The sequence below is a fragment of the Crocodylus siamensis genome, chromosome 5 (assembly GCF_052110815.1).
Source record: "Crocodylus siamensis isolate JL-2025a chromosome 5, ASM5211081v1, whole genome shotgun sequence".
NCBI lineage: Eukaryota > Metazoa > Chordata > Crocodylia > Crocodylidae > Crocodylus > Crocodylus siamensis.
In genome coordinates this window covers 27,583,772-27,693,324 of record NC_143399.1, presented here as the reverse complement: position 1 = coordinate 27,693,324, position 109,553 = coordinate 27,583,772, and the positions used below count along the sequence as shown (strand labels likewise).

The 109,553-nt window shown below is 43.8% G+C and overlaps 3 protein-coding genes and 1 pseudogene across 8 annotated transcripts; 1 reads left to right on the top strand and 3 right to left on the bottom strand.

Moving 5' to 3' along the window:
- The first annotated feature begins 18,498 nt into the window (after positions 1-18,498).
- LOC149863630 (uricase-like) lies at positions 18,499-72,414 on the top strand. Its single transcript, XM_090046942.1, has 8 exons — positions 18,499-18,575; positions 50,964-51,182; positions 56,605-56,721; positions 56,844-56,922; positions 69,201-69,387; positions 69,901-70,024; positions 70,632-70,715; positions 71,472-72,414. The coding sequence occupies exons 1-8, from the start codon at positions 18,558-18,560 to the stop codon at positions 71,607-71,609; spliced, it is 966 nt and encodes a 321-aa protein (XP_089903068.1). The 5' UTR covers positions 18,499-18,557; the 3' UTR covers positions 71,610-72,414.
- DNASE2B (deoxyribonuclease 2 beta) lies at positions 26,904-108,746 on the bottom strand. Of its 2 annotated transcripts, none has more exons than XM_090046940.1 (6): positions 108,635-108,746; positions 39,667-39,844; positions 37,293-37,374; positions 33,613-33,774; positions 32,280-32,477; positions 26,904-31,488 (listed from the first exon to the last, which is right to left on the bottom strand). In XM_090046940.1, the coding sequence occupies exons 2-6, from the start codon at positions 39,814-39,816 to the stop codon at positions 31,133-31,135; spliced, it is 948 nt and encodes a 315-aa protein (XP_089903066.1). In that variant the 5' UTR covers positions 39,817-39,844; positions 108,635-108,746; the 3' UTR covers positions 26,904-31,132. The 2 variants fall into 2 exon arrangements, with proteins under 2 accessions (XP_089903066.1, XP_089903065.1); XM_090046939.1 differs by lacking the exon at positions 108,635-108,746 and adding an exon at positions 44,275-44,462.
- SAMD13 (sterile alpha motif domain containing 13) lies at positions 84,503-108,700 on the bottom strand. 5 transcript variants are annotated; one of them, XM_090046943.1, is made up of 5 exons: positions 105,197-105,323; positions 104,374-104,617; positions 103,721-103,805; positions 92,780-92,891; positions 84,503-86,463 (listed from the first exon to the last, which is right to left on the bottom strand). In XM_090046943.1, the coding sequence occupies exons 2-5, from the start codon at positions 104,423-104,425 to the stop codon at positions 86,320-86,322; spliced, it is 393 nt and encodes a 130-aa protein (XP_089903069.1). In that variant the 5' UTR covers positions 104,426-104,617; positions 105,197-105,323; the 3' UTR covers positions 84,503-86,319. The 5 variants fall into 5 exon arrangements, with proteins under 5 accessions (XP_089903069.1, XP_089903070.1, XP_089903071.1 ...); XM_090046944.1 differs by having other exon boundaries at positions 105,201-105,288; XM_090046946.1 differs by lacking the exon at positions 84,503-86,463 and adding an exon at positions 89,157-89,285.
- Positions 86,487-88,685, bottom strand: LOC149863629 (dnaJ homolog subfamily B member 6 pseudogene; annotated as a pseudogene).
- Positions 108,747-109,553: the final 807 nt, after the last annotated feature.

Sequence of the window (109,553 nt, the reverse complement as noted above, 5' to 3'; positions counted from 1 at the left end):
CATGCTGCTGATCCCCTCCACAGCCCTCTCTCACTCCCATGGGAGGCGTTGCTTACCCTCACCACTGAATTTGCCCTTTGCCACTGCAGTTATGGGTGAGAATCAGCAGCGCTGGTGCTGGTACAGCAGGGGCAGCAGGGTGTGGTGGTGGCCTGTGGTCAGGGGTGGGGAGTTTGGCAGCCTGTGGTAGCAGTCAAGTTGCAAGCAGCGGCCTGCTGCTTGTAAAAGGTTGCTGCCTCCTGGTTTATCTTTCATCTACCGCAGAGTAAAAACACAGACAGCTACCATGGAGCAGCTGACATGAATTCCTGTCCTTTTTTTACCTAAGAGTCACTAGTTCATGTGCCCATTAGCAGGGGGACAATGCAAAGTCAACTTACATGCACGAGTGACTTACAAATTGAACAATATGGTACGTGTCTGTATTGGGAAATGGCCACAGACCAAATGAAAAGCAGAAGGCAAATGGGTGGGAGTCAAAAAAGCTGATGAAAACAAAGGAGCAAATGAGATAAAGGAAAAAACAGTTCAAAAAATGGAAAAGCTTGGGGAAATAATCCAAGCATGCATCCCATTCCTCTCTTTGTAGACTGTGCATCATGTTTATATTATAAACTCGTTGTGTCAAGAACCACTTTTTTATGTGTCTCTAAAGTGTCAGACATGCTTTCAGGCACTATATAGTGCTAATATTGGAATTAAAAAGATAATGACAACTGATGCCCAGGAAAAAGCCAACCTATTAAATAGGTACTTTGTGTCAGTCTTTCATCAGTCCCATGGGGCGCCCATGCCTGCTGTGGGACAGGGAGATCCGGGTGATGGGGATCCCCTACCCTCCATAAATGCTGACCTTGTGAAGGAACATCTTGAGAAGCTGGATACCTTCAAGTCAGCCGGCCCTGACAATCTGCACCCCAGGGTACTCAAGGAGCTGGCGAGCGTCATAGCCCAGCCCCTGGCACAGATCTTTGAAAACTCCTGGCGCTCTGGTGTAGTGCCCGAAGACTGGAAGAAGGCCAATGTGGTGCCGATCTTCAAGGAAGGGAGGAGAGTGGATCCGGCTAACTACAGGCCCATTAGCCTGACTTCTATCCTGGGGAAGATCCTAGAAAAGTTTAATAAGGAGGCCATCCTTGAGGGACTGGCCCAGGCTAACATTCTGAGGGATAGCCAGCACGGGTTTGTTGCAGGTAGGTCTTGTTTGACCAATCTCATTTCCTTCTATGACCAGGTGACCTATCACCTGGACAGGGGAGAAGAGATTGATGTCATATATCTTGACTTCAAAAAAGCTTTTGATCTGGTATCCCACGATCACCTCTTGGCCAAACTGCCCAGTTGTGGCCTTGGCTCCACCACGATCCGCTGGCTGGGAAATTGGCTCCGTGGTCAGACCCAGAGGGTTGTAATCGATGGCAGTCACTCATCGTGGTGCCCTGTGACCAGTGGGGTCGATCAAGGCTCTGTCCTGGGACCCATCCTGTTCAACATCTTCATTAATGATGTGGACATTGGAGTCAGGAGTGGACTGGCCAAGTTCGCCGACGACACCAAACTTTGGGGCAAAGCATCCACGCCAGAAGATAGCCGGGTGATCCAGGCTGACCTGGACAAGCTCAGCAAATGGGCGGACGAGAACCTGATGGTGTTTAACACCGAAAAATGTAAGGTTCTCCACTTTGGGAGGAAAAACCTGCAGCATCCTTATAGGCTCGGCAGTGCTATGTTGGATAGCACTACAGAAGAAAGAGACTTGGGGGTCATCATTGACCACAAGACGAACATGAGCCTGCAATGCGATGCTGCGGCTAGTAAAGCGACCAAAACGCTGGCTTGCATCCATAGATGCTTCTCGAGCAAATCCCGGGACGTCATTCTCCCCTTGTACTAGGCCTTGGTGAGGCCGCAGCTGGAGTACTGCGTCCAGTTTTGGGCTCTACAATTCAGAAAGGATGTGGAGAAGCTTGAGAGAGTCCAGTGGAGAGCCACATGCATGATCAGAGGTCAGGAAAACAGATCTTACGATGACAGGCTGAGAGCCATGGGACTCTTTAACCTGGAAAAGCGTAGGCTCAGGGGTGATCTGATGGCCACCTATAAGTTTATCAGGGGTGACCACCAGGATCTGGGGGAACGTCTGTTCACCAGAGCGCCCCAAGGGATGACTAGGTTGAACGGTCACAAACTCCTGCAAGACCGTTTCAGGCTGGACATAAGGAAGAATTTCTTTACTGTCCAAACCCCCAAGGTCTGGAATAGTCTCCCATCGGAGGTGGTTCAAGCACCTACATTGAACACCTTCAAGAGTAAATTGGATGCTTATCTTGCTGGTATCCTATGACCCCAGCTGACTTCCTGCCCTTTGGGCAGGGGGCTGGACTCGATGATCTCCCGAGGTCCCTTCCAGCCCTAATGTCTATGAAATCTATGAAATAAACGCCACAAAACATGTAATTGGTTATATGTAATAATCCCTACATCAGGTAAACTCTTTTCTTCAATATGAATTTGCTTCTTTTATTATTAAAGAAGCTCAAGCTATATCTAATTACTACTAAGAGAATCCTTGGCTTTTGCTTTTCCATATAAAGCCACACCTACTCTTCAGGAAATCAGGATACTGCCCTGAGAAGTTAAGCTCTATGAGACCTTGCTTTGACTTCATCCTTTTTCACAGCAATGTACAAAAGGAGCTTGTCTGATTTGGTCCACCCTGATTCGCCTCCTCAATACATATCAAATCATGTGCAAGTTAGCATGAAATTGGGATTTGAGGTAGGACTTCTAATTTGGCTGCTCTGCTCCCTCAGCTCTGGTCTGTGCTCCCATGGTTCAGCAAGTTTGTATTTCCCCTTCCACTCATGACAACTTCCAAAAAATTGTTCTCTTTTCTCCATAACAGATGTGGGAAATTTTGAAACACCCTTTCAGTGTAGCCTCTATACTTGACAATGAGGAGGAATTTTGCTCCTGTTTGTGCTTCTGATTTAATTACATTTTTCCTTGTTTCTGCAGGGGAAATTAGACTGTTGTTTGCATTCTTTTTTATGCTAAGATTATGTGTGACCATTTTATTAAAGGGATTATAAAATGTGGTTGCCTGAGATAGTAGGTGACTGGACTTGCTGATGCAGAAGACCCTTCTCAACAATCCTGCATTCCTAGCTCAAGAGCTGAACAAGGGACACAAGCTTAGCATATATATTGAGGAAGCAGTGGTCATATTCAATCTGCAACTAGTCTTAAATCTGCAGGATTAGATTTGCAGTAGAATGTCAAACATAAATGGCTACTCTAAGGGACACAATAGGCACTCCTGCATCCCCACATGCCACCCCAATGACCTAGGTGACCTTGGGCAAATCCCTCTATGCCTTAATTGCTATGGGAGTAGCAGCATTTTCCTACTTTATAGGGATGAGCATAAAATACATATTGGATGCATCTACACATCACCCTACAACAGGGGTTGTCAACTGGGGGTACACGTACCCCTGGGGGTAATTTGGGAAGCCCCAGGGGGTACGTGGTAGTGGCGTGGAGAACCGTTTTCACTTGTCAACCGGCTGCTGGGGGTGCCCCTCCGATCCCCTGCTTGTCGACCAGCTGCCAAGGGACTCCCTCCCCTGCTCATCAACTGACTACCGGGGAACCCCCCCACCACTCGTTGACTGGCCGCCAGGGGACTCCCTGCTTCTTGACTGGCCGCCAGGGGTACACCGACCCAAAAAGGTTGAAAGTCCCTGCCCTGCAACAACATAGTGACGTACTACATTGCTGTACAGCACGCTGTGGCGACGTAGCAATCGTGTGTCTACATTTGATCATCAGCTACATTGCTGTAGCAGCATGCTTCTCAGGTATAATGCACCGTTACAGTGACATAGTGGCGAAATTTACCCTTGCGCTGCACGCACAGCACAGTAACTGCGCATACCACGCCATGCTTTAGCACTTCCAAAAGGAAGTGCTAAAGCATGGCACTATAGCAACATCACCATATGGCAACATGGAGACACACCCACTGGGAAACAAAAGGTAGATCAGACAGGACCAGGGACACTCTGCAAAGGATATAGATGCCATACTCAGTTGAACATGAGCTACCTGTTGTGACACAAAAGGGCTAATGTAATCTCAGGGTGCATAAACGGGAATAATGAGTAGGAGTGCATCTTTTATTAAAGAATAAAGGAGAGGGAAAGTCTGGGTGCCTTACTGAATAGGGGAGACAGCCTTGTGACAGAGGATGCAGAAAAGGCAGAAGTGCTCAACACTTACTTCAGCTCCGTCTTCCCAAGCAAGGTCAGCTTCCAGACTACTGCACCAGGCAGCATATTTTGGGGAGAAGGTGAGCAGCCAACAATGGTGAAAGAACAGGCTAGGGACTATTTAGAAAAAATGGACATATACAAGTCCATGGGGCCAGATGGGATGAACCTAAAGGTGCTGAGGGAGTTGGGTGTTGTGATTGCAGAGCCATTGGCCATCATCTTTGAAAACTCATGGCGATCAGGAGAGATCCCATATGATTGGAAAAGGGCAAACATAGTGCCCATATTTAAGAAAGGGAAAAAAAGGAATCCAGGGAACTACAGACCAGTCAGCCTCACCTCTCAGTCCCTGGAAAAAATCATTGAGTAGATCCTCAAGGAATCCATTTCTAATCACTTGGAGGAGAAGAAGGTGATTAGGAACAGCCAGCATAGATTCACCAGGGACAAGTCATGCCTGACCAACTTGATTGTCTTCTACGACGAGGTGACTGTCTCTGTGGACATGAGGAGATCAGCGGATATAGTATACCTTGATTTTAGCAAGGCTTTTGGTAGAGTCCCCCACAGCATTCTCACAGGCAAGCTAAGGCAGTATGCGCTGGATGAATGGACTATAAGTGGATAGAAACCTGGCTGCAGCATCAGGCTCAGAGGGTAGTAATCAATGGCTCAATGTCTATTTGGCAGCTTGTATCAAGTGGAGTACCCCAGAGGTCGGTCCTGGGGCCAGTTTTGTTCAGTGTCTTTATCAAGGGTCTGGAAAATGACATAAGTGCATCTTCAGCAAGTTTGCAGATGATACCAAGCTGGGGGGAGCAGTAGATATGCTGGAGGGTGGGGATAGGATTCAGAGTGACTTGGACAAATTGGAGGATTGAAGCAAAAGAAATTTCATGAGGTTCAACAAGGACAAGTGCAAAGTCCTGCACTTAGGGTGGAACAATGCCATGCACCGGCACATGCTGGGGGCTGACTGGCTAGGCGGCAACTCTGCAGAAAAGGGCCTGGGGGTTACCATGGATAATAAGCTGAATATAAGCCAACAGTTTTACAAAGAAGGCTAACAGCATACTGGGTTGCATTGGTAGGAGTGTTGCCATTAGGTCATCTGGAGTACTGTGTCCAGTTTTGCTCCCGCTCCATCCCCCACTACAGAACAGAAGTGGGCAAATTGGAGAGAGTCCAGTGGAGAGCAACAAAAATGGTTTTGGGGCTGGGTCACATGACTTATGAGAAGAGGCTGAGGGAACTGGACTCATTTAGTCTAGAGAAGAGTTAAAAACTGAGAGGGGATATAATAGCAGCCTTCAACTAGCTGAAGGGGGTGGGGTTCAAAAGAGGATGGAGCTGGACTACTCTCAGTGGTGGCGCATGACAGAACAAGGAGCAATGGTCTCAAACTGCAGCAGGGGAAGTTTAGGTTAGATATTATGAAAAAATTTCTAACTAGGAGGGTAGTAAAACACTGAAACAGGTTACCTGGAGAAGTTGTGGAATCTCCATCCTTGGAGGTTTTTAAGACCTGGATAGACAAAGCTTTGGCTGGGATGATCTAGTTGCGGATGGCCCTGCTTTGAGCACAGGGTTGGACTAGATTACCTCCTGATGTCATAGAAACCCTAATATTTTATGATTCTATGAGCGGCAAAGTTATATTACTTCTGTGTTTGGCATTGGTGCGAGTGATACTGAGTTGTTATATACAGTTTTGGCATTCCTAATTCAAGAGGGATGTTGAAAAATCAGAGAGGGCTCAGAGAAGAGCAATAGTGAAATAATCAAGCAACTAAATATATTTTGTTTGTCAAACAGAAAGGGTGTTTGATCACAGTCCATAAGAACCTAAGTGGTGAATAGAAGTATGGTAATAGAGGGCTCCTCAGTCTAGCAGACAAAATTATTCAGTGACTAAAAGGTGAAGCTAGGTAAATTCATACTTGAAATGAGCAACCTGTATTTATAAATGGGGGTAATTAATTATATGGTGGATTCTCCACAACTAGAGGTCCCTAAAATAAACTGCATTTTTCTAATAACATAGACTCTACTTCAAATCAGAATTAGTTAAGGATAGTCCTTGCTGAAACTGAGTTAGAGGACCTCAATGGTTCCCGCTGATCTTATTATTTATGAATTAAATAGGTTATATACTTTTAGTTTAATCAGTCCCCTGGATCATTTAACAATGTTTTAAGTGCGTCTTGCTTGACTATATGTCATACCTGTAAGTCGGTGATGATGAGACTGGCATATGGACCTTCATCATCCACATCTCCGCCTAGCATGCTCAGGGGTGCATCATTATTTTATTACATAAACCACAGAGTTGATGTTATTGATCTGATCCTGAACCCAAAGTTATTGAAAGATGGTTTGAGTATGTTGCCAGCAGTCTCACCAAAGTAAATCTGGAGTTTTAAGTTGTTAATCAAAAACAAAATCTGTTCTTTTTTGGTTTGTTTTGCTCCTTTGCTGATTTCTGCTAAAGATTTTGCCTTATTCTTTCTAATACTCACTTCTCCCTAGAATTTGATTCTCTGTTCTGCCTTTTTATTCTTCTACTCTTAGTACCAATATTTGCAATTATACTGTCCTTCCACACCTTTTCTTTTTCCTTCTAATCCTGCCAGGGTGAAGGTCACCTGTCCCCCTGTTCTGCTGGGTCATGCATTCTTCTTTACTGTTCAGCGCTAGTTGGGAGCCCGATCATTCTGACAATGACCAGCGTGCCACCAGAGAGTAGATGAGGTTCCTGAGCAGTCTCTTGTATTCCTGACGATGCACCTACTTGTCTTCCCCTGAGAATAGCCTCCCCACTCTCCAGCCTCACCAGTGAACAAACTATCTGCTCGTAGGAGAAGACAGTAGCCTAGCATTCTTCCTGTCTCAGGGCCTTTCCTTCCTTGATGCCTCTTAGGGTCAGAGGGGTCTCCTGATATGCTTCCTCATGGCCAGTTGCCTTTCATTCTAAAAAGCTGGAGGTTCAGATTTATTATAGCTTTCAGGTAGAGTCTAGCTGCCCCAAAATATGATCAAGCCAAAAATCTACTTTGAGTGGGACTTTACGTATATGTGACGCACTCTATCAAAAACTAAAAGGATTGATGTATTGAGGGTAAAGAGCTCTTCTGAGAGGTTGCTATGATAAACTAGATGTACAATTACGAATAAAAAGAACTGAAAAGCTGTCTGTTAATACAAAATGCTCTCTACTATTTTGCCAATAAGCACATTTTGTATTACTGCCACAATAACTGTAAATCACAGACCAATGCGCCACAAGAAAAATGCTGCAATGAAAGATATCACCGCGGAAAAGCCAAAGAGGAAATTCAGTTTTGTTTGGAGTATTCAGTAATATATGGGGGCCATACATGGATTGCTGAGGATAAAAGGAACTAACTAATTAATTAATGAATAATGTGTCAGTCAGGGTACATTCTTCTCCAGAACTGATCACAGAAAGTGGTCTATAGCAAACACAAGTGCATGGCTGCAGACAGCTTCAAAAATGGCCAGTTGGGTGAAAATCTAAACTCTCATTGCACAAGGCATCAGATTAAGACATTTCAAACACAACATCTTCTGTAGCTTGTGTTTGCACTGTCTGCCAGCCTGTCACTGCTTTCAGAACGGGATCCTAGGGCGTTCTGTCTGGGGGGTTCAGCCTTCTCTGGAGGGTGCAGTGGGTGTATTAGAGCCCCTCCAAGGTGGGGAGCAAATTCACACACCCCACCCTACCGCTCAGGCTGGGGAAGCCCTAGACTGAGCTCCCCTCTCCTTCCTCCCCCCCTGCTATTCCGAAAACTTAACGGCTTCACAGGGAGGAGGGGCCATTGCTAGGGGCAACGGCTGCAGGCTGCAGCTAGCTTCCCCTCCCCCTTGGACCGAACAGTGAATTTCTGTTTGTTCCACGGGATTGTTGTAACTCAGAACATTTCCTGCAAAGCGTTTTCAGGTACAGCGGGGCACTGCGCTTCTTCCCTGCACCCTGTGACCACTGTCCGTCCTGTGCAGTGAATGAGGCAGGGATCCTATGGAAAAATAGGAGTTGATCATGGAGTTAAAGACTGCATCATAATACATATTATGTACACATAGAGTACATGCCCAAAGAGTCTAAATTAGTTTTATTTCCAAACTTTTGAATGTTTATACTTGCAACCTCGATGCTCTTTAGAGAAAGGTTTGTGTGTGTGTGTGTATGTATGTACACACACACACACAAACCTTTCTCTAAAGAGCATCGAGGTTGCAAGTTATACACATACATGCACATATAAAATCAGCATACTAATATGCTATCCTTTTGCATCTGAGCATAGTCTAATACAATAGTAGTCAACCTTTTTGTCTGGCAGGCTGGATGGGCTGTGCTTGATCCCCCCAGTTGGCTGGATTCGACTGGTGGGGCCAATCTGGCACAGTACGGCCCCATCCAGCCATGCAGATGGAAGAAGGGGGCAACCCATCCAGGTTCATGCAGAAAGGGCCCTTGGCTCGTAGGGCCCAAGCTGGCTCCCCCGCAATATCTCAGCTGGGGTAGCTGGCGGGGGCCGCGAGGTCAGGGGCTCTGTTCCATGCTGCCCCCCCTCCAGCTCTGGCCAGACAAAGCAGCTGCTGTCTTTCCTTTCTCCTCCCTCGTCCACTGAGGGCAGGGCTGGGCTGGTGCTGGGGAAAGCACCAGCCCAGCCCCTCAAAGTGGGAAAAATTTACCCCGGAGGGAACACAAGTACCCTAAGACACTCTACTTCAGAGCACCTTCATTTATTACCTCATTAGATCAGGGTTAATTTTTCACGCAATCAGCCATTTAAAAAGTGCTCTGCGGTCATGCATGTTCGTTGTGTCATTGCTGTAGAGTGTTTTCAGGGGCCCCATCACATAAAAAATGTAACTTGTGTAAGCACCCCTCGTTACCACTCTCTCATGGGATCACTGGAGTGCTGTGGTACATCACCTCCTGGTGATGTGCCTAGCTGTAAACCAGGCAAGCACTGTAGGTGCCGCAGCTGCCACGTTTAGGGGCCTGAATAGCTGGGGGGTGGGATCCCACTATGAACTACCCCAAAACCAGACATCTCCCAGAGTTCCAGATACCTTGCCTGTGTTTTCCTTCATCACCAACTACTACATAGCATTTTCTTTCCTCTTCATTTAATCACTCTGCAGAGAGTAGAACAGCTGCTGATTTGATCTTGGCATATTTAGTATACTGTCATCTGCTAACCTGTTACTACTCAGCACATTGATAATATCAGAAAATTTGTAACAAGTTGTTGAACTGGGAAACCTGCAGGCAGGTTAATTTTGTAGGAGGAAGAAAAATAATATGTGATTTTATTTCACCGTTCAGGTCATTTATATTATTATTTCATAAGTATTTCTGAGTGGTAAGTGTTTGTATGTGATGTAGATATAAAACTTATGACTAAATTAAAAAAAAGTGACATCTCATTTTGGGGACCTCCATTTTTTGACTGTCCAGATTAAAATTGCTTGATTTTTAGAGAAACTCAGCTTTCACAGCTGTCCTGGTTCTCAGCTGAAATCAGAAGCCCAGGAGTTTGGCAAAAAAAGAAAATAGTGAGCCCAATTCAGAGACTACTTCTGAAAATGTTGGCCTGAATTTGTAAAACTCAGCTGTGACAAGTTGCCATGGAGCCATAGCTTCCTCTCTTGAGTTCAGATTAGTCAATAATAATTTCTTCTGATGATGTCCTGCTTGTAACATAACAGCCTTGTTAGACAGTTTTGTGAAAGCTGGTATTTCAAGTTTAGATAATGTGTTAAGACAGCTGTAGTTATCCCAATTTGATGCCAGACGCCAAATTATTACTTCAAACACAACAACAGAATGACATCACCCAGTTTTCTTTTAATCTCTGCAGTAGGTGTTTCTAGCCACACCCACTTCCCCATATAAAAAATATTTTTCTTCTCAACAGCACAAATACATGATTAGTTTCATGTAATATGTTTTGTATATTTTTGAAGAGTTTAGTCCTTCGCCTTAGTTTTATCCGATTGGCCATCTCGGATGTAATATAATAACATATTCACATTATATTAATCTGACATAACTTAGGTTAGATTTACTTCAACTGTTGCTGGACTTGAACCTGTTAGCATTTCTCTTGCTTAAAGCAGATCCTGAGGTCTTGTTACAGGGGAGCAGAGGCCATCTCGGTGTATCAGTGCTTTCTTTATGCTGATTTGACTAATCCAAGGTGGTCAGCCCCCAGCCCACAACCAGATCTGGGCTATGGAGCATATCATCCAGCCTACTAGGGACAGGTCTGAAAAAATTGGCAGCAGGGGAGTGGTGGCAGCATTTATTGCTGCTCCCCTGCTGTCAAGTTTCTGGACCTGCAGGGAACCTGGTAGTCTGGACAGTGTGGCCTTACCTGCTAGATTGGGCACATGGGTCCCAATTTAGGCCAAGGCAGAAAGGGGCCCTATCTGGTGCACTCAGGCAGGCTGAGGCAGAGGTGGGCCTAATATGGGCATGCAGGTCCAGAGAGGAGCAGGGCCTGATCTGGATACACAGGACCCAACCACACATGCTAACCATGCAAGGAATCCAGCCCACAGACCAGTCCTGTGCCACTCATCTGGCCCAGGGGTCTGAAAGGTTGAGCACCAATGGACTAATCTAATCTAATCAGACATTCCCATTGCTGTTGTATCTGAGGATGTCATTTGATCCTGGAAAGTGCTGACCACTCTAATTCTTAATCATGTGAGTAGTCTTTCTAAAACCAAGTCTAAGGCATATCTCAAGTCATGAGTGCCAATTTTCAAGCTGTTGCAGGAGACAAGTTGTATATATAACTTTAACCCTGGGCTTCTTCAAATTTTTCCTCTTCAGTTGCCTGTGACTAGCATCAGATGTCAGGCTGCATGGCCTCCCAAAGAAGCGCTGAAAGCTTAGACTATGTTAGCTTGTTTTCCCACGTAAGAAGAAAAGTTCTTCCATCAACACAAATAAAGGTCTAAGATGCAATTTCATGCACAAATAACTTAATGTTGAACTGATATTTCCTGCAAATGTCTACATGTTTCACAAAAATTATACTGCATACATTGGTAGTTTAGGGCAGTGTTTAACATGAATAATTTAGAATTCATTGGTGAGATAAAATGCACGGGAACAACCAGAACTGTTACATCCAATGAGAAACACCAAATGCTTCACTGTGCAGCAATTTGAGAAAGTAATTTTTGATGGATGGCCAATGGAAAAAACTCTTCTATCATCAAGCATAAAAATGACTTGAGCCACAGAGATAAAATTCCCAGAAACAATGGGATTCTGTACAAGTTGTTTCTTGATACAATCCCAACTTGAAGTCTCGGTGATCTAGAACCCAAAATGTCCTCTTCTAGACATTAAATGCTTCCTTTGAAGATAAGATATTCAAGTATGAAACCTGCAGCTATCATTGGAAGAATGATGATCACACGGAAGAACATTCTGATTGCACAGAAGAAACATTCAAAGTACGAGGAAGTTTCAGCTGCCTTTGATCTGTACATGTTCCCGAATCAAACAGGAAAGATCGCCTCCTATTAACAAATTACAAGCCAGACTTTTTTGAGATCTTGCATAATAATTAAGTAGCAATATACCTAGAAATTATAGTTTGCTCAACGTGGGCTTCCCGAAAAGTTAATGATGATCTCATCAATAATAATGATACTCACAATTCAGAACTGGCACATTTCCGTAGTTTTCTTTAAGGATATTGGCGATGAACTATTTACTGTAAGGTAAAATAGGACAGGGGTTTACCAGGCATCTTGCCAAAGTGGCTGAGTGCTCCCCCTCTTCTCCCCTCTTGTGGGTCAGCCTGCGAGTGCAAGAAGTGGGGGTTATTTTCCTGTAAGGGAGAACTTGGAGCATTCCCACCATGGAGAATGCCCACCTCTTGCCAGTCAAATAATTGGCAGGATGTGGGAGAGGGAAGGCTGGGGGATAGCATTCTCCAAGGCAGGAGCTGCCAATTTCCACTTGACAGCCTACCCCCTTTCCAGGCAGGGGAGAAGGCAGGCTGTCAATTAATGGGCTCCCCTAAACATAGGAATGGCTCAGGAAACAGGCCTCGAATGCCCCCAGCTGGAGAGCTTGCCTGTGAAGCTCTCTAGCCATGGGACTGGGAAAAAGTCTGTACAATCTGGCTCTCAGGTTCTTTTTTTACAAGAAGAAATTTCTTCCATTAGAAATGAAAGTCTGTATGCAGCCATTGTTAGATATTGGAACACACCTTATCGTGCTTTACTAAAATCATCACTTCAAAGACTTGTATCCAAAAGGAACAAAACATCACTGACAACATTAGAAGAGAACACATCTTATGTGGCATCCAGACGAGCATGGCCACGTGGAACGTGGCACCACAGACATCCCTGTGGGGCTACATACCATATGTTCAGTTGTTCTCTGCACTGCAAGGGAGCAGTGTGGGGGATTTTTGACCCATGGACATCCAGGGGTCAAAAAACCCGCTGAAAAAAAAAGCAGTGCAGTGCACACTATGGCAGCATGTGCCGCCCAAATCCAGAGTGTGGCTGGCAGAAGCCACGCTCCCCTGCCAGCCAGGATCCACATGGCAGGAGTGATGTGGCTGCAGCCCTGGGAGGGTCCCAGGACCCAGGTAAGGCTGCTGGGGCCAGTCCAGTGCTGGCCCCAGCCTCCCTTACCTCACCCGGGGTAACCTGCTGCACACCAGAGTGCGCATGCCACAGGTGTTCCCTGGAGATAACTAGTGGTGACACAAGGTATGCCATCGCTAGTTGTCCCCAGGGAACCAAATGTCCCATGCGTGTCTGGACACGGCCCTGAAATTTAGTATAAAAGAGCTGTATGTCTTTTAGCTACAACAAAGGAAATACTCTTTCAAGAAAGAGAAATAGTTGCTTCCATTCCCAGTTAGACAAAACGCAAGATTTCTGGCAGAAAGTCACTGACAACCTGTAACATCTTTACTACAAACATCAAAGGCAGACAGATAATAACTGCCTCAGAGGGTCAAATCAATAGAAGGAACCAAAGTCCTTTCAAATTAAGCCAAGGTGAATACTGCATTTCTTAGGGACATCCAGAAGGCTGCTGAGAATACTCAGAAGTAATTCTTGCTCAGTGACAATGATCCCACTAAGATTAACAGACACAGATGTAGGCTATTGGATCCATATGCACAAGCGAGCAGACCCCTACAGGAAGATCTGTTTGAAGAACAAGGCATGAAGTGTGCTCCAAAAGTCACTGAAATTCAGAGATGGTGGTAGTTACCAGAGGTCCAATACCAGACCTCCAGGTCATAGATGCTAGGGTCGGAAGGACCTCAACAGATCATCGAGCCTGACCCCCTGCCTGGCCAGGAAAGAGCACTAGGGTCAGATGACCCCAGCCCGATGCCTGTCCAGCCTTCTCTTAAAGACCACCAAGGGGAGAGCACCACCTACCTTGAAAGCCCATTCCAAATTTTGGCCACCCTTACCATGAAGGAGTTTTACCTGATGTCTAGCCTAAATCTGCTCTCTGTCAGTTTGTGACCATTGTCTTTTGTTACCCCAAAAGATGCCCTGGTGAACAGAGCATCTCTGATCCCTTGCTGCATCCCCCTAATGAATTTGTAGGCAGCCACAAGATCACCTCTCAGCCTTCTCTTGCGGAGGCTGAAGAGGTCCATGTCCCTTAGTGTCTCCTCATAGGGCTTGGCCTGTGAGCCCTCAACCATACGAGTGGCCCTCCTCTGGACCCTCTCGAGGGGTCATATCTCTTTAATTGTGTATTTTCTGAAATAACTATTAGTTTTGTAGTTGTTATTTTTGGTAAACTTTTTGTTTTAAGTTTTTTAATTCAAACTAAAGGAGCATTAAAGAGGAACTAATGAAGTCAGCAGACATTGAGCCTTGCCATGTGACAGAAGTATCAGCCATGGGTAGCCATAACCCATTTTGGGACTAGGACCAAGAAATACAAATTAGCTTCTTACTGGCACTCCAGGGTGTTACATTTTTATTGTATTAGCATTATTATCTATTTCACTGAAGACCATTTAATCCAAAACATCCAATAAATTCGACAGACCCAAATTACACCTAACACAGCTTTCAAAGTGTCAAAATCTTAACTCTTCCCTACCAAGCAGCTAAAAGCTCCTACTTCCCTCCTGAGTTATGTTCAATAAAAAATCCTGCCTTTTAGTTATTTAACTTGATATCAAATGATTGATGATACCAATCATTTGATATCAAATTAAATAACCAAAAGGGATATTGCACTAATATTGTTTTTAATTTTCATAGTTATTTAATTAATAACATCCATTTAAAAAAATCTCTAAAGGTTTTCTTGATTCACCAGAACCTTTTTCAGATGCCTGGATACCTTGTCACAGAATTTAGGTCATCTTTGCCATGGAGTACATGAGGCTCTGAATGTAAACAAGATAGCAGGCATAGCAGTTGGCAAGTGCATTTCTATTAAGGGCATTTTTTTGGAAGAGTTTATACTTTGATCCTGAAAATATTATAGAGTGGCCTAAGATACCACCCAATGTGAAATGTGTATAATTCAAAAGGAGTGTGGACAAAGGCTTTAGAAAGAACATATTCTCCCCTCGAACATTAGTTAGTGCAGTTTAGCTGATTCTAAAAAAATAACAGGATCTTAGGGGCCGCCTGGGTGCACCCAAGAGTCCCCTCCAGTAGAACTGTAGGAGTGCTCATGCATGGATTCCGGCACCTGTGGTTAAAGTCAATCCAAATGGGTGGAAGGGGGAGGTGGAAAAGAGGGAGGCTCACCAATTCCAGTGGCTTTAAGTTGTTGTGGGGACTGACACCATGTGATGAACTGGTGTGATGCATGGCATAAGAGAAGTAAAAGGGGGATGGAGAAGCCCCAAATACACAGAGGTAGGGTGGAGAGACTTTTAATTCCACTCAGGCAAAAGAGGGGTTGCTGTGCTCTTTCACACTGTGTCTTGTTGTCCAAGCCTGCTTCTCGAAAGTACCTACAGCGATGCTCAGGGATGTGGAGGGCTCTTTCAAATGACTTCCTTGCCAGTCCCTCACAATCCCTCTCAAATCTCATTCTCCCTGTCCTATCTGCAGCCCTGTGAAACCATAGCTTGCAGAACAACTTTGGAGAAAAATAAGATACTGGGGAGGATGATGTGTCCCTATTTTCACTCTCCACGGTTGGTAGGAGAAGAGAAAACTTGTCTCAATCCATGTTGCCCCTTAGCCAGAGAGGAAGCATTTAGGATACTAGCCTTAGATTTAGAAAGGTTAAGTTCAAGTCCCTCCACTGCCACAAGCTTCCTCTATGACCTTGTACAAGTTACTTAACCTTTCCATAACTCATTTCCCTGTGAGTGAATTGGAGAGCTTAGCAGTCTCAAACGGTTTAGTAGAAGCTACTCCAGGAAAGATAGTACCAAAATGAGACACTCAATAGATAGCTGGTCTTTGGGGTGTGCACACCTCTGAGCTCCAACACAGCCCAGCCTCAGAGTAATCTCATAGTTTCATAGTTTCTAGGGTTGGAAGGGACCTGAGCAGACCATCTAGTCCAACCCCCTGCCATGGCAGGAAAGAGTACTGGGGTCAAACGACCCCAGCAAGATGTGCATCTAACCTCCTCTTAAACACCCCCAGGGTAGGAGCCTGCACCACTTCTCTTGGAAGCTGGTTCCAGACCCTAGCCGCCCTGACCGTGAAGTAGCGCCTCCTGATATCTAACCTAAACCTACCCTCTGCCAGCTTGTGACCATTATTCCTGGTAACTCCTGGTAGTGCTTGGGGGGAACAGGGACTTCCCCAATGCCTGCTGGTCCCCTCTGACTGGTTTGTAACAGGACACCAGGTCCCCCCTCACCTTCTCTTGTGGAGGCTGAACAGGTTCAGGTCCTGTAGCCTCTCCTCGTAGGGCCTGCCCTGCTGCCCCCTGATCATGCAGGTGGCCCTCCTCTGGACCCTCTCCATGTTGTCCACATCCCTCTTGAAGTGCGGCGCCCAGAACTGGACACAATACTCCAGCTGCGGCCTGACCAGTGCCGCATAGAGGGGGAGGATCACCTCCCTGGACCTGCTCGAGATGCACCTGTGGATGCATGACAAGGTGCGGTTGGCCTTCCTGACTGCCTCCCCACACCGCCGGCCCATGTTCATCTTGGAGTCAGTGATGACCCCCAGTTCCCTTTCCGCCTCCGTGCTGACAGGAGGGGAGTTCCCCCACCGGTAGGTATGGTGCCAGTTGTTCCTCCCCAGGTGCATCACCTTGCACTTGTCTGTGTTGGAACCTATCCTGTTCTCGTCCGCCCACCCCTGTAACCTGTCTAGGTCTGATTGTAGCCTGTTGCATCCTTCCAGTGTGCCCACGTCCCCCCACATCTTAGTGTCATCAGCAAATTTGAACAGGTGTTTTTTACCTCCTCGTCCAAATCACTGATGAAGATGATGTTGAACAGTGTGGGCCCGAGGACCGAGCCCTGCGGAACCCCACTGCCCACGTCCCTCCAGGTTGAGAAGGACCCATCCACTACCACCCTCTGGGTGCGGCCCTCCAGCCAGTCGGCGACCCATTTGGCTGTGTGGGTGTCTACACCACAGCCCCCCAGTTTCTTAATGAGAACGGGGTGAGAGACAGTGTCGAAAGCCTTCCGGAAGTCCAGGAAGACTATATCCACTGCTACCCCTGCGTCTAATGATCTGGTGATCTGATCGTAAAAGGCCACCAGGTTGGTCTGACAGGACCTGCCACTGATGAACCCATGTTGGTTGCCCCTAATCATGCAGGCCCCTGCTGGCCCCTCCTGGATGTGTGCCAGCATAATTTTCTCAAACAGCTTGCCTAGGATCAGGGTAAGACTAACTGGCCTATAGTTTCCCGGGTCCTCCTTCCTGCCTTTTTTGAAGATGGGAACCATGATGGCCCTCTTCCAGTCCTCTGGTACCTCACCAGAGCACCACGAGTGCTCGTAAAGTCGTGCCAGGGGACTTGCAATGACCTCGGCCAGTTCCTTTAGAACTCTAGGATGGAGATCATCCGGGCCGGCTGACTTGAATACGTCCAACCCCTCCAGAAGCTCCCTAACTAAATCCTCGTTAACCCGTGGCCCAGATGTGCCTCCCCCGGGGCCCGAGGGGGCCCAGCAGGGAGGTGGCTATCCTACCAATCTCCCCATCACCAGAACCAAGGAAACTAAGGGTGAAAAGACCTAAAGGCAGAGATATGAAAGGGAGTAGAAGAAGCAATTGTCCTTGGTCACCATTTACTCAGGATCCACTGAACAACCAAAGGCTTCATTCTTCAGGGCCAGTCTTCTGTGGCAAAATGTGCCCCCCGCTGCAGACTCAGCACAGGGGGGCTGCTCCACGAGTCTGCCTGCACATCTGACAGGGCCAGTCATAGGAAAATAGGGCTGGAAAGAACTCAACAAAGTCATCTAGTCTGACCTCCTGCTTAACCAGCTGATGTCTAACTTGCACTATCTCTCTAGTAATCCAATTCAGTGCTTAACCACCTTCATAGGGAAAAGGTCTTCTTACTATCTAAACTATCCTGCCTTCTTACCTGTGAGCCCATGTCTTCTTTTCCTATCCTCTGTGCACACTGAAGAAAATTGAATCACCGTTCTCTTTGTAACAAGCCTATTTGTATTTGAAAACGTATCAGATCTTTCCTCAGTCCTCTCTACTCTTGACTATATCATTCCAGTTCTTCCAGCCTATCCTTAGCTGTTCTTCTTAGTAACCAGTATGGCAGTGCCATGGACTGGCCTCACATATGAGCTGAGGTTTAGCAGACACAACACGATGAGGTGGCTTCCTCTCCTTCCGGATTGCCCCCTGCATTCTGTGAGCGCAGTAATCATGCCATGGACCACAATGGGGCTAGGATTTCATGTTTGCATTTTTATTAATGACTGCTTCATTTATGAAGTGTTGTTCCCATTAAAACAGAAGAAAAATTCCCACTGACTCCAATGGGGAGTCAGTCACCCCCTTTTCTGTGTTTGCTGTAGTATTCTTTGTTTCTGTGGATATATTCCTTTATTAAAGTTTTGCCCAGGGCAGAAAAAAAACTGCTATCCTACCAATTAATTGTGAAATATTTACATTTTCAAGGCCACCCCCTCAATCTTTGCTCCTCCTCTGACATGAAGATAGAGCAGCAGCTCTGTCATTTATAGAGCAGCAGCTTCTGTAGCTGGTGCTACTCTTCTGAGGGATCCAGAGAGGGAGGTAACAAGCCAGCAAGCTACCATGAGTCAACAACAGTCGGTAAATTTTAACATAGGCTACTTACTAATTTTAAGCCACGCGGTGAGAAACAATGATTTGAAGCTAAGTCTGCCTTGTTTAGCATCCAAAACCTAGTGGAAAAGAATATGTGTCAGTTTGAAAGATGAGATAAAATGAAGTAAAACCTAAAAAAAGAGGGTTTATAAATTAGCTTTGATGTTTATCTGTTGAAAGGCATCTGTTACAAACACACATTAATAATCATACTAAAAAGAATGGATTTAAAGGACCCAGTGGGGTGTGCTTTTATTTTCGTTCTGCATTTCTATCAGGCCATCAAGAATGAATGAAGTTAGTCTCTACTGTGTCATCAAGTGCAAACACAATTGGAAATGTTTATTTAAAATTAACTGTTTTTACTGCACTTTTAAGGTTGTTGAGATTTTGTAGCTGCTTATTTTTTAACTTTTGGGCCAAAAATAAGTTATTTATATTTAATTGTTTTCTGTTACTGTTTAAGTTGTGTTACTGTCCTCTCCTTTTCTATATAGTTACAGATACCTGATTTCAATTTTGCTTGGTGCTTTTAGATTGAGGAGGGAAGATTTGGAGAGTTTCTTAGACATTTTTATTTCAACCTCAGTTCATTTTCTTTTGTTGTTTCACTAACTTGGGTAGGTTACTTCGGTCTGTGTTTTTCATTTAAACGTCATTGTGAATCAGTTTTTCTCTCTGTAAGATGGGATGAATGGTACTTACTCTCTTTGCAACGTGCTGTGAGTTGCATGGAAGGAAGAGTCCAGAAACTGCACGCCAGGTGTTTCTCCTTCTATTGATCCATTCTGTGCCACGGCACCTAAATCTCCTTCTTCACCTCCACGCTGCAGTGCATTCAGCCTTTCCCCATAGGTCTCCTGCCTTTGCTTCCTCTCACTCTTCACTCCCAATTTTCTAGTCCCCCAGGGTCTTATTACCTTCCTGTTTTCTTTACTCTTTCTCTGGATTCATTTCCCACTGCAGGCTTCCCGTTCTCTTATTGGTCTCTTTACTCGTGCTCATCTCTGCGTCCCCACGGCCGTTTCATACTCTGTGACCTTGCTCACTCCCACCTCCTCCTCCTTAGACTGTTCTTGTTCATCCACCTTGCTTCCTTCCCTCTTTCACTTGTCTTCTTTCCTGCCTCCTTTGTATTCTTGACTCCACTCCATTCCTGGCACAAAATCTCTTTAGTCCTGTTTCCTCAGTGTCTCACCTCTTTTGACAGTTAGCTTCACTGATGAGGAAAGCAGGCGTGTTTGGACATCTGTGAACTATGTACATGTGACAGGGACTTAGTTCTTAGGGCTGCATCCTATGCCCCTGAATTGAAACGGTGAGTGTTTAACTGAAATGGTGGGGTTCATTTTTCCATCACTGTATATACACGATTGTCCTTGCAACCTCAGGTGCCTGCTGAAGGCAGAAGGCAACGAGGGGCCCGATCCTTTTTTTTTTTGGTGGAGCCTGCCTACCTCTCCCATTAATCTTGCTGTTAATCTTTCAGCTCACCCCCCGGCCATAGGAGAGGCAGGCAGACTCCACAGAAAAAAAGGATTGGGCCGCTCGCTGCCTTTAGCTGGCAGGACACTTGGGACTGACCAGGAATGGGCTGGCTTGCCCCTGGGGCAGCATGGGGAGGCAGCAGGAGTGCGGCTGGGTGTTTTGGTGGTCAGAGAAGGTGGCAGGGATGGTGCACAGGGTGCTGGAAACCCGGGTGGGCTTGGGAAAGCTAGCAGCCCAACTGGGCAGCCCTATGCCCCATGCACTGTCCCCACCACTTTCTCTAGTCACCAGAACAGCCAACCACCCTCCTGCCACCTCTGTGCACTGCCCCAGGGGCAAGCCAGCCTTGGGTGGCACCAAGTGTCCTGCTGGCTGCAGGAGCCTGCTGAAGGCAGAAGTGGTGAGAGGCCTGATGCTTTTTTTCTGCAGAGCCTGCCCACCTCTCCCATGGCCAGGGAGTGAACTGACTAATGGCTGCAATGTTCCAAGTTGCAAACTAAACTGCATCTGGATGCAACAATGCAAACTCATTTAAAACCCCCAAAACTCATGTAGCTGTAATTTGTGATGCCATTAAATCACACAAAGGGAAATACTTGTCATGTGTACATCATGACATCATCCCATATATGAGCGTCTAATTGCACTAATTGCTTCTATCATCTCTTCAATTGTGTTTTTTATGTTCCCTACAACTAATAGCAACAGGACTGAAACAAAACAGCCAGATCCATCTCTGTCACCTTGTAAATCCCACTTACTTTGAGGTGCAAGAGATCATAGGGGTTAGAAGAAGGGAACGATGCAGATCTCAGCTGTACAATCACAGTCTACAAGACAGGTACTTCTAAGGCACAAACATCACAATTGTGACAACAGCTAACATATTTGCATGTGCTGTTATGGTAGCTTTTTGTGCAAATTAGAAGTGCATTTGTCAGCACTACTTGAATGCCTAACATTTCTGAAAATCTGGCTCCAAAATCATTGAAAGAAGAACTAATTTTTAAACAGAATTTTCTGAACAAAAATTTCTGTCTATGCACTTGATCACCTCTGCTGAGAACAACTTAGCCTGCTAGATCTTGTTAGAAGCTAGGAAGCAGATAATATTAAATCACGCATTCATTTTCAAGATGCAATGCAGGTTTGCTTGTCTTATATAATTCCACAAAAATGCCCATTTTCCTTCTCTGTCAGTGATGCAGCTTTATCCACATGTCACTTTGCTCCCCTTTTCCCTGACTGGATAGTTTAGTGGGTTTTTTTCATCCTCAGTCTGTACAACTGCCCCAAAAGGGACAGACGGGACAGTAGTGAGAAAGAAATCTGAAACTCCGATGGATATGATGTCATTTTCTTCTAGACTCTATATAGATTTTTACAACTTTGAATTTGTATTGGACCCAATTGCTTTCATTCCTTTTATATTATTTGTATTGGACAATAGAGGAACCATTTGCCTGTTTGACTGCGATACAGCACACTTGAACTGCGTCTCAGCCTTCCAAGTCTTAGTCTGTGGCACATTGTAAGACAAAGTTGAAACACGAGGGATGAGAAAATCCAAGTAACTCTAGAACCTTTAAACGATCTATTAGCCCAGGACCTTGCACCAACTTTTGTGACCTGACCAACTTACAGGAAACATGCTGATGCGGGAGGCAAATTGGGGTTTCAAGGGAGGCACATCCCTCCCAGTGAGGTATGTTGTACGAGTATGTTCTTGGTCAAAGTCTGCTTGAACACACATGTGCCAACAAGGCAACATAATCAGTAGCATAGAAGCACATTTCTTACCTTCATTCATCTTCCAAGACACAGTCTTGGGTGTAAATTTTGGGTCAGCATATTAATAAATCTATCTAAAGTCAAGCCAACATCAATAGGATTTACTGAAGTCACTTAGACAAAATACAAGCTTCTGTGAAGAAGAGGGATATTTTTCCTTATTCATATTTTAAATATTAACAAAAAGAATTTAACTTTTGAAAATAATAAGCACGTCAAATATACCTTATATATTATATTCACATATAACTACAGAACATTTTTTACACTTAATTAAAATCAATTAAAATATCATAATTAAAAAAAAGAAATATCAAACTTAGCTCATGCATGCAGTTGAATGCATCTTAAATGCTTCTGGTTGCTCTATGTAGTATATTTTAAAGGTATATATTCTTGCCAGATTCTGGGAGGTTCTGAGAGCTTCCAAATTGCTATTTGGAATAGCACATTTATTCCTGGAATAGACTTTGCTTTCTGCTGTTAGGTTTTGTTACATCTTGCTTTTCATTTTTGCTTTCTGTTTCTTGTCTTTCTTTTTCTTTCTGTATCTAAGATGAAATCTGGCCTTTAGGTCTGGCGTCATAGGTAGGCTGTTGTGAAAAAATGAGTCCTTCATCAGGCTTTGGACACAGTGCACATGTCTACACAAGGTGCTGACTGCACAGTAACCAAATATTACTGCATAGCAGTGCATCACAGCACTAACAGTACTTACATGCTACTGCGCAGTAGTATTAGCCTACTGCACAGTAATGTCACTTAAAACATGTTCACCAGCACTACTGCACAGTAACTCTGGTTACTGTGGGTTTATTTAGTACTTGTATAAGCAAGTACTAAATAAATCCACAGTAACCACTGCGCAGTAGCATCTCATGTAGACGTGTCCAGTTACAAACTAGCTTCTGCTGATCACTTGTGGGAAATTTCTCTCAAATGAGGTCAGAGTGTCAGCCATGCTCTGCCTCTAGCTGCTGAACCTGTCCCATACCCCTCCCCAATACTGACAGCTTCATGCTTTTGAATGCAATTGCTGTGCTGAGTACCCAGTGAGGTATTTTTTCTTGTATCTAAAAATAAAGGTATAATCAGATTCACACAATAATTCATACACATTAATATAAGGGTGTAGGTTTTTCTGGAGATAATTATAGAGCAATGATAATGACTCCAGTGATTTATAGCAACATCTAAACAAAAGACATTCACACAGCTGTTCTTTCTTAGCTTTACACAAACCTTGGGAGCCAGAGGTATTTATGCACTTCAGGTGAATCCATTAATTTATTTGCCCTTTCTCTTATCATAACCACAACTTTGCTGAGAAGAATCAAGAGCTTAGCAAACAAATTTGTTTTAAGCATTGCTCACTGGAAACTCTTCTTCTTTGGACATGAAGATTAGTAGGTGTGCTGCTGGCATAGCAGAGAGTTTGATTTGTGTGTTTAGAAGTGGTGGGAAAATCTGGAGAGGGGTCTCAGTTACACTCCGGAGATATTGTAAAGTAACTCGGGTACATTTCAGAGGAGACTCCTTGTGTCTGAATACTGCTACAAGCCTCAGCAATGAGTCGCAGTCAGCAGGGATGAAATGGCACCACCTGGAGAAGTGATGAGTCCCAAACAAGCAGGGAGCTCCTTTCCATTTGACAACAAAATGGATGCCAGGAGTTCCCATGAAGCTCTGCAGCACATTGCTGAATGTTTCCTTTGTTATGGTTTCCTGTAGTTTGGGTTTTATGGAAACACCTGGTAGCAACTCCATAGTCAGGGCTGCATTTTAAAACGGGCTCTAAAAAGGCATCAGTGCTGTTTTTCTTCAAAAGCAAACCCATTAATGTTAAATTCTAGGGTTTTGGTTTTCATGCCATTGACTTACTTCAGCCTCCCATCTCTTTCAATTGCCCTTAGGACCCTTTACTTAACCACCCTCTCCCAGCACAAACAACTGCTATCTCCAAAAGCCACCAGTACAGTACCTGTCTTAAAATCACAGAATCATGGAAACTTAGGGTTGGAAAGGACCTCAGGAGGTCATCTAGTCCAACATTTTGCCTAAACCAGGACCAACCCCAACTATATATCACGGCCCAGGCTTTGTCTGCCTGGATGGAGATTTCACACCCCCTGTGGGTAGCCTGTTCCAGTGCTTTACTACCCTTCTGGGAGAAAATTTTCCTAACATCTAATCTAAACTTCCCTTGCTGCAAATTGAGACCAATGCTCCTTGTTCTGTTGTTCTGCTACCATTGCGAACAGTCTAGCTCCATCCAGCCACCAGAGCAACCAACCACCCTCCTCCCACCTCTGTGCACTGCCCCAGGGGCAAGCCAGCCTGTTCCTGGGTGGCCCCAATACTGACAAGTGCAGGGTGCTACACTTAGGCAGCAGAAACCAGCAGCACACTTATAGAATGGGAAACTCCCTTCTTGAGAGCATGGAGGCAGAAAGGGATCTTGGAGTCATTATTGCCTCCAAGATGAACATGGGCCGACAATGCGAGGTCACGGTTGGCACGGCTAACTGAACCTTGTCGTGCATCCACAGGTGCATCTCAAGTACAGCCAAGGAGGTGATCCTCCCCCTCTATGCGACGCTGGTCAGGCCACAGCTGGAGTACTGTGTCCAGTTCTGGGTGCCCCATTTCAGGAGGGATGTAGACAATATTGAAAGGGTCCAGAGGAGGGCTACCCGCATGATCTGGGGACAACACGGCAGACCCTACAATTCATAGTTTCATAGTTTCTAGGGTCGGAAGGGACCTGAGCAGATCATCTAGTCCGATCCCCTGCCATGGCAGGAAAGAGTACTGGGGTCAAATGACCCCACCAAAATGTGCATCTAACCTCTTCTTAAACACCCCCAGGTTAGGAGCCTGCACCACCTCTCTTGGAAGCTGGTTCCAGACCCTAGCCGCTCTGACCGTGAAGTAGCACCTCCTGATATCTAACCTAAACCTACCCTCTGCCACCTTGTGACTGTTATTCCTGGTCACTCCTGGCGGTGCTCGGGGGAACAGTGACTCCCCCAGTGCCTGCTGATCCCCCCTAACTAGTTTGTAACGGGACACTAGATACCCCCTCAGCCTTCTCTTGTGGAGGCTGAACAGGTTCAGGTCCCGTAGCCTCTCCTCGTAGGGCCTGCCCTGTTGTCCCCAGTCATACGAGTGGCCCTCCTCCATGCTGTCGACATCCCTCTTGAAGTGTGGCGCCCAGAACTGGACGCAATACTCCAGCTGCGGCCTGATCAGTGCTGCGTAGAGGGGGAGGATCACCTCCCTGGACCTGCTCGAGATGCATCTGTGGATGCATGATAAGGTGCAGTTGGCCTTCCTGACTGCCTCCCCACACTGCCAGCCCATGTTCATCTTGGAGTCAATGATGACCCCCAGATCCCTTTCCGCCTCCGTGCTAACAAGAGGGGAGTTCCCCAACCTGGAGGTATGGTGCCGGTTGTTCCTCCCCAGGTGCATCACCTTGCACTTGTCTGTGTTGAAACCCATCCTATTCTCGTCCGCCCACCCTTGTAACCTGTCTAGGTCTGATTGTAGCCTGTTGCACCCTTCCAGTGTGCCCACGTCCCCCCACATCTTAGTGTCATCAGCAAATTTGAACAGGGTGCTTTTTACCCCCTCATCCAAATCACTGATGAAGATGATGTTGAACAGTGCGGGCCCAAGGACCGAGCCCTGCAGAACCCCACTGCCCATGTCCTTCCAGGTTGAGAAGGACCCATCCACTACCACCCTCTGGGTGCGGCCCTCCAGCCAGTCGGCGAGCCATCTGACTGTGTAGGTGTCTACTCCACAGCCCCCCAGTTTCTTAATGAGAACAGGGTGAGAGACAGTGTCGAAAGCCTTCCGGAAGTCCAGGAAGACTATATCCACTGCTACCCCTGCGTCTAATGATCTGGTGATCTGATCGTAAAAGGCCACCAGGTTGGTCTGACAGGACCTGCCACTGATGAACCCATGTTGGTTGCCCCTAAGCATGCAGTCCCCTGCTGGCCCCTCCTGGATGTGTGCCAGCATAATTTTCTCGAACAGCTTGCCTAGGATCGAGGTAAGACTAACCGGCCTATAGTTTCCCGGGTTCTCCTTCCTGCCTTTTTTGAAGATGGGGACCACGTTGGCCCTCTTCCAGTCCTCCGGTACCTCACCAGAGCACCATGAGTGCTCGTAAAGCCATGCCAGGGGACTTGCAATGACCTCGGCCAGTTCCTTTAGAACTCTAGGGTGGAGATCATCCGGGCCGGCTGACTTGAATACGTCCAACCCCTCCAGAAGCTCCCTAACTAAATCCTCGCTAACCTGTGGCCCAACAATGAAAGACTGCAGGACCTAAACCTGTTCAGCCTTCACAAGAGAAGGCTGAGGGGGGACTTGGTGACTTATCTATAAACTCACTAGGGGGGACCAGAAGGGTTTGGGGGAGACACTGTTTCCCCTAGCGCCCCCTGGCATAACAAGGAATAATGGACACAAATTATTGGAGAGGAGGTTTAGATTAGACATCTGCAAGAACTACTTCACAGTTAGGACGGCTAGGAGCTGGAACCAACTTCCAAGGGAAGTGGTGCTGGCTCCTACCCTGGGGATCTTTAAGAAGAGGCTTGATGCCTACCTGGCTGGACTCATTTGAGTCCAGATTTTCTCCCGCCCAGGCCGGGGGTTGGACTTGAAGATCTACAAGGTCTCTTCTGACCCCACTTCTATGATTCTATGATTCATTCCTGCCCAGCTGTGATGTAAACTACAGATTATATATTTGAGGATGAGGGCTACATCTTGTTTTCTTCCTGGGAATCACTTCCTACATTTGAGCACTGTATAGTTATTAAAGTACTGTAATTCAAAAGAAGAAGTAAAATTTACTCATGCCATGTCTAGTGGTGAAGAACAAGTTTTAGCCCAATCAGGTTCAGATAATGACTAATATGGTGTGGAAGAAATCAAACTTCGCGTTGTGGTTGAATCAGAACTGACAGAGCCAGCTTTTCTTTATTTAAGGCTATACTGTGATCACAGGGAGAATTTCATACAGCAAGGGGAATCACCCACTTACTTGTCTGTTTCAAAGGATTTCTCAGACTCTCTAAGGTTACAAGCGTATTTATACTAAAGACAGAGAAAGAGATAAAAAATACACCTTGGAGAAACAAAACAATAGTAAATTACACAGAAACTTAGGAAGTTTACTTAAACAAACTATCTATGCATAGGGCAAGATATCAAGATAACGCAAGGCATGCAGGAATGCGGATTCCTTATCTCAGAACATTTGAATTAAGCAGTATCAGCACGTCTGGTCTTTGTCTGTTTTTTCTAGTCAAGTAAGCCAATTACTTCTACACGGGCAATTTGGATCTTAGATTAGTCTTTGCTGTTGCATGCCACAATGGTATCTGAGACAGGAGGTGCATCTACATGTGTGCTTTACTGCAGAGTTGATTAGTTAACTCTGCAGTAAAACATCACAGCAGTAAAGTGTCACAATCTACACATGCATGGATATTAGGCTGCAGTAAATTAATTAACTCTGCTGTAGGATAGAACTTTTGGGGGACAGTACTAGCCTATTGTGGAGTACTTAACTGTGATGAAACACATGTGTAGACAGTGACAGGGGCTGGCTGAGGCACAAGGGTGCTAAAGTGCTGGGGCTTCCTCTTGCCAAGCTCTGCACTTTAGCACCAGGGCTGACCCCCGAGGCCCCCTGCCTGCCTGGGGTTGCTCCAGCCCAGCTCAAAGTTCTGCTGTCCCAGGAGCATGTATAGACGCTGTGCCCAGCAGAGGGTGACTCTGGTGCAAAAGCATGTGTAGATGCACCCAGGATGTGCAAGTTGTGCCAGTGGGTAAGATCTTGACAGCATGATCAGGAGTTCTGGGCAAAATTCATCCCTGATGTAGCAAAAATAAATTCAGCAGTTACCTCCAATGATGAATTGGGACCCATTCATGAGTACACAGGTCAGGCACAGGCTGTAGGATGATATGAAAACCTAGCTCGGTGATGCACAACCTTTTGGCCCCACAGATCAAATGAGTGGTATAGATCTGGTCCATGGGCCACCTTGCCCCACATGTCCAAATCAGGCCCTGCATGCCCCACCCAACGCTGCATACTCAAATAGACTCCGTGCCACCCTGAAAACCCAATCTAGTATGCAGGGATCCCCACAGGTCTAGACATTTGACAGCAGGGGAGGGGCCACCACATCCCTGCTGCCAAATGTTTGGACCCAGGGTGAGCCTCATGTCCCAGATGACATGGCTCTCTGGACTGGATAGATTACATCAGATGGTCTGACCAAAAAATATGCATAAAGAAATTAATTTTCCCTACCTTCTTTTTCCCCCCTTCCCCTCACCCTTGCTTTACCTTTTGTTTCTTCTTCTTCCCTATTAATATTTTCACTACATCCTCTCACACTTGTAGCTTCTCTCATTCCTGTTTTCCTGATTCCCAGCCATTTTCTCTTTCACTGACAGTGTCTTTTCTACCTTGTATTCTGTCACTCTAATATCTCCCTTTAATGTCTTCCCCACCTTGCTCTCTTCCTCTTCCCACTCCCCTTTCTGCTTTACTTCTCTGCTTCACCTTTTCATCTTTCTAATTTTTACCTGTTTACATTTTCACTGACATCCTGCCACACTTTTAGCTTCTTCCATTTCTTGGAGTCTCAGAACAGCAGAGACTCCCTATTCCTGAAGAAGGGTGACTGCACCGGAAAGCTTGCTAAGAACTTTTTTTCCAACTACTCAGTTGCTCTAATTAAAGATATCACATCTACTCAAAGAACCATGCCTGCCTAAATAAATTAATAACATTTAATACAGGTTATCTCAGAGACAGAGAGAGATTATATCATCCTATTATTCATTTTAATGATCCAGTATTTTGCGCAGGTGCCAGTTTGCCTGGTGACAGACCAATCTTGCTTTTTACTGATGTTGCTCAATTAATGAAAACTGTTATTGTAAAATAATCCATTTGATGTGTGATAGGGGAAAAAACCATTAAATATACTATTTGTAGAGGTCAAGGAGTTAAAAAAAACACATTTAAATAGTCTGTTTCATTTAAAGCTACCCAAATAAATTGGGAAAAAATATTTGCACTACATTATTAGCTTCAGGTTTACCTGTGTGTCAGACATTGTGACATTCTCCATTGTGCTGCTGCATCTCTTAGCATTGATGAGGAAGCAAATGCCACCCAAGAGAGAGGTGAAGCCCCTTTCAGTTACCTGGGCAGCAGGGATCAAGCCACAGCTATAGTCATTCCCTCCCCTGAGATAGGGGGCTGGAAGCATTGCTTGTTGTGGTTCTCTGGTTGGTCCAGATGCCTAAGTGTTACACAGCCCGGCTTGGGACTTGTCGCAGTGTTTCAGATCACATTCCTTGATGCAGAAGTGTCAGATATACAACCTGTGGGCTGAATCCGCTCTGCAGAGCCCTGTCCTCCAGCCCTCGGTGCTTCCACTGGGTCTCATCAGGCCCACACAGGGCACAGTGTGCTCCCATGGTACCCCCCTCCACCAGCATACTTGGTCTGGCAGCCACTCTATCCAGTCTGGACCCAGCCCCATGCCACTTTTCTAACCTGCAAGTCTTAATGTGTACCTTGACAACAACTTAAATGCAAACAATAGGCAGACAAGAATACCTGGGACTATCCCCCATTTGGCACCCTTTTATCTCCAGGGCTCACTCTGCAAGCAATATCGCTTCATGATACCATTTTGCTTCACTCCAGTTACACATGAAAAGTCACTGAACCTCAGTTAATTTATTCTCCTTTTCCTTATTAAGCCTTGGAAATCGCACAGTTGCTACAAGGAGCACCCACAAATTGTCTTTGAATTGATTTTATTGGCACCCTGTAAGTCTGTAAGATGTGCTGTTTTGCTGTTATTCCTGAGAAGAGAAGAGGAAGGAAATGTTCTTGTGGTTGCTGGGCATTTTCTTTATAGCGTCTGGTTTCTTTGCAGAAAGTCTGATGGAAGAACCAATGAGTAAGTGCACAGCAAGACACAGTCATTCATCTCCCTTCTTCCCTCACCACCCACTCTTGAGTGCTTGACAGCATTTCTGCCCAGGGCACCACAATTGCTAGAGATCTCTCTAGTAAATACAGCAGAATGTTAAAATTTGAGTCTGTATTTGTATCAAAGTTTTACAAATTACCATTTTCTTTATTGCCTGTGTGGAGCGGCCTAAGGTTTTGTAGGTCACATTATACTATTGTAACATCTGATGAAGCAGGTTTTCACCTATGAAAGCTCTCTGAACCAGCTATTTTCTAAGAGTTACACTTAAATCATACTAAATCCAGTGAATGTTAAGGATGTTAAAGTTATAATGCGATGTAAGCAATCACACATTAAGGATTAATTCTGTTCTTGCCTGTGCAGCTCTGAATTGCCACTAGAGAGTTGGTGAGCAGGGGCATGGGTAGGAGCCAGGACACCTGGGTCCTATGCCTGCCCTTGGAGTGAGGGGGATGGGAGAGGTGCATCCTAGGATGCTGGAGAGCTGCAAATTGCTTGTCTTATCTCTGTGGAGCAGATTGAAGTTACCCTAACACAAGCTAAGTAACAACAGCCCAGTGATAATCTTTGCATTAAGTGGCATAACTTTGAGATGTTCAGAGGGCACATAGCACAAACAGAAATGTCATGGTTTAAAGTATGGTTATTCTCCATCAAATAACAATGTAAGGTTGACTCTAGAATCTAAAGTCAGTGGAAAGGCTCCCAACTAATCTCAGTGGGAGTTGGAGTGGGCCACAGGTGACAAATGCAAGGATTTTTTTAGGGCTTTTTGCTCCTATTAACCCTGGGGAGCCCAAATGGCTTCAAGAGAAGGAGCTCAATTCTCTTCCTCCTTAGGTTCCACTACCAGCATTGTTACTAACTTCTATTCAGTTATGTTTATGCAAAAACACTTAAGTCAAGGAGTGTCCAGGCGTTGCTGAAGCCTTGGTTTATAAAGCAGAACCTTTACCGCTGGTAAAAATATGAGAGAAGGAAAGAACAGATTTTGACTCTCAGAGCCCAGAGAGAACTGATTGGACTGGCAGTTAAAGGAATAACTTGTTTTACTTGTAAAGTGAGCATGTTTATTGCAGAAGATATTAAGAGACAACAAACAACGAACTCCACAATGCCATTTCTCAGGGCAGGACTGTATCTTAACGGAAAATCTCCACACACTCTTTACATAATACGCATAAACCCTATTTGATACCAGCAGCCCATTTACAGCCATACTGAAGAGTTACTGCAGCTTTGGTAGTGAAAAACCAAGTGTCTGAAAGCTTTGTAAATGTACCGATTCTGAGTACAGATGAACCCGCCACTTCTCCAAGCCTGTGGTGGGGCACGGTTTAGGTCTCCAATGCATGTCCACTCATCTTCATATAGCCTTGAAACGCACCATTTAGAATGATCATGAAAGGAACAGAAAGTGGAATTCCACGGGGTCTTAATTAGGTTGATGTTGAAGACGTAGTGTTGGAGAGAGCAGTTGGAGGGAAGGTCATGTTTGTAGTGGTGCCAGTATTCAGCTAACAGATCTGTCTGCAATTGCTGAGCCATCCAGGCTACGTAGATGTCTGTAATTACAGAAGATGTAAGTAAATTATATTGATATCATTCCTCCATTCACTTCCCTTACGTTTCTAAGGGTGAAATCCAAAGGATTATTGGGCTTGTGATCTATTTTGTTTCTTTGTTGCCTGAAAGTGGGTTTTTAAAGGCTTTTCTCCTTATTTTGTTTAATCTTACCGATAGTAGGAATGCCTGGTCTAGTTTTCCCTCGTTTTGCTGGCGGACGTGTTGAGGAACTTAAATTTATTTCTGGGAATATTGAATTTTTAACAAAAACTTCCTTTCTCTAAACTGTCAGCTTGGTTATTGGAGTTAAATAGAGATAAACAAGACCTGACAACAGCAAAGCATTTTAAATAATATGACAAATGGTGCCTTCCTCTTATGTGTTCAGTCCCTCATTTCTTCAGCTTTCATTCTCTTGGGTTCTGCGGCAGCACCATTATATTGCTCATTTAACTATCAAGAGTCTTCTGGCTTGAAAGGACCTGTATATCTAATGCAAATGACAAGAAAAAACATCAAAAGGAGAAAAAAAACCCTTCTTCACACATTATACAGCAGCAAAAGAGAAAGACACAAGCCCATTTTTTCTTTGCCTAAAAGTAGAGATTTTTGAAAACCTCTGTCCCTTACATCACCAAAAGCACAAGACAGCCTTTTCCTTTGCTATATTATTACTATTATGTTTCCTATTTTGTGTGGGGTTTTTTAGTAATGTTTAAAAATGTCAGTGCATGCATCTATCTTCTACATTCATTTCTGTAACTGGGCTTCTCTGTTCAGCCTTTCTTACCATCAACAAAAAAGTGTGACTTAGCAAAGTGGAGGAAGTTCTCCCCACCGGCTGACTGGAGTTTGGAGAGGCGGCGCCAGGGGCTCAGAGGCAGCTCAGACCCTGCACAGAGTTTTTGCAGATTGGGGAGGTCAGGGTAAAAGACACTAGGCATGGAGCAGTTGTAGACCTTTGGGTTGTAGCAGAGCAACTGTTTGTCTGAGCAAAAAGACATGGACAAGCACAACATTAAAATGGACTACAGAAAAGCAATTACAAAACTGAAAATGGGCTCAAGCCTGAAACAAAGCAATGTAAAATCAGTGCCTTTTATTCCCCTCATCCTAGGCTTAGAGTAGGACCTAATGATTTGAGGGATACGGTGTTTTTCTGATTTGCACTGCAGGGCTGATTTGCACACCTGGCTTCTACTTCCTCTTGTGCATCATGGGCAGAACTGTCAGCTAGGGCCTCAACCCTGCAGACACTTACGGAGGGATTTCTCTTCAGACCTATAAGTAGGAAAGCACTGAAAGCAAGTCACATGTAAGGTTAAGCATGTGCCTGGTTGCAGGTCAGGGACCCAATTCCAATCACTTAACCTGGTAAACCCAGGCAAAGCACCAGGGTTGCACAAGGGCTCCTGACGGCCTCACTTGGCCTGCAGATCCTTAACTATTGACAGTATGAGACGCACAAAGGCCAGAGCTTAGCTTGCAAAGTCCTGGGGGGAGGTCAGTACTTCACTGAGACAGCTTTTGACTTGTAAACCAAGCACATTTGGGAAGACACACATGGCCTCCCAAAATGTCATTTTTACTCTCAGAGAAGAGTTTTTACTACTCAGAGAAGAGTTGCACTGGGAAATATGCAGTGGCAGTTCTGAATCAGATGTTCAGAAAATTAATTTCTATTTATTTTTTATGACTGGTATTTCACATCACACAGATACTTGTGTAAACTCCTGGTGTGACTCCATGTCAAACTGTTGATGTGTCAGTGTTACTATGCCAGCTTCATCAGCAATTGTATAATATCGTGTAAATGATTATAGTTGTTAAAACAACTAAGCTTTTTTTTTTTTTATAATACTTGACATGCCTGTGCGTGCACAAAATGATTAATCATCACAACAGGCAAGTTGGTATTTATTGGTAACTCAGTTTTGTATGTGAAGAAACTGAGGCACACAGGAAAACTGTGGATAAACATAATTTAAGGACAAGAGTTCTGAGTTTCCAGCCTCATATTTAAAAATGACAACAAAGGACAAAAAATAAGTAGTTCTTTGAGGGCCAGTACTAAAGAACCGATTCAGAGATGTCTGTGCGTGAGCAGGAAGACCTTGCCATACCTATTTCTGCAAACTGGTTATATTTGAATGTTATACAGATGGCTGTTTGTCCATATAGCTCCCCAGAAGGTGGATATCCATAACCCTCCTCAGGGAAGGGTGGGAACCGAGGAATGCTGTGAATCCCCCAGAAACCTTGGGATTTGTCCAACAGTAGAAATCCTGTCAAAATACAGATATGTTAGGGAACAAAGCTAGAGACAACGTAGACATTGTCCTCTTTTCCCTTAAAGTAGCACTGTTCAAGTGGGATGCTAATGATCTGTTTTAACTCAGCTTTAAATCATTTAGAGGGATAATGAATTGCTAACAATAATATATTGTGTTCCTATAGTGCCTCCCATCCAAGGAACTCCAAACCCAATTGTAATATATTTTAACCATTTTACAGATGGGACAATCGAGGCACAGAGAGGGAAAATTACTTGTCCAAAGTCACACGTGAAGTTTGTGACAGAGCTAGGAATTCAATCCAAGTATCAAATGATAAAGAATAAGGAAGGGCAGGACATAGGGAGCCATCAAGCCTATCTACCTGTCCAAGGACCATTCCAGACAGATGTTTATCGAATCTGCCTGTATAGTTTCATAGTTTCTAGGGTCGGAAGGGACCTGAGGAGATCATCTAGTCCAACCCCCTGCCGTGGCAGGAAAGAGTACTGGGGTCAACCGACCCCAGCAAGATGTGCATCTACCCTCCTCTTAAAGACCCCCAGGGTAGGAGCCAGCACCACTTCTCTTGAAAGCTGGTTCCAGACCCTAGCTGCCCTGACCGTGAAGTAGCGCCTCCTGATATCTAACCTAAACCTACCCTCTGCCAGCTTGTGACCGTTATTCCTGGCCACTCCTGGCGGTGCTTGGGGGAACAGGGACTTCCCCAATGCCTGCTGGTCCCCTCTGACTAGTTTGTAACAGGCCACTAGATCCCCCCTCAGCCTTCTCTTGTGGAGGCTGAACAGGTTCAGGTCCTGTCGCCTCTCCTCATAAGGCCTGCCCTGCTGTCCCCTGATCATGCGAGTGGCCCTCCTCTGGACCCTCTCCATGCTGTCAACATCCCTCTTGAGGTGTGGTGCCCAAAACTGGACACAATACTCCAGCTGCAGCCTGACCAGTGCCTCATAGAGGGGGAGGATCACCTTCTTGGACCTGCTCGAGATGCATCTGTGGATGCAAGACAAGGTGCGGTTGGCCTTCCCAACTGCATCCCCACACTGCCGGCCCATGTTCATCTTGGAGTCAGTGATGACCCCCAGATCCTTTTCCGCCTCCGTGCTGACAAGAGGGGAGTTCCCCAACCTGGAGGTATGGTGCCGGTTGTTCCTCCCCAGGTGCATCACCTTGCACTTGTCTGTGTTGAAACCCATCCTATTCTCGTCCGCCCACCCTTGTAACCTGTCTAGGTCTGATTGTAGCCTGTTGCACCCTTCCAGTGTGCCCACGTCCCCCCACATCTTAGTGTCATCAGCAAATTTGAACAGGGTGCTTTTTACCCCCTCATCCAAATCACTGATGAAGATGTTGAACAGTGCGGGCCCGAGGACCGAGCCCCGCGGAACCCCACTGCCCACGTCCTTCCAGGTTGAGAAGGACCCATCCACTGCCACCCTCTGGGTGCGGCCCTCCAGCCAGTCGGCGACCTATTTGGCTGTGTAGGTGTCTACACCACAGCCCCCCAGTTTCTTAATGAGAACGGGGTGAGAGACAGTGTCGAAAGCCTTCCGGAAGTCCAGGAAGACTATATCCACTGCTACCCCTGCGTCTAATGATCTGGTGATCTGATCGTAAAAGGCCACCAGGTTGGTCTGACAGGACCTGCCACTGATGAATCCATGTTGGTTGCCCCTAAGCATGCAGTCCCCTGCTGGCCCCTCCTGGATGTGTATCTCCAGAGATGGAAATTCTGCCAATTTTAGTTACCACTTCTGTGCCTTAACACAGCGTATTTTCTCTCAAAAGATTGCAAAGCACTTACAAATTGTAAGTACACCAAACATTTTACAAGGTAACTCAGTGGAACAAAACTAGAGGTGCACCGATACATCAGTCCTATATTGGATCAGTACCCATGTAAGGAAAATTGACAGTACCAGCAATCAACTTTTTTTGGCTGATAATGTGGCCAATAAATTCTCCATGCATGCAGGCAGCCATGGTGCAGCATGCAGGTTACAAGGAGCACAACCCGGCACTGTGGAAAGCAGCCATGTCTGGCTGGTAAGTCTGTTGTAGGGGAAGGGGCAGGGGCAGGAAAGGTGTCTGTGGGGGACAGATCAAAGCCCCCATGGTGAGGGAGGGAGTAGAGCTGCCCAGCCAGGGTGGGGTGAACTGGGGTGCGGGATAAAGCTGTTGCTCATGTGTGGGGTGCGAGGAAGGGGGGCAGCTCCCACCACTACACACACCCCAGGAGGGCATGTGCCCCTGGATCTGCGTGTGGGGTTAGGGTGGGCTGCAACTGTGGGCTGGGGCTGTAGAAGTGCTGGACTCTTGCCGGTGGGCCCTGGGCCAGAGCTGTGCTTGGGGCAGCAGCAGTGCTGCAACAGGGGATATGGCGAATTTTGGGGTGGCTGCAGTGTTCCCTCACAACAGACTTACCAGCTGGATGCTGCTCTCTGAGCTGCCAGGTTGCATATTGGCAATTAGAGTAGTATGGCCAATATAGCTCGTTAAAAACTGCCCATCAGTATTGGCCCAAAAAATCTCTGTTGGTGCACCCCATAACCTTCCATCACACAAGGACAAGTGAATGACATCATCATCTCCAGTAGACTCTGATTGGCATTCACGCCGCGATTTTTTGGGCTAGTGCCATTGGATTTTCAATGACCACAAAAGGGGCATTCCAAAGGTTGTCATTTAGAAATGTAAGTGATTTTATAACGGCTTTGACCCTCTCTCCCCAGCATTGTACCCTTCCTTATACTGGTCCAAATGGATTAATCAGTGGAGAGAAAACTAACACTGCTAGCAATAGCAGGGCAAGTCCTTGTATAAATCCTTCCCCACATGGAGTTTAGGAGAATCAGCAGGTGGAGGGAACATGGTTCCCATTGCAGCTACATTGCCATGGGGACCAAGGCTTCCAGGGATTCACCGTGTCTGCAAACTAAAGACCTGGGAGTCTAAAGCCCTTGCTCATTCCAAAGGGAGGCCAGACAAACCCAGCTCTCTTCCCCAGTGGAACAACTAGAAATTTGCTGAGGCCCCTCTTCAGGAAGGCACGTTCAACTCATTCATGTGTACCAGTTGATTCCTGAATGTTAGCCTCACATTCTTGCCGCCTCCTAGATTTTCCTGCCCTGAAAGGTCAGAAATTGGGTTCATACTTCTACTTCTATCACTTGGGACACTTGGAAAGCTATTGCTTTCACATCCTGTGTTGCCGGTTCCACTGAGCAAAGGACAGTATGGCTCCCTACTTGCCAAAAGTGAGATATAGATGTTTTATCCTCTGAGAAAAGGGTGAAACGTCAGTAGGACCTAGATGTTTCTGTACTGCATGGACAGCACAGAGGCAAATACAGAAAATAAAAAGTGACAGCATTGGCATCTTTTCATTTTAATTATGCAACAAATCCTTGCACTTAGCTTTGGCTCAAACAACGGTTCTCTTTTTAGAGAGAGAGAGAGAGGGAGAGAAAGAAATTCTCAATAAAAACAGCCGAAAAGAATTAACCTGGTACCTTTTGTGTGCCCTTGCTTCCAGCTGTAATGATCGGAATAAGGGACATCATCATTATATACTGCATAAGCAGTGCTGTCATTCTGCAGGAAAACACCAAATTTTATTAACTTTAATTTGAAGAAAAGGAACAAGCATTTGAAAAAATACTGTTATTTGTAAGAGAACAATACTCCACTAAATTAAACTGCTGCAACCTCTATGATTTACATGGAGAACTAAGATGGTTAAGGTCAATGATGGTTAAAGCACACTATTATTTGTAGCAATCATCACGCAAGAGAGTGATGTAGCTATAGTATCCAGCTGCCTTTGACTCCACCAAACAAAATGACCATGTACCCATTTACAGCTTGGCTGACTGGGGAAACTTGGCTTTGGTACAAGCCCACATTCAGTTTAAAATGAGGAACTGTAACAAGATCTCTTAACCTTTCTGCCAGTGTGTCCCTGCAAAGAGACAGGCTAGGTTAGGTCTGCATGATAACCTAGTTTCTAAGGGCGAAGTTACACGTTACACTTAGCCCATACTAAATCTGTGGAACGTTAAGCATGTTTAGCATAGTGGGAGCATGGAGCTGCAGGGAGCAGGGAAGCATGCTTTCCCATGGCTCTGTGCTGCAATTGTGCTAAACCCTGGTGTCTCCACTTCTGTGCTGCTGAAGCATGCAAAAGGCTGGGGAGACTGAGACTGGGTCGGGGGGGCTGGGATCAGGTCAGCAGGGTTCACCCCGGGAATGTAGGGACTTGCAGACTGAAGCCACAGCCCTCATACTCCATGCCTGTCCACCTCCCAGCTCCAGGGTTCAGCAGCTGCAGCTCCCCCCCATGACTTTGGCAGGGCCTTGCCTACTCCTGGATAGTACCATCCCTTGGGCGGTAGAGTTTGGGAGGGTGAAAAGTTCATCCATGGAGTAGGAGTTAATGGGGAAGAGCTAGAAGTGGAGCATCCTGGGATGCTTGAAAACTGCAAATTGCTTCATGAAGCAGACTGAAGTTACCCTAACACAAGTTAGGTAGCACAGCCCAGAGTTAATCCTCTCCTGAAGTGGTATCATGGAGATGCTCAGACAATCCACAGGGCAGTATTTTCTTTATTTTTGCAGGTTGTTTCTGATTTAGTAAATCTGTGGAACATTAAGTGAAACAACTGGAAATTTAGTAATCACATCATAAGGAAATTGTTCATTAAAGTTTTGTTTAGGAAATGTTCCAATCATTCTTAATTAAGTGGTACAGTTACTAGTTTTAGCAAAATAATCACACATACACAGCACCCTATTTCTCTTATAAGCTCTTTTGGCCCAATGGATTCTAGTGGACTTTCAAGGTGCTTCTCCCTCCCAAGCTCTATAGTTTGCAAGTGTTAGGAGAACATAACAAATTGGCACCTCTGTTCTATCTACAGAGTGTAAACACCTTCTCCCAGTGACAGTGTCCAATCCAGACAGAAGAGTCAGGAAGATTAGCAGTGTTTAACTGGCTTCTTGTAATCTTTCCGTTCCACAAAGTTAACTACAAAAACACTTGAAAATAATTTTACAGGCCTATCTTGAGCCCACAGCAAGAATGCCAAACCATAGTCCAATGTGACCCATAGTATGTCAGTAACAAAAAATATCTGTATCAGTTGTCAACCTTACAGAGAGTGGGCTTGATATTCCACTTTCTTGTGCCTTGGAGGGGTATGCATACCTGCAGAGAGTGAGTATAAAATGTGGCTACCATGTGGCTCTACTAACATTTTACAACAACTTTGCACAAGCATGACTGGGCGAGGTGCCAGGCAGTGAAAATCCAAGCCCATTATGTAGACTGTTAACTGGATGAATAGTCCAACTGATTTCAATGGGAGTAAAAAACCTGATAGTTAAACTGGAGCTCACTATTTTATGAACAAGATGATGTAGTAAGACTGATTGGTATAGCAAGGCCCTAGATTTAATGCCTTATCCATCCAACCCTACTTCCTGTGCATCTAAATGAATATTCACAGATTAAAATACTGCTCAGGGGGAATGAGGGTTGAAGAAAACTTATAGGTGTGTAAGTTTGCATTCTGAACATTTTGCTTATTGGATGCCTTGGTAATGTTTTAACTGTGTGAAAGGTTTGGCTGGAACCCAGAACGCGCCCAAAATGGGGTTGGCTTCTAGTTCTAGCCAAACCTGCAAAAGATCTGCTTTGCTTCATGAAATTTGTGGAGAAAGAGTAAGCATATTTCTCTTTCCTTTGAGAACACATATACTGTCAGTCAGGTCTCACAATGGTTTTTTCATTTCATTTACATTCGTTTAATTTCATTTACATTTTAGACGTTTCATTAAATACAACAAAATGAACATATTAACAAACAACAATGAAATGGCGCTTGCCTTGGACTCATATGCTTCATAAAGTTGCATCAGTGTTTGTCCCAGCGCATTCTGTGTCATATTGACTAGATATTTACTCAGTGCCCAAGCTTTCGTTGAAGAATCCATGTACATGTATTCCAGTCCAGACCCAGAACCCTCTTCTCTCATGTATTTTGGTAATTTATAAAGAAGAAACCTGCAGCAAATAGAACAATAATCAAAACGATCAGTCATCCTGCTGGCATCACTTCCCTGCTACATGGTATGTGAACACTTAAGGCCAGATTTCATTCTACCCATTAGGTGCATAAGTGGATTTAGACATCAAAGAGCAATCCTACTCCACCCTGCTGGAGTCCCTGAAGAACAGTTTATACAAACTAGATACGTCTTTCTCATCCTGGTTGCTTTTTTGTGACTCAGTCTTAAGGACAAGATAAAAGCATGATGAAAAAGTAAATGTATTAATGTTTTTAGAGGCTTAAACAGGATGGAACAGATTTGTACTTAGGCACCTATGTCTTCTTAGATGCCCAATAGATAGATCAGTTTGGCTCTTAGATCAAACAGAGTGTCTTTCATGCATAATCTTTCCTAGGGAAAAAAAAATCTCCATTTAAAACCTTCAGAAATGTTGATTTTAAAAAGTAAACTCTAAGACACAAAAATCAATTACTGTGGGAGCAGTAGCTGAGTGAGGGAGAATTCTCCCTTTGCCATGGTGAATGTCAGAACTCCTCAGTCTTGTTTTCAAGGAAATGTAAAGCCTATTCTTAGGCTCAGCCTAAGTAGATGTAATTTTGGTGACATTCAGTACTCAGTCCCCTAATACATGGTTGTCATTTGGCCCTTAATGTTCTCAGGCACACTGAAACATGTCCATGGCTATTTAAAAGAGTTTGTAGTTTAGATCTACTCTGAAAAATGACAGAGGATATTTACCCTGTAGCCATGGTTCAACACAGGATACGTTATCCTGCTTTTTAGGTGTGTTGCAGCCAGTGCTGAGCTTCTTGCTGCTGTAGCTAGACAGCCAGAGTGCACTCAGCATGCAAGCTAGCTGATTTAAAGCTAGCCTAGGTTTGTCTGTGATTATGATCTGTAATTTTGTGCTCAATGGGTCCCATCTAAAAAATCCTGTAGAAAGGCTTCGTGGTGGTGGTGGTGAGGGGGGAGGTGGGGTGCACAACTGACGCTTGTAAACTGACTTAGCCTGCAAAAACTTTATCACTCTTGGTGCCATAAGAGCCAACTTTTTTTTTTTTGCCAGTAGCTGCTTGTGGACATAAGCTGGGGGGGGGGGGCAAACGGCACTTTACTTTTAACTTGGTGTGTTCCTGTGCCAAGCCCCATGCTTGCCCAGAAGATGCAATGCGTTACTTCAACCCAACTCTGCAGCATCTGTAAAGATTGGGTGCTATAGTGGGGCTTTTTTGGTGCTTTTATCCAATAAGTAATTGAATCAGCTTTAACTAAAAGCATCAAAAAGCCCCACTGAAGTGTCCAATCTTTACAGATGCTGTAGAGCCAAGTTGAAGTAACACACTGCTTCTTCTGGTAAAGCACAGTTCTTTTGTGTTTTTTTTTAACAGCTGCAAGTGTGGCTCCATGGGTGCTGAGCACTTATTAATTTTTTTCAGTGGGTGCTTGAGCCCTGGAGCACCCATAGGGTCAACAATACCTATGCCTGGTGCTGCATCAGAAAGAAGGAAACCCAGTGAAGTGTCCGGTTCTAGGCTGTCTTAAAGTCTGGCAGTAAGGAAACAGGTTTTTAACCAATACATTGAGTGTATTTGATGAAATCCTCGAGAGAATAAATGTGAAGCCTCATGTTAGCATTGTTAGAGCTTTTCCAAACAGATTTGCACTTAGACAAACTCTTGTTAAAATGAGTGTTTACAGATATTAACCACAAACGTGAATCATCTTCAAAGTTGATTCATCAGTCACCAGAGGTTCAAGTTCACACTGATGTTCTTTTGTGAACAAAACGGCTCCATCAACACAAGTTTTCCAAAGCAGAAGTCCATGTGGTTATCCAGACAACTTTCTTTGGGTGTACTAGTAAAACCATTTATTATTAGCACTTCTATTAAAGGTGACCCTAGTGTGCATGTGCCAGATGCATATGCACATAGAAAAAAAAAAACACTTGCCACAATTAGTTTATAATGAGAGAGACAAATTTAAGAGAGAAGCAGAAAAAGCAATACAAACATATTTTGGAGCAATGTCTCGGTAGCAAAATGTATATATACACAGGAGAGAAATACACCACTTCAGCAGTCCTGGCAGACCATTTAGCTCATCATTAGCTGCTAGTGATATTACATCAGCATCAGGAATGGCTGTAGTTCTTACTGAAGTATTATAAAGAGAACTAGGAGGAGATTTTACAGATTAATTTCATGAGCACGCTTCAGAGTCATAACAATCCTATTCTCTTCATCTCAAGATCTGAGGATGGGAAGAAGAGAAATTATAACATGCTCAAGAATTAGTACATGAAATCTTTCCAAGCTGCTTGTGAAAGGTATGGAACAGTTTTGCAATAGGCATGTCTGATGGCTTTTTGTGATTGAAAGGCTTGACCACGCTTGACAGTTTCCCGGTGGCACATTTAGGGCCCTTCCAGGAAGGAGCTGAGCACAAGAGGAGTGTAAGTCATGCAAGTATCTTCACAGATAACTATTTACAGCAAAATACTCAAGCGCTTCAGTGTTTGCAGGATCAGTTATTACCTGGCAATTATGTGGAATGGAGAGAAACAGAGGAGAAGGAGGAAGGACTCCATTTATTAGATTCTGGTCTACACACATATATTGTCTATGATTAAATGTAGAGGTAAAAGAATTCATGCTTTGCTTAATAATTGTCACGCATTTGCTTAATTAGTGGGGTTAGTGACCATGACTCCAGGCTGAAGAATTAAAATGACCAGCTACGCACGCATTTATCAAGATATTGCCTAACCCTGGCATTGTCCTACAATGTGGCAAGTCACCTGCCAGGTGCTGCAAGTCCCACTGACTTCAATAGAACTTAAGAGCATTAATATCTTGAAGTAATCACTTAGGAGTTCACACGCAAGTCTGGTGTTTTGGGTCTTGTTTATTCAAAGGTTTTAAATGAATTAAGAGAGATGCCCTCTGCCCTTATTACAGACTAGCAAATTGCCCATTGTGATGTGGGGTGGGGAGAAGAGGAAGGGGCGCTGCTACCCAGCACCCCGTGGTGCTGCTGATCTGCCTTGGATGTGGTGGTGAGGCTGGAGTGGGGGGGCCAAGGCCAGCACTGTGCCGTCAGCACCGTGCACTGCCGTTGCCTCCAAGGAGCGGGGGGCGGGGAGAGGTTCTCTCCCACTCTGGCCCCTCAGTCCCTGGCATCTTGGTGGCGCTCTGCCATGTGTGTCTGTCTATGCAGAGCACTCTGATTGGTTGCTTCAGTCAGCATTGTGATTGGCTGCTGAGACAACCAATCAGAATGCAAATAAAGTGTTAGGGACAGACAGACAGACACACTAAGGCTTGTATTATATTAGCACTACTGAACCTAGAGTCCTTTAGGCAGGTAAAACTCTTAGTAAGTGCACTATACATTGTAGAGTGAAGACTTCAAGATGAGCTAAATAAAAGTAAATACTAGACCTTGATAGCTTCTTCCCTTGATATAACATGCAATTCCATATGCGTCTGGAGAACACAGATGTTGTCACACCAGAGATCAGGCACAAGTGATCTCTCTAAGTATCAAATACTACAAAGGAAGGCATCAGAATGCCAAAAATGTGCAATCATGAAATACTGTGAAGGGATAGGATTAATTATGAGGACAACTTTAACTCCAATGTATTACAATCCACTGTGTAATAATACATTGTGTGCAAGAGGAAGTTCTGCTTCTGCTCCTTATTTGTTCTTCATAAAACACAAATGCTGCTAGGGGTATGACCAGCAGGTCTGGCGACTGACTGTTCCAACTGGCTTGCAGCACTGGTAGCTGACATCGGCTCTTTAGTGCCAGACTAAGTAGCGCACTTTCCCACGCTGTAAGCTTCTCTGCGTTACTTGGCAATATGCCCCACCCCTGATCTAGCCAATCAGTTCTTGACTACAGAGACTGCTAGAGAAGGGAGCAATTTATACTCACATTTTATTCTGATGCAGACAAGTGAGTTAAGTCCATGCTAGTAACCATAACTCCCAGTTTTGTCCACATCCAAGCCAGTATCTTGCAAGTAAAAAGCCACTTCCACTACAATTCACCAATAACCTGGATGCTGACAGTATTTCTATACATTCACCTATGTCCTGGAGGCTTGGCATTAGAACACAGATAGCATGCTTACTTTGATCATAATTAATGCTTTGTAAATCCATGCTAATTTTGCACTTAGTTGTAATGCAGCAACATGGTTAATTACCTTGAAACCAAATCAGATTTCAAAAACCCATGTTTTACTTTCCAAACGTATGGTTTAAAAACTACCTCAAAATTAGAAAACATTAAAAATGCTGATTATTACAGATTATGGTTCTGTGATCTAGCTCTTTAATGCAATATAATTTAAAGCATTTTCACTTTTACATTACAGAAGTTTTCCAATATATATTTTTTGTTACTTACCAATCAACTGGTTCACCTTCTTCACTTCGGCAGGAAATTTCAGCCGCCCACCGAAACTCGATGATACTACATAATAACAAAGCAAAGCAACCCCATACATATCCTGCAGACATTTTAGGCTGTCAGATGCCCAGAACAAGTAAACACTTGATTCTAAAAGGAGAAGTTCTCTAGTTCTCTTGCTTCGGTTTCCTTAGCTTTCAGTTCTCGCGAGAACATAACAAATACTACCTGTGCCAACAAAGAGCAAGTCAATGCAGGCAAAGTTCTGGTATGATAATAAAGCTACCCTATATGAAAAAAAAATTATAAAGAATGAAAGCAGTGAGAAGTATTCTTCTTACAATCAAAACCTGATCTATAAGGTGCTGATTGTCCTAAACAGCTGATGACTCAGAGGAGTTCGGAGTGCTAAATGGAGCTGCCCACCATTTTTAGTGATTTTTTAAGGTGTATATATATATATAAAAATAAAAGAATAAATGAATTTTTGAGAAAAAATTTCAGATTCACCAAAAATTTCTGGTTCTAATGAAAGCCCCCAGTACTGACACATTTTTTTTTGGTTTGTTTTGGACCAGGGACAAAAACTTAATGAAAAACCAAACAAAACCAAACTTCTTTTTTCACAACAAAATGAAACATTTCCCCACCACTTCCAGTGCACAGAGCACTTTCAGCAGACATTGGGTCTCATCCTGTACAATGCAGAGGGTCCTGGGATGGGCCCAATGTTCTCAGCTCCCAAAGTCAATTAGGCTGTTCTCTTACTGTTTGTAGATTCGACCTCTGCACACAAATCAAAGAAACACTCAGGCTCCCTGTTTCATTTTATTTAATTAAACCCATCCAGCATTAGACACAGATGAAGTTTTACATTTTTATATATATATTTAGTTACCTATGCTTAAAAATGCTGCATTTTTTAAAAACCAGGGGAAAAAGAACCTTTCCCTTCCACCCACACTTAAGAAAGTCTTCATTTTTTTTAAAAGAATCACCATTGGGTGGAGTCCTAACATGGGACATTTCTGCTCCCCCCCCCCCATAGATTTTTTTTAAAGCAAGTCCTGGATGATTTATTAGAACAAAAATTGCCTTGCAGTCTGCATGTTCATCTTTCTTTACTAACAATAGTATTAGAAAAGGGGCATTATGAAAGAAGGAATATATTATCATGCCTAGTCACTATCATCACCAAATTCATGATAACAAACACAGGAGAAGTTTGGATCAGGAGCTCAATTTTCCTGTTCAGAATCATCTTTGATTACACCCATGACTGAATAGCATAATCTAAGAGGCCTGAACTTATTATTGAGACACCTGCAAAATTTTTCCTGTAAAGAAATAAATTCTGGTGAAAATGAACAGTTTAAGTTTTGTTGACATTTCAATTCGTTTTTGACACCGGTCTCTCATTTTGCAATTCTCTCTTGTTTATTAAGACATTTGCTGTTAAAAAAAATAGTTGGCATACTTCTGACAATTTTTGCTTCTGAGCTATTTATCCTTCTTTGGCGGTATGCTATCTATCAGTGGCATAATAGAGCAGAAAAGCCTTAAATGTTTGCAGCTGTTCAGTTTAATGCTTGGAACTTGCCTCCTTGTTGTTTTCAAGACAGTCTCTCCCTCCCTTCTCTGAAATGCCCCATGTCCTTCATCAAGGCTTTCAGTGGTAACTCCTCCCTCCCTGCCCTCTAGAGAACATGTACAGCACTGCGCCAAACTTTGCATCTTCAACCAATATACCACATCTCTTTGAACTTTGCCTTCTAGCCTGGGACTCCAGCTTGCTTGATGCTGAACTCATCCCGTAAGTCTGTGAGTGGGAACTTGAAGATGATGATCATCAGTTTTCAGGCCTGAGGCCTTACGGCTTAGCTGCATCACCAAGGTCTTACCAGAGTAGGAGAAAATGTAACTCTTTCTCCAACTCTAGGAAAAATTAAAGAGGGATTGTGCTTGAGAAGGCCCAGGCCCAGCCCCAGCCCCAGCTTAAAACTATTAAATCCTGGTAACATTCCTGAGGAGGGTGGTCAAGGTTCTTTGGTAGATGTGATATGTTTTATAGACCAACTGAGCAATTGGAACAAAGTTCTTTGGAATAAAATATATCAGATTTACCCAAAGAACCTTGTCTCGCTATGTCCTTTGACCAACATGTCTATAATCTATACCCTTGCAAGCTTTTGGGCACAAGCGCCCTTTTTCAGGTATAGGTAGACTCCGCTGTTCTGAGATTTTCAAGGAATGAAAGAAGCTTAAAGTGTAACAGGAGGTCACAGGAGGTCAGTGAGAATGCAAACAGGTGGAAATTAGGAAAACAATTGGTAGAGAGGGGAGGGGAGGGAAGGAAGGAAGGGGGAAATGGGTGGAAGAATGCTAAAGGTAAGCAAGGGAGACTGAGGAGGGTGGTGGCATAATGACTACCTCTTCTCCCCTGGGGATAAATAGTCGTGGGAGATGGGCAGCTCCTGAGGAACCTATAACTTTCTTTGTCCCCAGTGACCTGCAGGAAGGCACTTAATGCATTCATACCACCTTCCTGGGAGCACTGCTGAGAAGTTCCCCTGCCCACTTGCTTCAAACCATGGAAATGCAGTGTAGAGTTGAATGTGTGCCAGTAAGCATGCCCCAGCCCATGTATGGCACTTGGCATGTCCTCAGGGAGTCTCTGAGCTGCTTACATTGCCTCATTCTCAGGAGTTAGCATGCAGAGAACAGGAGTGAGTGGGTGAGCTATGCCTCAGGACAATGCAGTTATGTACTTGTAGGCAAAGTAGTATTTTCAGGATGTATTTGATGTTGAAAGTAGGTTAAAAAATAGGAGGTGAAATAATGAAAAGGAATGAATAGAAAGAGACAACAATTTTTAAATGGAAATTCTTTAAGCTTTAGTTAAAATGGAAAGATTCTCGCTGTTTCTTCAGCTCATTCCTGGAACGAGGGGATACATGCTCCATCAGGCTGCCTCGTCCAGGGCTCTGAGTACCCAAGACCTGAGGGAGGGAGTGTCCCATGGCTGGCCAGGTTGTCTGAATGACAACAGCAGTTGCTGTTCCTAGCTAAGCAGAAGAAATGGCTTCCTTATAGGAGAGTGAATGAAAAGTGGCAATGTTAGTTTCATATCAAATAATTGTCTGATCCTACCAGATGCTGAATTGCATGAGCTCCTTGGTGGTGGTGGTGGGAGGGTACTAAGCAGCTATAAAGATTAGGTCTACAATATATTTAAAGTGTGATGCAGCACCTGCAGACTCCCTGCTGCAGTAAGTATCGGGTCTTCTCATGCACGCTGAGTGTCTTGGACTAGTCTAGTCGGGGCCAAGCGTTTTGGCAGCTGTGCCACATATTAACCCTTTGCCTGGAGTGGCAGCTGTGCTGCAAATTAACCCTCACCAGAGTGGCCATTTAGGGACAGATGACCCTTTAATTCTCCCATATAAGCTCCTGAGCAGGAACAAAAATGTCTGGGCAGCAGGGCTCAACCTGATCCCAGACGGCTTTGCTATTCTCTCCTTCCAGCTTGTGCTCCAATTCCTCTCTCTACTTGATGTCCTGGCTTCTCAACCTGGCTTGCTCTCTGACCCCACTCTCTGCCTGAACTTGACTTGTCCCTGGATTCTGCTTCCCCTTCCTGTCCCCAGTCAGCACCTTGATCTCAGAGTGACCCATGACCTGGCTACCCAGGACCAGGAGTGACCCAGCCATTCACTCCTGGCTTTACATACAGAGAATTAGGTGTAATTGCTTCTGAGTGCCCTGGGAAGGCACCAATAATCACTCCCATGGCAGAAAGCCTGAGAGCAGCACTGTGTGCGTGACCACCTTGGTTCACTTCCAGATTTTGGCCTGCACAGAAGAGGAATAAATAGGCAGAGCACGTTTCAGCATGGTTGTTCTGGGCACAGCACTGAATGGTGTTGGCTTGCCCTAACGATATCCATACAGGGAACTATTATACAGTGCTGTAAATCTAAGCTCAGGCTTTATGCACAATGTCTTCTCCACAGAGATAAGCTCTCCCATTGTTAAGTCATTGGACTAGGCACCTGCCCATCATACCTACTCTGCAAAGTCTTCAGCTCACTGTGCACACTTTAAAATAACAGTACTAACAAAGTAACAATGCATTCATCTTTTAGCTGTCTCACAAGCCACAGTATTTACTAAAAATCATAAACATTACTTTAGAAAATAAATGGGAAAAATGGTCTACCAGATAAAATGATCTAAATGAGCATGAACTTTTGCAGAAATAATGAATGCATTCCAGGTGGCACAAATGCTGGACATACAGCACTGCCTCTCCTCGTCTTGTCACACACCTCCTCTCCCAGGTCTCAGGCTATCCCTGTCATTTGACTCTGGGTGGACTTGCATAATGCTTCTTCTCTCACATCAGTGTGGGAGCTCGATGCCAAATTATATAGGACTGAATTAAGCACAGGCTCAGACCTGTTCAATTTAAAACTTTTATTGTTTCACAAAGTCATAAACTAAAGGAGGTCTGTTGGTTCACGAGGTTCCCAAATCAAGCCCTTGCTCTCTAACCCGGAGGCTAGGTGCGGCTGCCTGATTCAGTAGTCTCAGAACTGGTCAACAGCTCATTTAAAAGGAGTCCCTTATCTTTTTTAGGCAAAAGATACAAAACTGTCCCCATGGTGGAAGTGAGGCATCTAACATAACTTTACTATTAGTTATATATGATAACACTTATACATATGCATTTTCTAATTTTTACTTCTATTGGTTATTTAGTTAACTTATCTATATTATAATATCAGGTGATACGCTTTGTATTATAATCATTATGCTTCTTATGTTAATTTTTAATGACCTTTATATTTCTTATGCTAATTTTCTATAACCTAAATACATTATTCATCTATATGTTTTGCTGGTTTTTGCAGGGTTAAAATGTCAAAACTGACATAATATGTGGGGGGGGGGGGGGTTTCGTCATTGCGGTTTAGCCATGCAGTTTCCTATTCTTAACAATGTAAGCGGCATGTCTGCTATTTTTATCATTGTTTAAAGGTCAGAAGTTCAGTATTTTCATCTAAGGGTCAGAAAGTGATTACCAGAATGTCAATCGCTGACTCCTCAACCTCCTTGAAGCATTCTGGGAATTTTAGTGCATTTTTTTTAATGCTAGGCCTTGCTTAGCATAAGCACTCTCTCACAATCAGGGGCTGGGTTGCAGGCTACTCTGTACCAAACACAATCAGATTTAAGTCCAAGTTCTGCAGTTCAGTTCTACTTAGGCAATGACACTGCTAATCCCTGACAAAAATCCAAAACTTCTGTAAAGCAAAGTGTTATTGATTCAATACTCAAAGTATTAATGTTTTGGAGAAAATCTGTCTTATAAACAATAAAATGAACTATGTTCCTTTTGAGTTCTTCTGTAGGGTGCACCTGTTCCTAGAGGAAAGAGAAAGACCAATCCCTTCAGGTTTCTTGAAGCCAGTCTTTGAAATATGTCCTCTCAGGCAGAATATTTGTTGAGAAACAAACGTTCTTCTTCCTCTCAGAAGAAATCTCTGCTATTCTTCTGAATATTGTAAGAGACCCTGGGTCACTTTGGCCTGAAGCACAATGGTACTCTAATTGCACCCCAACTGTTGTTTGGATGCTCTCATCTGCCAAACTAGTGTCTCTTCCCTGCACAGTTCCCCCTGAACTCAAACATGACAAATGTATAATAAACCTTCAGATACCCCAATATAAGTTATAGTTTCTTGCAATAACTGCAGGATATATAATCATTTTAAAATTCTTACGGTCTCCATTACTACGGTCCATAGCAACTACGGTCTCCATTACTTTGTCACAAAACAGCTCCCATTGTCTTGCACTAGGGAGATAACAATAGATTTGGAATGAGGCAAGACCACTACTTTTCCCTTAAAAATCTGTGGAGGTTTATGACTGGAATGTGAACATTGAGGATTTTGACTTCTCTTTGCACAGCCAGTTCATTCAACCTGTGACAAGATAGGGAATGTTAATGGGGAGCTGAGTTCATGATGTGGCATGCGTGCCATAAAGACTGAGGACAGCCTGATCCTAGCTAGAGTAGTACAAATTCAGAACTGCTGCATCCAGTTCTATGAAGTCACTCAGGGCATGGGCTTATGAACACATTACCGTGAGGTCATTTTCATTTATTGCAGGTAAGAGCAATAAACACAGCCTGATTTACATTCCAGATGACCAGCCTGTTTCCCTGCATTTCCCACTTGTGTGTTCTAGCTACCCGTTGCCTCTTGTCTTATACTTTCATTGTAAGTTCTTGTGGTCTTTTTACTGCATCTGCATGGTGTATGCTTCTATTATATAACTGAGGTGCTTTGACATTACCACAATACAAACAACAAACATTATAAGGGGCCTGATTCAGCAGTGTGTAATTCTTGTTTCATTTCTACTAGTGATTTCTACCAGTGTGACAGAGTCCACTAATTTCAATGGTGTTACATCCATACAAAGCAGATGTAATGTAGTGGAGACTCAGGTTTCCTGTCCATATTGGCAGATTATTTGTCTCTTTTGTCAAACTAAATATTTGCTCAGGATGATAAACAGATATTTGACCAATCTGAGCCTGACTGAGACTTTTGTTGGGTTCTTTTATACCTGTACTTTATCTAATGAGTAATAAAAATGTGTTTCCATTGCAGCCTGTAGAGGTGGAAGTCCTCAATTCTGAGTATGGAAAGAATTTAGTTAAATTCCTTTACATTAGAAGAGAAGGCAAGAGACACTGCATTAAAGAAGTGGAGGTCTGTGCCCATATTAGACTGAATGAAGTCAAGGAGTACTTTCATGACGACAATAAGGATGTTATCCCTACTGACACCATCAAGAATGCCATCTACGCTATTGCAAAACAAAAAGGGGTAAATATATATTTAACTAATTTGCTTTACTATACTTTTTTATTTTTAACTTCCTGCAAAAGATTGATTCTTTTCTTTTACTGCTCTATTTTGTGCAGTTTCAAAGCTCACACAGTTCCAGAAGCTTTTCTTCAGGTAAAAGGTGAAAAGATTTTGTACGCAGTCAAAACCCCAATTCAGTCTTCTACATTCTTCTTCTTCATTGGCTTTCCAATTTGGCACTCAGATCCCTTTAAAAATTTTGAAGGGGATCTCTCCTTCCTCGAGTATTCCATTCTTTCATGACGTTCCTCACTTGGGTAGCTTGATTTGGTGCATAAGTGAAAATAATCTTTATTTTATATACATTTTGAATTTGATCAGATAGATCAAATAGATAGATCAAACAGCCCTTATGACTGGAATGTGAACATTGAGGGTTACGCTCTGTTTCAGAAGGACAAGATTGGGAGAAAAGGTGGTGGTATTGCCTTGTATGTCAAAAACATACTCTTGTCCCCTGGTCCAGGAGGAAGAGGAAGGCAAAGCAGGATGCATTTGAGTAAAGATGAAAGATTAAAGACACAGCACTGATATAATGGTGGGGAATTATTATAGGCCACCTACTCAGGAAGTATGAAGAACTCTTGAAGCAAGTGAAAAATCAGTCCAAAAGCTATGGGATGGTACTGATGGGACATTTACATTTTTCAGACATCTGCTGGAAGAACAAGGTAGCCAAAGAGAAAATGTCAAGCTGGTTCCTAACTTGTGTGGAGGGCACCTTTCTCTTCCTGAAAGTGGAGGAGACAACTAGGGGATCATCTATCTTTGATCATGTCCTGACCAACAGGGAAGAACTGGTGGGGGATGTGAAGATGTGGATAACTTGGGAGGAAGGGATCACAGTCTGAGAGAATTCCAGATCCTGAGACATGGAAAGCATAAGGTTAGAAAAATTAGGACGCTAGATTTCAAAAAGGCAGATTTCATTTGACTCAAGCATCTAACAGACTTAGTGTCATGAGAAGATAAATTGAGGGATAAAGGCACCCAGGAGGGCTGGGACCTTCTAAGGGGCACAATATTGGAAGCTCAACAAGAAACTGTCCCAACATAATGGGAGCATAAGAAGAATAGCAAGAGACCAACATGGCTTCATAAGGGGCTTCTAAAATGCCTCAAATGCAAAAGGAAAGTATGCAGGCGATGGAAGAATGGGTAGGTCACTGAGAACCCATACCAGGAAATAGCAAAAAACTGCAGAGACAAAATCAGGAAGGCAAAGACAAAGAATGAGTTGCACCTGGCAAAGGAGGTGAAGGACAACAAGAAGAGGTTCTATAAGTATGTTGTCCAGAAAAAAGGGACCAGGGAAGCTCTAGGTCCTTTGTTAACAAACCAGAGGGAACCGCTAACTGAAGGTACAAAGAAGGCAGAGCTACTCAATAGCTACTTTGCCTCAGTCTTCACACAAAAATTAAGTTGCTAGCCACTTAATAGGGGAAGGCGGCAAGCTGAAGGAGAAGATGATAAAAAATAGTCGGATAGCTTTTGTTGTTGAATGAATTCAAGTCAGCAGGACTGGATGAGCTTCATCCCAGGGTCCTGAAGCAAATAGCAGAGGAAATCTCTAAGCCCTTGACACCGATTGTCATGAAATCATGGGAAACCAGCCAGGTGCTAGAGGATTGGAAAAGGGCCAATTTAGGTACCCTCTTTAAAGAAGGCAAGGAGGAGGACCTGGGGAACTACAGGTTGCTTAGCCTCACCTTAATACTTGGGAAGTTACTGGAGCATATGGACCTCTTTGCCATTTGAACTGGGGTAAACTGTTCACGTGGCTCCATCGCATGCCCTGCCCTGGCTTGACAGTGCCTGTTGACCCCCTTTGCTTCACTTCTAGTGCTTTATTACATGAATTCTGTTTTCCATCTTTCTTGCGGTCATCAAGATACTCATCTGTGACAGCCTGCCACATGGCATCGGCATTGAGTACAGGATGGATGGAAACCTGTTCAATGTCTCCTGCTTCTGTTCCAAAACCAAAATTACTCCGGCTTTGACCATGGAACTTCAGTATGCCGAGACTGTGCTGTCATTGCACATCTGGAGGAGGACCTACAAACAATCCTCAACTGCTTCTCTCAAGCATACCAGTTAAGGGATTAACTCTTAACATCAGCAAAGCAAAGGGTGCTTTGCCAGCCTGCTTTGGGCCAATCAACTCTCCCTGTCCATCAATGAGACAAAGATCCTCATTGATGGGCAGGAGCTGGAGAATGTTGAACACTTTGCATACCTTGGCGGCCATCTCTCAAAGAAGGCCAACACTGATGAGGAGAACCAGTATAGGATCCAATGTGCCAACTCTGCATTCAGAAGACTGTATCATCATGTGCTCAGTGATCATGACATCAGGACTTGAACAGAGATCCTACTATATAAGGCTGTGGTAATCCCAGCTCTTCTCTATGGCTATGAAGCTTGGGCTAGAGCTAACAGAACAAAGTTCAGTGTGGACAAATGCAAGGTGCTGTACCTTGGGAGGAATAATCAAAAACACAAATACAAAATGGGGGACATATGGCTGGATGCAAACTCTATGGAAAAGGATTTGGGAGTCTTAGTAGACCACAGACTCAATATGAGTTGGCAGTGTGATGCAGGCGTACAAAAGATGAATGCAGTTTTGGGCTGCATCAATAGAAGCCCCAGGTGCAAGACATGGGAGGTGATAGTGCCTCTTTTCTCACACTGGTTAGGCCTCATCTGGAGTACTGTGTGCAGTTCTGGGCTCCACATATTAAAAAGGATGAGAAGCTAGAGAGGGTCCAGAGGTGGGTGACAAAGATGAACAAGTGCTTGGAAGGCAAGTCATATAAGAAGAGGAGCTAGGCATGTTCAGTTTGCACAAAAGACACTTATGAGGGGACATGATAACAGTCTTTAAATACTTGGAGGGCTGCCACAAAGAAGAAGAAAACACTTTTTGTCCTTTTCTGCAGAGACCAATGGCTTGAAGTTGCAGAAAAGTAAATTTAGATTGGATATCTGAAAAAAACTTTTTCACTGTGAAAATAATGAGGCAGGGGAATAGACTGCTCAGGGAAGTTGTGAACTCTCCATCACTGGAGGTGTTCAAGAATAGGGTGGACAGCCAATGGTCAGGTAAGATCTGGGCATAGCTATGCTTATATTCTACCATGGATATTTTCCATACTTCTTGGCTTTGCTGGTTGCTTTCCCCAGCCCCTTTTTTCCCTGCTCTGCTATATGTGTCAGGGTGTTTTTAAGCCTCCCCAGAGACATTGGGTATTGCCTGACATAGGTGTGCCAATTCTCCCGCTAGGAGCAAAGCCAAAGGTTCCTGCTTAGAGGGTCTTGCCCCTCTGCTCAGGGTCAGAATAAACACCATATTTGGGGTCAGAAAGGAATTTTACCCCATGGTCAGACTGACATGGACTGTGGGTGTTTTTGCCTTCTTCTGTAGCAGGGTGTATAGCCCTGTACCTAGGATCTAGTTTCATATTTATCTTCAGCTTTCTTTTAGTAGAATAGAAGTACATTCTTTATTAAAAACATTTACCTCCTATATATTGCTTTTCATTCACAGACTTCAAAGTGCTCTATGGTGTTAACAATAAAAACTTAGGATTCCGGACTAGCCCATGATAAGTGGTATTATCTTCCTCTAGTTTCATCAATGATTCTTTTAATCTCTTAGTTCTGTTTAATTTAAGAATATCACACTGGATGCATCTACATGTGCACTTAATGTGCATGAATAAATTCCAGAGCGTGTTGCCCCCAAGCACACTGTTTGAATTTGCACCTGGGAGCAAACAACAATTCATGCACAGCACATGGAGCCCAATCAGAGCAGGCCTGGGCTGGCAAGGGACTCAGGGGCTCAGCCTACCAGCTCAGGGCTGCTCTGACCAGGCTCCATGAGCTGAGGTAGGGGGAAGAGGGCTGGCTGAGGCACAAGTGTGCCTCAGCACAGGGGCTGCTCATGCTTCAGTCACAGCACGTGGAGCCCAGTTGGAGCAGTCTTAGGCTGACAGACTGATTCCTAGGACCCCTGCCAGTCTAAGCTGCTCCGACTGGGTTTTGTGTGCTATAGCGGGCCTGGCTGGGCCATGAGTGTGCTTCATTGTGGGGGCTACATGCTGGATAGCCCCATGCTGAAGCACCCTCATTCCCCAGCCAGCCCCATCACTGTTTACACATGTCCTGCAGCGCAAGAAACAATGCCACCACAAGGTAGTACTTACGCCTAGCTGGACTACCCTGTGGCAGCATGTATTAGTCTACTTTGACCTAATAGGGTTGCATGTGTAGACAGTGACATTTTACTGCAGAACTCATTAATCAACTCTGCAGTAAATGCCTCATGAAGACATGCCCACTGTAGTCCCATTAATGAAACCCATTCTTTTGCCTTTACTGTTCTTCAATTAAATCATGTCATTCACCAGGAGATTTTTGACATGATAGCTTCTAAGAGTCAAGCTTCAGTAGTGGCTTTTCAACCCAATGACCCCAGCTTGCCCTATTATTTTCATGGAGTAGGTGCTACTGGATCTAAAGGAAAAGGAATCTTTGTTAACTGTGACTCAGTACCTACCTTCACAGTGTACAGTGTGTGATAACAAAGCATCTGAGTTTTCCATTCACCACAGAAAAATGCAGATTTTCTCCTTTTAAAGGAGAAAAATGTAGGAAACGGCAGGTTCCCCTTGTGGGCTGTCAGAGTTCCAGTGGGCAGGGCAGGATGTGGGCTGCCCATTGTGGTCTTGGTGCTCCCCACCCTGCTGCCTTCCTTCTGGGGCTTCTGCAGCCCAGCAGGCGAGACCCAGCATAGCAGGGCAGGGAAGCCTTTTGGAAGTACTAAAGCACAGCACAGTACAGATAATTACTGCACTGTGCGTGTGGCAGACAGTTAGATTTCACTGCTACGTCACTGTGGTGGCATACTATATCCAGGGCACATGCCACTATGGTGATGTTCCTGGCGATCATGTGTAGGGCAATGTGTAGATGTGTCTGACAGCATTAAAATGATAAATATATCAATAAAACATTGTGTTTAATGGATACCTATATATATATATATATATAGTGGCATTTCATTTTAGTTGTGGAAAAACATGGATTTTAGGGTTTTATTAATCAGAGAATTTGCAGTGTTTTCTGTTTTTTAAAAGTCAGAAAATTTGTGATTTTTAAACAGAGAAAACTAGGATCCCTGGTGATAACCAAGCAGTTTAAATGTTTTAGGCTGTGTACATCCTGAATTAAATAAAAACCCTATTGTCTACAAATGTGTTTTACAATTGTTTAATTAACAATTGTATAATTAAGTATTAAACAAGATAAACTGTGCATGTTTCCATAAATTGGTAACTGGTGCTCCCTAATATCTTATTTATCTTCTTAGGTCCAAGTTATAGAAGAGTTTGCCCTGGATATTTGTAATCACTTCATCTCCTCATTTTGCCATGTGCTGTATGCCAAAGTCTTTATTCAAGAGTCACCATGGCACCGTCTACACCAGGTATAAAAAAATGCCAGCACAATAATTTTATTTATTCTTTATGTTCTTATTTAGATCGCTTTTTAAGTTAAACCACAATTATTCATGATGATTTAACTTACAACTCTGCTCTAAATTTGTAGAACTGTGTTTCCCATGCCCATTCATTTATCTTTGCACCTGAAGGAATTCGTTTTTGTGAAGTTGAACTGTGTCGGAATGGTGAGAAAAACATCTTTAATTTTCCTACAAATGTATTCCTTCTTTGTTAATGTCTTTCTTGACTAAGAATGGAGACAGATTTAGAGATGATTGCAGTGATCAAAAGGTCCCCAGAACTATAAAACAAAGAAAGGAACACACTCAACACTTCTTAATATATGTCCACTGCTTCAGGCCTTGTTCCCATGAGTCACAAGATTACTCTCAACTAATGCAGGATCCAGTTTTAGATTATTATTATTTTACTAAATTCACAGACTCTATTCTACCTATTAGGCAAGTTGGGTATATGCAGTATGGAACATAGTAGTTCTGTTCTATTCTGCTTGCGTCCCTATAAAAACAGTTATTGCAAAAGCTGGGTGGGTTATCCTCCTCCTCCTTAATGCTATTTTGTGACTCAGACTTAAGGAGAAGGGGACAATGGTGTATCTACACACGCATTAGTGTGCTTTTGTTAATGTGCATTAAATCTACTACCTCCGGGTGCCTATACATGAGCTGGGAGGCTGCTCCAAAGCACTGTATTTACAGTGTGTCAGAGCAGACTCAATTAATTGAGTCTGCTGGAGTGTGATAATTACTGTGCTCCAGCCAGCCTCCATGCCCCATGCATCAGCGTCCCTGTGCTTCAACATGGCAGTGGGGGCACTTTAACTAGAGCTTGTTTGATGAGCTTGTGAGGTAGTAGGAAAATGTGCATTAGCCTGTCTTAATGTGCATTAACTAAAGATTACGGGGCATTTATACACGTACCTTTGTTTGCTTCAACGCACCGGAAATCCAGTGCATCATAGCAGACTCAATTAATCAAGTCTGTGGACACACAACCTGATGTGCCTGGAGCTGCATCACATGCATTTGTATCAACAGTGGAATTTGCATCGGTGTGTAGAAAATGCCAGCAAAATGCTTTTTAACTAAAACACCTTCAATGCAAAAGTGGGCTGCCATCATTTTTTCAGTGCTGACGTGCATTTTGCTATTTATACAAATGCATGCACTGCAGCACCAGGTGTTTTCAGATGTGCCTGGCACTGTGGCACACATGTGTATACAAATGCCCATCGTTTTTAAGTGACGCTTATTTTGCATTAGCTCATTTTAAAGCACATTAGCTAAATAGCACTTTTTTAGTGATGCTTTAGTGCGCATTAAAATAGGCTAATGCACATTAAAGCACACGTGTAGACATACCCAGTGTATTACAAAAATAGATGCAGTGAATGGGGTAGGATAAAATCACACTTAGGTACTTCATAGTTTCATAGTAGGTAGGGTCAGAAGGGACCTGAGCAGATTATCAAGTCTGACCTCCTGCCAGGGGCAGGAAAGAATGGTGGGGTCAAATGACCCCGGCTAGGTGATTATCTAGCCTCCTTCTGAAGACCCACAGGGTAGGGGTGAGCACCACTTCCCTTGGAAGTTGGTTCCAGATCCTAGCCACCCTGACAGTGAAGTAGTGCCTCCTGATATCTAGCCTGAATCTACTCTCGGTCAACTTATGGACATTATTCCTCGTTACTCCCAGTACTGCTCGGGGGAACTGGGACTCTCTCATAGCCTGCTGGCCCTCCTTGGCCAGCTTGTAGATGGCCCCCAGATCCCCCCTCAGCCTTCTCTTATGAGGTACCATAACCTCCGCTCGTAGGGCCTGCCTTCCTGCCCCGATCATGCGAGTGGCCCTCCTCTGGACCCTCTTGATGCTGTCCACATGTCTCCTGAAGTGCAATGCCCAGAACTGGATGCAGTACTCCAGCTGCAGCCTGACCAGTGTCGCATAGAGGGGGAGGATCACCTCCTTGGACCTACTCGTGATGCATCTGTGGATGCAAGACAAGGTTCAGTTCGCCTGCCTGCCTGTGTCCCCACATTGGCGGCCCATGTTCATTTTGGAATCAGTAATGGCTCCAAGATCCTTTTCTGCCTCTGCACTGATGAGAAGGGAGTTCCCCAGCCTGTAGGTATGCTGCTGGTTCTTCCTCCCCAGGTGCATCACCTTGCACTTGTCAGTGCTGAATCCTATCCTGTTCTTGTCCGCCCACCTCTGTAACCTGTCTAGATCTAGTTGCAGATCCATTTAGATGCCCGACAGGTAGGAGAGTAGTAATTACAACCATTATGGACTAGATTCTAAGTACAAGGCACAGCTACTAGAAATCCTCACAGGAGTTAAGAAAATGACCTGCTTAAATTTATGCAATTATTGCCTACAGTTTGTCCATTTGCATTTCTCTAACAAGTGGGACATTCCAAAATACATACTATTTAAGTCCAACTGCCTAGTTAAGTCACGGATATGACTTAGTTTCATGTCTGAAAAGATGTAGTTTCAGTAGTATCATACCAGACTCTCAAAGGAGTCTCAACAACAGTAATTCTGTCTTTATGCAAGCAACTTTTTATACAAGACTGTTTAAATGTTGTGTGAAGTCTGCCACATTCTTTGCAAAACCAAAACCCCATTTGACTTCATTGCATGCTTTGGCTTGTTTGTGGGATGAAGACTTTAAGAGACTGTGTGCCATCAGGGACTGTGAGCAGGAGATAGACTCCTACTGCCAGGCCCTTCCTCCTCAGGAGACAGAGGGTAGAGCTCAGTCTCCCTCCAGGACAAGGGAGGACTCAGGGACCTCCCTTACCATCTACTCCAGGGCTTGGACTAAGGTGGTGAAGGGCCCCAAGGCCCATCACACCAAGGCCCCTGCCCTGCTGGAGCTCAGCAACAGGTATGAACCTCTTGCAGTCCCAGCAAACCCTGCTGTGTTGCCAGCTCCCACAGGCAACACAGACAATACTGTAGCTACCACCCCCGTTCTCCCCAAGACTAAACTCAAAGTGTTTGCTGTGGGAGACTCCATCCTGAAGGGGACTGAGGGGGTAATCTGCCGCCCTGACCCCTTAGTTTAGGAAGTCTGCTGCTTCTTGGGAGCCAGAATCTAAGACACTGTAGAGAAAATCCCTAAACTCCTCCAGCCCACTGATTGCTACCCCATGCTCCTCATCCATGTGGGCACCAATGACACGACTCAGAGAGCTCCCAGCTGGGTCATGAGGTACTACAGGGATTTGGGTGCGGGGCTTAAAGGTCTGGGGGTGCAGGTGGTGTTTTCTTTGATCCTCCCAATCTTGGGCTATGGGCTGAGGAGGGAGAGGAGGATCCAGGTGGTCAACCAAAGACTGTGGCACTGGTGTCATCGGGAAGGCTTTGGCTTCCATGACCATAGTCCACTCTTTGGAGAGAGAGGCAGCAAGCTGCTGGGAAGGGACAGCCTCCACCTCTCTCCGCTGGGGAAGAGGCTCTTCTCAGCCAGACTGGCTGACCTGCTCCAGCGGGCTTTAAACTAAGCGTGTCGGAGGATGGGGGGACTACTGCCACTGCTGGCCCACTGAGCAACCCTTGCAAAAGCCAGCGGGCCAAGGCATTTAAGGGAATCCACCCCAGCCCCAGCCCTGGAACAAAATGTAGGCAAGGCAAGGGCCCCCAAGGGGACACTTGCGTGTCTAGACACAAATGCCAGGAGCTTGGGGAATAAACAGGAGAAACTTGTTCTTCTGCTAAATGCAAATAACTATGATGTCATTGGAATAACGGAGACCAGGTGGGAATCTACCCATGACTGGGCCACAGGTATAGGTGGCTATACCCTGTACAGGAGGGATTGAGTGGTCAAAAGGGGCGGGGGCATAGCTCTTCATGTCAAGGAAAACTACACGTCCCTGCAAACTGACATTGACATTGGCACCCACGGTGGACAACTTAAGACCCTCTGGGTTAAAATCCATGGGGAACACAGCACAGGGGATACTATGGTGGGAGTTTACTACAGACCCCCTACCCAGGGTCAAGACCTTGACCAGGAGTTCACCCAGGAATTGGCTAAGGCTGCACGCTCCTGATGTATGATTGTCATGGGAGACTTTAACTACCTAGGCATCTCATGGGAGGAGCGCTCAGCCAAATCCGAGTGGTCGCAAAGCTCTCTCAAACGTGGATGACCTCTATCTGATGCAGGAAGTCTATGGGCTGACAAGGGGTAAAGCTCTGCTTGACCTTGTACTGGCAACTAGGGATGACCTAATCAGTGGCCTAAAGATCGAAGAGAAGCTGGGGTGACAGTGACCATGAGCTGATCACCTTCATCATCTGCCATAAAGCTGGCAAGTCAGTCAGTAATACAGAAGTCCTTGACTTTAGGAAAGCTGACTTTGACAAGCTCAGGAGGCTTGTCAGTGAGGCCCTACAGGGCCACAGTCCAAAGGGGAGGGGAGTTCAGGACGAGTGGTTGCTCCTCAAGGGAGCGATCCTGGATGCACAAGCAAAGTCCATCTCGTCTCAGAGGAAAGGCAACAAAAGGGCACAGCCCCCTTAGCTCTCCAAGGAACTAGCAGACCTCGTGCCTAAAAAGAAAGACCTACAAAGGATGGAGGACTGGAACCACCAACCAAGGAGGAATACTCTGCTCTGGTCCTGACCTGCACAGAGCAAACCAGGAAAGCCAAGGTTAAGATAGAACTCCAGCTAGCTACAAATATCAAGGACAATAAAAAAATCCTTTTTTAGATATGTGGGGAGCTGGAGGAAAAGCAAGGGCAACATTGGACCCCCGCTAAACCAGATGGGGCAACTGACAACTGATGCCCAGGAAAAAGTGAACTTGCTAATTGGGTACTTTGCATCAGTTTTTCACTGAGTTTCTCATCAGTTTCTCATGAGACACCCCTACCCACTGAGTTTGCATCAGTTTCTCATGAGACACCCCTACCCACTGTGGGTCAGGGAGGCTCGGGTGAGGGAGATTCCTTACCCTCCATTGAAGCTGACCTCAAGAAGGAACACCTTGACAGACTGGACACCTTCAAGTCAGCTGGCCCTGACAGTTTACACCCCAGGGTACTCAACTAGCTGGCAAACATCATAGCTCAGCCCCTGGCAAGGATCTTTGAGAGCTCTTGGCACTCTGGTGAAGTGCCCAATGATTGGAAGAGGGCCAATGTGGTGCTGATCTTCAAGAAAGGGAGGAAAGTGGATCCAGCTAACTATAGGTCTATCAGCCTTAACTCTATCCTGGGGATGGTCTTGGAAAATATTATCAAAGAGGCCATCCTTAACAGACTAGCTGAAAGGAATATCCTGAGGGATAGCCAGCCTGGGTTTGTTGTGGGTAGATCTTGCTTGAGCAATCTCATTTCCTTTTACAACCAGATGACCTATCACCTGGACAAGGGGGAAGAGATTGACATTGTATATCTTGACTTTAAAAAAGCCTTTGATCTGGTATCCCACGATCACCTCTTGGCTAAACTGGCTAACTGTGGCCTCAACTGCACCACAATCTGCTGGCTGGGGAATTGGCTATGCAGTAGGACCCAGAGGGTGGTGGTGACGGGAGCCAATCATTGTGGTGCCCTGTGACCAGTGGGGTCCCTTAAGGCTCTGTCCTAGGGCCTGTACTATTTAACATTTTCATCAGTGATGTGGACATTGGTGTCAGAAGTGTACTGGTAGAGTTTGCAGATGACACCAAACTCTGGGGTAAAGCATCCACACCTGAGGACAGGAGGGAGATCCAGGCAGACCTTGACAGGCTCAGCAAATGGGTGGGCAAGAACCTGATGGTGTTTAATACCGAAAAATACAAGGTTCTCTACCTTGGCAGGAAAAATCTGCAGCATGCTTATAGGTTTGGCAGTGCTACGCTGGCTAACACCACAGCTGAAAGGGACTTGGGGGTCATGATTGACCACAAGATGAACATGAGCCTTCAGTGTGATACTGTGGCTAGTAAAGTGAGCAAAACACTGGCTTACTTCCATAGAAGCTTCTCAAGAAAATCCCTGGACGTCATTCTCCCATCGTACTCGGTCTTGGTGAGGCCGCAGCTGGAGTACTGCATCCAGTGTTGGGCTCCACAATTCAAAAAGGACATGGAGAAGCTTGAGAGAGTCCAGAGAAGAGCCACGCGCATGATCAGAGGTCAGGAAAACAGACCTTATGATGGATGAGAGGCTGAGAGCCATGGGACTCTTCAGCCTGGAAAAGCGCAGGCTCAGGGGTGACCTGATGGCCACCTATAAGTTTATCAGGGATGCTCACCAGGATCTGGGGGAATGTCTGTTCACCAGAGTGCCCCAAGGGATGACAAGATTGAATGGTCACAAACTCCACTGCGACCAATTCAGGCTGGACATAAGAAAGAACTTCTTCACTGTCTAAGCTTCCAAGGTTTGGAATAGACTGGAAGCAGTTGAAGCACCCACTTTGAATGCCTTCAAGACACTTATCTTGCTGGGATCCTATGATCCCTGCCGACTTTCTGCCCCTGGAGTAGGGGGCTGGACTCGATGATCCTCTGGGGTCCCTTCCAGCCCAAACGTCATGAAATCTATGAAGGGAGGCAGGCCCACAATTGATGTAGATAAAGTAAGAGAACACCTTGAGAGGCTTGACATCCATAAGTCCATGGCCCAGACAGATTGCACCCGAGAGTCTTAAAAGAGCTGGTGGACATCATAGCATGTCCTGTGGCCAAGGTATTTGAAAGCTTATGGTGCTTGGGTGATGTACCAGAAGACTGGAAAAGAGCCAAGCTGGTCTCAATCTTCAAGAAAGGGAGAAAAAAAGATCCAGGGAATTACCAAAGGGTACTAGTTGATGGGAACAAGACAACGTGGTGCAAAGTTACCAGCGGACTCCCCCAGGGCTCAGTGCTCAGGCTGGTACTCCTCAATATCTTCATTAATGATCTGGTTTTGGGCATCAGATGCAGACTGGCAAAATTTGCAGATGACACTAAACTATGGTGGGAGATGGTCACGCTGGAGGACAGGCTGGGGATACAGGCTGACTTGGACATGCTTGCAATGTGGGTTGATCAAAACCTGATGGCATTCAATGTAGAGAAATGCAGGGTACTCTACCTTGGGAGGAAAAAACAGCATCATACTTGTCGGCTCAGTGGTGCTACGCTCATTAGCACTGTGTCTGAAAGAGACTTGGGGGTCTTGATTGACCACAAAATGAACATGAGCCACCAGTGCAATGCCATGGCTGGCAAAGCGAACCAAACTCTGTCATGCATCTACTGATGCATCTCGAGCAAAACCAGGGATATCATCCTCTTGCTTTACTCGGCCTTAGTGAGGCCGCAGCTGAAATACTGCATCCAGTCTTGGGCCCCCCCTTCAGGAGGGATGTGGATAATCTCGAGAGAGTCCAGAGGAGAGCCACCTGCATGATCAAAGGCCAAGAGAGCAAGCCTTATGAGGAGGGGCTGAGGTACATGGGACTCTTCAGCCTGGCGAAGAGAAGGCTCAGCAGGGGGACTTGGTGGCAGCCTTTACGTATATGGGAGGCAAAGGGGGCACCAGGAACTGGGAGAACAGCTGTTCACCAGGGCTACCCCAGGGGATAACTAGGTCTAACGGCCACAAACTTCTAGAAGGCTGATTCAGACTCAATATATGGAAAACTTTCTTTACAGTCTGAGTGTCCAAGGTCTGGAACCCCCCAGACTCCCCCCAGAGGTGGTGCAAGCACCTACTCTGGACTAATTCAAAAGGCATTTGTATATTTATCTTGCTGGGATCATTTGATCCCTGCAGACTTCCTGCTTCTGGCAGGGGGGCTGGACTTCATGATCTCATAAGGTCCTTTCCAGCCCCTAATGTCTATGAAATTTATGAAAGATAAAACGTCCATGTATTACATGTCTCGTTCTACCAAACTGAATGTGGCAGTTCCATCCAGTTGTGACTGCTCTCAAGTGATCGAAAGATTTAGATGTCGTGATGATTTGTGTGTTGTGTAATATCAGATTACTGAGAACTGGACTGGGATCACTGCAAGTGCCTAGAACAGTGGTCCTAGAATCAAGCTTCTAGGCACTATGGCAATACACTCAACAACTACTAACCAGCTGTCAGACAGGAACGATATTTAATTGCTACTGACCTTGGCTGGATTCAGACTGGTACCTTGGGGGTGACCTTGGAGACTCTACAGTTGTTAGCAATCCTATACTTCACCCAGTTCTTCCCTGTTTCATGGTGCTGGTAGTACTGGAAAAGACCCCTATTCAGTTATCTAACATGTCCATTTGTATCATGGTAGGGCCAGTGCCATTTTTGGACAGCAAACATTTCTGACAGGCTTACTCTATTTGGTATGTCTATTGGTAGAAAAGGTAGAGTCCAGTACAAATGTCCCAGGTATATTGGCTTCAGTTATTTCCGTTTCTGGAGACATTAATGATTACTACGTTTTTGGCAGCATGAGCAGCACAGACTTGGGTTTCCTCATCCTTCTACAAAAAATTCTTTTCTTACTTGTCTGGCCAGCATTGAGAAATAAATCTGCATGAAATTAACATGTTTACATTGTTTTCTGGAAAATCTCCTGCTTTTAATATTCTGGTAGGATCTAAATTCTCCAGCACGTAAAAACTCACCACCAAAGCTTTATATACTGGATGTACACAAGCTGCAAATGTTTACAAGCAAAAACCATTTACCAGAACTCAGTACAATGACTTGCCATTGATTCTACATCTCTCTGCTTCTTTCTTGTTTTTCTTGCATAAATTGGCAGTCATGCTAGGAAAGAGTTTTAAATGCTTTCTTTTTTTCTTGAAAGATAATTCTCTAGGTCTTTAATGTTCTTCCTACACACCAGCCATAAAAATGTCTCTCTCAGGGTCCATCTAGACATTCAGGTAAAGGTATGATAGGACCTAATATACAATCTACACAATTGCATCTCCTGCCATGCCACGTTAATGGCAGGAAGAATGACTGCAGGATCCAGCATCAGATCCACTCATGCCTTACTGCATTATCCTACCATGAGCCTGGATTCCTCCATGCACCAGCTCCTGCCCTGCAAATGGAAGACTCATCAGGTGATGGGACTCCCAGCCACAGCAGCCCAGGGCAGGGTGCCATAGCTGCAAGTTCCTTCAGCTGTGGGACTCGCAGGTGCTGCAGCACATGATGTATCCACATGGCTGGGAGCTGACGGGGCTTCCAGCCACAGGGGCACAGGTATGCTAGATGTGCAAAAGCTGGATAGAAACCAGCTATAATGTTAGTACACATTTTCCAGTTCTAATTTTATAACTGGACAGACCTTTTTATGGCATGATAGTTCATTTGCATGTGTAGCCGGTTTAAATTAACTGCACAATTAATCCAGTAATTGCATCATTCATGTAATGATAGGGGGGAGGCTCAGTCAACCATCTGCCTTTTTGCTGTGCCAGTAAAAGAAGCCCTGTGAGAATTAATAGGGTCATAAGCTTATTTCTTTACTAACTCATCAGACATCATAAAGAAGTTTTTGTCAACCAAAAACACAATGGTAAATTTAACTGACCAAGCATTTAACAACAAAAAAGAGAACATAAAGGACTAATGCACTGGGGTCATAAAATATGATATTTATTGTTCAGATAAATGTTGCAGCGGTGTTGGGACACCATTATGAACTTAAGATGATAGGTAAGTAGACAGCATTATCTATGTTCCAGGTTATAAAGGACTCCTTTTATCAAGTCAGTCTTTTGTTCCCAAAGTTACATAAATCATGAGCCTCCTTGATCATGTCTGCAATGCATGGATATTTACACAGCACTTTAAGTTCTTCCCAGGCATGCCCTGGGCTGTGAGTAAAACCTAGTATGTCTTGTTTCAGGGTGATCATATTTGGTTCTTTTCCAAATCCTGGTAAGAAATGGAGGCAGCATCTCCAGGAAATCATAGATACACTTCTTAAAATAGGTTTAAGATAACAATGAACAAAAAGGAAAGGAGTACAGTATGTGCAGAATAAAGTATCTTTGTTTCAGACAATGTAGCATAGACCATTTTAAACATATTTTATACCAAGTAGAGAAATGTTCAAAGAAAAGAAATCCATTACACTCTTTTTCATATATTCTTCTGAAGGCAAGAACCAATTCAGCTAAGCATGTGTCTATATAGGAGCCTACAGATGTGCCTGCAGCTTGTGTAGACATATCCAACCTGGTTCTAAACTGCCGTGTCACTATGGTGGCTTCTTCTGCAGCTGAGTACTTATCCAGGGTGCTGGAGAGGCTTGTGCTGTTTGCATCGAAGGCCATGCTGCTACAGCTAGACTGCTGCTAGTACCCAAGTTGCATTAAAGCATGTCTACACTGGCTTCTGTACTGTGTTTGAGAGCCACCAGGAAACCACCCATTTGCTTCATCTCATCACATGCCAACTCACAAAATGAGGCAATAAAACTACGTTAGAACAGTGCTAAGTGTCAGTCCAGAACCATTTAGGCTCTCTGGATCTCTTGCCTTGAGATGGGATATGCATGGCATGGGAGCAAGCGGCAGGAAGAGGGGCTCATGCTCCACAGCAGGGCTCCCAGGCATGGCTTGGTGAGTGGGAGACAGAGAACCACTTCTAGTTTTCACATCCAAATAAAATAATTAAGATACAGCTACAGATCCAGATATCACTGATAGAAGGAAAACAGGTTGATTTTCAGACTCTATATTGTGTCTGTAGAGCTGATGGGAGAAAAAAAAAAATCAAACTTTTCCCCCAGATGATCGAATCAAATGGCAGGATGTTTAAACTGGTCAAACTTAATATGAAAAATCATTGAGGAAAAAATAAACGTGAAGCATCATGATTAGAACTAGTCAGAGAAGGTCTTAGCCTGGGCAACTGGTGCCTACTGAGTTGGGGGGGTCACTTGCCCCCCCAGCAGACAGTCAGCGACCGGGTGGGGGGGTCCCCTGCAGCCGATCTTGCCGACCTACAACTGACACTTCTGGGTGCCGCTGGCACTTCCAGGCAAGCCTCTGGCACTTCAGGGTCAGTGGGACTGGCCACAGAAGGACCACTTCTCCTGGTGCATTCCCTGGTCGGCACTCTCAGGGGAGTGCACGAAGGCTCTCGCCTGCCACCGCCCCTGCCCAGGAACACTGGCTGTCAGGGGGTGCACTACCGCTCTCAGGGAGTACATATGCACCCTCATGCACCTTCTGTGCATCACCACTGGGTCTTGGTTTTCCTACAAATGATTTCAAGTTTTGTTAAAAAATAAAAACAAAAACACATCCCACCCCCGAATCATCCCAAAAGAAATTCAGCACTTCCTAGGGAAAACAAAATACTTCATGAAAAGTTTCTGTTTCAAGAGTCCCATTCTGGAGACATCTTGGCATAGTACCACAAGCTGCACGTACATGAGATCATTATGAACAATTTGTGTAACCAGTAACAATTTTCCAGTGCATAGCTCCATTTGGCACTAATGAGAGCTCTTGAGTATCTCTGTAGAAATCAACTATGAAAGAGATTTGATTTTTACCTGAGTTCTTAGCCAGTCAGAAAAAAATCATAAGCAAAAAAAAAAAAAAAAAGGGATTTTTTCAGTTATTAATACAATCAACTGGATTAGACCATGAAACTTCTTGGTGGGATCATCCAAATGATTTTTCAAAATAAAAAGCTAGAAGGCTTCTTGGAGACTATAATCTTTGCAATGCTACAGTGGATCTTCAGCACAATATTTCATATGTAGCTGTCAAGACTGTGGGCAGTCAACTTGTTCACGTTAGAAGTACCTGTGTGCACTAAAACCAGTGTATGAGGCTAGTTACACAAATAGTAAGGGAGCTTCCAGGCGAGCACGCACCTGCGGTTTGCAGCACTGCAGACACATCTGCAGCACCACAAACCACACGTCACACATACAGGTGTTCCCCACGCTGGTAATTTGCAACACAGTGGGGGGGGGTTGACACTGGGAGATCCTGGTGTCAAAATAACCCACAGCACAAAAAAGCAGGGTGACACACGTGGTGGCAGTGTGTGCTGCCTGCAACCGGAGCCTGGCTGGCCAAAGCCATGCTCTGGCTGCCAGCCAGGCTCTGCGCACCTGGATAGCTGCTGCTGGAGCCCCAGAAGGCCCCCACATAGGGCTTCTGGGGCCAGCCCAGGTGCTCACCCCATCCTCCACTACCCCACCCAGGGCAACTTGCTGCACACCAGAACACACATGCATGGGTATTGCCCAAGGGCAAGTAGAAGTGGCAGAACTATGTGCCGCTACTATTTGACCTGGGGAAATGTACATGCTTGCTTGTCTGGATGTGCCCCAAGTGTGCACCTCAGCTGCTTGTCCTTTTGATTTAGGAAATGCACAACTTACATGGGAATAGAGCGAATGCTGGCTCTGGAGCTGACACTGCGCACCTTGCAACTCATCTTTTCCTTCTGGTATTTTTTGGTTATAGCTTCCCCAGTTATTTTCTCTGGAATTAAAGACCTGAAACTTATGAAGACAACACAGTCTGGATTTGAAAACTTCCACAGGGACAAATACACCACGCTTCCTGAAAGACGGGACAGGGTGTTGTGTGGAGAACTATTCCTCAAGTGGAACTATTTGGAATGCACAGATGTTGACTTTGACTGCATCTGGTATGTACCAAATTGAGTGATATCTGATGGCTTATTCTTGATTTCCTCTACAAAAGTCCAGATCTTCCATGTGTAGAAGGTACTGCTAAAAGACCGTGCCTTCAAACCAAGCCCACATTTTGTTACAATTAAATCTGCCCTGTTTAGATTTTTTGGTGCTGATTTTCACTGACAGACCACCCACAGCTCTCACCCAAATAAAGTGCGAGTATTCAGTACTTCAGTAATGCAAATTGATATAGATCCATGGAGCTATGCAGATTTAAACCCACTAGTGATCTGGCAGCTCTGTTTTGAACTGGATAGTTTGCTTTTGGAAACAGAACACTTAAAATATGAAGTCTCATCAAGTTTGCTAAATACCTCATAATAAAGCACACGCTTTCTTTATTATAGGGTTGTGTGAAAGGAGGTTCAGGTTGGCAGAGGAAGGGGCTTAATTCAAACATACAAGTAATAAGTAAGATCTATGGTCAGTAACTTTGGATCTGTACTTTTATCAATTATTTTCAGGAACACTGCTCGAGAGTGTGTCCTCGAGGCATTTTCTGGGCCACCTGACTGTGGAAAGTACTCACCCTCTTACCAGAAGACTGTCAATGATATTCAGATGCTCATCCTGGAAAAAGTTCCACAGGTCTTGCTTTCTTGGGTTAACATTTTCCTTAAACAACAAATACAGGTGTAGGTCCACTGAAAGGGCTGAGCTAACACAATCTATGCTCTAATTTGTTTAAATAATCTCAGCAGAAAACCTGAACTGTCTGAAGATACAGCTAGGTGTTCTGGGAAAATATGAATCTGCCCAAATCCTCCATTGTGCGAGGCAGTGATACTTCCTATAAAGGTAACAGGAGAGAAGGGCACTTAGCATTTCACAGGATAAGACTGAAAAATAAAAGGAAAGAGTGAAGCATGGCCCCAACTTTACATTGAACAATAGCATGCTGTAAGAAACACTATACTTTGCTTTCCCTGTGGATCTCAGTTTTAACTTCTTAATTTTCTGTTGCTGAGAACAATGCCAGAGAGTCAGACAGTATGCTGCCAGTGAGCTACAGGCTGGGGGCCACAGGTATAGGACAAATGCTCACATATTTCTAAAATGGATCCACTTGATCATCTGCACTCATTTTCCATGTGGCATTTTTCCACTGTTTCTTGTTGCAACCAGTGGATACTTTATCCAATTGCCATGTGGGACAGTACTGTCATAAACTGTGACATTTACTCTTTGGTTTCAGGTAGATATAATTGAAACTACTTTGAACAACATTTTTTATGAAATAGTAGACATGAAGAAGCTGGGATTCCCCAACAATAAAGAAGTAAGTAAATATGAATGCACTGAATCATCAGAAAAGCCTAACCCATTACATCTGATTGTAATCTTATGTAAAACAAGAGTTAAGACTCATTTTGATCTTGCATTTAAAGGGGATTAATCTTGCATATGGATTGCAGAGTCTTACCAATTGTTCTCACATGCTGCTGCTAAGAGCTCATGTAGGGTTGAATCCATTTTAGACCAAAGGACATTTTATTTATTACCATTATGGAAAGCACTATTGAAAGAGAACAATTATTTTTTCTACAGAGTTTGATGTTTAGTGAATAGGTTAATCTGCATAGTTTTGAACTGGCATAAAATGTTTGGTAACTCAAATATAAAGCTCTGAAGCTTGATTTGCTATTTCACTACAGCAGCTCTCTCACTTTCATGACCTCTTAGAGTGCTTCCCCAGGCCAGCTGAAAATCAAGTTACCCCAATGTGAAAATCAAGTTACCCCAACGTAAAACTGACATATCTGTGAAGAAGGGCAACCATAAAAATCAAATAGCCTAATTTTTCTTGCAGTTAACTGGATTAGAGTCTCTTCCTTCACTACTTTTACTATTGCACCCTTCAGAATAGACATTAAAGGTCAATAGCAAAATCCCCTAGTGACTTCAAATAGGGCAGGAATGTTTCCTTTGATCATGATGTTTTGAGTTTCATATTTATTTCAGTGCTATGAAATCTCAGCTGGAATTGGGTATGCCAGCTGGAAAGAGTTATTCATCTCTGTCACCTTATGTTCAGGTTCTGACTCCAGTGGAGGCTCCATTTGGTACATGCACTTGCATACTCCGTAGGAGTAAGTGCTTAGAAGCGCAAGGCCAAGATGAAGGACATGAGAAGCAATCAGCTGGCTGGACGCATCGACATCAGATGAGCTAAAATGCTTGGGCTCTGTTGACACACACCAGACGAATTTACCACGTGGCTTTCTTTACTATGGTTGTTCATTCTAATCCTTGTCCCTTTTTCCTATCTCCTGAATTTTGCCTCCAGAAAATTAGAGGATTTTCAAAGGAACCTAAAGAATTACAAAACCAAATCCCATTGAATCTAAGGTGATTTGATCACATAATTCCACTAGGTCACTTTGAAAACCCCAGTCAAAAACATTAGAATTAGGTCATTAGAAAACAACTGTTTTCATGCTTATGGTCAGTGAGTTAGATAATGTCTCTAATGCACTTTGTAATGTAAAAAAACCTGAATTCTAGAAATTATTATTTATGTTTTTGCATCCCTTTATTGACATGAAAATGCATATAAAAACAAAAGCCCAGATCCTTAACTAATGTAAACAGGGATGCTTTGGTGGAGTTGCATTTATTTATACAGCAGATGATCTGGCCTGATGTTTATAAATTTAATAATTGAGATTATGACTTATATTATCGATTAGCCCCTGATGTCTTCACAAAACAAATGAAGAAACAAAGCAAACATCTATCTAAATACAATATCTGCTTACAATAATAATTGTACAGATGTTGACTAATTTCTTTTTAAGTGTTCTAATTATATGGTTTCTGCTTTCTTATTTATCAGATAACCAGATATGGGGGTTTATACAACTATACAATTACTTCTATGTTAATCATTTAAGTGCTTGAGGTAGCGGGCTATTTTTGTGGGGTAATCTAGTTTATCTTTTTTAATGTAACAATATAGTCATGATTTTTGTGCAGACTGAAATTAACTCAAGAAACAAGTGAATGCCTTGTGGAACAGAAAAATAGGTAGACAGTTTACTTTATTTACAACGTTTTAAAATGTTAGTTACTTCAGGACATAGTTTTGAACAGAGATACTTAATAGTAAAACCAGCACATCTTGTACCTACATCTCACCACCTGAAGCTAACACATTTACATGAGAAATCCTGCTCAACTCCTCTTCGCTTGTAATTCTGACTTCAATTTCCCAGAGTGGAATTTTTGAAGGTGTTGAAGTAAAACAGAAATGCAGATTCATATTACTAAGTCACTTAACCTGTTTAGATATCGCAACCTAAATAAATGTCTTTGTGCCTTAAATGTCTCACCCAGGATATTTAGAATTGTGTCATTCTCCTGTGCTTTACCATCTACACTGACTTGCACTGAACCTTGGGAACACATCCTGAATGGCTTTTGGGGACCTAGGAGGTTGCTTTGCAACACAGAAACGAGCCATCTCTCACTGTACGCTGTTCTACCTCCTATAAGAAAAAGGATTGTTCATCAGGATGTGATACCTCACTAGAGACAAACACTGGAGATCACATCAAGGGATGAATTTTCTGCTGCTAAGCGCTTTGTTTGGGGTGGTTACCAGTTGATTTAAGGCATTTGAGCTAGTATACTTTTAACCTTTTGTGGGCATGTTTCTTCCTGCCTTAGATTGCTTATTGTATTGCACTGAAGGGTTTTGTTCCTTTATCAATTCTGATGTATTATAATATAATGATAGCATAGACCTGGAGTGTATCTATATATCTGAGTAGGAAAATAAAAAGCAAAGTTAAAAAAGTACCATTTGTTATTTATTTAAAGATTGACACATATGGCTTTCCTAAAAACGAATACATACTAGATAATATAACTAACATTAGTTTAAGACCAGTCCCAAAAAACATGAACAGCTTTGTTATTTTTTATATGAATAAAAATTGAGTGTGTGCGTTATATGAGTGTGTGCATGTGCCTGCATGCGTGTGTGTTATACATAGAATCTCTCCAGAACATTTCATTACTGGCTTATTTCTAAAGCAGGAAACCTACTCTCTCTACCAGCAATGAGCAGATAGTACACACTCTTAACAGAAGAAATAGCAGGAAGAATGCAGTCAAATCCTTAATCAGACGTCCAGTTGACCCAAACACATCTTTACTTTTTCCCTGTGGTTTCTTTGAAACTCTAGGCATGCAGATGTTTGGCAGATTTGAAGTATTTTAGCCATTGCTGCACTCAGCCATTACTCCAGTCTAGCAAGGCTAGTTCCCATGACTGAAGCATTTGGGAGCTGAGGGTAGAGTTTGAACAAGACAGTGCTAAGTGGGCAGCTCCTACATAGTCCTACTGTGCTTGACCACCTGTACTGCATATCACTGAACACTGGGAACACATCCTGAATGGGCTTCTGGGAACCTTGGAGGTTGCTTTGCAACTTAGGCCCCTATACATGTTAAACTTAAGGCATGATTAACCAGGTAATCATGCCTTAAGTTGTGACCCAGCTACATGATCAACTCATTAATGGCACAATAAAACAAGCAATAAGCTGCGAAGTTATTCCACAAAAAATGTGTAATAAGCAAGGACCCTAGTTTTTTCTCTGATAAAAAAAAAAATCCCAATTTTTGGATTAAAAAACAAACCCCAAATCCACATTTTTCTGTGATTAAAATGAAACATGACTATATACATATCTATATTTAATGGTATTTCATTTTAATCACAGAAAAATGTGGATTTTGGGTTATGTTTTTAATCCAAACACTGGGGATATTTTTTTTAAATCAGAGAAAACCAGGATCCCTGGTAATAAAACTTTGTAGGGCAGAAGCTGGGGGGTGCTAGAGCATACCTCCCTGCTCAGCTGGAGCAGACAGCTTGGGCCAAGTCTAGCATGTCCACCCTGCAAGGTGCGGGGGGAGGTACAAAGCATCCTGTGATGCTGGGGGGCTGTGAGTTAACTTGAATCTGGAGAGGAACTGGGACAGATGTTTGACAGAGTAGTTTAACCTAAATCAGTTAAGTCTGATACTACATTCATCCTGGTTTATCTTAAACTGGCTTTGGCCATTTTGAAATTGGCTTATGTGCACTGAACTTCTGTTATCTGTTGAATCTGTGTCCAATCACTTATACAGTATAACCTCATCAATCCAGCACGCTTGGGACTGAGCACCTGCTGGAAATTTGAAAATTCTGGATTTCTGAAACTGGAGCAGCAGCCAGTCACAGAGCAGGGGGTATAGGGGAGATAGTGGCAGTGGGTCTCGGAGCAGCAGCTGCACTCAAGGTGGTGGTGCGGGGTGGTGGATGGCAGCGGCAGCTGCCGCTTACAAACTTCCCCCTCTGCTGCTCTGAGACTGGCCACTGCTTCCCCTTCCACTGCCCTGCCACCAGCCACCACTACTCCCCAATGCACCAGATTTTCAAGAATTCCAGGATTTTTGATATCCAGAATTATGGGGTTATACTGTACTGGTTTATGTGCAATTTCTGTCCCTAGGCTATGTGGTCACATGCTTCCCCGTGGCTGGAAGCCCCATCAACTGACCTTGCAGCGGTGGCAGTGGGGAGAGCACTGCTGCTACTGTGAGCCCCGCACCGCACGAGGCTCACAGCAGTGGCTGTGTTCTCCCCATTGCCCCCCACTGGATCACGATTCCAGGCTCTCCTTGCACCTGCAATAAGGCACGATAGGATCTGAGATGCAATCCCACAATCCCATCTCCTATGAGCACAAGGCTGGAATGAAAAGAGAGAACATAACAGAAGGAGGAGAGAAGAGAGAAAATAGCGTTTACCAGTAAGAAAAGGGAAAAACAGAAAGGAGAGATAGAGGAAGGGGAAAATGAAGTGGATTAAAGAAAGGCAAAGGAAATTAAGGCAAACACTGAGATAAAATTTTTGATGTTTAGGGGAGCTGGTACTAAAATATTCAATTAAAATAAATAGAGTTGGATTTATATTTTAGCAGCTCAGAAGAGGAGGAAGAGACAGATTTCAAAACCTTTGATGCAGATGAAAAATGAGCACTGGAGTCCAGTGCTCTTAGTGAAAAGGGTTTTTCACATCATAAATGCTAGCATTTGGCATAATATTTATGTGCTAATGTGCATGTCTAGTGGGAAGTGTGTGAGAGTTTGGGCCTTTGAGTTGTCGCAAAAATATCTTAAAATCTTGCTTGTAGGAAACTGCAACAAGTATTTTCAGGTGTGGGAATTTCAATACCAGGCATGGTTCGTAGTGGCATTTTTGGAAATGAGGGCAAGAAATAGTTGGATATGTCCTTGCACAGTTCAAGCAATGCATCCACACTCAAGGTCATTCCCCTTTTGTTTGACTGACTATGGAGACATGACACATTTCTCTCTCTCTCTCTCAATGCAATCCATTACCACAAGATCATGCAACACAGCATCACCACAGTTCTCAGACCCATCATAACAAATCAGTGAACTCCTTCCCCCTCCTAATACTGATCCATTTTAGCCAATGGAAAGAAGTGGGAGCCTTCAACATAATCAGTGTAACACAGGAAGCAGATCCAATACAAATATTATAGGCAATCAATTAAAAAAATGTTATCATGGAATGGATACTTGGACACTGAAACCAACACATTTGCTGTTGCTTCATTAGCAGGTGAGGTTATCTATCACTGTTCTTTTCAGATCATAAATATATTTATCAGCCCTGTATGCAAACACACAAACTGTCATGCCTGCAATAACAATCAACATCACATGCAAAGATCAAGGGACATGTAAAATTTTTGTGAAGTTCCTCTCAAGTTCTGCAGATATTGAAGTAATGGTCATGTACCCAAGACTGTTGTCTTCTAAAAGGCAGTTTTATTTTTGTGTAAATTTTGAAAGGACAACTGGAAGCTTAATGAATTGCACTAGGTTTACCTCACAACATGTTCTAACTATAAGGGCTTACGGAAAACAATTTTAAGAATATTTTTCCATGACCATATTAAATAAAGTGTGCACTTTCCCAACAGGAAAGGAAAGCTACTTACCAAATAGATCTGCCCCATTATTCAGATGGATGACTTGACTTGGGCACTCAACAACACTGATTTACCCCAGGGTAGAGCTGTTGTTTCATAGAATCATAGAAAATTAGGATTGGAAGAAACGTCAGGAGGTCACCTACTCCAACCCCCTGCTCAGAGCAGGACCATCTCCACCTATATCATCTCAGGCAAGGCTTCAGCTAGCCAGGTCTTAAAAACCTCCAGGGATGGAGATTCCACAGCCTCTCTGAGTAGCCTGTTCCAGTGTTTTACTGTCTTACTAGTCAAAAGTTTTTCCTGATAGCTAACCTAAACTTCCCTTCTTGCAACTTGAGACCATTGCTCCTTGCTCTGTCATCTGCCACCACTGAGAAGTCAACCTTCTTCCTCTTTGGAACCACCATTCGGGTAGTCGAAGGCTATTGATTCTCCCCTTGGTCTTCTCTTCTCCAGACTAAATAAGCCCAGCTCCCTCAGCCTCTCCTCCAAAGTCATGTATCCCAGCTCCCTTACCATTTTCTTTGCTCTCCACTGGACCCTCTCCAATTTGTCTACATCCGTTCTGTGGTGGGGGGCCCAGAACTGGACACAGTACTTCAGATGTGGCCTCACCAGTGCTGAATAGAGGGGAATAATCACTTCCCTTGTCCTGCTGCCAATGCTTCTAGTAATGCAGCCCAGCATGCGATTAGCCTGCTTCACAGCAAGAGCACACTGTTGTCTTATGCAAAACTGTGCCATCAGCACAAACCTGCAAGTTGACCCAGCCCTCGGAGACCCTTTTTTCTCCTCTAATCTTCCTGCACATGCCAAAAGTGGGCGCAAAAAATTGACCAATCGGCACCCGCAATGCGAAAGACGTCATTTGGCTTATAAAGCCTACGTGCAAGCTTCCGCCCAGCAGAAGCAGTGCTCCTCGGTGCATCGAGGAGGAACTCTTCCTCCCCGCCCAGGCTTGGCCAGCCTTGACGTGCTTCTCCGCCACCGATTACGAAATTTCTCTGGTGTACCCTTCCCCGTGCATCCGATAAGACTTCGTCCATCTGTCTCAAGGTCTCCGCAGCTGTTGATCTCGCAACGGAACCGTTATCTGTTTTTTTCGCTTGATCTGCGCCTACATGTCTATTCCGCTGACGTGCAAGTAAAACGAAAACAAAATCCTGCAACCATTACGCATGTAGCCGCCTCCTTTACAAAACCCGCCCAAGGGGAAAAGACCCACCAGCTCCACCGACCCTGTTGGCTCATATTTAGCTTTTATTGTCCATTGTAACCCCAAGGTCCTTTTCTGCAGAGTTGCTGCTTATCCAGTTGGTCCAGTGCCTGTACTGGTGCATGGGATTATTCCGCCCTAAGTGCAGGACTTTGCACTTGTCCTTATTAAACCTCATGGGATTTCTTCTGGTCCAAACCTCCAATTTGTTTAGGTCATTCTGAATCCTAGCCCTACTCTCCAGTGTTACTACTCCCCCCAGCTTGGTGTCATCTGCAAACTTGATGAGGATACGTTCCATCCCATTTTCCAGCTCATTGCTGAAGATATTGAACAAAACCAGCTCCAGGACCAACCCCTAGGGCACTCCACTTGATACTGGATGCCAACTAGACATCCTGCCATTGATTACTACTCTCTGACCCTGATGATCCAGCCAGTTTTCTGTTCACCATACAGCCCATTCATCCAGCCCATACTTCCTTAGCATACTTGTGAGAATGCTGTGGGAGATGGTATCAAAAGCCTTACTAAATTCAAGGTATATCACATCCACTGCTCTTTCTGCATCCACAAAGCCAGTCATCTCCTCATAAAAGGCAATCAGGTTGGTCAGGCATGACTTGTCCCCGGTGAATCCATGCTGACTGTTCCTAATTACCTTCTCCTCCAAGTGCTTAGAAATGGATTCCCTGAGGATCTGCTCTATGATTTTTCCAGGGACTGAGGTGAGGCTGACTGCTCTGTAGTTCCCTGGATCCTCCTCCTTCCCTTTCTTAAAGGCAGGCACTATATTTTCCAATCATTGGGGACCTCTCCTGATCAACACAAGTTTTCAAAGATGATAGCCAGCAGCTCTGCAATCACATTGGTCAACTCCCTCAGCACCCTCATATGCATTGCATCCAGTCCCATTTGCTTGTACACATCCAGCTTTTCTAAATAGTCCCTAACCTGTTCTTTTGCCACTGTTGGCTGCTCACCTCTTCCCTAAACTGTGCTACCACATGCAGTAGTTTCGGAGCTGACCTTGCCTGTGAAAACTGAGGTGAAAAAGGCATTAAGTACTTCAGCTGTTTCCACATCATCTGTCACTAGGTTGCCTCCCTCATTTAGTAAAGGACCCACACTTTCCCTGGCCTTCCTTTTGTTGACAAACTTGCAGAAACCCTTTTTGTTACCCTTCACATTCCTTGCTAGCTGCAACTCCAACTGTGCTTTGGCCTTCCTGATTTCATCCCTGAATGCCCCAGCAATACTATTATACTCATCCATAATTTGTTGTTCCAGTTTCCACTTTTTGTAAGCTTTCTGTGTTTTAGCTCACTGAAGAATTCTTGCTCAGCCAAACTGGTCTTCCACCACACTTGCTAGTCTTCCTGCACAGCTGGATGTTTCCTTCCTGTGCGCTCAGTAAGGCTTCTTTAAAATACAACCAACTCTCCTGGACTCCTTTCCCCCCTCAGACTGGCCTCCCAGGGAATTCTGCCCACCAATTCCCTGAACAAGTCAAAGTCTGCTTTTCTGAACTCCAGGGTCCTTACTCTGCTCCTCTCCGTCCTTCCTTTTCTCAGGAACCTGTACTCAATCATCTCATGGTCGCTGCTGCCCAAGTTGACACCCACTTCTGCATTCCCCACCAATTCTTCCCTGTTTGTGAGGAGCAGGTCAAGAAGAACATGGTCTCTAGCTGGCCTCTCCAACACTTGCACCAGGAAGATGTCCCCAGCACTCTCCAAAAACTTCCTGGATTGCCCGTGCAGTGCTGTATTGCCCTCCCAGCAGATGTTAGGGTGATTGAAGTTCCCCATGAGGGCCTGTGATTGGGAAACTTCTGCTAGCTGTTTGAAGAAAGCCTCATCCATCTCATCTTCCTGGTTTGGTGGTCTTTAGTACCTAGCCACCACATCATCACCCTCATTGCTTCTCCTCTGGCCCTAGCCTAGAGACTTTCAACAGGCCTGTCTTTAGTTTCATACTGGAGTTACGAGCAACCATATGGCTCTTTTACATAAAGAACAACTTTTCTTCCTCTTCTCCCCTGCCTGCCCTTCCTGAACAGTTTATACCGACCATGACAGTACTTCACTCATGTAAGCTATCCCACCACGTCTCTGTTATTTCAATTGTATCATAGTTCTGGGATTGTCTGAGAGCTTCCAATTCTTCCTGCCTGCTTCCCAAACTCTGTGCATCTGCGTATAGTCACCCAAGACAACTAACCGACTGCCCTGCTTCCTAAGGAATAATGAGAAGGCTTCCCCTGCTGTCCCCTCATGTTTGTGCTTCCTCCACGTCACCCACTTCCCACTTACCTCAGGGATTTGGTCTCCATACCCCAGAAAGCCTAGTTTAAAGCCTTCCTCACTGGGTTAGCAAGTCTGCCCATGGAGACGGTCTTCCCTCTCTTTGTCAGGTGGATCCTGTCTCTTCTTAAGAAATCCTTCTTCTTGGAACAATATCTGATGATCAAAGAAGCCAAAGGCCTGCCGGTGACGTGATCTGCACAGCCATGCATTGATCTGCAGGGTACATCTGCTCCTGCCTTGGCTCTTCCCCTTGACTGGAAGGATCAAGGAGAACACCACCTGAGTTCCCATCCCCTTCACCCTTGCACCCAGAACCCTGTCATTGCTTTTGATCTGCTTAAGGTCATCTCTGGCAGTATCACTGGTGCCCACATGGATGAACTGCATGTGGTAGTTCTGAACTCCATGCAGTTAGATCTTGGTAATCCTTCCATGACATCTCTGATCCAGGCTCTGGGCAAGAAGCAGATGTCCCAAGACAACAGAGGGTGGCAGCGGTCTCAATCCTCTCAAACTGAGAGATACCTGGCCTAGCTTCTTCCACCAACAGAACGTGCTCCTCCTCTTCTGTTGTTAGGGCTCCATATCTGTTCTCCAGACAAACTGCGGCAGGTGGAGACGAAGACATCTTCTTGCTGCCAGAGGTCACAAGTTTCTAACTTCCACCTTCCTAGGAGTCCACATCCTCTTCCTTCTCTAGCACTGCCTTTGACAGTCCTTCCTCCATAGTCCTAAAGGTCTCCTTCAGCAATGAATCAATGAAGTCCTCATAGTAGAGGATGCTTTGGAGCCTTGCCACCACCTCCTGCAGCTCTCTTGCCTGCTGAGGGGCACTGCTCACGTTGTAGGCACTCCCCCTCTTGGCTAGAAGGAACCTGCAAGCCACAGTTTCCACAGCGCCAAACCAGGACCCAAGTGGAAACATTGACGATGAGTGGTCCTGGCTGGAGAGACACTTCACAGGTGCAAGCAGAGCAAGACCTGGCAGTGGCAGTGACTCTGGCATTGCGGCATCCTCCAAATATTTCTCTAGGCCTCTTAATCTGCCATTTCTTTCTTCTTGCCCCTGCTCCAAGCAGACCTTCCCTAGGAAACTCTCCTGTGAGCTGGCTTGTTCAATGCTCTTTGGTCCTGAAAGGTTCTTTTTTTCCTGCTTCCTCTCATCAAGCTTACAGTGAAGAAAAGTGAGAGATTTTTTAGGCAAACTCCCTAGTGGACTCCCCCTCACTTGGGACTCTAGTTAAGCAAGGGTCTTAGTTATTTGTCTAGCTCCTGAGTTTTAGCTACTGACACTAAATATATGTAGGTTAGCTATTCTTAATTAAAAAAAGGCTTACCTTAAAGGCTCCCCTTCAAAGAGGGGGGCAGCAAACTGACATGCAAACTGCTTGCAAGCTGCCCTGTTCACTTGCTCCCTGGTCCTTGTTTCATCATAAGAACAAATTACAGAAAAAAACCCCAAGGAAACAATTTTTTTTTTTTTTAATTAAAGACTTTTCTTTAGACTGATTCCCCCCCAGGATCTGACTCCTTCAAGCTCTCTAAGAAGCACTATGCCCTTACCTCACTTATGGCATGAGGGTGAGAGCATACAGTAGCTCACTTAATCAGCCCATTAATTCTTTGTGTTCTTTGGTGCAATGCCAAACACACCGGCAGTGCCACTGTGGTCAGACAGAAGTGATATTTGTCGCATGACTGGCCTCTTGAAAGCACTCTACAGCTGTGCCATGACAGAAGTGCACAGCTGCAGAGTGCTTTAAAAGTGGGGGACAAATTAACCCTCATTTAATGAGGGTTCAGATGAAGGTGCTTTAAAGTGGAGTGCCTTCATTAACTTCTGTTTGTCCTGGTGCGTGAGCAGGGCTAGGCTGATGCAGCTCAGCCCTACTCCCCATACTGTTTCCAGGCTTATCTGGAGTTTGCCCAGCCTGCACTGGAGGTGGGGGGGTAGGTGGATTGGACCTTTGAGTGGGGTGGTGGGGCTAGGGGGAAGACAGGCAAGCAGGCAGCCTTTCTCTGCTGGATCAGCTCTGAAGTAGAGCTCAATCCTTTCTCTTCTCCCAAACAGTGAACTCCTGTTGGGTCAGGGAGCGGGGTTCCTAACTCATGGCACTTACTGTGAAGTGCCATGAGTTACAGCGGGGAGCTGCATGTCTGTCAGTGCCCTGTATGGATATCTTTACACATGCTCTGGTGGGAAGAGGGGCATTTGAATTTGAGTGGCTCCAATGAGCTTAAGTGCCCCACCGCCATTTTGAAGCAGGGGGATGCTGAACATACAAGATTTGGAAGCTGCTGAAGCAAGTTAATTAGCTCCAGCAGACTCTGTCTGCTCTGATGCACTGTAGTTACAGCACATTGGAACAGTGTTCTTGCCCATGTATAGGTACCCTATGAGATCCTCCTCATTTCTCTTGTTATTTTTGAGCTAAAATCAGTTCATAGAACAGAGTTATTCTTCTGACATGTAACTAAATGAGCAGCCTGGAATGTGAACTAAAATGCAGGTTTGATTCTGCTCAGCTTCAACGTTAACTTTTCAATTTAGATTTCCCTCTGAATCTTGTCCAATGAGTTTAAAAGAAGAGAATATTGCATGAGAGACCAAAACCAAGTGCAGCACATGGGGCAACCAGCTATTTTGAAAAGGAACAATTTAAATTTTACCTGGAAAGCAAGAGAGCACTTCATCTTTCAGATAGACAGAGTGACCCCCAGTGGCAGACACAATCTTAGCCAGCACTGTTTACATTGTCTCACTGTTGGTGGCCTTTTTAAATAGTGAGTCACTGATATTCCCATGTGAACACCTAAATTCCATTTGCTTTTTTTTTTTTTAAATAAATGGTAGAACGCATCCATATTGTATAGTCCTCAACAGTCCCTTGATATGAGGATGACAGTCTTCCAGTAGATAGGGAAGTCACTGGTAAATCTGGAGATGACTGAAAAGGCCAATCTGAGATCTGCATGTTCCACTGCAACCATGGTAAATAATTCCAGGAGGAAGGAGTGGATCCTGATGATGTTGGGTCACAGCTCTTTCCCTTTGTCTCTCTCAGATATCTGCAATCATAGTGAGGGATCATAGCGAGTACGGGTGTGTGAAGCTTCTGTCACCGATTTGATTCAGAGAAGATTTGGCCCGATTCAGAGGCCGAATCACTGAACCCAGATCAAATCGGGAGATGAAAAAAACCCTCTGAATCTATTTGGAAAAGATCTGGAGATTTGGCAGCTGGGAAGGCAGTCTTGCAGGGAAACGGAAACTAAGAAGAGTGAAGGGGAGCAGGAGGGGAAAGACTGACATTTCTAGCCGGCCAGTGACACTGATCTTTCCTTAAGTCCCCTTCCAATCAGTGCTCTGGGGGAGGGAAACAGCACACAAGCCTCTGTCTGCAGCCTTTCTGTGCCTTTTGTGAGCTGTTTCTGCCTGATCACTGGGAAGGCCTCCTGTTACAGGCTACTATCCCTGCTGTTCTCATCCCGCTGTGCCTTAACACCCCCCCCCCCCAAGTCACACATGTCACAAGTTTTGCTTTCAGAAGCTTGCGGTGCAGTTTCCCGGAAGCTCCTGCACCTATCTTCTTGAAACCTGGTGGGCCTCATGGCCTCAGACGGGACTACCATGCCTGCTGTTTTCATCCCACTGTGCCTTAACACATACACACAGTCACACGTCACGAGTTTTGCTTTGAACAGTTTTAGTTGCAGTTTCCCAGAAACCCCTGTTCTTATCTCCTTGAAACCTGGCAGGCCTCATGCCCACAGAAGGGGCTATCATCCCTGCTGTTTCCATCCAAATCTGACAAAAAAATGACAAAGTTATAGGTATTTCAGTGATTCCCCATTAGTCTATGACTGAGTCACCTAATCTCTCCAAAACAGTGCCAACTCGATTCAGGACAGTAATCTGAATCAAATCACTGTCCTCCAAATCGGCAGACTCCAAATCCAACTCAAATACTTCCCTATTCACACAGGCCTAATAGTGAGGTTTGGTCAAAATGGCCAATGCCTTGTCTTTCACAAGGGATGATTCAGTGCTCAAGTCTCCCAGGTATTGATATTAATATCAAATTTCTTCAGATTGGCTTTTAAGGTTTCCAAGGTGTCTTTTGCCCACCTCTAGAGCAGTGGCCATTAGTGAGTTGGGAGTATAGGACCCGTTTCAGGAGCAAAACAGCAGACCATGCCTTCCTTGTGTGTCTGTAGCTAGAGAGGTGAATAGACTACTTGTATAGTCTCTGGCTCAACACTTCATAAGTTACAGGTCTGGTGAGGGAAAGAGAGGGTCTGTTAGCTGAAAACATCTGGCTTTGGCTTCCTCTTTCAAATGACTCACAATCTGTTCTGAAGCAGAGGTTTTCAAAAATACCACCAATCATTTAATAAAACAAAACCAAGCAGTGGACCGTGCAGAGACTGTGACAGCAAAGGAAAGCTAACAAAATGGTAAAGAAACACAACGATCACAGATATTAACCAACTCACTACTATTCTCCACAGCTGCCTCCAAATTCCTTTTCATCCTGCTAGCGAGTTGCCTCTGCTTGCACGAGCCAGTTCAAAATACTGATCAAGAGAGAAAATGGGTCTGGGTGCTTTTGAATCAAACTCATTTGCTCTTAAAACATGGCAAGAAGAACTGCAAAGAAATCTTGAGTAAATCAGCTTTGTTACATTGCAGAGGTTTGAACTGGCAACTGTCATTCTCTACAGTCAATGAATAAATTGATATAAATTCTTTGTATTATGTGTATTAATGATTACTTCATGCACTTACAAATACAGTATTATATTTAATGGACCTTTTCCAGTTTTCCTATATGTTTCTTAAAATGGAAAGCTGATAACAGGACAGTCCTGCAGCTGAAGCTAACCATTTCGGAGTACAGCGGTACTATCACTTCCCATGTTTTGCATAGGTCCTCACTGAGAACATCAAAAGTAATAGAGGAAATGGTTTTCTACGAAAATAACTTCCATTCAGAGGGTAAGAGCATTAATTTCTGTGGATAAATGAGCAAATTAAATTTGCAGGGAGTTAGAAGTGTTGGGAACTTGCCATGTTTGCGGTCAGCAAGTTCTTACTCCTACAGTTTATAATAGATGAAAATCAGGTGCCAAAAGGGTGAATGGATAGATAAGAAAGCAAAACATTTAAAGAAATGACAACACAGAACATCAAGTAGCCTTCTGACTTCATGCTACTGTGTAAATGGAGAAAGAAGAGTATTAGGAACCTCCATATGCTACAACAAAGGTACAACTACAACTAAGATAATTCTGAGACAGCTGATCACTCTAAAGAAAACTGAGTCCAAACATAAAGAATGCTTTACTGAAATAGCAAGCAGCCTATCAAATAGAGAACTGGTACAAACAGATTGAACAAGACTCTCTTTTAACAGAGATGTATGGTAACAAGACAGCTTTTTTCAAGTTTTTGGAAACAAGCATCTAAGCCATAAGTCAAGTAAAGCATAAAAAATTATTCATTACAACACCATGAAATACAATAATATTAAAAAATGTGCAGAACTTATTTTTACAACCTTCTGCAAAAATTGTTAGAAAACAAGTTGTTTTAAATTAAAAAAAATAAAACAAAAATTTTTATTTCACAAAGCAATACAGGCTCTTTAAAAACAACCATACCTTATCTAGAACTACTATTAAAACTGGGTGAAAACAAACTGAAAATATAAATGACACCCAAAATATGCAACGCAGTTTTAACTGTCAGCAACGCCTTCTGCTATAGAAGGGGCTACATTAGTTGTATGTACAGCATTAAACATTGCAACATACCACAAGTAAACCTTAATAAGGTCAAAAATAGGACCCTCTGCACAAAAAGGGTGAGTTGGCAAATCCCAATCTAGTTCCATAAATTACAAGGAGCAGTAACTGCAGCAGGTATTTGGCATAAAACAAAATCTACTTTTGCTGTTTCAACCATAGAGATGTACGTAAATAAACCTGTTTTGGTATTTTTAGTAACTCTTAGAAGTCAACCTCTTGTATGGCTTAAAAATGAAAAAAAACCTTCCCTTTCTCATCAGGATATTATAAACATCTGACTACCCCAGTGTCTTCAGTGAAGAAGCTGAAAGAGAAAATTTTTAGGTACCATCTGAAAATTCAAACCACCGCTCTGAATCCAGACTTAGTGCACTACATTGCCAAATCTATCCAATAGGATATATAATATTTTCATTTTGTTTAAATTCTTAACATACATATTCTTGCTTTACATAGTTCCATCATATGAAACCAAATTGCTTATTTATTATTTGAGGCACAATGTTACCCCAAAGAGACAGTCTGCTATAAAGAATTGTTCTTTAGATGTTGCGTCTGTAGAGGTTTTATGTGATACTCATAGATTTTCAAAGCTGGCCCCAGTTTTAATGAAAGTCCAGTCAATACATCATTTCTTGTCATCAGTAGTAATGATTTCCCATCTATTTCCTACAAGAAGAATTAAAGAATAATTAAGGCCGATGTATAAATCTAATGAGAGCTTTGCAACAGACAGAAATAAAACAGAGGATCAGTAATGAAAATAAAAAATAAAGGCTTGATCTTTTCTAAATGTTGAACATCTGCAAACAAACACTGGCTACTACTGCCCTGCTTTTCAAAAGTGTTAAGGTACCTGCCAAGTCCATGGATCCCAGCAGCAATAGGAAATGTGTCATTCATGCAGGCGCCTATCTTGAGGCATCCATATGTGAGATTTTTTCCTTCCACCATATGTTTACTTCAAATGAATAGGTACAGATGGTGTAGCTTGTTTTAGTATTAGACAGAAAGGGAAAAGAAGTCTTGTGGGAAAGGCAGTGAACTGGGATTCAGAGATCTAAGTTTCGTGTTAATTAGGTTAGATATTGTTTTGTGTGACCCAGGTCACTAAATCTCTGTGCGTCTGAGTTCCCTGTCTGTGAAATTAGGACAATCATGCTTTCTCGTCTCATGCTCTGTCCATCTGAGATTACTTTTGAAAAATTCATTGTCGATAACTTCTCCATGATCACAAAGGCAGAAATAGAACCCAGATCCCCTAACAGCTACTTCTGTGCTTTAAGCATAAAACTATCTTTTTAAAGCAATAATATAATAATAATAATTAATAAATAAATAATAATCATAATAATTATATGACACTCTCCAAACTACACCCATAGAAGCTTTACACACAGCAGAGTCTGATGAGCAATAACTGGCATCAAAGGGCTCAAGTGAATTACTTTTGGATGCTGAGTTCCTGAGAACTATGTGCCTTGATGCAGTTATGCTACACAGCCTTTTCTGTAATTTGATTTAATAAAGTAAAGCATTTAGGGATTCTGAATTTGTTCACAAAAGGCTAACAAACAGTTTATAACTTGTACTCAAACCTCTTTTCCTACACTATAATATATAGTTAATTGTTTATTAAAATATTCTAAGCTGTCAGCATTTATGCAACCCCCCCCAAAATATATTGTTATTTTCTTTTTACAAACTTCTAGTGGTTATTATTATTATTTTTTTACAAATTTATATCAGTGTCGTTTGTCCAGGAAATGTGAACTTCATGACAGAGAGCATTTTGGTTCACAGTCAAAATCATGAGAAACAAAGGATTCATTATTGTGTTCACACTGATTTGCCTGAACTGTGATCAGTGTCTTAGGTAAAGTTTAATAAATGCAAACTGCAGAGAAATTATAGACATACATGTATGTATAGATATTTTCAGTCTTTAAAATGTTTGATGCATAACAATACAAGACATAATTCGTAAATCTATGGTACATTTACACTAAATCTGGAAGAGCTGTTTATAAATACTTTTCTTTAAACTACATGAAACAAAGTACAAGCTGTTTGAAATCTCCCTACTAACTATTCCTGTTAGTTCCTAAAATAACATGTCATAGCTTAACATCTCTGATAATATCTTTACAATAACCTGTTATTCAATTATATCCATGGCCTCTTACCACTTGCTGTTGAGAATTTTAATGGTCAATAATGGTTTCTATTCTCTCCCTTCCATTCACCACAATTCTTTTGGTGGTGACTTTGACACCATTAACTATTTTGCTGGTTGTTATGATTGATTTGAAGTTGCCTTTCCCACTGTTGTTGAGTGAAGTGATAGTGGATGAAGAGCAGCCCCGAGCTTGCTGAGAACCAAATGAGGTAAATCCAGTCCCTGATATAGGAGACGCTCCAAAAATAGAGACAGAATATCCTTCATTGCCTCTGCGTCTTCTTCCATGGAGTCTTCCAGGAACGTCAGAAAAGGCCTCAAGTGCATCATCCAAGAGTTTCCCTGAAAAGGCATCTGTTCCTCCAAAAACATTTGCGTACGGGCTACCGAATGTGAATTCAGAATCAAAGTGTTTCCCTTCTTTGAATTTCTCTCTCTTCCTATCTTTTTCTTTTCTTTCACCTTTACCTCCACCTTTTCTTTGTTGTCTAATTAAAACTCCTTCAGTAGATTTGTCATAGATGTTCCGTTTTTTGGCATCAGATAAAACCTCATATGCCTTAAAGACTTCAACAAATTCCCTTTCTGCTGCTTTTTTATTTTCTGGATTTTTATCTGGATGCAATTTCAAAGCCATCTTTCGGTAGGCCTTTTTAATATCATCAGCAGAGGCATTTTTTTGCACTCCTAGAACCTCATAATAATTCACCATCTTGTCTCAACAATGAAATGAAGATCTCCTTCTTAATAATCACAGAAGATTCAGTGAAAGTGATTCTTCTCAGCTGTATATGAAGAAACACTGCAAGTTTTTAAAAATTAAATTAAAGCGATAAACAAAGCATTCCTCTATGCTTCTCCATGATTAGGCTTTTATAAAGGTCTCTTTGTCAGAAAGACACAAAAAGTCAGTGGTTTAATTTTAAGATAGTTGTCATTGATGGCACAGAGTGATTGTGACATCAGAGAATAACCATACTGATGATGTTACTTCATTTGCATTCTGTAATCCCATTGGTTAAATTGTTGTGCCAGTGGTTACAGAGAACTACATATGGCATCCATGAATTGTAAACCTCTGCTACGATGCAGCCAAGAATATCGGTGGGGTTATTTCTGGTACTGGCACTGAGAATTTTACTGTTACATATAGAACATCAGAGCATTTTACAAAAGAGTCAAAACATGAATTATAAGCTCATTCCAAAGACAGCATAGAATTAGTTTCCATTACTCAAAGGTGCAGTGGTCTACAAAGCTGGAAGTCACATTTTCCAATAATTCCTAGATAGGTGTATGTTTTGTCCAACCCCTGTAAACAAAAATGATCTTTGTGTTCCCTCTTCTTAATGATAGAGGAGGAAACAGTTCAGTGGAGAACAATTTTCCAGGCCATGGGTAGATGAAGTAGCTTACTTCTTACCACACAAACACAATCACATTTCCCCTCCACATGAGTGGGACAAGAGGAATAAGAAGATGGACCAGCTCATACCTGTCCCTTGGAAAATTGCTGAAGTGAAAGTGGAAAATCCTGAAGCAGTATTAACCCCTGCTGTCTGCTCTGTGACCATGTATGAGAGTAGACAGAGGCCAGCAGAGAAGGGCAATGCTGGCACTGGTCCTGCTGTGTTGCCACAATGGATGGGTTCCAGGAGGAAAACCAATCTGAGGAGCCTTAGAGACGCAACAACTAACAGAAATACATAGATAAACAGAATCTTGATGGCTAGCAGCTTTCCCCACAAACCCATGGCAGCCGTCCCACCTCACTGTCATCAAGATAACTTGTATTTTTATTATATTTTTCTAATTAATAAAATAAAAGTACTTTGTGCTTCTACACTTTCCATCCTGTAGTCTCACAGTTCTTTTAGGGTAGGGACAGACATTACACATAAACCGGTTTCAGTGATGATCAGAAACTGGTTTAAACCTGTAACAGAGCAGATGTTCAGTGCACATACACCAGTTTGAAAATGGCTGAAACCAGTTTGAGATAAACCTGGTTGAATGTAGTATCAGACTTAACCGATTTGGCTCAAATCGGGTTATGCAATGTCTGTCCCAGACCTTAGTGGGTTGGCCTAATAGTGCCGCTGTAAGGTTAGGAGTTCTTACTGCTACATTATCAGCAAGTTAACTGAGGCACTAGGACGTTAAGATAGTTGACTGAAGTCACATAGGCATCTGCCACAGGGTCGGAAAGAAAAGCCAGGGTTCCCGAATCCTTAGTCTGTGTCCATCCTACACATAAAACCATCCTTCCTGTGTGGGCAGAAAGGAGTCACAGGTGATCTTCTTGATCAAGAATTATTAAACTTAATCAGATAAAATACCTGACTGCTTATTTGTTCATCTTGGGTGCATCTGCACCTGTGCTTTACTGCAGAGTTGACTAATTAGCTCTGCAGTAAAGCGTCACAGTCCACATATGCACCAGTACAAGGGCACAGTAAACTAATTAACTCAGCTATAGAATAGTAAGTACTGTTGGGGGACAACACCATCTGACAGTGGAGTACTTTACTGGGCCAAAACTTTACTGCACCCAGTCAGCCCAGCCAGCCACAGGCCTGCTCCACCCCGGCTCAAATTGCAGCTGTCCCGGGCACATGTGTATATGATGTGCCTGGGACCATTTGATTCTGGTATGAACTGCTCTGAAGTTTATTGTGTTGTTAAATGTACCCCTTGAAATATAAAATATGCTAACAAATTAAAAACAGCTGCAGAAAGAGCCTACTTGACCCCTTCTGGGGAAATACCCAAAACAAAGCTAGTTTTTCCCACAAGAATAAAAGACATAATTTAGCTACTACACTGTACTTACAAATTACATTTGGGTTTTATTTTTTTTAGCTCTTAAATCAGCTAAATTAACCCAGTGCAGGAGGGTAACTTTATTCTTCTTTCAATGCCACATTTGTTTTTGAAGAGTTCTGTATTCATTATCATATTTAACTGCACTGTGCAAAACAATGCTAAGACAGCTCTGTGGCAGGCTTTTTTTGGTGACCGCAAGAGGTTAGACCTTCAACCTCTGAAAGAGTTTATGGCAAATTTTAAGTAGATGGATAGATGGAGAAACTGAAGTATTTGACAAGTTCAGAACCATCTCTAATTAAATAAGCAGTCTTTTAGTTCAAGGGAGGTATATGAATATACCACTATATCAGAAGGTGGCAAAGAGTCAGAATACAGGTTCTGAAATATTTAAAATATGTGCAAAATATCACTTTTGGTAATCATCATAGGTCCATTAAAATGGGTTTGTTGTATTGGGAGAGGGAAAATATGATTCAAATGCATGTTATAGCTCTCTTCCCAGTTCAAATTTTACTTCACCAAAACAGAACTCTATAATTTGTAGAAAATCTTAAAAAGCAAACAAAGAAAACAGGTAGAAACAGCTTGTCAGGAAAGAGATTGATACTCTTCCGCTCATCAGTGTGATTTTTCAGGCCAGTATTTTTGAATTTATCAGATCCTGAACTGTAGGAAATAACATCTCAAAGAAGGATGTAAAGAATAAAAAGAAAAGTGTTTCCAGAACATCACCTCTCTCATCAGATCAGATTACTTTGGTATTCATTCATTCATTCACTGTAAATATACCATTTGGGGAAAGCATTTGAGTTTGGAGACTTAAACTTGGGCAGCTAAACCCATACTGAGGCACCTGAACCTGATATTTAAGAGTGCTGCTATGCCCAGAAATACTGCACCTCCCAAAAAAACAGACCACTTATTCTGCTACATTAATACAAACTTTGCTGTTTAAATTTACGTCCCCAAATTTGTACAGCTGGGGATTAGTGTTCACAAAGTGTGAGCCAGACTGATAGCCTTGGTTTCTAAAATCTGGATTTACATATGCACTACATGGCAGTGCGTAAGCAAGCAATTTTCCTGACGCTGTCCCACTCATATGCCTCAGCAGTGTGCAGCTGGCACAGTTTCAAAGACCTGTTCAATCATTCAACCTTGCTGCTGACAGATATTGCCAGCAAATGTATTAGTTGGTACCATCTCATGGTGGTTATGTAAATTGTAGAGTCTTTTTACATGGGCCATTGAAGCTCTCCCTGGTCAGTTGTGGCATGGGTCAAACTTGAAGCAGTGATGGGTAAGAGAATGGCTCCACATTTCTCCTTATCAGCTTCTAGTGTAATTCACTCTCTGGTTGCCCTTTCTGTCCATTTTTAAGGCCATGGATCCTTCACATGGCAGAGAAACAGCTGCCATGCAGGAGTATGAGCTCTTTCCTCTACTTTCAACATGCTGTTTCCTTCTCTCTTTAGCTAAGTTTTGCCTGGAACCCTTTACCCAAACCAAGAGAGAAAGCCTCAAATTGAACAAAGCAGCCCCTGCCCCACTTTGCTGACATGCTCTTCCACAGCAATTTGCTTTTCGAAGCATCAGCATCTGCCATGCATTCCTGGATTTACCTGCACAATGCATCTCTAAGGTAGGAAAATGCTATCCCTATTTAATGTACAGTGAACCTGAAATAGTGACTTGCCCAGGGTTGTACAAGAAGACTATAGCTAAGCCAGGAACAGCTTTTTTTTTAGCTTCCAGACTAGTGCTTAAACTACAAGACTAGCTTTTCTCCAGCAGTGCTTCATGAAAGGAAAAAGCATGCAAAAATAAAAACCCCAGGAGCATTCACACACATGATCCCTTCCAAGAAGCCCTCTCCAATTGCCTGTGCAGTAACTTTTGTACAGTGAGCCCCTGTGGCACAATGAGGTGTCAAAGCATTGTGGCAGTTGAAGGGTTAACACAGGCTTCCCAAGTTACCTGTTCTTGAAAAGCAATGGCTTGTTCTTCAAATCCTGCAGTTCGGAAGTAATTTACAACATCGGTAACAGCCCAGTCAGCAGGGTCAGGAGGTCGCCCGTTCTCTACTGAACTGCAAAATGCAAATCCAGACAAGTAATCACTAAATGCGCACATACTCCTGTGTGTGCACCCCAGCTATATTTTCTGTAAGATGGCAGGTGTCTTTTGGGGCCCTTATACAGAAACAAAATGGTTGCTCATATTGTCTCCCACTTTAGTGACCTGATAACAAGGTCAACACACAACTGCTGGATGCTTCTCCTTTTAGGAGCACGTGGATTCCCATCTTGAAATTAGCCAGGGTAAGTTGCCTCTCTTACCCAGGCACTGAAAATGATGCATTCAAACTCTCCCACAACCTCCTGGCACTGGAGCCCAGGGCCTGCCATGTTTGAGACTTTGACTCTGGTCTCTCAACACTTTTCTTCTACCAAGCTCTGCACAAAAGATTTCTTACGTACTGTCCTTGATTTTCCAGTCTTTTTGAAGATCAAATTATGTTTCTTCATAGATTAACATCTTTGTATGTACCTCTATGAGAATATATACTTACATATTTTTTCTAAATCAGGGATACACATACAGTGATAAGCTCTGTAAATACTCGTGTTACACAACTCTCCAAAATTGCTTTTAAGACTTAACAAATCTATGGATTTTCTAATCAGCTATGAGCCCTAGAAAACATCTGTTGAACATAATCAGAATCGATTCCTTATTCAGTTGACTTAGGCCAGCTGTTTCAGGAGCAGAAATAACAAATCCTTCTTAAGAAGAGACTGGACAAACACCCAGCTGAGGTCATCTGACCCCGGCACGCTTTCCTGCCCAGGGCAGGGGATCAGACTCGATGTTCTGCTGAGGTCCCTTCTGACCCTGAAAATCTATGAAATCTATAAATGCTACCCAGTGGTTATTAATTCAGAGCAATTTCAGGCAGTGTCCTTTATCCTGAGCCTGCCATGTTCTCACAGATAAACTTTTTCCTGCAAGGTGTTGGTGAGAGCTGCATGCAGCTAGCCTGGCTTCCTTTTCAACCACTAATTTATGGAAATGAACTGTGTGGGAAACACTCAAAGGAAGCAACTATCAGTACTTTTCTAAAATGCTTCTATGGCTTGAACTTTTAAAATACTAAAGAAGTTTGCCATAAATGTTCCTCAAACAGGTTGGATCATCGTAGCCAGCAAATAGTCCTTAATGGCTCAATGTCTAGTTGCGATGAAGTATCAAATGGGTCCATGCATCTGTTGGTCAACAGCGAACTACACTGTGAGCTAACAGTGAAAGCAGTGGCAACGTTGTAAGGTTCATATCTGTAGCTTACACCTAAACTAAGAGCCAAATTCATGGTGAAGAGAGTTCCTGCTGCTCAGAGGGCCTCATCCCTGTTCATACACATTTCATGCTTCAGCCATCTATGTAGACACTTATACAGCCCCCTTCCTCAACCATGGTGTCAGTGCTGTACTGTTCCTGGTGAACAGACAATCCCCCAAATTGCCAGAATCATGACAACTGGGATCCAAGCCCAGGATCTAATTTTAGGATCTACTCTGGTATTGCATACATTACATTTTTGAAAATACTCTGGTATTGCATACATCAGCAATCCCTTGATTTGAGGATGATCTTTACCACGGCTCATTGATCAGTCTTGAGATTATTTAAAAGTCTGATGCTTGAGCCACAGATCTGTCTGCAGAAGTTGCAGGCCTTTCCACAGGGGAGAGTAGGTTGCAGGCTAGGATTCCTCTCTTTTTCCTTCTTCCTCCACTCTCTCTTCTCTGCTTTGAGATTATGATGGTAGGTCACTCATATTACGTATCTGTAGAGCAGAGTGGGGATGACGACTGCATTGCAGAGCTGGATCTTTGCATCTTCCCAGACATTGCAATGAATAGACATGTTAAAGCAATTTCCCAAAGGAGGCATTTACATACCAGATACTGTGCTGGATCTTCTTACCAATATTCACTCTCTGAGATGGCTACTGAGGTAAGGGAAAGGCTCAACTGCCTCCAGGCTCTCTCTCTCTCTCTCTCAATGGTATTTTGCAGAGAGGGGTCACATTAATGGCCTGCGGCAGGCTGATAGAACACTTTATTCTTCTTGATATTGAGAGAGAGGCCCATAATTTTGGAGGCTCCTCCAAAAGATCCAATGTGGTCTGGAGGTTTTCCTTAGTATGTGCAAGGATGGTGCAGTCACTGGCATATTAAAGTCAACGACGGTTTTTTTGAGTACTTTGGTCTTTGAGCAAAAATGACCCAGATTGAACATTGAACAGATGGAGGGTGCTTCAGTGTTCATTCTGGAAGGAAGGCGGTCCTCATTGAGAACCAGGATGACTGTCGAAATAAATGGAGAACAGAGCTGGGGTGATGATGCTTCTTTGCTTGACCCCAGTTTGAATGACTAATGGATCTTGTCTCCGATTCACTACGTAGAACGGTTGCAAACATCTGGTTGTGGAGAAGCTTCAGGACATTGATGTACTTTTCAGGGCATCCAAATCTGGTCAGTACTTTCTACAACACTTCACAATGTATGGAATCCAAAGCTTTAGTGAGGTCAATGAAGGTCATATAAAAGTCCTGATGTTGTTGACACTTGTCTTGGACCTGGTGGGCAAAGATCATGTCAACTGCCCCACAGGATAGCCTGAAACCATAATGAGATTCTGGCAGGACTTCCTCAGCAAGAGGTAAAAGACTGTTCAGGAGGATGCAGACAAGAGCTGTAGAAAGGAGGGCAATACTTCAATAGTTACCACATACAAACTTATCTCTTTTCCCCAAGATAGTCACAATGTTGGCATTCCTTAGATCCCCAGTAATCTCTGCACTGTTCCAAGTTTGGAGAATAAATTCAGAGAATCTCAGTAACAGTTCCTTACCACCAGACATATTGATTTCAGCAGGTACGCCATCCAGTCCAGTAGCCTTTTTGTTCTTGGTTTCCTTGCTGGAATAGCAAACTTCTTCTAGGGGTGGTAACAGATAACCTTTCAGGGTGTTGGGGGATGAATTCAATGGCAGTATCTGCTACAGTCAGCTTAGTTCAGGAGTGCCTCAATGGGCTCTTTCTATCTAGCTTGGACATATTCACTGTCTTTGAGAAGCACTAAGCTATCCTGTTGTAGACTGTTGGAACATGAGAAGTTGGGCTGTAGATGGCTTTTCTTCCCTGGAAAAAGTTATGCATGACATGTTTGTTAGCATAAAGCTGAAACTCTTTGGCTTTATCGTGGTACCACTGATTTCTGATTTCCCAGACCTTCCTTTGAGCTTTGGCTCTGAGCAACTGATACATCTCATCCTCCTGCTGAGATGAGATATCATCTTGCAAAGCAGAATAAGTCCTTCTCTTCTGGTCAAGGAGGGCTTGGATCTCAGCTCTTACTGAACCAGTCTTGGTGTCAATGGACAGTATAGCCAATGGATTCAGCACAAGCCATATGGGAGTTTTAAACCCCTTCCATAGTTCTTCAATGTTGCCTTTATTTGTGGACAGGGCAGAGATCTTTTTATGGAGACACCAGTGGAGTATCCTTACAGATCGTCGGGTCTTGAAGAGATTTGGTGTTGAGAGTCCCTTGTAGTGGTTTAGGCTGTTTTTGGTGTTTCAGAGCAAGCTGAATGTTCATAATGGATCTGATAAGATTGTGATCTGTTCAGCAGTCATCAGTTCCTCGTGCGACTCACACGATATAGATATCCATCCAGTCATAGGCTCTAAATACTGGCTTCTTCTCGACTATGCTATTGTTAGAACAAGGGTGTTTCTAGATGGCCTCTCTGCCCGAAGATGGTGTTTGTGATGACAAGACTGTGCTCCATGCATTTGCTCACAAGGATGCCTTTGGAGCTGACTTTCCCTATTCCTTCCTTCCCAGTGGTGCCACTCCAGAGTTCCAGGTGACATCTGACTCTGGTGTTTAAGTCACTGAGAAGAAAGATCTTATCCTCCTTGTGGGTCAGTATGTGGTTAAGGTTGGAGTAGAACTGCGCTCTGACATCATCAACAACATCAGGCATTGGGGCATACACACGGGTGGTGGTGGTGTACTGGCTGTTGCTGAGCTTAAGACGGAGGGTCATAAGACGTATGTTGTTTGACGAGCTGATTCTTGATGGCAATACCAATGCCATGAATGTGTCTGTCCTAGGATGGTTTCCCCTTCCAGAAGAAGGTGCAGCCTCCAACCTCTTCCCTCAGTTGAACCTCTTCCAGTAGTCTTGTCTTACTCAGAGCTTCAATTTCAATGTTATATCTTACTAGCTCCCTGGAGTTGATGGCAGTTTTTCTTTCTGGTCATTTGTTGTCTCGGTTATCCATAAAGGTGTTTGTGAAACTCATTGTCTTCTTATGCTGTTTGTGACTGCAGAGAGAACGATCCCAATGGACATGGTTACCCAGACAGGAGCAGATAAGACAGCCTAGGTTTCAGGCACCTTTTCTAGCCCCTTCATCATGTAGAGTGAGTAGAGGAGATCCTGAATAGGGCAGCTCAGTCACAGTAGCACAGCTACTGAATTGCTCCCCCTTTCAAGCTAGGTTCAAGAAGACCATCAGACTACTGCTGTCTCCATGAAGATTTGTGGCTGGAGACTTCTGGATTTACTAGTCCTGTCCATCACCAGTAGTCCATTGCCACAGGGCTTTTGGAAGTTGGCACAGGAGACCGCATTGTTTCCTGTGGTAGAAGCCTGTGCATGACTTTGTTTAATGTGAGGAAGCTGGTGAACAGGAACAGCAACTACATGATCTTGACAAGGTAGAGATCTGGGCGCAGGGGCAAAGGAGGACACTAAATGACAGGAGACCTCCATTTTGCTGCAGCCTTCTTTCTTCTTTACAGCTGTTGAAATCTTGACGTCTTCTGTCGGATCCACCATTGAGGACTTTGGGTTGGACCGTGGTTTGTCTGGAACCTCCCTTCAGGCCTGTTCACCATGATTGACCCTACCAGGAGCGAGAGATCATGGGACACAACACAAGTCTCTCCACCACTAAAAGGTCCTGGTCCACAGAGAGACATATCGCATACAGCATAAATGTCATACATCAGGTGGTAGGTTTTGGCTTGTTCTTCAAGAGGTTCTTCTTCCTACCACACCATCTCTGCCCTGTCCTACTCAGGTTGAGTAGACAGGTGCCTGTAGCCAGCCTCGCTAGATACCAAATCACTGTGTGTGAGTGGACAGAAGACTGACTGCAACGAAATACGCACTGATAACCTCTGTCAGTAAGGAGCCCAAGGTGTCCTTGCTGTTTTTAAATCAGAGAGCAACAAGCAGAATCACAGAAGATGGCTCCAAGTTCTCTTCTTTCTTTGGTGTCTCCAACTTTTATGACTGTTTGAAATTTGATTGAGAGGGCAGTCAACTTTGTGCCTACTGTTTTCCTCTGGCTCCTTGAATTTGCATGTCTATGCATCAACAGAATTCTGACTCTAGAGAGTTATATACCAGTGTATACTTTACTTTGCACAACAGCATTTGTTTGGCCTTTTTCAAAAGCATTTCTGTCACTTATGACAAATGAATTCCACAGGAACGATCCAAATACTACAAAGGGCCAGCCTGGAAGAGCCTCTCACACTCACCGCATAATACGGTATTTCATCTTATTTTCATTGATTTCAAGGGAACTGAGCCACATATCTGCAGTGACCAAAAATCTCTGGAATGACCAAAAATCTCACTCCTCAGCTGAATACTGGGAATGCACTGCAGAATCCTCAGATGTTTTTTGTCAATAAAGAATGCCTTCCCGCAGAGCGTTGCTGCTCAACCTGGGATGCTTAAAAATTAAAACATACTACGAACACCTCAGTCCCCTTACTCTTCAGGGCAGTCAGAGCAGTACTTTGTAGGAATAGAGAGACAAGTACTACATCAACTGGTGCACTGGCAAAGCCTATGCCTATGATATCACACCGACAAACTTCATCATCTCTCATTTAAAACGCTGGAAATTAAATTTTTTTTAAAGTGTTTAATTTTACTTATTCCTTCCCACACATCAGATAAAAGATCTAACCTGTAATATTGCCTCTGTATCTATTTTTATAAAGAGATTTTAGTTTCAAGGTTACTTCTACTTCAAATTATGATTTAAAAGGTTTTAAACTGAGTATATTATTTCTCCATGTATAATAATAGTACAGAAAATACACAAAGGCTTGGACTCACTAGCTGTAACTGCACTGACCTTAGTATATCTGTATCTGGGATTAACTTGCCCCAATAAATAATTACACATTCCTGCCTCATAAGGCATAGACTCTTCCTGGACCTTGAGTGAGGGGAGTTTTTTAAAGCTATAGGCCAAGTAGATATCTAGATATCAGCTACACTGATAATGAATAAAGTGTACTTGTCACCACAGTCCCTATGTTTTGTTCTTTTATTGCCACCATGTGGTGGAAGCAGCAAGACCTTGAAACATACAGCTGTGAAAAAAACAGATTTCATTAAATCTATCTACATCCCCTTCAGCTACCTCTGAATACTTCCTTTTGGAGACAAGCACACACATCCACCCCATATACATTCATTTAGATTACAAAGTTTTTGCTCAGTTTAATTACAGTCCCCATCAACTTTAAAAAGCTATCCTCAGTTCAGTGGATAAGTCTTTATCATATGAATCTATGGGTAAACTGTCCTTGTTTTGACTGGTTCACCCCTGAAGTACCCACAGTAAAGAAAAGGTTCCTAACTGAAGATAATTTCTGAGAGATGTGTATGGCATATTATATGTATATTTTTTCTGCATAGATTAATGTGAATTACAAGTATTGTAACCTGCGATTAAAGGAGAGGAAGTTCACCAGTTCTGAGGGCTGTCACCAGAGCGCTTGTTATGGGGTAACCAGGTGCTGCATAAGCTTCTTGAAGCAACGATTATGCTGAGGAGTTGCATTGCTGTCATGCTTAAGAACTTAACCATTGCCAATTGTCTTGCAAGCATCATGGGAAGGGGAGCTTTAAGGAGAGATGAGCTATCTTTGCAGATCAGATGCGGAGGGGAGAGACTGGAAACATTCTCTCTCATTTATCTGCCTACGATTGGGACTACACTTACCACCATGGGATGTGTGCACCTATGAGACAAATGCCTCTGAAAACTGCTCATGTCCCCAGCAGAAGCCATGGCACGCAGCAGCTGTGCAGCATTTGTGCTCAGTACTGTCTTTATTTTGACTCCAAGAGGAATCTGCCCTAGATATCCAAAGGGATAAAAATCCCAGGTTCAAGTCGCAGATGTTTAAAATACCTGCTTTCAGACAAAACCCATGCATGCGTTACCTTTACCTTTCATGATCTGTGGATGCCAGGGTAGCCAGCAGGGAAAGAGATCTCTCTGTCTTTGGAGGAGGAAGACAGGAGACTGAGCTGGAGCACACTTCTGCCATCAAGGCGCTGCTGCACCATTTGAGAGTCCTGCTTCCTCCCAGCAAACTCCTTGGGCCAGCACGTGCCACTTACTGCTCCCATTTCGAGATTCCCCTCCTCCTCCATCATACTGGAGACTTGATTAATCTAGTCTGTTCACATGTGCTGTAATTACAGTGCAATGGAGCAGCCTCCCAGCTTGTGTCAGGCACCCTTAGAGACCAAGACATTTGTTACTTCAGACTGAGTGTGTCTACACTAACTTTTATGTGTGCCTAAACTCAATGCACATTTGCCTAACGTCATTAAGGCCATTTCAGCGCACTTCTACACATGAACACAGTAAGGCACATTAACGCAGTGTGCAGGCTGACTTTGACTGAAGTTAGTCCCAAGTCAGTTGACATACAGCCATAATGTGCCTTAGCACATCTACTCTTGCATTAAGGTGCTATCCATGCCTAAATTTGATACCTGTTTCTACATGTATCAAATTCAGGTGCAAATAACTTAAAATCACAATTTTTAAGGTGCATGAAGGAAATGCATGTGTAGACACATGCCCTTAATGCACCTTAAAAATGGCTAATGCGTCTTAAATTGGCACATGTGGACATACCTTCTGTGACTGTGCAGATGGAAGGTACCAACATACTTGCAGCTTAAGCTGCTTTCTCTCTATACATGCACAAATATAAACAAATCAGAGTTCTGCTTGGGGAAATACAACTGTCTTTGCTTTTAGCATGACCAAAGTACAACAGCCCAAAAAACTGCAGAGATCAAAGGCCTGAATCTGCTCTGCCTTAATTAATACAGTTGCTTCTTTATCTAGATTTAAAATACTAGACCATCTTTTTAAGGTTCTTGACACCCTAACATACTTTATTATCATTGTCACAGGAGCACCAAGGTGTCCTGTGCCTTGGAAGCAAAAGGAACTGAGCTGCCAATCAACCGGGCAGCTCAGGTGCCGGTTGCCAGGGCCACCAGGTGGGTCAGGTGGCCAGAAGGGGGCAGGGCCAGGCCTTTATAAACAGCCCAGGCCGGAGCCTGACTAGCAGTTCCCTTCTGGCAGCTGCAGGAGCAGGAGCTCTGCGGCTGAGCTGAGCAGCCGGAATTGGTAGTGGCAGCCTTGTGGGGCTGCCTGGCTGCGATGATGCCGGGGATGAGAGCACCTTGATGAGAGGTATGGTTGGAGGCCCTGGCGGGGGTGCTCAGTGTTTATGTTATGAGCAGGAGGCTCTGTGTTTTATGTTGAAGCCAGGTGGCTGGCGTCTTGGTTATAGTTAATCCGGAGGACCGGGTGAGGCTGTAGGGGAGTGAGGAGGCCTCACGGGAGCTCCCCAGCAGCTTGGGGGTTCCCGGTGCCCATTAGGGGCACAGTGCCACAGCAGGCACAGTATAAAGAGTGCCAGGAGGGTGCTTGCTGAGTGGAGGGGTTGTAGCCCCAGCCGCGAGAGGCGCGGCACAGGCCCCAGAGTGGGGCAGGCTCTGATTGATAAAGACCCAGTAGGGTCGGGGAGGCCAGGTAAGGCTCTGGCCACCTGAGCCCAACCCGGTAGTATTGGCAAAGACCCAGTAGGGTCGGGGAGGCCACGTAAGGCTCCGGTCGCCTGAGCCCAACCCGGGATTCTTGGCAAAGACCCAAGAAAGGGTCAAGGGGGCCAGGCACGGCTACAGCCACCTGAGCCCCAAGAGCGGGAAACGCGTAGCGCGAGAGGCGCTGTATAGGCCCCAGAGTGGGCGAGGCCCCAGAGGGGGCAAAGCACGAGAGGCGCGGTATAGGCCCCAGAGTGGGCGGCAGGCGTGGCGGCGTTGAGCCAGGCCCAAGGGGTGCCGGTAACAGGCCGGTGGGTAGGAGCCCGGCCCAGGGGGCGCCAGGCGGGCGACGAGCCCAGGGTGCCAGGGAGAGAGCACCTGAGGGGCAGGGGACTGTACAATGTCCCATGGAACAGCTGCGAGGCTTGGGGAGTGCTAAAGGGGAGGTTTGGAGGCACGCATACCCCTTAAGGGAGGGGCGCACGGAGGCACCCCATTTGGAGTAGGGGCAAGAACACGCATACCGTTCACCAGGGGAACAAAGGCAGCCTCCCATTTAACCTATTAAACAGCAAAGTCGTGGCAGGCGAGATTCTGAGGGTGCTGAGTCCACCCTAACATGACGGTAGGGGGCGCTAGGGAGTTCACGGCCGCTCCTAGGCCCCACTCCCTCACAATCATTAATACATTTAAATTAACCTCACCAGCACTGTAATCAGTACCACTGGAACTCAGCCAGTTAGTTACCCACTTCATTCATCATCCAGGACACACACCATCTGCTTTTTCCAGCAATCATACCAACTGGATGTACTACACCTATGCAGATCAGGAAGAACTCAGCTGGGGTCAGAGAGAGTATAAGAGAAAATTCAGGCCCTAAAACAATATCAGGATTTAATCCCAGGTATGGGATTAAAGTGCATAGGGAGTGCATAGAGAGCTGTTAAAACAGAAAACGAGAGAGTTAAATATGTTGGTATTCTGTCTATAGCTTTAGTTTTTGCCATCAGCCAACAGGCAGAGTTATGATAAGAGAGCTATGAAGATCTTCATTTTACTGAAATCAAAGCACTTCTCTCTACACAGAATCACAAACTTGACAGAACCAAGTGCACAATTCAGATTTGCTTTGTTTTTGCATGCATAGCATAGAAGTGAATCTCTTAACAGCAGGGTGACCATATAATTGTTAAGGAAATCCAGGACAGTAAGAGAATCTGGGATGGTGAGTGTTGCACTCGTGTGCACGCACATGCACCCACCCCATACTGCAGCTCCCAGGAGCCCTGATGGTGGGCTAGGATAGCATGGAGGCTCATGGTCAGACTCCATCCCCCACATGCAGATGCTGGACCTGGCTGGGAGCAGCCTCTCCTTGCCACCACCAGCAGCGCCCACATGCAGCCCAGGCCTTGGCAGTGGCCACTGTGACAGGGCACAAGGCTGCTGGTGATGGACAGCTGCCCCAGCTCACCCCACACAGGTGCTCCAGCCCTGGCTGATCCCCTGCAGGCAGGAGGAGTGGTGGTCAGCCCAGCTGGCCACCCCCCAACCTGCCACTGCTGCTCAGCAGGAACCAGGCCAGACACTGCTTGTAGCAGCAGCCTCTGCCTGCAGCAGCAAAATCTGGGACTTTTGCTTCAATTTACACCAACCAGGAAAGCCTACAAAATCCAGGACTGTCTCAGCCAATCCAGGACACATGGTCACCCTTCTTAACAGTCTTGCAAACTCCTACATGCTCACTTTAACAGTTCAATGGCTGAAACACTTCTGTATCATGGCTGGAATATACTAAAGACAACTGAGAACAGAGAAAGCGTAAAGCCAGCCCAGAGGCAGGGTTCCCCTCTCTGCCACCATGCCATTTAGGATTTAAAATCAATCCCCACGCTGTCTACGCATACTGGATGCAATACTTCATATTATACATCATGGATTCACTTACTTTTTGACATCCAGAGAGCCATTTTCCTTGTTTTCCATGTCAACAGAAAGCATGGGAAGGACAGAGGTTTCTTTCACTTCAGAAACTGATCAATAAGGGGGGAAAAAACTGTGTTAAATTATTAGCAAGTAATTTAATTTAAAGCAATATAATGTAACAGAAACAAGTATTCTCTCATAGACCACAATCTTTCCACTGGAGAGCAGAAGTTACAGGTAAGGCCCTGCATTCCTCAGAACAAGAGCTGATAGCATCTAATAAACTAGGAAAAAGAAGGTGGCTGGTGCTCCAAACTGCAGAGGTACTTGCTTTTAAAAGTCAGTATTGCATGTTAAATTGTGTGTTAAATTTTACTCTTTTCCAGAATAATTAGGTACGTTCTGTAAGTATTTTCTATGTCCCCCTCACCCAGGTATCTTGAGTTACTCGCATATAAAAGTTTGTCCTCAAAACATCTCTGTGAGATAGGGAAATATCAATACCCTCATTTTTCAGATGGGGAACAAAGGCACATACAAGTCAGGCGACTTTCTCATGGTCTCACAGGAGGCTTGTGCCAGAGACACGAATTGAGCCCATAACTGCCACAAGACCATCCTTCCTGAGCTACTGCATAGCTGTCCTGAGTTCAGAAGAGATAAGGTTGGACTCACCATAAACACAGTGAATTTGAAGAAAATCCCATTTGTTCCCGCTGTTTCCCATGTAGAGTGGTTGGATATTTTCCACAATAGATGTTTTTCCACCTCTACCATGTTCACAAGACACACATAGAGGTGAACCAAGACTTTCTAATTTTTTTTTATTAAGTCATTCCTATCACACTGTGTAACCAACCAAAGATTCAAGATGTTCTAACTGTGGCATTAATGGATTCCAACAAAATCTCACAGAACCCTGGGAAGAAGTGAGGAATGGGGAAATCATTATGTTTATCTAAAGTTTACAAAAATCTATAGGGGAAATTGACATTATTTTAAAAAACTTTTTGAAAAATAGTATTATATTGATTAGCAAGATGCAAAACACCAAATACAACTGCTACAAACTAAACAAAAAGGTGCTTCTTCCCGTAGTGTAGATCAGATAATTTAATGCAATTTCCCCAGATGGCTTAGTTTGTCTAAGGAGATGACTGCAAAATGACAAGTGCAACAATTATACTATTCGCAAAACATTCTCCCCAATACAGCGAAACAAGACTGAAAGAACAAATAAAGCTGCAGAAGCGTGACATTTTCATTTAGGAACAAAACACACACCGACACACAAACTTCCAGTTTTTAATTACTGAGATTATCTATCAAGAGGTTGCCTCCCCCACCCCCTCTTCCCCCAGTGTGCAAGGAACACTTTCATTTGGAAACTGTTACACACATTCACCATTTTATAAGCATCTCAGAAATCATTCACCAGGCAACATTACACCACATTGTCATTTTTTTCTAGGAAAAAAAGTAAAAAAGAAAAACCTACCTACAAGCAACTAAAACAAATAATTTTACAAGCTTATCAAGAACAGCAAAAGAACCCCCAAGGTTTCCTTTCATAAAGTAGGCTGGCAAAGGAATTCAATAAGGAGGTACAATTTGACACAGTGAAATAAGATCAGGCTGGCTTAGAGCCAGCATGACGTTAGGAAGCTCATACAAGCTGCACCGACTGCCTTCTGTTTCATGGCTGACTTTTTAAAGACACAGTGTTGTGCCTGCTCACTTTTTGCTAACTACCTCCGGCACACTTATTGAATGCTATAAGTCATAGCTCTCCCGCGGTAGGACATTTAACACCTGTCTTGTAAAAGCCTAGACTCCTTTGAAATGAATTAATCTCTCTCCCTGCCACTTCTGCCTTTCTTCATCGGCCCACTGCTTCCTCTCTAACGCTTATACTGTTTTTGCTAAAAGTAATGAGGGCTTTCCAGTGAGCTGGACCCTAGTGAAAAATTCAGAGAGCACCGAGCAAATTTCAGATAGGAAAGGGAAGAAATAACTGCAGAAGCTATTGAGCCTCAGTCTCCCTGTAAAAGTATTTGCCTTTGGAAAGATCTTGGAAAGACAGCATCATTTTAGCTTTTGTTGTTGTTAGGAAAGGTTACTTTCAAAGAGAGCAGTAAATCCCCAGTATCATTATGCAGGAGTGCAACACATTTAACGCCAAATTCACGATTTGGGGTTTCTGGACCTTCCACCTTGTAAATACATCCAACCCAAATGGAACGTATTTAGTCAATTTAGTCAGAAGAAACTTTGCTCAAATGGGAAAGCAGCTTACCCAAGGGAACTTTTACATAAAGTTGAAGCAATTAGGTCTGGAAGGATTAATCACAGAACGCACTTCTTTAATGGATGGATTAATAACATGAAGGACTGAATGCTCCTCCTGCCTTCCACATCCAGAAACTGAACGTTACTTTCCTTGCAGATGTGCGTCAGTATGACAAGAGAGAGGTCTGAGTGGAAGAGATGAATAGAGGCGCTCTGGGGAAGAGACTGCACCCTCACTCTCAGCTGAGTTGCACCCTACTTGAAGTAGGCTTCCAGAGGCTATATTTGTAGAGTAAGATACTGTTTGAGGCAAGTACAACTGGCCAATTCTGGCCCTGCGAGAAGAAAGCAAACAGAGGCAATTTTCCACAACTATCAACACTATTTCTGAACGGCAATCATCTTATTTTAATTTCTTTCCCTAAACTTTTCAAGCGGGACAAAGAGTGATAGCGAGCCAGATTTTGCTTATGTGGCTCTGTTAGCAATTATAATATTTGCCACTGCAAATCTAAACTAGCTGCCTGTTTTAGATTTTTTCAGCTGTGCAAGAAATGATTGCTGTTATGTTAAATGACTGACAGTGCTGGAAAAGTGTGTGTGTATGTGGGGGGATGTACTGTTTTTTTACACTAGTGCACTGCAGGATTTCTTCACACTTCTTTTAACACAATCATCTTTAAGCACGCGGCTATAGTTTGGGTTGGGGCACATCTGGGCATTTATTGATATAGAATTTCTTTCTAATCCAAACTTCTCAAAACTATGGCTATACAATTCAACTCTAGCCCAGGTCAGTCCGGATAGAAGGACATTACTATCTGATGCCGGCACGAGGATTTATGTGAAACGATGGCTGGTTTCAGTGGGATTTCTTGGGGAGAGGTCATGACTTCATGAAATCCCTAGTACTGACTGCCACCGACAGCCCTGTTGACCGTTCCATCAATGAGGTCAAGACTGCCACAGAATCTGAATACCCTTCTTGCTCCTAGGAGCTACCCCCTTTTGAGTCAGACTTATGTACCCTGACTAGATAGTAAAACACAAGTTTGCATTGCTATTGCCTGGGCCATAAATATCTTCGAATGGAGGGCTCTAATCCCCAGGATTCTTACTGGTCTCTAGCACTCTTCTGAGCATTAGTCACTTGGAAATATGGCATCTGTCAACTTTATACAAAGAACTGCAGGCGAGGCTTAAAATCCAGTGGCAATTTCACTTTGCCTGTATTATGCAAGGGCAGATATGTAAACAAAATCTACACATATCACACAAATGGTTCAATTTTGTGAGAGATCACAAGTGATGGCAGGGCAATTTTGTAGTGCTTTAGAATTAATTTTAAAGAAATACATACACACAAGTAAATTAAACGCAGTAGCAAATACTTATGGGGTGGTATTACACAGTAAAATACCACCTTTATTTCACACTTCCCATGATGCGCTGGAAAGTGTGGCATGCATGTTTGTTATGTTTAGTTGCACAAGGCAATTATTTTTGATTCTCAAGAAGTATACCAGATCTAAATGCGGACATCTTGAGCTTGCTGCATCAGCTGTTTTCTAACTTTGGTAATGATCTGACATTTGAGGATACACACAAGCCAGCTATTTACTCACACCCTCTCATTCTTTCCAACACAGTGTTCAATTAATCCTTACAGTATTTAAAATAAGGTCCAGGCTGCACGTGTGTTCTTCCTAAAAGACTTTGAAAAGCAAAAGACAGGAATTCAAGATGCAGAAGTCAATTCTATTCTTCATGTTTAATATTTTTCAATCTGACTGGTTGCTAATTCAGTTAAGTTACCAAAAGTTAATCACTGAGATATTGCTTGGAGAAAGAGTTGGAGAGGTAGAAGCTGATGAGGGATACGAAGTTTTAAAAGATTATTTGGCTTTTGTTTCTAATGAAAAGATTGTTCAGGCTACACTGGAACAAAGCAAAACCAAGCAGTTCTGTCCTGTGGCAAGGAATCAGCCCCGAGCACCCCTAAATTTACGTCTACCCGAGATTAGACATTCTAAAATCAGTGCATGTACTTGATGTTTATTAATTCCCAAATATCAATTATATACTGAAAAGCCTTTAATGTTCCTGGAAGTGACAGTAGAACATGGATATGAAATACTCTACATATTCATGGCAACGGGAAGTGCAGCAACCCTGTATTAGCAGCGAGACACTGGAGAAGCAATATAGAGCCAAATGTCCTTCCTTTTGCAATGTCACGGGGAGAATGACATGAACAAATATGTCCAAAGCAAAAATTAAGTGAAAAAAAAAAATCAGATCACTTTCACTTTGTGGATTCATTTTTGCTGGAATACCAAGGCAAGCTCCTTTATGGAAAGGAATTCATTAGCTACTGTTTAACAAAGTGAAATGTACAGCTTTAGTTTTTAATTGCTCCTACATGTGCAGTAATTTCCTCTTTTATTCTTCTTTTTAAGAATAATGCATGATCCCCAATGCAGAAGCTCTTCATACAGGGCGGTGGTAAGTTGCCTTAATACACTTCAGCACAAAGCATGCATTTTTTCAGGAGCTGCTCTGAGAAGCAATACAACAGTAACTAAGCCAGGCAGATGGAAACTGAATATTAACTGCCCCCCTCCCCTGAAGTGCACAGCTCACTTACCTTTTCTCATAGCCAGCAAAAGCCTGCCTTCCTCTCAGCGGAGCGGCACCCACATGCAGAGTTCCAAATAGAAGACACTCTAGCCAATTGCAGGCAACCTGTCAGGCCACGTGGCATGCTGGGAACTGTAGTCCCCAGGTCCAGACCAGAAAACACAGGCTTCACCTTCACTATTTAGAGCAGTGGTTCTCAACCTTTTGGAGTCAGGGCATCCCTCCATAACACCTCTTACTTTGGTGCAACTACAGTTGAGACCCACTGTTGTACTGCCTCTGCTTACCAGGTAACTACTTATTCAATAAGGAGTTTACCAGACTTTTAATATTTGCTTTTTTCCCACAAGAGCATAAGACAAAACAGTGCAATTGCTGGCTTCTGTCCATATTCATCAAAAAAAATAAATAAAAATAAAAATAAAAAAAATCAAAAACCAGAAAACAACCCCTCCCCTGCCAAGAGATTTTATTTTTCTGTCACTGATGCAAGAAATTCTCAATTTGTTGCAGTGGAATTATTCCAGGTTTACGCCATGTTAACTCAGATAGGAACAAAGCCTAGACAGCAGAATAAAGTGCTATTCCAATCTTTTATCTTTGTTAGAGGCCCCATTGATATGAATAGGATTGTCAAGAGTGGAAAAAAGGTAAAATAGCAAATTATATTAATTCAAATTGACCTCATATATATCCTAGATTATGTAACATTTTTATCTCTTGGATTAACAGAAGGTATGAGGTTGTGATTGTGAACTCTTTAAAATAGTAAACTGTGTGCAAGTGGGAAAAAGGCTGTTATAATAAAGACCCAGGTATTTGTATGCTTATGTAACCAAACCAAAGTGCTCTGGCAGCATCTCAATGAATCCTTATGACAGTGGCTGTCAGACTGGGGGACTGCCACCAGGGCCAGGTGGCACACT

Coding starts and splice junctions, on each gene's coding strand:
- LOC149863630 (XM_090046942.1), top strand. Junction 51,183..56,604: donor CTATTGCAAAACAAAAAGGG/GTAAATATATAT, acceptor TTATCTTCTTAG/GTCCAAGTTATAGAAGAGTT. Junction 70,025..70,631: donor TCCTGGAAAAAGTTCCACAG/GTCTTGCTTTCT, acceptor CTTTGGTTTCAG/GTAGATATAATTGAAACTAC.
- DNASE2B (XM_090046939.1), bottom strand. CDS start 44,387: ATGTCTGCAGGATATGTATGGGGTTGCTTTGCTTTGTTATTATGTAGT. Junction 37,375..39,666: donor ATGAAGCATATGAGTCCAAG/GCAAGCGCCATT, acceptor GTTTTCCTGCAG/AATGACAGCACTGCTTATGC. Junction 32,478..33,612: donor TAACCAGTTTGCAGAAATAG/GTATGGCAAGGT, acceptor CTTTTTGCTCAG/ACAAACAGTTGCTCTGCTAC.
- SAMD13 (XM_090046943.1), bottom strand. CDS start 104,425: ATGGGAAACAGCGGGAACAAATGGGATTTTCTTCAAATTCACTGTGTT. Junction 103,806..104,373: donor TCAAATTCACTGTGTTTATG/GTGAGTCCAACC, acceptor CTTATTGATCAG/TTTCTGAAGTGAAAGAAACC. Junction 86,464..92,779: donor CCATTGCTTTTCAAGAACAG/GTAACTTGGGAA, acceptor TTCTTCTTGTAG/GAAATAGATGGGAAATCATT.